This window comes from Rutilus rutilus (genome assembly GCF_951802725.1).
Source record: "Rutilus rutilus genome assembly, chromosome: 14".
Taxonomy (NCBI): domain Eukaryota; kingdom Metazoa; phylum Chordata; class Actinopteri; order Cypriniformes; family Leuciscidae; genus Rutilus; species Rutilus rutilus.
In genome coordinates, this window is record NC_140219.1 from 19,865,367 (window position 1) to 20,003,324 (window position 137,958).

Here is a 137,958-nt window from a genome sequence, read left to right on the forward strand (position 1 = left end):
TGAGAGGTTCAAATTTGTTCCATATGAAAAGTAACCTGCTCTGTTGTCTGTCGGTGTCAGTGTCCTCTTCTTCGCGATTTTTCTCTGCGTGAGAAAATGGATGTGTGGCGTGAGAGCGTGTGAAAAGTGTCAATTGCGTGAGAGTTGGCGACATTATAAATAGGCTATAGCAAATAGATTTATAAATAGGCTAATAGATATAGCACATCTCAACAGGCTTGCTAAATAAAACACAGCAGACTTGATAAACGGCGATAGTCGAGCTTTAGTGTAGTAACACCACCGCATCGCGTGAGCATCATGTAAGTTTGTAGAAAGGGGCGGTACCGATGTGCTACTGCAAACAAGAGCGAGCGAAGAACCAGAGGATGCAGGAGCAGACGAACCGCATCTGCACACGGAAGAAGACATGATGCTGTATTAACAGCAGTGCGGGATCGCTGAGGCTGAACTTGTCGTTTTGACCACTTTTGGTCTTCTAATAGAAAGATGGCGCCGTCGGGCTCGCGCAGAGATGACTGCTGGAGAGTTTTATACTGGATCCCTGTGCTGTTCATCAGTCTGATCGTGGCATGGTCCTACTACGCGTATGTAGTGCAGCTCTGCATAGGTAAGACTGGAAGCAGCTCTCTGAATGAAGTTGGTGTGAATGAATAAATAATACCTGGTTTATCGACCATGTGCATATGTCTGCTTCTGTTAGCCTACTAGAGCAATATCTCTGATATTGAACGGGTCTATTTGCTTATAAACAGATTGACTAAGAGTGGGTCATAATTAGTGTCAAGTTTTTTAGATGAATTTATTTAACCCCTCTCTTTATATGCGCATGTGTGTCTGGAGCCTACAAAAGCCCCTTAATATTATATTATGCATGTATCTGCATCTTAATTATAAAACTGAAAAACAACATATATGGGTCAGTACCTAATAAGCATGTGAGATGATAAAAATATTGCAAATCTCAATGGCAAAATGTGTCCCAATCAACCTGAATTCACATACACACACATAATTATAATGATTTTTTAATGTCATAAATGTTTTTGCTTCATTTGACCTGTACAAAATGTAGGTTACCTTTTCAAAGTCAAAATATGTTATATTTTGAAAGAACTCATGAGGGTCATAAGGGGTCCATTCTCAAAATATTAACTATGTTAAAAAACTAAACAGTTTTATTGCTTTTTTATATGACATTATTACATTTTTCATTTTTGAATTTTATTACAATCTTAGGACAGTTAACATCGCCTAGACATTTTGGACTTTAAGCCCCACACATTTTAATAATAGCAAAACTAACAATAATAATCCAGAAAATGCGTATATGTTCCTAGAAAAGGTGTATTCAAGTATTTTAATGAATTTTAATTGTAATGTATTTTGGAGTAACTTAATACCATAGATCCACAAAAAAATAGCACCATGTCATTGACCCCTATGCAATACTGTATGGAGAAATTTTGGCATCACTCTATAACTACCCGTTAAGACCCTCATACAAAACTTGATTTCTCCCCCTTCTTTTGTTGCTGTAAATATGAGCTCTGAGCACTGAAAAAAATATCTTCAAGCTTTATTATGTACTGTGTCATTTGTAAATGCGCAACAAGCAAAGGTTTGTGTTCACATTAACATCATTCATTCCTTTGATTACATCTGCTATCGTGTTCCCATAAAAACATCATGAAGAGGCTTTATTGTTCTCTTGAATGGTGGATGATCATGAGGATGCCCTGTTATTCTCTGAAGACTAATTGTGTGTGTGTTTGGATTCCTTTAATAGAATCAAATGACGTTTAAATATCTGTGCAGAAAACAGCTGCTTTGTGATGTTCCTTGGAGACTTCACTGAGTGAAGGCCAGGCCACATTTCTAATGGCTGTTCCCACTGGCAGTTTATACTGGTTTATGCTGAACTGCAGTCAGTGGTTCTCCAGGCACCCCACCTTTGCTTTGTACTGACAGAATAAAAACCATGAAGTGCTTTAAAGGGATAGTTCACCCATAAATGAAAAATCTGTCATTAATTGCTCACCCTCATGTCTTTCCAAACCCATATGGCTTTCGTTCATCTTCGGAACACAAATGAAGATTTTTAGTCAGCTACACAACTACCACTTTGGTGCTTCAAAAAGTTCAGAAAGAGATCATAAAACTAATTCATATGAATTGAGCGGTTTAGTCCACAATTTTCTGAAGAGTCACTATCCCTTTATATGATGAACAAATTGAATTTAGGCTTTTATTTACATATAAACATTAATCAACTCACACATCAGTTGTGGTAAACGGAAGCTCAAGCATGTTCGCTTGACGTGCGAGAACCAATGAGGTTCATTCTTGTGTTACGCAGCACGTTTGAGCTTCTGCAAGAACCAATGAGGTTCATTCTTGTGTTGCCCAGCACGTTTGAGCTTCTGCAAGAACCAATGAGGTTCATTCTTGAGTTACGCAGCACGTTTGAGCTTCCGCAAGAACCAATGAGGTTCATTCTTGAGTTACGCAGCACGTTGGAGCTTCCGCAAGAACCAATGAGGTTCATTCTTGTGTTGCCCAGCACGTTTGAGCTTCCGCAAAAACCAATGAGGTTCATTCTTGTGTTACGCAGCACGTTGGAGCTTCCGCAAGAACCAATGATGTTCATTCTTGTGTTGCCCAGCACGTTTGAGCTTCCGCAAGAACCAATGAGGTTCATTCTTGAGTTACGCAGCACGTTGGAGCTTCCGCAAGAACCAATGATGTTCATTCTTGTGTTGCCCAGCACGTTTGAGCTTCCGCAAGAACCAATGAGGTTCATTCTTGTGTTGCCCAGCACGTTTGAGCTTCCACAAGAACCAATGAGGTTTATTCTTGTGTTGCCCAGCACGTTTGAGCTTCCACAAGAACCAATGAGGTTCATTCTTGAGTTACGCAGCACGTTGGAGCTTCCGCAAGAACCAATGATGTTCATTCTTGTGTTGCCCAGCACGTTTGAGCTTCCGCAAGAACCAATGAGGTTCATTCTTGTGTTACGCAGCACGTTTGAGCTTCACCAAGAACCAATGAGGTTTGTTCCCGCAGGTTCGGTTGAGCTTATGTTTATGTTCGCTAAACTATGTTTATATCCGCAAGAACCCACAATATTTGTTCTCTTGCGTCTAGCAGGTTCATTTCTGCTTCCTTTTCGTGTTTTCTGTTCATCATAAGTGATCGAGTCTCTTCAGAAAATTTGGACTAAACCGCTCAATTAATTTGGATTGATTTAACCATCTTTTATGGACTTTTTATTGCGTCAAAATGGTAGTTGCGTAGCTGTCAATGGATGGACAGAAAGCTACAAAATTTCATCAAAAAGATCTTCATTTGCGTTCCGAAGATCTTACGGGTTTGGAACGAAATGAGGGTGAGTAATTATTGACAGAATTTTCATTTTTGGCTGAACTATCCCTTTTATGTCTGAACTTGAGCATGAATTGAAGGCTATTAAGTCTGTTTGGGTTCAATGGGAATATCTACCCTGCTGAAAAATGCAGCATTGCTGGTCACCAGCATAAGTATGTTTTGCATGCTGGGACCAGCATGGGAAGTGGGAGTGATGGTGGGCCAGCTCTAATCAGCCTAAATCAGCCTAGACCAACACTGAATTCATGCTGGTTTATGATGGATTTTTCAGCAGGGCAGTTTGCTCATTGCAACATTGATGCAAATATCCAAAACCGTAACAGATAGTGTTAATTTAAAAGAAGATCTGTTTACTTGTTAATACCTACTACTATGCTATCGTTGCATTTATTTTAGCACGCCATGATAATTGGTTACAAAGGTTGTTATAAACATATTGTCTGCTGATCCTTATATCTCAAAGGTAATCTCACAGCCAAGCTGTCAAACTCAACCTCACCAATCTCTACTTGACCTATTTCTGCTGTCATATCACTTGTGCTGCACGTTGAGTTTAGCAACAAACACATTTGACGTTTCTTAAACAACACTGATGTCATCAGGAGAATAAACTGTTTAATTGCTGAAATTGGTCATAATGTGTCTCGTCATCTGTTGACAGAGGGTTGTATACCAATGATAAGGTGTGATGGTAATGGCCTTGTTACAGTATATAATGTGATTGCTGCACACTTGAAGTTATTCTTTACATTACTTTTGTGAATTATTACAAAATCACAAACGTATCACAACTTTTTAAGCACCCCCTGAAACTGTGCATCTATTATACTCAATTAATATTGCAATAATGCATTGTATTCTGGGATTTCGTTTCTGTTTTGTGCTTCAGAGGTTTTTTTTATTTTTTTTATTTTTTACTTATGTGCCAGATCTTTCAAAGAGCATATTTTGGATAAAGAGTACAGAGTAGTGCATCCCAAGTCACATTAGATGAGGCTAATCTAATGAGGCTTTTAGGACACTGCATTTTTAGTAAACTTAAAGAACTAGATATTTATTGAAGAGCCTATATGCTTAGAATGTGTCAAACCTCAAAATAATATTTCTTTAAAAACACGCTGTGCAAAAACAAAATCCTCCTTCCGTGTCATCTGAGTGCATGTGGTTCAATCTTGATTTTGAAACCGCATGTTCCTGTGTGGTCATAGTTAGTATCTCTAACCTCGTCACCAAAAAATAGCTCATCGTCCTGAAAGAGCACCAGTTGAAGAGATGCAATCATGAGTTAGTGAATTTGGGCATGTGATCAAGAGTCTCTGTACAGCGTGAGTTCCAGCAACTGCGATCAGAACCATCTGCTGCTCGCTGACCTTCTAAATGCACAAGGAGTTTCAGTCCTACTGCTTATACAATAATATCCAGTGCAGAATTTAAAAAAAATACAGCATTAACAAAGTTGTAGAGACATTGTTACCTTTTTCTTTCTCTTTCCTCTGCAGAATCTATTGAAAACATGGGAGAGAAAAGTAAGTTAGCTTTTTCCTACAATGTATTTTTTTTTTTTTTTTTTTTTAAGAGTTCATTTCAATGGCAATGTCTTTCCTTTAATTGGAGCAAATGTTTATAATGATTTGTGCATTTTCTGAATGTTTATAAATGGTTGAATGATTTTTGAATGATCATGTGACACTGAAGACTGGCGTAATTATGCTAATGTAAGTCCATCGGACATTTTCACCCGTATTATCATTTGTCTTGGTAAAATTGTAAAAAAAAAAAAACACATCCCCTCAACCAACCACATGATTTGAGTTAACAGTGCAGAATGAGTTATGCTATGCACCAAAGTTTAATAATCCCCCACCATAGTCATGAGCAATTCCCTTAGGGAGCACCACTAATGATGTAATGATCTTTTTTAATCAGCTTTCAATATTTCTTTTGTATCACAGTAGTTTATCTCCTGGTTTATCATGTGCTTTTCATAATGTTCGTGTGGTCATACTGGCAAACCATCTTCACAAAACCCATGAACCCCCTCAAAGAGGTGAGTAAATTAGAGTATAGAAATAAATTATATATTAATAACTGTTAATTTCAAAGTAAACAACAGACAACTGAAGTCATCAGAATGTGGTGTAAACTGTGCCATCTCTAAGTAATTTAAATGTTATTTTGCACAGCATACTCAGTATGACTCATGAGGTGTTGGCTTATAATGAATATTATTTGCCTGTTAGCAGTGTAATATTTGTAAATGTATGGTACAACACCCTTTAGGATGAGTTGTTGGTTACGCTTATTGAAAAAACAGCATGTCGGGTTGTAAATTGCATGTGATCGTCAGTGTAACTATAGCACCTCACTGGAAGCTGTTATTATTTCATGCTGAGGGAATGAGAAACCAACTGTAATAGAGAAACCACATATGGCTCAAACTGGCAATCAGTCGTACTCCCCTCACTTCTCTGAGTGCAGACCGTGCTTGCTTGTCACACAGGAAATATCAAAATATTTCGCTTTTTTGTCTGTTCCTTTCAGTTCCACCTGTCACATCCTGACAAGGAACTACTAGAGCGTGAAGATCGGAGAGAATCTCAACAGGAAGTCTTGAGGAGAATTGCAAAGGATTTGCCCATTTACACGCGCACAATGTCAGGAGGTGGGCACTTTTCTTTACGTTCAGCACATCCTAATGGTGCCAAAGACATCGCTGTTAGCATGCCAAGTCTGTAACAGTCCATTCAGCCTAAATTTAGGCTCAGGAACAAATAATGGCCGCAGACAATTACATTTGTTTCAATCTGTGTTCAGTCTTCAGTGAATCCTATCGATCTGTATTTTAACAAGCTGTCTTGATACAGCTATCCGCTACTGTGATCGCTGTCTGCTGCTGAAGCCTGATCGATGCCATCATTGCTCTGCCTGTGAAATGTATGTCTTTCTCCTTTTTTAAAAGACACAACACATATTAGATTTTGCTGTGTTGCATTTCAACTGCTCCTGCCTCTGCTGTTTTACAGGTGCATTTTAAAGATGGATCACCATTGTCCGTGGTATGTACTAGCTCAGTAGATTAAACGCAAAGCAAGAATAAAAAGATTTTTGGTCTTGGAAGGAAGACATGCACCAAACATTTCTTTAGGTTTCTGTTAGACCAACAAAACAGTCATTATTTTCCTAGCACACATTATTTGATTTTGCCATTTAAAGCTACACTAGGGTCAAATCCATAAGGTAGCCTAATAAAGTGAACATTTTTGGTGGTATAATTGTACATTTTGGTGAATTGGTGACTAATTGTAGTGAATTTCTACGCTCTCCTTACACCCCACTGATGGTTAGATTTAGGGATTTTCTAAAAATCATATGTTTGATATGTATGAATTAGAAATGTTTTCCCACAACTTACTAATGACCTACGTCAGCACGTTTTCCCTCGCACGTTGCCACGTTCCCAAATCGTGGCCACGTTGTAATAATTCCTTCACTTGTTTTAGTTAAAGATTTAGTTCTACGTGGCCACAATTGACTAAAACAAGAGAACGAATCCTTAATCCGTGGCCATGATTTATATATTTTTGTTCACGTCATGTTCTGGGCTCCGTATATTCTTTCTTTTGTTATTTATTAATTAATTTGCATAAGTGACACGATCACCTGTAACCATGGCCAGGTTCGGTCACACAGACACATACAGTTAAATTCATAGTGTAGCTAGTTAGTAATGCGTTTTATTCAAGTCAAAAATATAATTTATAAATGAGCTGAATCAATCTGATTACATTACATTTCACAAACAAAAGTAGCGTCAAGAAGGGTAGAAATGAAATAGCTTTTAAGGTAAAAACTGCCCGTTTTCCCTTGTTAGGGATAGATATTAATATCCAATTTTATTGAGGCTAATAGGCATTTTGTCTTCTTTGACAGGGTGAACAATTGCGTGGGCTTCGCCAACTACAAGTTTTTCATGCTCTTCCTAGCATATTCATTGTTGTATTGCCTCTTTGTCACTGCCACAGACTTGCAGTATTTCATTCAGTTCTGGACTGTAAGTATGAATTATTAATTTATTAGGCTTATATCAGTAAACAGATCATTTGAATGTTCAGATAGGTTGTCTTTAATTTAATAACACACCAACTGGAGTACTATCATCTTTTCAATAAAAACAATGTTTTATTTTAAAAGGTTGATGGTAAAACACATCAGCGTCTAATCCAGTATTTGGTAGGACTGAGTCGATCACTGACATTATTGATAGTTCCTGTAGATTTGATAGTTTCCCTTAGCATATCACCTTAGTTACACTTTCTGTTAGATCCAGTAGACAAGGAAATGTAGGCTTGTTCAAAATGTTTTTCTAGTCTAGAATAGACTGTCCATAGGGACCATGTATCCCACAAGTTTAATTTCACAACTTTATGTAACTGAGTATTCCAGACATACTATATTCTGTAAAACTGTATATCAACTAGATAATATAGCAGCCAATAGCTTGAATTAGGCCTGAGCTGTTTTTTTTGTTTGTTTGTTTTATTGTTTCCCCACGCCTGTTTGTGGTGTTTTCCCCATGTTTCTCACAGAATGGCCTGCCTGATACCCAAGCCAAATTTCACATCATGTTCCTGTTTTTCGCTGCCTCCACGTTCTCAGTGAGCCTAGCGTTTTTGTTTGCTTATCACTGCTGGCTCGTCTGCAAGAACAGATCCACATTGGGTGAGTGGGTTGTGCTGTAATTACCCTTGGATTTCACTAGTAAACATGGGCTCCTCAACAGTGTGTATTTTGCATTCTACGATCATCTGTCCGCACTGCCTGATCAAATACGTCTCATACAACCAGTGACTCAGATCTGGGGCTGGTGGTGTTTAGGTCTTCTGCCGTCTGCCCTTTGTGGCAGATCCTCAAGGGAACATGTACCTGTGGTAACATGCCCAGTCTTCTGTCAAAAGCAAGTGTGTCAAGATGCATTATGGTTGAAAATGTTAAAAAATTCATCTCAGAATCAGACATATATTTTATTCTTAACCCTGCTAAGCCTACTGTATCATATTTGATACTCAAATTTCTAAGGACAATAAATTATCAACGCGATCAAATCTTTGTTGTACACAATCTACTACATGCCTTCTCTTGTCTGATTGATAGTTCATACTTTATTAGCACGTAAATAGCTTTTTAGTATGATTCTAAAAATGTCCACCTTCAGGTTGTGGCACATGTCTTTTTGCTGTGAAGTTTTTACTTATTTCTTTTTATTACTTTTTAAATCTTTTTTTTATTTTATTTTTTAAAATTTGAGTATCAAACATGAGACGTCAGGCTTTTGAGAAATGTTTATTTGTTCATCTCTCAATTATCATTGCATTGCGGTATATGCTTTATTCCCACAATTAAAACAGAGTTAGAAGACTAAACATTTAAATATCATCTTACTAAGACATATTTTTGGGAGAAATAGAGTGACAACTGATATTTAAATGCGTTTCATGTAAGTACTCTGCTATACTGTTATAACAATCTCATTGATTTACATTAGAAGCAATCAGATATACATAAATATCAGCAATAACAATAAAGTTTGGGCCTCTGAATAAAATTGAGGCATTTTTTTCTTCTTGAGTATGAGCTCCATATTCTCCTATATATCATACTATAATATGAGTCATGAAAGTATGATACTCTACAAAAAAAGACACACAAAGGGTTAAAACAATTTTTTTGTCTAAAGGCTCAAACTGTTCTATAAAATAAATAAAATGGAAGTGACTAGTCGCCATTTTTCTGATTAGTATTTCTTATGTTAGAGGGTTTAGAGGGTTAAAAGTTAAGAGAAAATTGGAAATCATGTTAGTAGGATTGTATATGAAGTGTCTTAAAGGGGTCATATAATGCCATTTTTGTACAAGCTAATATGATTCTTTAGGGTCTAAATTAAAAGTTTGTAATATACTTTAATTAAAAATTCTCATTAGTATTGTAAGAAAACACTAATTTTACCTGGTCAAAAACAGCTCTGTTTTCAGCACGCCGTTTAAGTGCATGTGTCTGTGCGTACTGCGTACACAGTTTTAATAACACAATAACCATAACGCGTTGTTCATTATAAACGTGGGATTATGAATTATATTGAGAACGTCGTACATAGAAAACATGCCGTAATGTACCCTGAGTGTAAACCTTAGCCGCATTCATCGTGAAGCGTGCTAGCGATTTGCAAAGATTAATATAAAGGTTAATAAAACTGGTGTGTGAAATGATTCGCGCAAACATGAAAGCATTGACGTTGATCGTGGGGAATATTCCCTTCGAAAACAAACTCAGCCACTGCGTCTTCAGCGGTTCGGATTTAGGAACATCAAAATGACTGCTGTGTTCCTTATTACACCCAAGAACAGAACACCACAATCGCTTAGACGCCATTCTGCTCATAGACAGTGCTCCAGCGTATCAACAATGACGCGCGGACTATGATGACAGCTCGTTCACGAGCGAGGGCGGGTCTGTGTTGAAACGCTGCTGTCAATCAACAATCGTGGGAGGGGCGTCCGACCGTGTGACGTCACTAGGTCGAACGGCTTGATTTGAGAAATTGGAAAACATATAAGAAGATTTAAAAAAAACACTGGATGGATTTTTATCATTTTATGATGGTTGTGTACAGGCACTGCCAACACACATTTCAGTACAATCAACTTGTAAAAGTGCATGTACCATTATATGACCCCTTTAATGTGTTTATGCGGTTTAAATGTTTCTCCTGTCAGAGGCTTTCAGAGCTCCTGCGTTCCAGCATGGACCAGACAAGAACGGCTTCAGTTTAGGAACAAACAAGAACTTTCGACAAGTGTTTGGAGAGGAAAAGAAATACTGGCTGCTGCCTGTTTTTTCAAGGTATGTCATATTCAGTAGCACTGAAAATATTAGTGTCAGTGTTCGCCGATCTCATTCCTTCTGTATCATGTTGTGTTTCTGCAGTCTGGGTGATGGCTGTTCATTCCCCACATGTCTAGTGAACCAGGACCCCGAACAACCCTCCTTGCCTCCAGGACGCAACCCTTCTATCAAAAGGTTCATGCTTCAGATGAATTATTCATTCAGGAACATATTGTATAACAATATAAAAAAAAAATATATATATATATATATAAGAAAAAATGTCCCACCTTTTGACAGTCCAATCAAACTTGAAATTTGCAGTAGATATTACTTCTGGTTCCACTGTCACTCTAGAAATGCGCATTGCATTGTGGGATAGTGTATTGATGATATGCAGAGCTTTCCATTCATGCCCTTTTCATTCTTCCAGTGCTGGAGAGTCTCATCAGTTTCCACCCAAACCTCTGAGAGAGTCTCAGAGCCGGCTGCTGAATAACGGACAGTCAGAGGGAAGTGAAGACAGAGACAAGCGAGGTGACAGGACAGTTATGTCACATCTGAGATCATTACAAAACCATTACATTGAGCGTTCTGTTTGCCTTGACCATAGATATGACTAATAGATATGAGGTAAATCTGGTGCTGTGAATGTGTGAGGTGATATTACAGTGTGGGGAAACAACGTTGTACACTTTTCATTCTGTGTTTTCCTGACAGGTACAAGCAACCCAGCCTTGACTATTGAGAAGGAAACTTAGGAACATGTTAATGAAACAGGTTTGTTACTTTTGTGTGTACATATTACAATAACATTTGACTTATTTTCAGATAATTAAACTTTAAAGTGCTTCAAAAGTACTGTAACACTACCGTTCAGAAGTTTGGAGTATTTTTTTCCCTCTTATGCTCACCAATGCTGCATTTATTTGATAAAAAATACAGTAAAAACAGTAAAATTACGAAAAATTATTACAATTTAAATGAACTATTTTTGCAAATATTCTGGTGATATGATTATTCCAGTGTCACATTATCCTTCAGAAATCATTCTAATATGCTGATTTGCTGCTCAAGATTTTTTTTTTATTATTACCAATGTTAAAAACAGTTGTGCGATGTGCTAATATTTTTTTTTCAGGATTCTTTGATGAATGGAAAGTTCAAAATTAACAGCACGTGTTTGAAATATAAATATTTTGTAACATTATTAATGTCTTTACTTGGGCATTTAATTAATTTAATGGATCCTTCCTGAATAAAAGTATTAATTTCTTTTAAAAAATCTTACTTTCCCCAAACCTTTGAATGGTAGTGTACTGTACATACCACATAATTTATTATATTATATTATATGAGTATTATATTTCTTATATTTATACATTAGGAGTTTTGTCCTAATGATGCCTGTTGTCAGTGGAACAGTGAAGACGTCTCTGCTGCTCTTGCACGGACTTGCACTGCCCTTCCACTCTCTACCTGATGAATTGTGACCCTTCACAAGCGCTAACAGAAGCAGGATAATGGAGTGTACATTCATAAAGGGCCACAGTCTCTTCTCTTCCTTGGAAACTGTATGGCTGAGATATCTTAACGTGCCTAAAGATACCCACAGATGTGGCTGAACAAGGTAACATCACAGTGGTTCCTGGACCCACGTTTTAAAAAAAATGTAGAAGTTTGTTCGGAAAATGCCTTGAATATAGCTTGTGTGGTGTAGACATTACTTAAAGGGATAGTTCACCCAAAAATGAAAATTCTGTCATCATTGTTTACTCACCCTCAAGTTGTTCCAAACCTGTATGAGTTTCTTTGTTCTGCTGAACACAAAGGAAGATATTTGGAAGAATGTTTGTAACCCAACAGATCTCGGTCCCCATTGACTACCATAGTATATTTTTTTCCTACTATGGAAGTCAATGGGGACCGAGATCTGTTTGATTACAAACATTCTTCCAAATATCTTCCTTTGTGTTCAGCAGAACAAAGAAACTCATACAGGTTTGGAACAACTTGAGGGTGAGTAAATGATGACAGAATTTTCATTTTTGGGTGAACTATCCCTTTAAGAAGGTGACATTTTTTGTTAGTCTGGGAAACGTGAAGTATTTATGCATGCTGTGTGATGGTGGTACATAGTCGTTTGTCATGTTTGAAATGTAAAAACTGAAAAGCCCACTACACTACAACAGATTTTTTTAAACCGGTTTTGGTAACATTGTGTTCATTACTATACAGATGCATTTGCACATCGTGTCTATGATCTGTTTTATTTGACAAAGTGTCAGTGAGGCTCTTGTCCGTCACCCTTAAGTCTGGATCCCAGCTGTCCTGAGTTTTGCAAAGGTCGTACACAAGCAAAAAGACTGATGTAGCAAAACATTTTTAGCACTGCATATCCAGACAAAAACACTGTTTATTCAAGTTTTTACCTGACAAGCAGAGGGAAGACAAAAATACTCTGTATGCACTTTGAACAGCGCTTGAAGCTGCACATTATTTCGGTTTTTAAATGTTGTTTTCTTGATGGTTCTGGCGAATCAAGTATGCAAAGGAAAATGTATTCTGATAACTCTTGTCCATATGCATTGTGATACTGCAGCTGCAGTGAACATTTCACGTCAGTATATTGATTATTTTTAGAATACGTTGCATAACTCTGTTTGCACACTTAATGCAAAACTCAGATGTGGTTTTGTGTCGCATCTGATTTATCTAAGGGCTCTTCTAAAGTACTTACCATATTTCTATCTGAATTTGATTCCATATATTGCATGTTAATGTACTTGTACTTGATTTTGACCTGAGGTGTGAACAAAACCTCAGAAATGCCAAGAGCTGTGGTGTGTTGTCTGTTTTGTAGTTTTTATGGAAATGTCGTATAGGATTTCTGTTACTAGGTTCACACACCACATTAAAAATAAACTGTGATACAAGATTTCTACTGGTTCTTGCTTTGTGTATGTAGAAAGTTGATTGTCGTTGCTGCTTTTGTTCTTTGAGAGTCTGTGAAATTCTGCCGGCTCTAGCTTAAATGTTTTCACGTACATTCAGACTCCACTCCACTCCGTATGACAACGCCATTGAACGATATGCCTTGATGAATGTTACTGTAAGAGAAATAAAGCGATATTTTATTAAGTGCAACAGTGTTGTTTTGGTATTTTTCAATCTAACACTAGTAACTGTACTTTAGGAATTGTGCAATCAAACCTTAATACAGCATATGTCTGAACAGACTTCAGTTAGAAATGTTAGAAAAATCAGGCTTTTATTTCCAAAAGCTCTAAAAACAGTCACTCTATATTGCATAATACCATTGTGGATACTGTACACATCAAGATGACAAACAGGAGGAGGGAGGTTAAGAGCTACCAGAATCATTATTCACCAAATCACACATTCAAAGAAAAGTAAAGAAAAAGAAAAGCTGTGTTCATGCGATTCACATGTCTATATAAGCTCAGATTAGTTAACACAGCATTTATTCAAATATCTTTCAGTACATACAGCAGATCTAGGCAACACAGAATTGTAAAGCAATACAATACAAAAACAGAATAAAGAGGAAAATGAGGAGAAAACCCCAAACAGCACAAAATGTGCACCATTCAGAAAACCAGCACTACAAGTAAAACTAATTCCACTGATACTGAGTACTTGAGTTGGATAAGATTCCCTTTAAGAGTCATTATTTCTTATATTAAATGAATAAAAGGCTTTGAACTTTTTGATACTAAAATACTACAAAACCTTTACATTTCTTTTAAAAATGAAAATGGAAAGACAATTTTGATGCAGAAGTATGAGGTGTCCTCAGTTCACTTAAATAGTGGCAGTTACATCATCACTCTTAATTTACTCGTGTGGTAAAATCTGTGCTAACCCAACATAAAGAGTAAAATCAGTGCGAGGCTTCGCTTTACAATTAAGTGCCTGTATTTACCTGTGTCTGTGAGATCCTCCATCTGTCTAAAGCTATTGCGAAGTGTGAGAGTACAGTAATCAGGGAATGACAGTTCACGTACAGTAAGTGACTGGTGTACTCGCCAAATCAGTCAATGAATTATGCAACCGTACACGAGAGGAAACGAATCCAATAAATTAACGATAAAAAAGAAGAACATAAAAAGTAGCTTAATATTAAGGCTGAGCTGTGTGGGGGGGGGGGGGGGGGAGAAACTCAAACACCAAACGGTTCCTCTTCCTTAACCATAAAAGATGAACATCGTGTGAAAAGATTTAACCCAGAGAAGGCAACAAAGGGAAGACGTTTTTTTTTTTTTCTTCTGTTGGATGGGAGCTTTAAAGTGCAAATTCCTATGAAATCGCTCATGGAAAACAAAACAACAACTAAAAACCCATGTTTTGAGCCCTGTATATGAGGTTCTTTATGGTGAGGGATTCTTGTGTCATGACTGCTGCTTGTTTGCCTCCTCCTCGTAGGCATTTCCGGTGCCGTTCTGGACATAGGATGAGCCTGAACCCAGTCCATACAAGTGACCACAATACTTGGCATCATCAATGTGATCCTCAAAAAACATCTGCAACGACAATGATGTTACAGTCAGTACAAATGCTGAATCCAGTGCCACTTTTTGTGATATTTAACAAGCGTGGATGAAGGCACACCTCTCTCATCTTGAAGAAAGCCATTCCTGTGAGGAGCGAGTCAGACCCTGCCTGATGCTGAGGTCCAATTCTCTCCAATTCAAGCTGCTCTGCCACCTCCTGCAGACCACCCTGCACATCACATGATGGAAATCAGACACAGATTCCTTCTATTCACACACACTGCTACAAATGAAAGTAACCCCTGCAGTGATGACAGTGGTGTGATCCTGCAATGGCTATACATGCTCACTCACTCACGTTTTATTGTTTTACGATAACACTGAACCACAGAAAATTTGATTTGGCTTTATGTACTGATCAACAAAAAACAAAAATGTCAAAGTGAAAAAAAAATTGTTTAACTATAACTATGCAAGTATTTAGTAGATAACCTTTGACCGCGATTACAGTCTTAGGTTTGCTTAAACTATATATATATATATATATATATATAAAAAAAAAAAAAAAAAACATTTTTAGGCACTGAAATAAAATATTTAAGCGCTACAATTACTAAAACTGAAATAAAAATACATTAAAGATAAAAAGAAATAACACTAAAACAAACTAAAATTATAAACAAAAGCCAACTCAAAAATAACAGGATATAAACAAATACTAAAATAACACTGATCAATACTGAATAGTAATCTATATAAATTTAAAAAATAAATAACTGATTATTGCAGATCACGCCGTCTTTTTGCCAGATATGTTTTTGAGTCTTCTTTCTGTTGATCAATGGACACACACACAAAAGGGGGAAAAAAAAGGAAAAGAAAAGAAAACAGCATGATTCAATGCTGTAAAACACTGAGGAAAAAGTCCACAGTCATGAATACTTTGTAGGCCCTGTATTTCTAATGACAACATCCTCATGCACATTTCCAAACGCTAAAATACCTTCAAGTTCTTACAGCTCTTCATGAGGTATTTCACATCATAAATGATGGGAAAAAATAAACGAAGAACCTCGAAGAAGTCAACCTCTTCCTCTGGCAATTTCGAGTTGGACAAAATTTTAATCAGGTACCCAAAGTCATAGCCACTGTTTGGAAGAGACACAACAATTAGTTTGAAAATAGAGGCGTATAGTTTTAGTCACAGTTTTAGACTTCACACATTTTTTTTTTACAGTACTGTACATTTTCTCAAGCTGTCAAGAATCTTTCAATTTTAATGGAGTTCTCCACTGAAACACTGTATTGATTTCAGTATGTGAATATTATTACTGTGAGATTACCTATGGAATGAGAGCCACTTGACCCCCTCACAAAGCACCACACCTGAGGTCATAAGCAGCTCAGCAAAGTACAGTGTCTCAATACCCTCCTCCTCATGCTTCTTAAACTGGATACCTGACGAAGTGAGCAGCTCAATGGAATCCTGTGCATACATGTCTTCCCTGCAAAAGACAGTATGTCCTGCTTTCATAAAGAATCACACTGATGGCTATGGTTACACCTGAAGACAAGAAAAGTCATCTTGTCATACGTCTTCAACATGCACATTTAAGAGAGATCATGGATTGATGCTTTGTTGTTGAATATGAGTGCAATACCTCTTTAATTACAAAGTGCAATGCTTACGTGAGGTTAAATTTGAAGTTGAACTGCCACGTTGACGTTCCTGGTGGGTATTCGCCATCTTCGTTCATAAATGTAAGGCCAAGCTGGATGATCTTCAACAAGTCAACATTACACCGCAGCAGCTGATACTGGTAATCTGCATTGCTTCTGAATTCTCCGATTGGTCTTGCAACAACACCTGGAAACTCTGTGTCCTACAAATGCAACAAAACACATTATGAGTGGTATGGTTACTTGTATATTTATAGTGCATGATCAAAAAAAAAAAAGGACCAGAAAATAAATGACGTTTGGCATATCTGACTTTTTTTTTTTGAAATAAAAATATATTTTTTATCATTATTATCATTAGTATTTGTCATTTTAGCACTTCAACTTATTTCAGTTAGTTGCCAAAGCAACATTTTTAATTTTCGTACGTTTTTTAAGTTTAAGCACTAAGGTTTTTCCATCTAATATTGATATTTTATTTTGTTTAAACTTTTTTTCAATTGCCGAAAATTATTTTGAACAGTTTTAATTTTAGTTAACAATAACAACCCTGGAAGTGTCAGATTGGATTTCAAATTAGTTAAATTTTTTTTTAATCATTTATGAAGCGATGTGACTAATGTCATTCCCAAAGAGCAGCTTTATCTGATTTCACTCATGCTGCTCAAATCGTTCATTGTGTATTGAATAATTCATGAACGAGCGAACAAACAAGCGGTTTTGGCATTTTACCTTTTTTGTTGTCTGATGCGCCTCATGAGTTAAAATGTCCAGTTTTTGCCATACTGAAAAAAAAATGGTAACCTAAAAATTATAATATCTAACATAAATTAACTGGTTTTGTTCAAGTCAAAAATATTATTTAGTATTGCTGAATCAACCTAAACCAACAAAATAAATTGTATTGGTTTAATCAAGTAAAAAACTATGAAAGCTTGTTTCCGCCGCTGAATTAACAATAAAAAAGGTAATTGTGGCTTTTTTCTCACAATTCTGACTTTTTGCTCGCAATTGCGAGTTTATATCTTGCAATTCTCACAATAGTGACTTTTTTCTCTCAGAATTGCGTGATATAGGCTAAACTTACAATTGTGACTTTCTCAGAATTGTGTGATAAACACAATTTTTTCTCAGAATTGTGTGAAATAAACTCACAATTGTGATTTTCTCAGAATTGCGTGATATAAACAATTTGGACTTTTTTTCTCAGAATTGCGTGATATAAACTCACAATTTTGAGTAATATAAACTCACAATTGCGTGTTATAAAGTCAGAAATGCGAGATATACATTTGCAATTCTGATGAAATAAATCAAAATCGATAGATATAAACACGCAATTGCGAGAAAAAGTCAGAATTGCAGAAAAAAGTCAGTTACAATTCTGACTTTATTTCTCGCAATTTGAGTTAATATCTCACAATTCTGATAAAAAAGTCAGAACTGTGAGATAAAAAGTCGCAATTAACTTTTTTTTCTTTTTTTATTCTGTGGCAAAACAAGCTTCCAAAAAACACAGCTCTTTAAGGTAACAATTGCAGGTTACCACTTTTTACAGTACATCCTTTCTTTTCACAATGACATTGACTCTTGCACGTCTCTTGCCATCAGGCTGACACTCAAGTCATTACTATGGCAACTGATGTAGACATACCAGATATTAACTGCACTGTCTCAACATTTGGATCTGATTTCATAACTTGCAAATTGACAAGGCAGACGGTCAGTCCTAGATCACAGAAAAACGAAACTGGACTGATTTAAATAAAAATGTAATGCTTCAAACTCACCATTGCCACATAGCTGAATTTTCGAGTCACCTGTCGGATCCTCTTCATCTCCTCATCCAGGTTGCTGGACCAAACCTCACATATTCTTTGGCTATGATCCACAGTGGCTGCGGGCATAGTTCCACTCTCAGGTTCACGGCATCAAAACCAAAAAAACACTCCCCAGGGGATATACTCATGAAATAATAGTCGCTTGTTCCCTCTTTTTACCTGAAAAATATATATATAATCACATCACAATCAGACAATCAGGACATTTTATATCAAATCACTTTATTGTCACTACACGATAAACATGAATAGTGTATAAAATAAACAATATGCAAATATGCACACACAGTATAAACAGACAACTTGGTAACTTGAGACAATTTACTTGTACCTAAATTGTATTTTCTGCAATGGTCAATAACTACAGGTTTGTATACATTTTCAAACTTATATCCACTGTATGTGTCTGTAGATTATGTCATGCCCTGGCTGATTCACTTTGGCAAATCATTAGCCATGTGTTGTTTACTGACTTCAAACTAGGTGTTACATGAGTGTATCCTCCTTATCCCCAACAGCATTATGAGGACTATAAACAGAGGGAGACTTTCTGCAATACTTCACTTTAGACTTTACTTAGTAAACATGACCACTCCTCTACTATTCTTGCTTCATGACAACACTGAACAGATAATGATTCAGACATACTCATATCACTCACACACAAAAAAACCTGTTGTAATGTGCCTAAACATTACAAGTACCAGATGAGTCAAAACGGTCGCAGGCTAACAGGAGCAGCATTCACTTCAATATGCCAACAAAACCAGTAGGAAGATTGGTCGTGTGCCAGAAAATGCTTTTGAACATACATGCACATTAAAGTGCCTTTATAACCTATTATATGTCCTTAAGCTATCAAGTCAGTTGTTGTAAGTTGACAGGTTAGCAGCACCAGCTAGCACAACATCTGCTAAACAACTAAACAAACCCGCAAACGTCCTGAAATCATGTCTACAGTCAGCTTTTGGAGGTTTGTGTAAATAATCTTTCTTTGTAAGATGTAAATGATGCTGTTTGGTGTCGGGGTGAGTGTTTATTTGTGTATGTGGCTAGCATGTTAGCTATTAGCCTAGCCACAAAAGTTTGTCCTGATATTATGATCAAAGTTCACTTTCTCTGTCAGGACTTACCTTTCCTCAAACAAGGTAGTAACACTTAAAGCCTATACTGCTTCAGTAATACACAATCACCTTGTTTAGAAAGGACTGGGACCTTGCTCTATACTTTTATATAGTTTTATTGGGCTAACACCGATATCAACAACCAGCTGCCACCTCTGAAACTACATCACAGCGCTTCGGCGTGACGTCACGACAAGACGACAAGGCGTAACCTTTGAACTCATTGTGGGGTTTTACATTTGTATTATGTATATGCACATTTGTATATGTACATTTTCAAAGAAATAGCTCTTTTAAAGGTTGAATTCTCTAAAGAACTATATATATATAAAAAATATTTTTTGTACGAATCTTCAATGGTTAGATACTTAAAGGGGTGGTTGATTATGATTTCACTTTTCTAACTTTAGTTAGGGTGTCATGTTGCTGTTTGAGCATAAACAACATCTGCATAACGCTCAAAGTTCAAAGAAAAGGGAGATATTTTATTTTAAAGAAATTGCTTTTTAAGGACTACAACAAACGGCTGGTAGGGACTACAAAACATTCCTCCAGTAAATAAAAATGTACATAAACCCCGCCCCCCTGAAATTTTACAGTGCATGTCTGTGTGAGTGCAAGCTGTTGAAGCTCCGCCCTCTGTGCCTGGAGCAGCAGCTCATTTGCGTTTAAAGGGACAGACACAAAAACGGTGCGTTTTTGCTTACCCTCAAAAAGTGACAATTTTAACATGGGTGAATTCAGGTTGATTGGGACACTTTTTGCCTTTGAGATGACCGGAAAAAAGTGTCCCAATCTACCTGAATTCACCCCTATATAAAAATATCTGTGGGATATTTTGAGCTAAAACTTCATATACACACTCTGGGGACATCAAAGACTTCTTTTACATCTTGTGAAAAGCGCATTATACCACCCCTTTCAAAATAAACACTTTATCATATTTTACTCACCCTCAAGTTGTTCCAAACCTGTACGAGTTTCTTTCTTCTGCTGAACACAAAAGAAGATATTTTGAAGAATACTTGTAAACCAGACAGTTAATGTAGCCATTGACTTCCATAGTAATCTTTTTTCTTATTATGGAAGTCAATGGCTACCGTCAACTGTTTGGTTACAAACATTCTTCAAAATATCGTCATTTGTGTTCAGCAGAAGAAAGAAACTCATACAGGTTTGGAACAACTTGAGGGTAAGTAATGAGAAAATTTTCATTTTGGGTGAACTAAGGCTTTAGTTCTTTTCAGAATTTCATGTAGGCTGTTGTAGTAAGCTATTTCTCTTAAAATATTTTAGAATAGAATATATCTTAGAAAAAAAAGTTTATATTTTATTTGCTTGTAAATGTTGTGATCTTTCTTGCAATAAAAAATAACTCTAAGGGATTAACTAATTGGTTTCAGTTAAGTGAAATTTAAGTAAAATAATATTCATTTAGTGGATATATATACACTCACCTAAAGGATTATTAGGAACACCTGTTCAATTTCTCATTAATGCAATTATCTAATCAACCAATCACATGGCAGTTGCTTCAATGCATTTAGGGGTGTGGTCCTGGTCAAGACAATCTCCTGAACTCCAAACTGAATGTCAGAATGGGAAAGAAAGGTGATATAAGCAATTTTGAGCGTGGCATGGTTGTTGGTGCCAGACGGGCCGGTCTGAGTATTTCACAATCTGCTCAGTTACTGGGATTTTCACGCACAACCATTTCTAGGGTTTACAAAGAATGGTGTGAAAAGGGAAAAACATCCAGTATGCGGCAGTCCTGTGGGCGAAAATGCCTTGTTGATGCTAGAGGTCAGAGGAGAATGGGCCGACTGATTCAAGCTGATAGAAGAGCAACTTTGACTGAAATAACCACTCGTTACAACCGAGGTATGCAGCAAAGCATTTGTGAAGCCACAACACGCACAACCTTGAGGCGGATGGGCTACAACAGCAGAAGACCCCACCGGGTACCACTCATCTCCACTACAAATAGGAAAAAGAGGCTACAATTTGCACGAGCTCACCAAAATTGGACAGTTGAAGACTGGAAAAATGTTGCCTGGTCTGATGAGTCTCGATTTCTGTTGAGACATTCAGATGGTAGAGTCAGAATTTGGCGTAAACAGAATGAGAACATGGATCCATCATGCCTTGTTACCACTGTGCAGGCTGGTGGTGGTGGTGTAATGTTGTGGGGGATGTTTTCTTGGCACACTTTAGGCCCCTTAGTGCCAATTGGGCATCGTTTAAATGCCACGGCCTACCTGAGCATTGTTTCTGACCATGTCCATCCCTTTATGACCACCATGTACCCATCCTCTGATGGCTACTTCCAGCAGGATAATGCACCATGTCACAAAGCTCGAATCATTTCAAATTGGTTTCTTGAACATGACAATGAGTTCACTGTACTAAAATGGCCCCCACAGTCACCAGATCTCAACCCAATAGAGCATCTTTGGGATGTGGTGGAACGGGAGCTTCGTGCCCTGGATGTGCATCCCACAAATCTCCATCAACTGCAAGATGCAATCCTATCAATATGGGCCAACATTTCTAAAGAATGCTTTCAGCACCTTGTTGAATCAATGCCACGTAGAATTAAGGCAGTTCTGAAGGCAAAAGGGGGTCAAACACAGTATTAGTATGGTGTTCCTCATAATCCTTTAGGTGAGTGTGTGTGTATATATATATATATATATATATATATATATATATATATACGTGTGTGTGTGTGTGTGTGTATAAATAAATCACAATCAACTGTTGTTTTGAGACCAAACCTTGTGTCAAGACTTTAAAATTGGTGAGCAAATTTGCAATATGGATCTAAACTGACCAACATATTGTCTCCATCCTTCAAAATTATTTGCAATAATATTAATTTCTTAAATTACCAAAAGCATGATGTAATAAATATCACATCATGTAACAAGTATTTATATATATATGTATAAAACAAATTCTGCATTTAATACAACCTATCTTATTTGGTATGGTTTCTTTTGATTCTTTGAATTTGTTTTCAAACATCTAAGCACACTTAAAGATATTAATATCATTTTAATTTCACAATAAACTGAAGTTTAATGCATATATTCACGTTATTCAAGTGCATAAAGTGCAAAAAAATTCAAATGAGATCATTTATTGTTCATGCATTTAATGTTTTGAAAGATTTCATGCCAATGAGAAATTATATATATATACTAGAATAAAACATCACTCTTTACATAGTACACCCGTAATACACTTTCAGACAGAAAGACATGCTTCTGTAGTGCCATACGCATGAGACACATGTCCACAAAGTCCAATATCTTTGCATAATCTGAAATGATCTTGATCACATTCTTAGACGCTAAAGCTTTCTCATTTTGCAAACTGTCGCATTTGTTCATGCTTTGTTGGGGCCAGTCTCATCTGAGTCAGGATCCTTCACACTGTCCTCACTTGGCAAGGACTCTTCACCAGAAGAATGGGAGCTGAAATCTGCCACTCCTGACTCCTGGTCACTATTGTCAGCATCAGAGCTTTTTGGTTTGTCTCCAAACAGGCTAAACTCTGCGCTCTCTCTCTCTCCTTGTTGTAAGGTGAAAACATTGGGAGCAGCACCTATAAAGCCACCAATGTAATCCTGAGGAGTATTGACCAGGCTTGCATCTAAAGGTAAAGACCAAAGCGTCTGTTGTTTGCCGTCCAACAAACCCTTCCGCATGTAAAGCGTTTTTGCACGCTCCTTACCCAGAACAGCCAGTTTCTGCAAAGGTAAAATGTTTGATCACTAAAGTTAAGATGGCAAACATTGTGCGAATAAAAACTCTGCATTTGTAGAACATGCATATTAAGTAAACGACATGGTCTTTGCACAATTTTATTGTAATTCAAAAGTAAAATGATAAAAATGTTGTACCTGCTCATAGACAGCCAGTTCTTCCTCAAGTTGCTGTGTTTCCTCTTTTATAGTCATCAAACAATCCAGCTCAGACTGACGTGGGTGCAACTCACGATCAAATCGATTATACAGCCTTCTCCAGTATCTAAACACAGAAAAGACAAACCATTTTTGCTGTTAAACAAATAGCATATATCATTTAACAATTTCTTCTGTGGTGATTTTTAAAAATGTATATGTGCTTAGGACTAAAGAAAAAAAATGCATGAGAAAGAGAATCAAGAAAGGGAAAATGGATTGTCAGGTCAAAATAGTGAGACAAAGCCTATACATAAAGGGAAAAAAAATGTTCTGACATACTTAAAACAGAAGGGGGCAGTACTGGGCCTTAGAAGTCTCTGATTCTGGCTCTGATCGGGTTTATACAGAGGGTTCATGAAGTCCAGTTTGTTCTCCCATAAATGAGGCCATATGGAATGGGTTTTCTCTTTGATGCTACAGAAAAAAAAGAAAGAAAAAAAAAACACATGCAGAGAGTTTTAACATCTACTATACCCCAAATTTTAACAATAAAAATCAAGTTTTTCATTCATGTCTCAAACACACAGGGCAATTACCACAGATCTTTCCTCTCCTTCTGGCTGTTACAAATGAAGTTGCCATAGTGACAGGAGTAAACGTGGTTGTGGATGCTGATTAGAAACTTCTCATTGTACTCAAAAGAACAGGGAAACTGATCCATAAACTGCCATACACATTCCAGGAACTGGTCTATAACAGGTGACACTTCCTTGGCTTCTCCATCTAGATGACCGCATCTGAAACGCCATGAAGTAAATTACATTTAGAATGAGCAATCGCATCTAGTACATCAGAAAACCTGACTGAAGTCCTACCTGTGTGAAAACTTGTGTCCAAATGAAACCCAGTCTTTCTCAATCAGCACCTGCACATAAAATAAAACAAGGTTTTACTTACACTATTGTAAAAAAAAAAAATTGGGGTCAGTCAGAATTTGTTTTAAAGAAAGTAATACTTATATTGAGCAAGGAAACATTAAACTAATCAAACGTGACAGTAAACTCATTTACAGTGAGGAAAATAAGTATTTGCCTGCTATTTTGCAAGTTCTCCCACTTAGAAATCATGGAGGGGTCTGAAATTGTCATCGTAGGTGCATGTCCACTGTGAGAGACATAATCTAAAAAAAAAAATCCAGAAATCACAATGTATGATTTTTTACCTATTTATTTGTATGATACAGCTGCAAATAAGTATTTGAACACCTGAGAAAATCAATGTTAATATTTGGTACAGTAGCCTTTGTTTGCAATTACAGAGGTCAAACGTTTCCTGTAGTTTTTCACCAGGTTTGCACACACTGCAGGAGGGATTTTGGCCCACTCCTCCACACAGATCTTCTCTAGATCAGTCAGGTTTCTGGGCTGTCGCTGAGAAACACGGAGTTTGAGCTCCCTCCAAAGATTCTCTATTGGGTTTAGGTCTGGAGACTGGCTAGGCCACGCCAGAACCTTGATATGCTTCTTACAGAGCCACTCCTTGGTTATTCTGGCTGTGTGCTTCGGGTCATTGTCATGTTGGAAGACCCAGCCTCGACCCATCTTCAATGCTCTAACTGAGGGAAGGAGCTTGTTCCTCAAAATCTCGCAATACATGGCCCCGGTCATCCTCTCCTTAATACAGTGCAGTCGCCCTGTCCCATGTGCAGAAAAACACCCCCAAAGCATGATGCTACCACCCCCATGCTTCACAGTAGGGATGGTGTTCTTGGGATGGTACTCATCATTCTTCTTCCTCCAAACACGTTTAGTGGAATTATGACCAAAAAGTTCTATTTTGGTCTCATCTGACCACATGACTTTCTCCCATGACTCCTCTGGATCATCCAAATGGTCATTGGCAAACTTAAGACGGGCCTTGACATGTGCTGGTTTAAGCAGGGGAACCTTCCGTGCCATGCATGATTTCAAACCATGACGTCTTAGTGTATTACCAACAGTAACCTTGGGAACGGTGGTCCCAGCTCTTTTCAGGTCATTGACCAGCTCCTCCCGTGTAGTTCTGGGCTGATTTCTCACCTTTCTTAGGATCATTGAGACCCCACGAGGTGAGATCTTGCATGGAGCCCCAGTCCAAGGGAGATTGACAGTCATGTTTAGCTTCTTCCATTTTCTAATGATTGCTCCAGCAGTGGACCTTTTTTCACCAAGCTGCTTGGCAATTTCCCCGTAGCCCTTTCCAGCCTTGTGGAGGTGTACAATTTTGTCTCTAGTGTCTTTGGACAGCTCTTTGGTCTTGGCCATGTTAGTAGTTGGATTCTTACTGATTGTATGGGGTGGACAGGTGTCTTTATGCAGCTAACGACCTCAAACAGGTGCATCTAATTTAGGATAATAAATGGAGTGGAGGTGGACATTTTAAAGGCAGACTAACAGGTCTTTGAGGGTCAGAATTCTAGCTGATAGACAGGTGTTCAAATACTTATTTGCAGCTGTATCATACAAATAAATAGTTAAAAAATCATATATTGTGATTTCTGGATTATTTTTTTTAGATTATGTCTCTCACAGTGGACTGTTAAACTTTAATTGTTTAACCTACAATGACAATTTCAGACCCCTCCATGATTTTCAAGTGGGAGAACTTGCAAAATAGCAGGGTGTTCAAATACTTATTTTCCTCACTGTATAATGTTACAAAAGATGTCCATTTTAAATAAACGCTGTTCTTTTGAACTTTCCATACATTTAAGAATATTGAGCCATATTAGGTTTCCACAAAAACATTAAGCAGCAACCGTTTTCAACAGTGATAATAAGAAATGTTTCTTGAGCACTTGAGAAAGTGATTTCTGAAGGATCATGTGACACTGAAGACTGAAGTAATGGTGCTGAAAATTCAGCTTTGCCATCATGGGAATAAGTTACATTTTTAATATATATCAAAATAGAAAACAATTATTTTAATTTGTAATAACATTTCAATATTTTACTGTGTACTTGAGAACAGTTTAAAGGTAAAATGTCACTTTCCGGTGTTAAAAGTCTTTATATCCCAGTTTCATAAGCAGAGACAACTATAAGTCATTTCTCAAAAAGTGCAAACACTGTAGCGCTAGCAGAACATTGATCTATTTGTTTAAGCGTTCTGACCATCTTGTTTAGCTGATCAATAACAGGCAGAGGAACAGCATGGGAAACCTGTTTGAGAACATGCAATATTTTTGCAATTCCGTTTGATGGTGCTTGTGCATCTGCACAGACTTACTGCTAGTGTATCAGGAAATGAGATAGTATTCCCAGACAGACTAGAAATTATGTTTTTCTTTTTAAATTGACCCCATATGAAGGTAAATTTCTAAGTAAGAGATGATTCTCTAAACTATTGAATGAAACCTCTCCAGCAGAGATCTGGCTTGAGTCGATCCTTATGATTAAATGAGCAAGACTCATGGGCAGCCTGTCAGTTATGCCTCTTCTTACACTGTGAACTCAGTGACTTCAATAAAAAATGTGCATGCTGCCGTTTACCATGAGTCCCTTGAGGGTCCTGTAGTACGGGTCCAGAAGCACACTGGCCACAGAGCAAACCTGAGCCGTCCTATCCCAGCCATCAGAGCAATGAACCAGGACACTGACCCCTTCCTCTGCCACGGCCTGTGTGCGTGTCACGTAAGAATATGAAATTAGTACCGGAGCAAGAGCTCATGCATGGGCTGACTCTCAAAGAGATCTTTTACCTTAGATATGAAGATTCCAGCTTCCATGATCGATTTGATGTGTCTTAACCAGTCTGAATTTTCAAGCCCCAAGAGAAATTCTCTCATGGTGGGAGAACGCAGTGCAGAAACTAAAAAAGAAAAGAAAAAAAGACACTTTGAGAAGATCCAGACAAATTCACCACAAAAGTTTATATACGATCCTGTGAAAAGACGATGATGAAAACCAGGAGCTTTATTGAGAATTTACAGTATGAGGAATTTTGAAGTGGTCAATATTTACTTTGGCTTCGCAAAGAAAGCTAGTGACTAACAAAAGTGTCCTCTTTATTTATGTTACTTGAAATATGCACTGCTGATAAATTGACCTGATGACAGTTCTGTCTTATGGCTCATTAGTTATTATGACAACCAAATAAATTTGTATTTCTATAAGTAGCATTGATTCTTGTTCTCCAAACCAACATAAACATTCCCTGTGAGCACTGTAAGCTTTGATATGTCAACAGTTCAAATGTGATAAGAGTATTTAAGGGCTGGTGACGTCCCATGAGAACACTCCAGATGACAGCCGCTGAAGCCAGTATACTGACAAACCTGCTCACTCTTGGTGGCAGGGACCAAATTGACTGTATTTCTAGGAAGAATCAAGCATGCTGTTATGAGATCTCAAACAGTCTCTGCTGGAAGCCTACAAGATTATTCGACCAGATGACTCCCTAATGTTTTACGGGTCAAAAAGCTATCACACCCAGTGCCGTTATTATTTCTTCAACACTAGACGATATCATTCTCACGCCCTCCTTTTCTAAATCAGGGGGAAAAAGGTCCCCAATCGTCAAGTCAACAAAACAAAAATAGGCGAGGAATAAAAGCCAGATGGATTCAAAGCACCCCTAGTACACTATCTGCTTTGCCAAGAAACTCTCCTGTGGTACAATCTACGGCTCCATTGCAGAACATCTTTATTATAGATGATAAAACGCTAAGTGGTCTTAAGATCTCCCATAAAATTGAAGGGGAGCTGTTATATACTGGTTCAAGCTGGTTCAACAGAAGGATCTTTGGATCTAACACACTGGTTAACATGGGTCAATTCATTTTCTCACTTAATAAGATGGAGACAATACCCTCTATGAGTTTCTGCAGACTGTTCCTCATCACATGGATGTTTTCAATGCCGATGAACTGGAATTTGATGTTGCAGTAGTTGTCCTCATTTTCGTAGCCTTTCCCCGCAGCTCGATTTGCCATTGCGTTCAGCTGGAAATACATGAGATTCTCACGTACAGTGTCTTTCATGTGTAATTCTGATATCGGGTCCATCGTATACTGATATTAAGCGGACTGACCTTGGGTCTGGTGTCCACAACATACATGAATCTGCTGCCAGGATTAGACTTCATGATGGCCTGCAGCATTTGCTCATCCTCCAGGCAGCGAGCACTGAAGCCAGAAAGAGGCTGACTGCTGCGACATATTGTGGCCTAAAGGAAAGACATCATGTGAGTTGGTGTCAAGATAAGACATGACCAAAAAACACGGAAAACTACTCAATAGTTCTTCATGTTAGTGTAGGACAAGACTAAGTGGTTCAGTGTTGATTTTAGTGTGCAAAATGGCTTAAATAAACCAATACAAATATTCACATAAATAAATACATACATGAAATATATATTTTAATTTTATTAGTAGTATGTATACAAATACATAATTAAATTTAATTAATTAAAAATGACATTCCATAAACTAGTCTAGTAAAAACGCAACTATCATCTGACTTCAAAGTAATTCCCAGCCTGATTCTTTTATGCTCAATATATAAATTCAGCTTGAAGAACAAAAGTAAAGGTATAGAAGCTTGTTTCTACCATGGAATACAAAAAAAAAAGCGATTTTTTTTCTCACAATAGCAAGTTTACATTTTATTTTTATTTTTCACAATATAAAGTTTACATTCTACGCAATTGTGAGAAAAAAGTCAGAATTGCGAGATATAAACTCGCAATTTCTAGAAAAATGTCAGAATCGCATTTATATCAATTCGCAATTTTAACTTCTATTCTCAGAATTGTGAGATATAAATTCAAAATTACGAGTTATAAAGTCCAATTCTGAGAAAAAAAACCCAAACTTTTTCTCAGATTTGCGAGATTATATCTCACTATTCTGACTGTGGTGGAAACAAACTTCCATAGAAAGGAATTCCATATAAAATTATACATTTCAATTTGAATAATTTGAAAATCAAAATTATATTTTAATACTTTAAATAAAGCTATCGTACGGCCTCAGAGTAATTCCCAGCCTGATCATTTCACAGTTGATTAATAAATTAAACTTAAAGAACAGAAGATTACAATGTTCTCTCAGTGGAATGGGTATTTCATGAGAATTTGGCCCTGGCCTCATAAAAGTCTGAGCTTGCAATATTACATTTTTAGACATTGTTCTAATCATATTTTGGGGTTAATGAACCATGAATGGGGGGTGGATTATTAAACTGCAACTGACCCCTTAGGGCCTCACCATTATGATCCTTATGTGGAGGTCACAAGCTTCTCCATGTGGTTTGAATTCATGTGTCCAAAAGAAAAAACAGAGAATCCAAGGGGAATATTTGACCTCAATGAAATGTCTTTTAACAGAGTGCCGAACCCAAGAGGGTACAGAGGGGGCTTGACCATGCTTTTAAAATATCCATTATATTGTAATTCAAAAAAACAAAATAAGCACTTTCTTTGTAAAGAAATCATACTAAGCTGGAGTTTAATACTAAATCAAGCTGCATCACATTTATGGTTCTTCTTGGGGTTTTTTAAAAAAAAAATGTATATACCGAGCACTCAAGTCTCAAGAACACTATGTTCTTGAACCTTGAACTCGCATCCTCAATCTGATGACTAAGTATTTGGCAGGCAAGGACATATGAAAGAAAGGATAAAATTCTCCACAGCCTCATTAAAAGGGGCCGATGAATGCTAAGACTGCAGAGAGAATGTGCCAGATGGAGGCAGACTTACATGATTTTCCTTGCAGTAGTATGACAACGTGGGAAATCGACCTCTGCTACGAAACTTAGAGCTCCCTACGATGACAGGGAGGGTGACGGATTTAGGCACAAACAAGTCAGATGGGTAAGTATCACACACCTGCGTCACAAAAAGAAAAGTTATAAAAACAAAAATATACAATATACTGATTGTGTTTACATTGTGCTGGTGGGTGATACACTGACTCTGTACTCTCGGTTGATGGGGGTGACATGCCATTGCTTATTTGGAAGTCCCATTCGACTGTATTCAGCCTTCATATCTAAAAAGTCCCATGAGTGCTCCCGTTCAGCTTTGTCAGCATTAGGATTGAAGGAAAAACAATACAACTCTTCATATTTTTCTGCAAGACAAGGGGAAAACAACATGACAAAATGTCCATGTACACTAAAATATAGAAAAGTGTATTGAAGAACTATAATTTGTTTTGAACATTATGGCCCGGTTTTACAGACAGGGCTTTAGATTAAACCAGGATTAGGCCTTGGTTCAATTAAACGTGGCTTCTAAGATATTTCAGTGCAAGTTGCTTTCAGTTAAAATAGCTCAAACATGTATTTTAGTCTGGGACTAGGCTTCAGACATGTCTGTGAAGCCAGGGGTATATTAAACATTCAAATGCTGATTTGTCTGCAACAATATTTCAATAAGAAGTTGTGTCCCAAATGCACTAATACCAGGGGGTGTCCAAACTCGGTCCTGTAGAGTTTAGCTCACCCTTGCTTCAACACACCTGAAGTTTCTAGTATGCCTAGTAAGTACGTGATTAACTAGTTCAGGTGTTTAATTTGGGTTGGAGCTAAACTCTGCAGGACAATGGCACTCCAGGACCGACGTTGCCTATTCTTGCACTAAGTACTCAACCGTGTAGTGCAGGGCTGGGCAACTCTGGCACTTGAGACCCATGCCATGTTCCTGCATAGTTTAACTCCAACCCTAACCAAAAACACCTGAACCAGCTAATCAAAGTCTTCAGGATTACTAAAAACCACGTCTCGTGGTTCCATCGCAGAGAGCCACAAAATCACTTTCCAGAACATTCTCATTCACAGCTCCATGCTGGTGGAACGCTCTCCCCGGCCTCATCCGGAATGCAGAATCACTGGCAACATTCAAAAAACAGCTGAAAACCCATCTCTTCCGTGAGCACTTAACCTCATAAAAAAAAATAAATAAAAAAAAACCTTTGAAACATCACTTATCAGACTTATGCTACTCTGAATAATGCCTGAACTTTGTATTCTGAGCACTTCTTGCGTTGTTGTTGTTTTTGCCTCTTCATGATGACTCGCTTTATTTAGTCCTAATTTGTAAGTCGCTTTGGATAAAAGCGTCTGCTAAATGACTAAATGTAAATGTAAATGTAAAAAGCTACTTTCAGGTGAGTCTGAATAAGGTTAGAGCTAAACTCTGCAGGAAAATGGATCTTGAAGGCCAGAATTGTCCAGCCCTGGTGCTGTGTATGAATTTTAAAAGGTTAATTTGTAATCCAGTATCGGAGTCTGACAGCCTTTCCCCCTCCGGTACATTAGGAAAGTTGCAGCAGTTGAGTGCGTGAAGTGTCCACACTTCGTTTTTCCGGTTAAGTAAGTGCATCATCCGGGCCTTTTTCTTTTAAGAATATTCAGTGTGAACGCACTACGCACACACTACAGAATGGTATAGAATAGTGCACTCGTATGCAGAATGGAATACACTGACATTATATTCTTAATGTATGCAAAGTGACCCACCTGGTCTGGACAGACGTGAAAGTGAAATGTAAACATCATGGCAGTCGCTCTCTTGAGGAATAATAAACTGTATGACCTGAAAGTTCTTGCAGTGGATTAATAAAGGGTATCCACTCTGAGATGCTTTATGCTTTACAACATTACACACTAAACTGTGAAGAACCTGTGAAAAACAAGCATACTGTGTCGGTTATTGTACTTATAAGACGGTTAAGCACAGAAATACTTGACAATGATGATAAACCGCAAATATCAATGGCATTAGTTAATACATTTGACATGGCAAGCACTTACCCACAGCTCATTTCTGTTCTCAGGTCCTTTACCTACAAAGATAGTGTGTGTGGCTGTCAGGTAGAGCGTGCCCACTTGAGTTCTTCGAGAGGAACTTCTATCCACTAACCAGACATTTTCAACCTGCAATATATAACCAAGTTAATTAGACCAGGGGTTTTCGATGCCACAGACCCCCATATATGATCACCCTCATGTGAGGAACTCCCATCCTAAAATATTAAAAATCATCTATCTTTTATAGATGGCCAAATTATACACTGGAAAATAAATATTATAGATTTAAAATGAATTTCTACTAAGTTACATTATTATTATTATTATTATTATTTGTACTCACTATAGTAATGTAAACATTTATTATTTATTTGCTTATTTAATTTAAATTTATAATAATGATAATTCTTATTTATTTTAATCTAATTTCATATATTTAATAGATTAATACCTGACCAATTAATCTCTAATCCCTCCTGGGGGTCCCTGGACCCCAGTTTGAAAGCCTCTGAATTAGACATTAGTATTAGTGATGCTGCACTATAAAGTACCATACCACAAACATAATTGTGAGCATCCCTCTGCCCTGTGGTGATACTGTGTTTAAATCATCTGGGATCAATTGGCATAAAATAGCAAAACTCATTCCTTATGTGAATATGGCTTTTCAGTAATTTACTTTAAATTATAACTGATCAGATGTAGGCCTTTACTTTTTTCCCCCTTGAACATTTGTCTCAGTGACTGTGCTGATTTCATTGAGTCCAGTAAATGAATCCATTTACAAGTATAAAACCTCAAATTACAAATGATGAAACATGTGGAAGCAATGCATGGAGATGTGTGGTTCATGGCATGTAAAGGGAATCATTGTATCATGGATGCTGGACATTACCTTTGGCATTCTGATGTGCTCCATCTCTGACCACCACACCTCTGGCGCGTGCAGCTTATCGGGGTACAGAAATACTTCTTAGTGTCATGCTGAACGTGTGTTATGATGTTAATTTAAACACAATAATATTTCAAGTATTGATATAAACGGTGCGCTTCTTTGAATCCGGGTTGATAGGGATATGGCTCCTCCCGTCATCTGTAGTGATTCACCGTCAGGTCTCTGCGCTGCTTCGCTCAGTGCGTGTCTCGCTGCAGGGTCCTAAAGCCCGTTCCAAACACGTTTCATCGTGATTTTAGCTAAGGAAATGTAATCATCATCGGTATTGTTTATATCTGTACGCTAAAAGTATTAGGGTATTCGTGTGAGTGTATAGAACATGTATGTCATTTTCTTAAAATAAATGCAATTATGTTTAACTCCAGAGGTGATGTTTGAAATCCAGGATACAAAAAAGCCGAACATTTCTGGCCAGGAAGAAAGATACAACTCGACTTGTATGTGGGGCATGTTGACACGCTATCTAGTTGTACAAAAGATGTTTTCAAGTCTCAAGAATTTCAAGAATTAATTTCAGAAATGACTGGAGAATGGGAGTATCAGGTAGGGGGTGGTTTTAAAGTCACCATGAAATCAAAATTTGTATTTTTTATTTTTTAATGGAATATTGCTAGCCTGGGTTTCCCCATGCTGCCTTGCGCGCAGCGCGATTTTATTCACGCTGCTAGGCAGCCTGGACACCATGGACCAGATTTTCGCCTCAGCTAGGGGACCAATCACAGAACGGGGAGGGAGCAGCAAGACGATGACGACGTCTATGCGACACACCGAAGCAGTTTGTTTATATCTATGGATCCAACATGGCAGCAGACGCGAAGTTACCTTTCGATGCAGCCTTAGATAGTGTTCTAAGTAGTTTAGAACGCAAGTTTATTTCGTCTTCTTCCTCGTCGAATTTCTGTCGCTCTACATACGTCATCTGGTATAATTGAAACGATTGGCTATGAGCTACGTACAGGCGCATTTGATAGACATTCGTAGCGCCCAATAAACGGCTCTGGGCATTCGTAAACCACGCCTCAAATACGAGAAAATGAACATGTGGTTCCCAGACCACGTCTCAATGAGACTAGGTCTGACGTTAGCCAGGCTAGAATATTGCAGTAATTATAATAAATTATAAATAAACAATCCATGCACATCAGTATTTTTATTTAACTCGTGAGCCCTTGTAATCTTTAATTCCTCTCTCTCTCTTGCAGATATTTACTGGCAGGAGGGCGGGAAAACCGGTCACTCACATGACATCACAGCAATAGCAAACCACAACCATCCAGCGACCCAACCAATTCCCCATGGACAAAATCAAGTAATCTTCGGAACACAAATTAACTGTTTGTTGAAATCTAAGAGCTTTCTGTCCCTCCATTGACAGCTACGCAACTATCACTTTGACACTTCAAAAAGTTCATAAAGAGATCGTAAAACTAATCCATATGAATTAAGCAGTTTAGTCCAAATTTTCTGAAGAGACTCGATCGATTTATATGATGAACAGGTTTAATTCAGGGACAAAAAGCTCTCAGGTTTCATCAAAAAGATCATTTGCGTTCCGAAGACGAAAGTCTTACGGGTTTGGAACGTTGTGAAGGTGAGTACATTTTTGGGTGAGCTAACTCTTTAAAGGTTGTATCAGTGATTTCAGGCCCCAAATTTTTTTATCACATTCATCTAATCTTTCCTAACGATCCACTAGCTGCCCGCCCCATAAGCATGCCGTCAAAAAAACGCGTCTCTGTTGGCAGCCTAGGCTCTGAGATCTGCACACAAAAACAATTGGTTTCACCAACCACTCAAAACCAAAACAAATAGTGTTCCAACCAATCACCGACAGGGGGAGGGTGTTGTGAGGTTTTGTGCTCGTGCACGGCTGCACGAGAAGTCGGAGCTGAAGAAGAAGCTGGCTCAAAACCTCACAACACCCACCTCCTGTCGGTGATTGGTTGGAACACTATTTGTTTTGGTTTTGAGTGGTTGGTGAAACCAATTGTTTTTGGGCCTGAAATCACTGATACAACCTTAAAGTTTTAGGAACTTACATTTTAAGCACAATATTGCCAGCTACTTTGTCTGTTTTTGAGTTTAGTAAATGACTCGTTGATATGTTAACATGCAGATTGATGGCTCAATCGGTCTGAAAAGCCTTCATGTAAACACTTCAATCAATCCGACTGAGCTTGCAGAGCATTTAGTTAATAATAGCTTAAATTAAGTTCACAGATAACTATCTTTCATTCTTAAAAACACTCTCCATTCTGCCTGTCCTTCACTAACTCTCTCCCCCAACTCACTACACAAAATACATATTGACACTGCTGTGACGTCATATGAATCTTTGAGTTAATCAGTGAGCCTTTTTTAGACAGTTGATTGTGCAGTTTTGTTCAGTATAAACATCATTAATGTTGAGGGGAAGATAGTGTGAAGGATTTTGATTTGCCAATTGACCATTTCAAGTCCAATCACAATATGGGATTTAGTTCAATGCTGTTTATCTTTTTAGTATGGAGATTGTTTGTCCATTCAAATAGATTACTCCAGAAGGCAAATCACTGTTGCGTTGCATTTAGGAGATCTCTTTTTCCATACAGTATCATAAGCTTAAAATATAACATATACATCTTAAACTTCTAGTGATCAGTTTCACAACACCAAAATTGTTATGGTGGATTTTATACTGTAGCCTCCCATCTTTCCTGTTCAAGCTTGCAGAATTTGAGTAGGCCTACTATATATGATAATGCATTTTGCCTGAGAGAGCATATGTAGTGTTGCTCTCATTTGCTCATTCTCTAAATATGCCTCTGATAACCATCCATGTCCTAGATTTTAGCAGTACTTACAATGAATTCAATAATTATCACCCTTTTCAACAAATAGCACACTAGATCTTATTGTTACCTATATGAAATGAGGGCAGACCCGCAGGACCAACTTATGGTTAAGTGCTCTGCTCACAGCCATAAGGGTAATAAAGCAGGATTGGGACCTCAGTAATGGCCCGGTTTCTGTAACTAAGGATTGATCCATTAGCCTTCAGCTATATCCGAACATTATTCATGAATCTTTATATCATTAGCTGGCATGCAAAAATCAACAAATGTATTCAATGTCTTAAAAAAAACTAAACTTGTGGCCTAGTAACTGAATTCCTCGCTGTGTGGTTGGCACAGAAAATTGACTGAACTAGAAAACCTTGGGGCAGTTTCTCACAGGAGCACTGTGCTTCAGAAGATTAGCATGTTTTTTAATAAAGAGAGCATTAAGTATATCTCGCAATACACACAGGTGATCATTTCAGCCTTCACATTGGTATTCAATATAAACAAGATTATGGGTATTAAGGAAGATTTGGGTCAGTGTCACTATAAAGTGTGTAAGTTTATATTCATTTCCCCTCTTATTGCATTTATCAGATGATGCTTTCTTAGCACAAAAATAAAGCTTTTATGGTCTTACCTCCACCAATCGCGCCTTAGGAATTGAAGTGATGTCATAGCTGACCAGTTTCCCATGCTAATGCTCACTGTAACAGATCAAACCTGATATTCAAAGATTCAAACCAAAGATATTCAACTTTAGCAGAGTCAGCACACAGGATCATTCAAGTCTAGACTTATAATCTTCTAGCAGACAGCAGTAAGTGAAGTAAAATATCTATCAGGCTGAACATTTTAAAGATTGTTCTCTTTGTCGTTTAATGCAGGATGGTTAACAGGGAACTGAAGTCCAAGGACTCTGCCAGTGTCCACCGTTGGTGCGTCATCAAAACAAAAGTAAGCACAAATTGACGTTTGTTGCATGAAACTTATTTGCTCTCATAGATAAAGAAGGAGAGAGGGCAGTTCATCTTCGTAACAGTTGCATGTGTTTTACAGCAATGACACTGCATGAAACTAAAGATGATTGCACAGCAGTTTTACAATTTGCATCCATGTATGCATACTTATCTGCAGGAATCAGCTTGTAATGTCCTTTCTTCCCACTAATAATTGACTTGAACATTTCCTGGTGACAGCTCTGTTAAGTGGTGTGGAGTGTCCCTATGACAAACAGCGCTGCGGTGTTGACATTAGAACCAATATTTCTGCATTAGATGCATCAACTACGGTCATGTGCGTGACATCAGTAATCTTGTAATAATTTGTGCCGGCCTGTCCTGAGAAGCAGAGGAAATCCTACAGTATTTAGAAAACCTCTCTCTCATTTTGGGAAAAATTGGTTGTATGACACGAAATGAATGTGCAGTTCAACAGGTTTCATCCCATTTGTCCAAGGATCTTGTCTTCTTTTGTTCTCTAAGCTGTGTAGGACTACAGCATATTGGCAGATGAATACAGCTGCTCTTTGGACTTGATTTTATGCCCGAAAAACTGTAATAGATGATCACCAGTGCCCATTCACTAGTTTTTATGCAATTTAGAGGCTGTTAATATGAAATGAACCAACAGATTCGGTTTTGTTTGTGCACATCTCATGATGTTTCAAAAGTTCTTTTAGCAAGAAGTTGCATCAGGCTTTTGATGCAATTTCTTTTGCTTCATGTCAGGTCTGTATTTACCTGATGGCTGTGCCAGCACTGGCAAATGCTGTAAACCACATTCCCTGAATGTCTGTAAAGCAGCCTTTCTGCTGTTTCCCTGGAAAGTGGATGAATGTTTGCTGTGGTTGCTTACCCATCCATTCAGGATGGCATTTGCTTTCACTGTGGTGTTCAGATAGATAAAGGGCACATAATGGACACAGCCTTACAACTGATGGAGAAAAACATCTCAGTCTGACACATGCTAGATCAGAGAAAGACTCATTACCACACAGTTACACTAGATGCTTTCACCTTTTCAGATTGACACTGCATTAAAGATTTCACAGTTCATGTCACAATTGGCAGAGTAGTATGCAAAATACCTAATTGTCAGGTTAATTCTTCACTCCTGGCCTTAAGTATCATTGAGCAAGCATATCCATACCCCTTTTAAGTGTATAAAATAACCTCACCAGTTACTTTAGTAGGTACACCTGTTCAACTTCTCGTTAATGCAAATATCAAACCAACCAATCACATGGCAGCAATTCCATGAATTGAATGGGGAAAATAGGGATTTAAAGTTCTTTGAACATGGCATGGTTTGTTGGTGCCATACGGGCTGGGGTGCATTTCCCAAAAGCATCGTTACCCAACTATGGTCGCAAGTTCCGTCGTTATCAGCATAGTTCAACGAGTCTGTGTTTCCTGAAACCATAGTTCCAACGAACATTCGCAAACAGCATCGCAAAGTTGGTTGGAACTGCAGTTCTCGACCTGTGGTAAGAAGCAATTTCTGCTGTGACATTCAGATGGTAGGGGCAGAATTTGGTATGAACAACATTAAAGCATGGATCCATCCTGCCTTGTATCAATGGTTCAGGCTGCTGGTGGTGTAATGGTGTGAGGGATATTTTCTTGGCACACTTTGGGCCTCTAGTACCAATTGAGCATCCTTTAAATGCCACATGCAGCCTACCTGAGTATTGTTGTTGACCATGTCCATCCCTTCAAGACCACAGTGTACTCCTTCTGATGCTACTTCCAGATGACAAATCTAAAGCAACTGCGTGATGCTATCATGTCAGTCTAGACCAAATTCTCTGAGGAATGTTTCTAGAACCACTAAGAATTTTGGCAGTTCTAAAGGCTTGTTTAGAAACAATTGAAAAGCAGCACAGTGGAATGTAAAAACGTGTTCTATATGAACGCCATAGTCTGGTTAGACGCTATATTGAATTAAATGATGTTTTATTAACAAAGTTCTGGAGGAGCACATTCAGATAGTTAACCTGATTAACACAAAGGAGCACATTCAGCCAATCAACTCAAATAATGATAAGAGGTATATATACACCAGCCTTACCTCTGTTCATTGACAGTTTATCAGCATCCCTCCACCACCCCATCTCCTCACTTCTAGTCCTAACTATTCTTATCACAACCGGGGGGAGTACTCTGGATTCGGGCCAAAACTCGTGAATGCAGATAAAAACAAGGCTGTGAGTGATATACAGTCTGTGGCATGCGCTGTATAAAGTTCCTAGATCACTTAATTTTCACAATTCACAACTTTCAAAATGGATTAATGGAGTTTTTGCCTAATGAAAGTTTTTTTTCTCCCCATTTCATCAGCTGAAACAAAATCATCATTCATCAGTTGAACAATCTGCATGTTGTTAAGTAACAGTACAGTACATTGAACGCACTGTATTTCTATTCCTCACAGCATTGGTTTCATTCCTGTCAAAAATGAAATATGGTGCTACCCTGACTAAAGTCTGTGGGAATGCTATTGAATGGTTTATTATAGACAATCTGCTCTGACCTTACATTTAGGGAAATGCTTTATTGAACAATTTAGAATTCACAAAAAAATATTCGGTTTCACTTTATTTTGATGGTCCCTTTAAAGCATTCTGTTGACTATAAGTAACACTGCACCTACATGTCTACTAACTCTCATTAGAGTGTTAGTAGAGTATTAGTAGACTGGTAGGGTTAGAATAAGTTGACATGTAGTTGCAAAGTTACTTATAGTCAGTAGAATGTCTGTTGGAGGACCACAGTAAAGTGTTTGCAGATACTAAGCAGACAGTACTATGAACAGCATGTTCAAAAGGGACCATCAAAATCAAATGTTACCAAATATTAAATATATAAGTTTTAAAATGTTTTCAGCATTTCTTTAACTGGACTTTGAATGTGTATAAAATTCAACCCTGAGTGACTCACCCTGATTTCCCCTATATCAGATTTGTGATATTAGCACTACTGTTTTGAAGAGTCCTATAACTCAATATCCCTGTGCTCATGAGCTTATATATAAGGGAAACAATCACCCTTTAAAGCCCGTTACCTGTGATTGCTCTTGTAGACCTTTGTCCAATTAGCGTTCATGCTTTTAGCAACTCTTCCGGACTGCACAGGGCAAACAGATCTGTCTGTCTCAATGTTTGTCATTGTCAGTTGCTTAACCGTTTATCAGCGGTCAGTAAGTGCACTGGCAGCTGGGACTTACTCGGCCATGAGGGTAAAAAAAAAAGAAAAAAAAGAAAAAAGCATGTTCAAAAGGAATCAGGCAGCATTATTAACACACACACACAGTTTTTTTTTCACTAACCCCAGTGACGTGTCTGAATTGGGATATTAGCATTGCCTCCCTCTGTGTGAAGTGTAAGTGGCCCTCCTCCTCTTTGGGGCAGCATAGCACACAGCTGCCAGACAAGTCCTCCTCACAGGGGGCAGGGCAAGTTAAGACAAACTTGGATAGAGTAAACTAGGCAGTAAAACTAGTGCGGTTGTGGGCTGACATGTCATTTGAGCTAGAGGAAGGCAGGGGCAAACTTGAGACAGGACTTGGGAAGGACTGACTTGGATCTCTCAGAGCTTGTAAGCTTTTTAAAGAAATCAGTGGATAGGTGTGAGTGTGGGGGGCGTGTATGTGTGTGTTTGCATGAAAGCCCTAAGAAGAAAGGCATTACTTGCGTAACGTGATTCTACATCTGCCAGTCTTTCACCAGACGGTAAGTTTTAGTGTCTGTGTTTATGCAAATATTTGATTTTAGATGATTTGTCATTGCTCATGTGCATTTACACAGCCATATATATTTTTAAATACTTTTATCAGATCCATTGAAGACATATTATTCCAAAAGCAGAGTAAAATATGAAACTAATTTATGATCGTCGCATGTGCAAAGTCTGTACCTGTTACTGTAGTATTAATGAGATCCACTCACTCATTACCGTAAGACAAAATAAATTTTGGCTCAGCTATTAAATATGCTGTGCTGTAACTGAGCCTCAGAGTTGCTTGTCAAGTCCGACCCCTCAGGGCTCACAGGTACAGCCTTATGCATGTCAGTCTTCTCTGCCTGTGTGACTCCTTAACACCTTTCACAGGTTGTAAGCAGACGCAGTGTAATGCTAATGCACAGCCATTTGCTCATACACATCACAATGTGCTAAATCTTTTTTATAAAATGTGTTTTGCATGTAAAAGAAGTTATTTAGGAAGCGGCTTTAGTGCAACTTTGGTCTGCATCCTCATTTACATGCAAAATAAGACTGCCAAAAAATCTCTAAAGCTGTTCTATATGCTGTTTGTATGTATATAAAAATATGTACTCTACCATTTAAAAGTTTGGGGTTGTTAAGATTTTTTAAATGTTTTTGAAGGCCTTTATTTGTTCAAAATAGAGCAAAACAATACCACTGTAAAATATTATTACAATTTAAAATAACTATTTTCTATTTGAATATCTTTTAAAATGTAATTTATTCCTGGTATGTCAAAGCTGATCATTACTCCAGTCTTCAGTGTCACATGATCCTTCAGAAATCATTCTAATATGCTGATTTGCTGCTCAAGAAACAAAAATGGTTTATATATATATATATAAATGTATTATATATAAGACAGTTGTCCTTTTGCATGCCTCAGCTCCAATTTGGTTCCCATTACTACAGATCTTGCATAATCAAATCTTTACTTTGCGCATTTCTACTGTGCAGTGTTAGTCAAATCATCTACAGAAAAGATTAGGTCATGAATATGTAAAACATATAAAGAAAAGAAATCACCTTCAGAAATCTTTCTTTTGGCATATATATATATATAGAATATTGTATATATTTTTAAAGAGACAGTGCTATAACTGAAATGGATTTAATTTAGAGTATGTAACAAATTTTCATTGAGCGAGGACCCTTGTATTGTCCTCAGTTTGCACAGCAGACTATATCCTTTAAACGTTCAAGCCTGCTTTATATAAACCTTATATAAACTCATTATAGCCTACTTGATACACTAATAATGAGCTTTTATAATGAACTTGTAAGCCATTAAAATAAACCAACAAACTTAACGCTTTAATTGCAAAAAAGCACACTGGCCAATAAGTGAAGTGCCAAATACCTACACCTATCAAAATGAAAGCACTTTATCCCACTATTATGCAATAATGCCTAAGGCTTATGCATTATTCTACATTGGGCAATACTAAAACCTGCTGACATGTGCAAGTGGGAACAAAAGCTGAAAGTGTTATTGAATAATAAAGTTGTCCTTTTGCATGCCTCCGCTTCAATTTGGTTCCCAATACTACAGATCTTGCATAATCAAATCTTTACTTTGCGCATTTCTTCTGTGCACTGTTCAGTCAAATCATCTTCAGAAAAGATTAGGTCATGAATATGTAAAACATAGTAAAGAACAGAAATCTTTCTTTTGGCACATACTCGACTCTAAAAAACAAATATACATAGTTAGCGTACTTGATTTATTTATTTGACAAAAACTCTCTTGACAGTTTGTGCTAACAGGAAGAATGCTGGAACATTGCTTCACATTTTGCCGCTCCCTTGTGAGGAGGAAGAATGTGGACCAGGACTGTCTGGAGGACTCCAAGCTGTGCCGCTGCCTCTCCACTGTCGACCTCATTGCCCTCGGGGTGGGAAGTACACTGGGGGCCGGTGTCTATGTGCTCGCTGGGGAGGTGGCCAAAGGCAATTCTGGCCCCAGCATTGTGGTGTCCTTCCTCATCGCAGCTCTAGCATCTGTGATGGCCGGCCTGTGCTATGCTGAGTTTGGTGCGCGGGTACCCAAGACGGGCTCGGCCTATCTGTACAGCTATGTGACCGTGGGGGAGCTCTGGGCCTTCATCACAGGCTGGAACCTCATTCTGTCATACGTCATTGGTAATTATGAATTAGTCATATTTGAAAGCAATAATATTGTAGATGAAATGATATTTTTCAAACATAAACTGATATTTGGTTGGCACAGGGACCTCTAGTGTGGCACGTGCTTGGAGTGGGACGTTTGATGAGCTTATAGGGGGCCACATTGAAAAGTTCTGCAAATTGTACTTCAAAATGAACTTGCCTGGCCTGGCAGAGTACCCTGATTTCTTTGCTGTCTGCCTGATCTTACTCCTGTCAGGTAAAAAAAAGAAAAGAAATTCATTCACTTCATTCATCTTTAAAAAAAAAATCTTATTCCTCTAGCATGCATGCATTCTGTGTTATTGCCAGTTTGTTGTTATTGTCAGTGTAAAAGTAATTAATTACTAGCTACCAATTACATCTCCAACTGTGTGAATAGATTACGGTACAAATTACTGTCTTTTAAAAGTATTGGATTAGGCTACTTATTACTTTCTAAATCCCATATCACGCTCGAACAGTTAAACAATACAAGGTTAGACATGAAACTGCTCTTTTAATTCTTTCAAATAAATAATATAAAATTGCTTTTGAACTGACCAAAGTATTTAAAGGGAGATGGTTACATTAAAAACATACATTTTAACATTAGAGGTTAAATTTTGATGTTAAATCCACTATTATTTTATATAGAATTGTTCTACTCTATTTTACATCAGGAGTTAAATTAAATCACAGAAAAGTTAAGCGTAATCCCTTACTTTACTTTTTAAAGGGAAAAATAATTATAGTACAGTAATTAATTACTAATTACCAACAATGGTTAGATTCCTCATTTAAGTCATTTTACATAAAAGCATCTGCTAAATGAACAAATGTGTGTACGTCTTACATCATTTAAGTTAAAGGGATAGTTCGCCTAAAAATGAAAATTCTGTCATCATTTACTCACCCTCAAGTTGTTTCAAACCTGTATGAATTTCTTTTTTCTGCTGAACACAAAAGAAGATATTTTGAAAAATGTCGGTAATCAGACAGTTGATGGACCCCATTGACTTCCATAGTATTTTTTTTTCCTACTATGGAAGTCAATGGGGTCCATCAACTGTTTGGTTACCGACATTTTTCAAAATATCTTCTTTTGTGTTCAGCAGAAAAAAGAAATTCATACAGGTTTGAAACAACTTGAGGGTGAGTAAATGATGACAGAATTTTCATTTTTGGGTGAACTATCCCTTTAAGGACTATTAGAAAAACTTTTAAACAAATGATTACATAAATCATTTCTGACTTTCACATGCAGTTTCATGTCTGTCACTGTAATTCTTTTGTTCACAGGTCTTCTCTCCTTTGGGGTGAAAGAATCAGCTTGGGTCAACAAAATTTTCACAGCTGTAAACGTGCTTGTGCTGATCTTTGTTATCATCTCTGGATTCGTCAAAGGAGACGCGCTCAATTGGAATATTTCAGAAGAATCTCTCGTAAACGTCACCATTGTCAGAAGGTGAAGAATATCTCTTTCTTATTCCTTCTCTTCTTTTATATGTTGATGAATTATGCGTGAATTATGATCTTAACCATTAAAATATGAACTTCAATCCTATACAAGTCCTATACACTTCAATCTCCTTACAGGAATCTCTCACACACTGCTAATGTCACCAGCGATTACGGGGTAGGGGGCTTTTTGCCTTATGGCTTTAGCGGGACACTTGCTGGTGCGGCCACATGCTTTTACGCCTTTGTGGGATTTGACTGCATTGCAACCACAGGTATTAAGTCACTTATGCACAGTTATTTCCCGTCCTCCGATCTGATCTCGAGTTCCAAGTGTGTTGGTATATTTGTGATTCTGACCAGGTGAGGAGGTGAAGAATCCCCAGAGGGCCATTCCCATCGGTATAGTTGTTTCCCTGCTGGTCTGCTTCCTTGCCTACTTTGGAGTGTCAGCGGCCCTCACCCTCATGATGCCCTACTACCTGCTGGACGAGAGGAGTCCTCTACCTTTGGCTTTTGAATATGTGGGCTGGGGGCCTGCGAAATATGTAGTAGCGGCAGGATCGCTCTGTGCTCTCTCAACCAGGTAAACATCTTTCTTTGCTCCCATAATGTTGTTCTGCTGGCCAAGACATCTCACAAGACTGTATATTGAGATAGCATGCTCATATTAAACATTGTGAATACTTGCATAAAAGTGCATTTATTCATTTTGTCATTTGGTGAAACACAACTTTTTCCTTATTCATTTTTATGGAGTTCTTTGTTGGGTTTGTGGTGGACTGATTATATGCTTTGCATCCCTAATGACTTTTTGATGGTGGTTTGTTTGAAAGAGAGCCATATATTAATAATTATACATAGCATTTAATTAATCACATTATATTATTATTAGCTTTTATATGATACAGATTTAAACTTTCAGCTCTCTTTCAGAACAAAATTTTCATGTGGAATGAGTTTCTGTTTTTTCCTGGTGACATAAATCAGTAAGGACTATTGTTTGGCATTTAGCAAGGCTCCCTAAAGCTGCATGAATTACACTCCACAGCATTTATGTAATGATTATTAGATTTTCTCTAATATTAATGTTAATTATGTTCAAAAACATCCTGGTGTGTGATTGATAAAGTATACAACCTCTTATCTTAAACCTGTGGAGTGCAACAGTGCCCGCCCATGGTTTCAGCATCGTTGGTTCCGGAAGTTTTTTTTATTTTATTTTTTATTCGTTTGTCCCATAGGGATTTCAAAAAGTCTTTGTTAACGCATTTTAAGCCATGAAGCAAGCCAACCAGCTACGAAGTGAATCATAACGTTACAAATTTTGATTTGAATCAAAAAAAGTATTCAGACAAAATTACAAAGGTACAAGACTTTAGTGATAGAAAGAACTACAATCCCATGAAGCATTGCGAACAGCATAATCAAATTGAGATGGAGAAATATAAAACTACTCATTTGAAAATGTTGCCCCAACACCTGTGAAGAAGTGATTCCAACTTTAGATGACGCAAACTCTGAATCGACATGCACCAATGCTGAATTTCTATATATTGTAATCATTATGTTGACAACTTAATTACTTCAATGAGCTCATTGCTAACGAGATATTTTTGCCATGGTTTGCTTGATTGGTGGCATTTGAAATAATGCATGCTTTTACGTCTTCAACTGAAGCCAATGCCATTGATTAACAACCTCGTAGCTCACAGTAAGGTTGTTTTTAAAAGTTTACAAGTTATCGTTAAAAAGCCATTTCCCTATGGAGAAAATGAATGGAGTTTTTACTTCCGGAACCCGACTGTTGCACTATTGCAATAAAAGACCAAAATTGGGTAAATTATTACCCAAGACCAATCATTTTGATTCAAGCTACTTTTCTTTGAATACTTGTGGCAATTTTTTTGATTGAATAAAAAATTAGGATACCATAGCCTATAGGCCTTGTGCAATACTCCCAGGAAAAAAAATTAAGATGATTTAACTGCACCTCTGGTCCCATTTGCTTCATTTGCTAAGCGCTATACAATGATGTGCTGTCAAATTTTATATATTTCCTAAAGTCAACATGAAACAGCATTTTGCAACCTGTATAACTTCTGTAATGTGCTGTTTTTTTTAGACTCAATCAGAATATTCACAAAGAACAAAATGTAGCAGACTTAATTCTATCCTTTGGGAATTGATTCAGTGAAAATGTTGTATATCCTGTGATTGGAGGGCAGGAGTTAAAAACGTAAAAAAGACCGGTGATGTCAGTCGAAACAAGAAGTTTTCTGTGGAATAACATCCATTCATCAATCATGCAAAGACCAGACATGTGTTAAGTAAACAGTATTAATTTTGATTTCATGTTGACTTTAAAATAAAATCATTATTTGTGGATGCCTGTAATAGTACACAGCATTGAAGTGTTTGGGATCAGATCTGCAGCATGTGATTAATTGACACTTTGCTTCTGCTGATGTGTTTGCCTCACATGCAGTCTGCTGGGCTCCATTTTCCCAATGCCGCGTGTAATCTATGCTATGGCACAGGATGGGGTGCTTTTCAAAGCGTTAGCCCAAATCAATCCTAAGACGAAGACCCCTCTTATTGCTACAATGTCTTCAGGTGTAGTTGCAGGTGAGAGATGGAGGCACGATTGCTATGCAAACTGCCAGTGTGATCCACCAGGCAAATGTGAAAAGGAGTGGAATTGTGCAATACACAAAATTATTCTTTAGGAACATGCATCAAATTAATCTTTTACAGGGTTCCAACAGTCACAAAAAACCTGGAGAGATCAAGATTTTTTTTTTTTAAGACCTGGATAAATCAAGGAAATTAACAAGTAATGGAATAAAGTACTCCCCTCTAAAATATTTTATTGGCAAGAAAATGCTTATTTTTTGAGTTTAAACTTTATATAAAAATATTAGTAAAAATTAATTTCCAGTAAATATTTGCTCCTTCACACTTGCCGGTGTTGGTTAATATGTTCTTTTCCTTCCAGAGTTGCAGGTATCTGAACCATGACTCCTTTTTTGTTTTTAGCCTGTTGGGTTCTTTGTTCCCTCTTCCCCGCATTCTGTTTGCCATGGCAAGAGATGGCGTGCTATTCAGATTTCTTTCCAAAGTGAGTAAGCGTCAGTCGCCAGTGGCTGCCACTATGGCAGCGGGCACTACCGCGGGTAAGCTAAGATCGAGGTAGGCCTGGCATGGCCTGCTGTCCTGTTTGTGTCAGCCTGGTGGAGGTGCAGTGTGCCTGCTTAATTGCCCTGTTAATGGAAGCATGCTTTCTATGGAAGCTTATTTGCACCAAAAAATACAAAAGGTAATTGCGACTTTTTCTATCTTGCTATTCTGACTAAAAAAAAAAAAAAACTCAATTGTGAGAAAAAAAGTCAGAAGTATGTGATATAAACTTGCAAAGTTGCAATTGCGAGTTATAAAGTCAGAATTGCATGATATAAAGTCACAATTGCGTGTTATAAAGTCAGAATTGCGAGATATAAACTAATCCAAAGTTTATATCTTGCAATTCTGACTTTTTTTCTCAGAATTGTAAGTTTATATTTCGCAATACTGTTTTTATAACACTCAATTGCGAGTTATAAAGACAGAATTGTGAGATATAAACTCGCAATTCTGAGAAAAATTGTTTTTACTTTATAACGCACAATTGCGAGTATCTCACAGTTCTAAGAAAAGTCAGTTATATCACACAATTATGACTTTATAACACGCAATTGCGAGTTTATATCACACAATTATGACTTTAAAACTCGCAATTGCAAGTTTAGATCTCACAATTCTGAGAAAATAAGTCAAAATTGCGAGATGTAAACTCGCAATTATGAGAAAAAGAGTCGCAATTATCTTTTAAATGTTTTTACTTCTGTGGCAGAAACAAGCTTCCATAGCTTTTGCTGTGGTGTTGGTGTTGGTGTTGGTGGTGGTGATAAAAAATCTGTGGGAATATACAGTACGTAGTTAAATTCTCTGTAAATGTTATTTATTGCATGCAAAAGTGATATGTAGAGCGTTTGATGAAGTTTGCTGGAAAAAGAAAGGAAATTACTATTGATTTGTTGGTATATATATTATATATTGTTTGTAGATGTACACCAGCATATATGTATATATACACTGATGTGTCAGGTGCAGATTTCTGATGAAAGCCGCAGGGAGAGATTCTTAGTACTTCCCCTACAGTGTGTTAATACAGCACTTTGATGCTAGCATGGGGTCAGTCAAGCTTGTGGATTCCGAGGACTTCTAAAGAATGAAAAAGCAGAGGTGAAGCTTAGCCGGGGGATGAGGACGCAGGGTAGATTTGATTTTTGGAGCCCCCTGCACATTGCACATATTAAGCCAATACCGTAGCACTGTATGTTTGTTAGTACACTGCCTTCTTACTGTGAAGGAAGTCTGAGCAGCTGTATATTAAGTCATAGGGCACATCTGGTGTAGATTTGATAAGAGGATACAAATGCTATTGCATCCTGAGTTTAAAGTCATTGATGATGACACTTGGATTATTTTGGAATCAGGCTCTTCAAAATTGGAAGATTTAATTTATTAAATGAATACCAATGAAATAAACTGTGCATGCTCTGTTGGTATATTTTTGCATTTTTGACAACCAAGCCACACTTATAAATGTATGAATGATATTGGATTAAATATCAATATAATATGAAACAGATTTATTTAAATAGCACACAACACACTTTTGGCAAAAAAAAGAAAGAAAAAAGTTGGCATAGTTTTAAATTATGCAATACAAAACAATAGATTCTCTTTCTGTATGTTCCCTTGCAAGCAATTGCAAAAATTGCTAAGAGAATTTAAATTATTTCTGAGAAAATAGAGATATTTACAGTAGATTATGCCATGAAATCTGTGCATTTTAAGTGTGACTTAAGTGTCTAAATGGTTTAAGCCAATGTATGTAAACCATTTCATTTATGCAAGTATGGTTTGTGATATGCATGCATTTGATGTATTATTTTTAAACTCCACCTGATCAGCTATTGTTTCATATCAACAGCAATCATGGCTTTTCTGTTTGACTTGAAAGCGCTGGTGGACATGATGTCTATTGGAACTTTGCTGGCGTACTCATTAGTGGCAGCTTGTGTTCTTATCCTCAGGTTAGTAAACATTCATTTTCAAATGATTTATTTCAAAAATGTATATGGTCTTGACCAAAATTTGTTAATATTAATATGCATCTTAATGATATGCGCCGACTAGTGGCAGAACTAATCAACTGGTCAGCGTGATTTTTGCAAAGTAAGACATGTTCATGGATCAACATATTTAGTTGATCCTGGAACAACATTCCTGCCTAAAAATTTCATCCTAACCATAAATTCCCTAAAATCAGAGGGAAATGATAACACTGATGTAGAAGCACCTGTAGACTGTAAACTTGTCTCTAAAATCCGATTGGTTGATTGGAATGTTGATCCGGAAACATGTTGTACTTGGTGAAATCACGTAATCAGCTAGTTGGTACAATGATGTGTGTACTATTAGTAATCTGCCATACAGTGGTTATGTGTCAGTTCTCAACTGTATAATGTGTTTTTGAATGATGTGACAGATTTGATATGGACAATTTTCTTGCGATATGATACTGATACCGTCACATTTAATGATTTTTTTCATCACGTTTTACAAAAAGATGTATTAGTGTTTTAATCATGTTTCCTGTTTCTAGTGGCATAAGCAACTATTCTAATGTAAAATGTATGTGTGAAGGTATCAGCCAGATGCTGTGTTCGAGAAGTCTAGGATCAATGAAGGCAAGGAAGATGTTGGCGAGTCTGAACTGACAGAGTCTGAGTCTCATCTGAACATGCTGAAGGATAGAGGTGTAACCCTGCGCTCTCTGCTCAACCCTCCACTGCTGCCCACCGAACAGACCTCCACTGCGGTCAATGCGTCTGTTATCATCATGGGTTAGTGCAGCAGTTAGAGACTGGTCTGACAGGTTTAGTTATGTAGTCATCCTGATCTGTGTCTGTTTTCCCTGCAGTGATTATTGTGTGTGTAGTGAGCACACTCAGCACATACTACGGACAGGCCATTATTGCCTTGGAGCCTTGGGCCCTGGGGGTCTTGGCCGCATCTTTGTTCATCTTCATCATGTGCATCTTTCTAGTTTGCAGACAACCTCAGACGAGGAAGAAAGTTTCCTTTATGGTATGTAGGTTTGAAATCCAAAAGTTTATCTAAACATACTGTTTAAAAGATAAAGTAAAAAAAAGTAATATTGTGAAGTATAATCGCAAATTGTTTTTTAAAATATATTTTAAAATGTAATTTAATTCTGCGATGTCAAAGCTGAATTGAATTTTCACCAGACACTTTTCCAGTCTTCAAAGCCACATGGTCCTTCAGAAATCATTCTAATATGCTGATTTGGTTCGATGTTGAAAACAGTTGTGCTGCTTAATATTTTCTTGTTGCAACCACGATACATTTTTTTAGGATTCGAAAGTAGAAAGGAGGAGTAGAAAGTTCAAAAGAATAGCATTTGTTATTCTTTATTTAAGAATAGAAATCTTGCTGTGTTTTTGCTGTCAATATGAGTCCTGCTCACAACCATATAGATACAAGTATTTGTGACAGTTACACATTTTTTCAGTAACCAAAATTATTTTTCCTGTAAAAGAAGACAATATATCCATACAATGAAAGTGAATGGTGACCAGTCAAGCTACTATAAGTAGTCATAAGTTTGGTCACTTATGCACAAAAAAAGATCATATGACCTCACAAGACTTGTAATATAGTACACAAGTTGTATGAACTGCTGCCTTTCACTTTTATTGTATGGAAAAAAGCATGGACATTCTGCATAAAATCTCTCTTTTTTTTAGGTTTGAAATAGCATAAAGGTGAGTTATGACAGAATTTTTGTTTTAGGGGTACTATCCCTTTAATACATGTGGCCCATGTTGAACCATTGCTGCTGTGTTTGTCTTGATGTGTATTCTGCCCAGAACAGCCCTGAGTTTTAGGGTAATAGCCTGTATAAAATATCTGTGTTTGCCAAGCACTCTGTGTTCTTTGGAGGGCCGTATTGTGTGCTATCCTTATCTGACTTGAAAAACAAAGTGATATGACCCGAAAGAGCCTCCATTAATTGTGTTATTTCTTTTTTAGTCTGGGTCATTTCATAAGTGAGTGTTGAGCAGAGTGCAGTCAAGCACATGTTTGAATCAGTGTGTATTTTTTGCCTCAGGTTCCTCTGTTGCCTTTTCTACCCATCTTGAGTATATTTGTCAACGTGTATCTCATGGTTCAGCTCAGCGGAGACACATGGATCCGTTTCTCCATCTGGATGGCCATAGGTACGTGCAATCTTTGGGTAAACACACACACACGTGCACAGTCTAAAGGTCTCGTTTTCTTCTCTTTTTTGGTCTTTTTAGTAAACAATGACTAAATTTGACATGCACGTTTGATATAAATCATAACTTTGATATCAATCCACAGGCTTCCTCATTTATTTTGGATATGGAATGTGGCACAGCGATGAACGCAAGAGGCATATACAGAACTGTGGTGTTGCAGTGGAGAAAAAGATACTGACATGCAGTGTGGAGTATGTGACACACACAGAGAAGACTAGCCCATGTTAAAGAACAGCAGACAAACTCTGACAGTATCAAGCTGTTATCTACAGCATTCACCAACATGCTAACAGACCTGAGCTCTGCCTTTACAGTCACTGCCATCATGAACAATCTCTCAGTGCTGATGTTCTCACTCACATGTGTTGTGATCATATCATGTCGGACATTAGGGGTGTATGATCTGACAATGAAAATTCAATGCAATGATTATGGAATTGACTCTATTTATACACTCTTAGGGCGTTTTCTGTAGATCGCTTGCTTCGTTCCTAAACAGGGATTCAAATTGTTACAGAGTTGCAATTTCTTATTGGTTCAGTTCAAACATTTACAGCCCTGTAGGACATGCGAGCAATTTGCTTTAAATGTGTTTGGAAGAGAAAGGGAAAGCGTGTTTTTATTTTCTATAAAGTATTAAGATTTCCACAGTCAGTATCTCAAGGTTACTTCCACTGGTAGTTTGTTCAAATAAAAAAAGGAAGTTTTTTTTTTTTTTTAAGCATATACTTATATACTATGATATGGGATAAATGTGTGGCAAAGTGGCATTATCAAATAATGTGGAACATTAGAATAGATATTGTTAAAACTAATAATTGCAGATATTGGTGAAAATCCTTTTTTTTTCTTTCTTATTATTAAAGTGTTTCATTCTAAAAATTAGGATTAATTCTATTGACCACATCTTATTGTATGTGCCAGAGATGTTAAACTGCTCAGATAACACTATTTCTTGTATTCTGATAAACACCATAGTTCTTATTTTTATCCATGTTACATGTGTTTGTGTAGTTATCGTTAAATGTTTGACGTATCCGGTCTACAGTATTCATAGGTCAACCTGTTGTTTAACAACCAGGTCTGATGATGTTGAAGAAGAGCAAGTCATGTATGTAATCAGTGTTTTGTCTTGTAAAATTACCCTTTTATTCACTTTATTTACTTACTATATATTTTTTGGACTTTTTCAAAAACTTTTTTTGATGAATAATCTTCAGTCTACATTACATAGTTCACTGCAGTCATTCAGTATACGACAATCTGTGTAAGCCAGTTAACTGAGTGATGCCAGCAGGGGTCTAAGAATGGACAACTTGAGCATCTGAAAGTGTTTCTTCTGCTAACTAGCACTCAAGTTCTTCTCTGCCTTAAAGGAACACTTCGACTTTTTGGGACTTTTGCTTATTCACCGTATCCCCCAGAGTGAGATCAGTCCATACATACCTTTTTCATCTCCGTGCGTGCTTTAAGTCTGTTTGACGCACCCACCGCTAGCCTAGCTTAGCACAAAGACTGGATGTAAATGGCTACAGCTAGCATACTAATCCCAATAAGTGACAAAATAATGCCAACATTTTGGCCTTCGCCTTCTGTGAAAATAGTTCCCAGTATTTAAACGTTTAAAAAATGTCTGTGTCTCATATGACCTTGTTATTTGTACACACTGTGACTATACAAATCACAACATGTAAATAGGAAAATGTTGCCGTTATTTTGTCACTTATTGGGATTAGTATGCTAGCTGTAGCCATTTACATCCAGTCTTTGTGCTAAGCTAGGCTAGCGGTGGGTGCGTCAAACAGACTCAAAGCACGCACGGAGATGAAAAAGATATGTATGGACTTATCTAACTCTGAGGGATACGGTGAATAAGCTAAAGTCCCAAAAAGTCGAAGTGTTCCTTTAAACACTCGGTGTAAATGCAATGTAAATGAGTCATGGAGAGGCTAAGATTGTGGCACAAGGATTAATAAAAATGTGTTAATGTCTCTTTAAAAATACTGCACATCAACTATTAGTTGCACATTATACTGCACATCAACTCTACTGTTTAGAGCCTTTGTATAGTTGTTTTTTTATTATTTTATTTTAGTAATGATGTGTGGTTTATGCCATTGTCAAAACATTACAAAGTGGTTTCATACAAAGCAATAAAATATTTCTACCCCTTTTTAAACTAAGGTTTCCACATTGTAAATAAATATGCATTAAATAATTAAATGTTAATTTTATTGGATAATTCTCCCTTGGTTAGCTAGTCTGTTGAGCCAAAAGTTGCTGCCTTAAATTTTTTTTAAGTACCATCAACAATGTTAAGTCATTTCAACTTAAATTACATTAAACTGACTTACATTAACATTGAGTTGAATCTAGTTTAACTTATAAAAAAAAGCTGAAAATTAAAGGTATGGTGGAGGATTTTCCCGAATTTTAGAAAAGAACCGCCCTCTCCGCTTTTTGAAAAAATGCACATGCGCAACACTCTACCTGCTCCCGAGAGGGAACGCCTATTAAACGTGTGCACGAGAGAGCATGCACGAGCCTAGTTCTCCTCGTGCACGCTCTGTTTACAAGTTGCTGCGTGACTTGTGCCAGGGCTAGCATCGCTAATCATAGCTTACATTAACTTTTACTAGCAGTGATTTTAAATGGATTTCTCCAAATAGCATGCCAAACTTTACCTGTCGAGTAGAAACTTCGCGACTGAGGCATCAGTGGGAAGCCCAACCTGTGCTTTTAGCGCACGCCAGCGTGTGAAATATTCTCCCAAAAACACTCTGGTCTTGTTTCTTTCTTCAGAGGCCTTTCTCTTCTTGTCATACAATTCGTAGACACTTTTTCTCTTGCGACCCTCAGACATTTGGAAAAAACCTGGTGAGAACGGGCGAGCTTCAATGAATGGCTGAAACCGCAGCTCACCACACACATACACCTGAAAGTGCGCATGCGCAGAAAGCGAAAACTGCCTAGGGACAAGTACATATATGACGGCCTTACGTAAACATATCACCAGAATGATTGACAACTAGGAGAACCAATAGTCTTGATGATCCACCCGGAAAAAGAAAATCCTCCGCAATACCTTTAAGCTATTGTCATAACTTATTGATCGTGTATTTTTTTACAGTGAGGCCTACATGCATCTTATCTATTAGAACAAACTATTTTATTTGAGTTCTTGTAAAGTTCAATGTCCTCATCAGATGCTGATATTATTCCAAAACTGCAGAAAGCAGCTGGCACAAGAAACAATTACATTTCAGCTATATCTTTCATAAATCAAATGAGGCAACACTGCCTACTTCATTTTAATGGAGAAGTCATATAGCGGACCTCTGCTTTTACAGCAAGAGTGTAAAATGAATATCACAATAATTGACATTAAAGGGATAGCTCACCCAAAAATGAAAATTATAAAAAAATAATGGGGTCTGGTTACCAACATTCTTCAAAATACTTTTGTGTTCAGCGAAACTCATACATGTTTGAAACAACCTGAGGGTGGGTAAATGATAATGTTTTTGGTTAAACTATCAATTTAAAGTTTGAACGACATTCACTGTAGAGGCTACCCCATGCAGGGTTAACTACAGTCCAGCAGAGGGCATTAGAGGATCGTTGGATTGGACTCATAGATTGACACTAAAGGGGGAGTGTGCAGATGGGCTGGGGAAATTCCTCTTTTTCACGAAGGATGGAGCTGACTGTGTGTAAACGAGGTAGACAGTGGACGAAGAGTTGAAACACTGCAGAGTTAAAAACACAGCCCTGTTGAAACACTCCACTTCAGCCATCATGAAGCTCTGGCTCTTCTTCACACTGGTATTGCTTTGGCTGGAGGTCCAAAATGGTGAGCAGATCTCTCTTTGTTTCATCTGCCTTGCTATTCTTTCTTCATGAATGCTTTCAATGCTTGAAATAGTAAAAAAAAAAAGTTGAGAGATGTAATGGATGACCGTGTATGGTGTGCCAGTGGTGACACTGCTGCCAACACAAAACAACATTCCAGAGCAGAAAGAAGAGAGATTTGATTGAGCTTATCAACAAGGCAATTTTTTTTTATGATGCTATGACTTTTTTTTCCATCCAAACTTATTACTCTAGATGTCATGATCCCTGCATGTGTCAGAAATGTATGTAAAAGGTTTAGTAAACCACTATATTGTTCAGTTTTCTACATTTTCGCACATAGAACAGGAAAGGCATGTTTCCACAATTGCTGTTTGTACAGCTGTGAGCATAAGTATATTTCCAGATGGAAGAATGCTCTCTCTCTCTCTCTCTCTCTCTCTCTCTCTCTCTCTCTCTCTCTCTCTCTCTCTCTCTCTCTCTCTCTCTCTCTCTCCCCTTTTCTTTGGCTTGGTCATAGGAGGCAGAGGAGTTATCAAGCGTCTCAAAGAGAGAAATGAAACACATGCTGTATAATGCTCATGTCCTAGCTCGCATAATACAGAACAGAATGTTATTCGCCAAGTTTGCCACTCTCATCCAAATGCATCTGCTGGTGACCAGGACAACTCTGTTTTGGTTTACGCAGGTGTGTGTCAGCAGGTTAAGCATAAAAAAGAGGCTGGCGAGAACCGCATAAGACCAGGAAGAAAGAGGGCAAAGGTTCGCTACCCCAAAGTTAAAGATAAGGAGGCAGGAAGCAAGGGCCCGTCTATTCTCACCCAGGTCCTTGATAAAGGCCGTTTTCTCAGATTGGGCGAGAGCCTATCCTTGAATCCTGGGAAAACATTGGAACTGAGATGCAAAGGAACTAAGATTGGCTGGGCATATCCCTCTTACCTGGACACCTTCAATGATAACCGCCTCAGGTATCCTTCCTTCTCGCTTTATCCATTCATTTAACATGTTCGATTGAGAATGGTTTGGCTAAATCGGGCAAATGAACAGCTACTGGAGTATCTTATGTTTGGAATACAAGTGTTTCAAAGATGCAGGATTCCATTGTCACATGATTCTGTTCCATGTGAAAGATTTAGTTAAAGAATCAAAATAGAGCTGTTAAAAATCACGACTCTGACAATAAGTTATTTTAGAAAAAAAAAAAAAAAAAAAAATGAAAGAACACTTACAATAATGTGTTCAAAATAGTTGCAGGGGGTTGTTCTCTCATTAACAATTGACCGAACATTTGCAGACATGAGAAAAATATATATTTGTTTAAATAAAATGTAATCTTTATCAAAAAAAAAAAAAAAAAAAAAAACTATTTCATTCTTTAACATTTCATTGAGATTTTTATTAATATTTTGAATTAGTTTTTGTTTTCACATTTTCTGTTTTCGTTTTAATTTTAATTAAAGGTTTAGTATTGTAGTTTTTTTTAAACGATATATTTATAGTTAAAAAAATAATAAATAAATAAATAAATTTTCTAAAAAAAAATTCCAGTTAAATTTTATTTTATTTCAAGTAATGAATTTTTATTAATGCTCTTTTAGTTAACTATAATAACCCTGTTTTGAACTCACTTCAAAAGCAGACACTGCAAAAACTGTCATTTAAGAGACATCATGGATATTTCAAGCAAACTGAAACAAAACATTTGTGTGAGATTATAATATGATTTCCCTTAATGGATAAAACATGTTTTTTCTGAAGAATATTGTTATCATCAATAAATTGTAGAATACCGCAGAAATAGTATAAGTAGACATCATATGGTATTCTTGGTATAAGTGTAAAGTGTGATTCTGCTGTTCCAGCATCACGCAGCATGAGCGGTACAGTCAGTTGATCCTCGCGTCGCCCTCTGCTGCCGATACAGGGGAGTACAGCTGTTGGGTGTTGCTCTGTGATGGAGGAGAATGTGAAAAAGATGTAGACAGTACCTCTGCCACCTACATATACTTTACAGGTACAGCATCCGGTCCTATATCACACAAAGAGACTTACGTGATCTTGAACCACCAAATACATCGTTACAATTCTCTTTGTGTCTTAGACAAAGATGAGCTGTTCGTCCCCTCTGCCATCCATTTTGAGATTATCTACCTGCGCCCTGACAAGCCCGCCACCATCCCTTGCCGGGTGACCAACCCCAAAATCAAAGTCTCGCTGCACAGGGAAGTTCCTGCGGAAGAAATCGCGGTGGATGGGACTCAGATATCTTACAATCCCACCAAAGGCTTCATCATCCAAAACCCCAGTCTAGAACATAAGGGAGCTTATTACTGCAAGGCCAACAGCATCACGAAAACCACCCCGCAAATATCCACTAAATACCAGCTGCTGTATGTGGAGGGTAAGAGGAGAACACAATAGTGTTGCTAATAACACTTAGCACACATTTTACACAGTGTTTTTAATCATGTTTTTGGCATTGTATGAATCTAAAAGATATATTTTTGGGGGTGTTTTTCCCCTGGTAGTGCCTAGCGGCCCCCCTTTTGCGACTATCGAGGCTTCATCGAACACGGTGAGAGGTGGAGACATCTTTAACGTTACATGCACAGTCCTGGGTGAACCTGAGATGAATGTCAGCTTCAGCTGGAGGTATCCTGGCCTGGTGAGTGTTACTTTTGTTATTTTCCCTCATCTGAGCTTCGGATTCAGGTTGATTGAGACTATCGTTTTATGATGTATTAATCACAGTATTATGCCATTTTGTGGATGTTACAGCTTTGCTCATGATAACTTTAAAGAGATACACCACCAGGCAAAAGTTGAGTTTTTAATGTATTTGAAAAAAGTCTCTTATACTCACCAGGACTGTATTTATTTGATCAAAAATATAGTAAAAACAGTAATTTTGTGAAATATTATTTAAAATGTCTGTTTTCTATTTTAACATATTTTAAAATGTAGCCATTATTCCAGTCTTCAGTGTCACGTGATCCTTCAGAAATTATTCTGATATGCTGATTTAGTGCTCATTAATCATTAGTGTTGCTCAATTATTAATAATGATTCTTCTTATTATGAATGTTTTTGCGCTTAATATTTTTGTGTAACTGATACTTTTTTTTCATAATCCTTTGATGAATAGAAAGTTTAAAAGAACAGCATTTATTTTAAATATAAATCTTTTGTAACATTATACGTCTTTACTGTCTCTTTTTATCAATTTAATGCGTCCTTGTTTAATTAATTTCTTATTTTCTTAAAATCTTACTTACCCCAAACCTTTGAATAGTAGTGTATCATGGTTTCCACAAAAGTATTAAGCAGCGCAACTGTTTACAAAGTTGATAATAATAATAATAATAATAATAAATGGTTTTTTTTAACATCAAATCATCATATTAGAATGATTTCTGAAGGATCATGTGACACTGAAGACTGGAGTAATGATGCTGAAAATTCAGCTTTGACATCACAAGAATACATTACATTTTAAAACATATTGCAATAGAAAGCAGTTCTTTAAAATTATTATATTTCACATTATTAGCCTTGAAAGTCATGAAACTTTAAAGCTTAAAAAAAAACATAATTATTTCAAACTTTTGACCTGTAGTGTAGATTGAGATGTGTTGTCCTTATCGTGACGTGTGTGTCTCTCAGGGTCAGAGGCCAGTGAGCGTTCATGACTCCTGGAGGCTGATAAACCGTGGCGTGGGACACACCACACGCATCTCCCAGAGCGTCATGATTGTGGATGATGTTGAAACGATCGATTATGGAAAGTACATCTGCACCACCAAAAATAAGAACGGAGAGACGTTGGTGGCCACATCGGTGAAGTCACGTGCCTAGAAAGAACATCAAGATTATATACTGAGCTGAGCTGGACTCCATTCACACTTCAGGCTTCTTGCTTTTTAAATCATTATGAAAAACATGTATTCTATATATGACTTGGAAATAAAATGCTTCTTTGACTGAGACTTGATGAAGAAAGTTAATGCAACACTATACTTAATATATTATGCACTATTACCAGTGAAATAGAATCAGTTATTACAACCATGTTAACCTGTAATACTCAAAATGGAAGGTGTTAAGGTCTATACGCATATTTTTACACGCTTGAAATATGACTGAGGACCGTGAAGGCTTTGTGCTCCGCTCTAATGGACTCCGTATGTGGAATGTGCAGCGGGAGCCCAGTGCTTATTTTGGTTCAGTGCGACACATTCAAAATATGTTTCTCTTCCTCTCGCAGAGATTTCTGTTATTGAATTATTAGCAGTTACAGTAGAATTCACCACTCAAAGAGAACAGATCATAGTAAAATTATGCCAAATTTCACAGCTATTTACTATACACTTCTAAGTGCTGCCATAGACTTACAGCCAAAAGATGATGAAGAGCAATAAGAAAACCAACAGATACAACAGGTTCCTGCATGCCGTCGCCCATAAACGGCCTGACAAATACAGGTGAATTTTGAATTTCTTTATTAATTGCATATTTTCAAGAGTTTCAGTTTCACGCCAACATCCACACAAACAGCTTGCAATACATATAAAAACAAAACAAAAAAACAACTTAACTTTGTATGTAGCTTGCATGTAAAGCTGCAGTGGAGGGTTTCAGACAGAGGGGGCGCTCCTGAGGCCACTGGAACATGCTCAGTCAATTACATTGGTCTCATGATCAGACTTAAATATAGAAATAAAAGACACACAAACTCTCAAATCTTTCCCCTAGGGCTCAATCAGACTGAACAATATACAAAACCCGTATTCAAGAAAATCTTTATGAAAAAAAAAAAAAATCAGCTTCCCAATAGTACATGCCTTCATTCACAGGGCTGCCTATGTCATTATGCCATTTCAATATCAAGCACTCTGCAAGCATTTCTGATTGCTAAGGAAGTGAGGAAAAGGGATAATTCAACCCTTATACAGGCGTTAAAAACATTAAAGCTTTTTAATCAACTATTAATAATTCATTCTGCATTGATCATTGTATTGAGACTCTCCTATGCAATGTATGAATGATATGGAGAGCATATCTGAGATGAAACATGCATCATGATCTGGGTAAAGCTCACCTTGTTACAGTTCTTAAAATGTGTGATGATATAAAAAGAAAACCATTTACAAAATCAAAAATAAAGGCATGATATAGACAAGACATTTTTGCATAAGGTTTTGAGAACACCTGGTTTTTAAAGTCAGTGAATATTTCCATTGGAGTAAATCGTAACAGTCAGTTCATGGCATGAGTTGATCTATGAAGCGCTGCTTTAGAAAATTTCACCTGGGGTCTGAGCTCCTACATGAAATAAAGGGAAACCAAATGCTACACAAGCAACAGCATCTGGGAAAATGTCCAGCTGGAATTTGGGCATTTGTCCCAGGGCAATGATACATCTGGATTTACACAGGTACATTTCAAGGCGTCTGGTGGAAAAGCTTCAGAAGTTGATGAAGGCCCAGTTCATAAATTCTGATGTCAGTCCTCCAAAGTCAGGAACTTCAAGCAACAAAGCAATTCAGGAGGGGGAAAAAAAACAACTACTTGGAGAGAAACTTTCTTCTAGCCCTGAGATATTCCTTTTTTTCTCCTTAGGTAGACGTGAAAGGCAAACGTACGAGGGTGGCCTCATTGGTAAGTGCTGCTGTGCAATATTTTCTTCAGTTTTTTTTTTTAGTCTGTACAAGAGAGTTTGTTCCATTTTGACATGGTCCAGACCAGCTTCAGCATGCAGGAAGTGCTCCGTCCTGTATGAAAGTGCTTCCTGGAAGCTGAAGGCTACTGTTATCTGGGCGAGACGGTGGGGCTGGAGAACACCGCAGAGTTCCGTGGTGACTGGAGAGTGAGGGACGGGGAAGGAGAGACCTTGCGCGGGCTGCTCAGATCACCGTTGTTAAGCTTCCAGATCAGCTCTTCATTCTCCATAGACAGACGTTTGTTCACTTTGGACTCTTTCTGGAGGGTTTCCTGCAAAACTGCCTGCTCTGTGGACAGTTGTCTGAAAACAAAACAAGTCAGCGCTCAGGTAAACTTAATTAGATTAGTCACTATAACTGCAGAAGATGAAAGAAGAGAAGGTGTTTCCTTCACAAAGCTTTGCTGCAATGAAAACGCACCTTTCCTGCCGTTACAAGAGCACAACTAATAATTAAAGTAATTACATTTTCAAAGCATAGCCAGAAGCTAATTTGTGAAATTTCTCTTCTACCCTGACCAAATGCAAATACTATGAAACTTCAAAGACTTAGATGAAGTGTTAGAAGCTAGACAGGTAGATTGAGTAAAATCATTTCTAAAAGCCTAAGGCAGGGATGGTTTTAGTCCTAACCCTATCCCTACCCCTAAACTTAACCCTACCTATAACTGATCCCTAAAATCAGAGGGAAATGATAGGTGAATAACACTGATGTAGAAGCACTTAACCCTTATGTCTCAAATCATAAGTTTAGGAAGACAATCTTGTGTTACGTTACCTAGACAAAGCAGCATGTCTGTCCATTCTGGCTTTGAGGTCCTCGTTCTCCTGTTGCAGCTTCTTAAGACATTCATCCAGCTTCACATTCCTCTCCATCTAAGAATAAATCAAAGTCTTAGTGTTCCTCCAACACAGACAAGAGCATAAGATTTATGTCATCTCTACTGTGATTAGAATGAACACAAAGGAGAATTTCTCCATCTAAATGCTTTATGCAAAACCGATAATTGAGCTCACCAGTTTGTCCATCTGCATGAGTTTCTTGTCTTGTTCATGGATCCGCTTGCTTTTGATGTCCAGCACTACTTTAAGGCTTTCAAGCTCCTGCTCCAGATAAAGAGTGTGGGAGTCCTTCTTCAACACAAAATAAACAAGAAAGATCAGGGATATACACTGGCTTTCCTAAACTGGATTCATCATTAAGACAGGAATTATTACATTTTCATGTTTACATTTGAGGGCTTTATAAAACAAACACTTTCTTAACTTCAGGCACTTTTATGCCCAGGGGTTGAATTATATTAAAATTAACAGAATATTTTATTACATGAAGACCACATTAAACTGACTTGTAAATGTTTCATCATACCTTTGTCATTTATTTTTGCTATTTTTCAAGGCATTTTATATACAGTATAGATTTAATCATTTTACTCAGGTTCTCAAATTTTGTACCTATGGAAATCAGTCATACATAATAATATTTATATAACATATAATACAAATTTAATATGACTTGTACCATGTACATTTGTGTGTAATCATTTATTACATGGTTTAATTTACCATGCACAAATGTGGGGTTGGTAAGATTTCTAAATGTTTTTGAAATAAGTTTCTTATGCCCACCAAGGCCGCATTTGATAAATAAAAACAGTAAAACAGTAATATTATGAAGAAATACTATTACAATTTAAAATAACTTCTCTATTTGTATACATTTTATTCCTGTGGTGGCAAAGCTGATTTTTTTTGCATCATTACTCTAGTCTTCAGAGTCATATGATCCTTCAGAAATCATTCTAATGCTGATTTGATGCTCAAGAAACATTTATTATTATTATCATCAATGTTGTGCTGCTTAGTATTCTCGTGAAAACAGAGAAAAAAAATTCCTCATGATTTTTTGATGAAGTAAAAAAAAAAAAAAGAAGCATTTATTTGAAATGGAAATATTCTGTAACATTATAAATCTATTCAATCAATTTAATGCATCCTTGCTTAATAAAAGTACAAATTATACAAATAGCGGAAACACTATTTTAAGGTGACGTTGTTACACATTACATGTACTTATAGTAATAACAGGAGATTATGCATAATTAACCCAAGTAATTAACCCTAAAACCAAACCATAACCCTATAGTAAGTACATGTAGTTCATTAATATTACTCAGTACTTATTTGTATAATTACACTGTAACAAGGACACCTTAAAATAAAGCGTAACCCAAATATCTTACTGATGCCAAACTTTTTAACTCTGCAGTATATACTAAATAAAATAAAAATGATTAGAATTCTCCAGTGGTGTACATGCATAAACACTACTGATTTTGTTAGTGAACAAACTAAAATAACTGAGAATGTGAAGTGCGTTTTAGGAGTATTTGCTAAATGCATCCATGTAAATGTACAGTAAGACAGTTTATGTTCTACCAGTCCACAAGGTCAAGTGTCTATAGTTGAAGAAACACCCATATATGAACTTTGCCTTTGCTGCATTGTCACACTATTCATAGGGCAGGGTCTGGCAGCTTTATGCAGGGTAGTTATCTAAATAATTATCAGAATGTTGAGAGTTCCGGAATCTTCTTAGTCCTGATTGGAAAGTCCAGTCTAATATTAACCTGCTATTCATAGAAAACACAGTCTACTCAAAGCAGAGATGCATTACTATCAATGGCAATGGTTGAGTCTGTTTGATAACATATTTGGGAGCTACACAGGGGTGTTATGTACCTGCGTTCTCTCAGCCAGATCCATCCTTCTCTTCACCTCACCGTTCAGTTTTTCTTTGAGGCTGTTGTTCTCTGTCATGAGCTCCTGAATTTGATTCTGTTTGAGGAGAAATACACTGATATGAAAATGTTTGCTAAATTTCAACAGGGCAAAAAAAAAAAAACAAGAAAGGAAAAATAAACGGAACAAGAATGTTGTGGATTTTTAGAACTTTTGGAATTTGCCTTACATATAATGTCTCTGATTCCATCAGTGTTGTGTTGAGAGTTTGCATTTCCTTTTCATGGGACTGTTTGAGTTCTGAAAAAGTTAAGTCAGGATATATTAATGAGTGGGAGGTAAAGTTGTTGGCTTTCAAAATTTAAGTAACAGGTGCAACATTTACACACACATTTTAGAGAGAAAAATAAAAAACAAATCCCAAGATTATTTACCCTTGAAAGACTCCTCAAAGTGTTGTTTAAGGCCGTCCACCTCCTCTACATGGCTGACTTCCAGTTCCTTCTTCAAAGCCTCATGTTTTGATCGTAACTCTTCTATCTAGACAAGTACAAATAAAGTAATTTTGTAAAAGTCTCATTGGTTTATTTTAGTGTATAAATGATTAAGAAATGAGATGTCATATGTCCAAACATCTAAAAGGTCAAGGCTCATATGCCAAAAACAAAAGGTTATGAAATTACTTCGCAAAGTTATGGGAAAGTATCATGAAAATATCATTTTTTAAGTTTTTAGAAGACATCTAAAATGAACTCGATCCAACAGAAAGTGTGTCATGACAAAAAAGGTCAACTGTCCTCCACACCTGCTGTTCCATCTGAGCTTTGCACTTATTGGCCTCCTCCTGGTAGGTCTGATGAACCTTCTCCCACTCAGTGGAGTAGAAGGTCTTCAGTCTCTCCTCAAGGTCAGCGAGGTCCAAGATGTGCTGCTCCTGGACCTTCTGCAGGACTCCATCAAAGGCCGCACGCAGCTCTTCCTTCTCCTGCTCCAGACGCTCACAAGAGTAAACCGAGCTCACTGAGGAAAAGGTCAGACCATTTGGACATTAGAAGATCGATTAAGTGATTCATTCAGTTAACAAACATCAACCTCACAGAGCACCATTTAGGATGCCTTTTTTTGGGCATGATATGACAGCAACCCTCCAACTTGGAAAAAGAAAAAGAAAAAGAGAGAGTAGGACATCTAATATCTTATGCACCGGTTTGTGATATGAAAATATAGATATTCTATAAGTAGACAGCAGTGGAATAACCAGAGCAAATGTTGAAAGGCCAACACTTCCATTTGTTGCTTTGATTTCAAGCCCTGCCAACACTAGACGCTATGAATCATTACTCAAGTATTCTGCATTGAGTCCCAGTTGTCTCTACAGTTATGGTATCTCCAGCAGTTCTGTAAATAAAGCGTCAACTGTTACTCAAAACACGTCAAATTACAACTGAGGGAAAGTTCGTCAAAAGGAACGCTAATCCAGAGAGGCATAATGAACAGATGTTTCCTAACTCTCTCCATCAGAACTGTGTCACAGATACTGTCCCTCTGAGCATTAGCTAAGTTTGCTCAACTCTTAGAAACAGATGACACTTCACTGCACAGAACACATTGGCACACAGGACTGCTGTGGTTTACACACAAACGTGGCAAGCTGAATGCTGCAGCTGCTCCTGTCTTTGTAGTGTACAAGTGTGCAGTCAAGTCATCCAGCTCATGAAGTAACAGGCTATTCTGGTGGGACCTTTTGAGGTTGGGATTTCTGGATAAATGGACACCCTATGGTTTTCCATAATTAAGGTACAAATATAAAAGGAAAGTCAATGAAATGAATATATTTCATTTTTTTAATTAACTTACTTTAATATTTGTATTTAAACAAATGACTATATTTATGTATTTAAATAAACATGTAGATAAGTATCTGTATTTATTCATTAAAATATCTGTATGTGTTCATTTATTCATAAAAAAAACTATTTATTAAATAAATACAATTTTAAATAAATACAGATTTATTCCATTTATATTTATGCATTTAAATGCCTGTTTTTATTATATATATATATATATATATATATATATATATATATAGGTATAGGTATTTAAATGAATACAGGTATTTATTTATTCATTCATTAAAACATCTGTATTTATTTATGAAATTCATACATACAAAGACTTGAAAACACCTCTTCTACGATGATTTTTCATTTCTGAATTAATTTATTGTGATTTTATTTTAAGGGGGCGTGAAGTAAAATGTCAGGGTGATACAACAAGCTGCTTCACGGTTTATTAATATTTAGAAAATGTTAATCCGCCAAATCCAAGACATATGGTGGGACCAACAAAGTCATGTGATGCGACCAGCATACAAAGGCCAGTAAGTCACTTTAAAAGTATAATGTAATATAATGAAAATATAGCTGAAAACCAGGCAGCTGTTTCAGACAGAGCTCATCAGTCCACTTGCTCCATAAGGCTGATGTGAGGCTCATATTCTTTTGTCAACTTATGCATGAGTGTTTCATAGGTGTATGTATGCAAAGAGATGTACAGTATGAGGCTGTATTTCACATTAGTATAAGTATTTTATATGCATTAAGCATTCAGTAATATTTGACTACTTAATGTGCATGCAAGTTTTTCATATATGTATGCATGAGGGAAGCTTGATTTAAGCGCTACAATGTCTAAATTCTGTAGAATAACAGTGTATTTTTCATCTCATCTGTTTACTGATGCACCAGTAGGCGTTTCTGTACTTTATTATCAAAAGGTCAAGAGCAGCATGTCAGCAAAATGAATTACTTAAATGAGTCACAACAAGAACGGCTGTTGTTCTCCAGGGGGAAACTTGGGTCATATCCCTTACTGGCACTGCAACCTAATCATCTGTATTCTAAAATGAAAACAACAGATTTTTTTTTTCTTTTTAAGAGAGTCTTAAAATGGGTTACAATCAGAATCATCATTAAGTTGCTTTTAGGGGTTAAATGAGAACAGTATCTAATGACTCTGCTGTACAAGGGACAGTTACCAGGTCTAAACCATGATCAGATCCGTCCAGAGAAGATGAGCCAGACCCAGAGCTCACTAATGGCTTGATGCATTTCATCTTCAGCGTAATTCTATTATAGGTTATATTTATGATGCAGAGCAAGGCTGAAGGCCTATAAATAATACAAATAATGCAAACAAGAGGAAAAACAGACAGTTAGGTAGGATGAATATGCCTTTTTTTTTTTTCACAGAAGAATATGACTGTGCAAATATGACTGTGCATATGCATCCAAACAGTATATTTAGCTTATTTCAGAAAGCTTTTGGCAGTAGAAAGCTCAACAAATGTGCTATGTATATGTATGTGCACACATTTTCACATCTAGAGTTAAAATACGTTTTCAAAACAGAAAACGAAACTGTGCGTTTAACAAGCCTGGGTGAATTTGGCTTAAATAAATCATGCGACATCGTCTAGACATGCTTTTCTTAAAAGTAATGCGTGTTATTTTGAGAATAGTTTTAATATAAAAACATAAGGCTAGTAGCAGCAATGAAGTTCCCATTCTGCACAGAGAAGTTAATCAGTCACATGCCAAATGGCAAGCTAAATTGATTAGACACAGTTCTAGCAGGTTTTGTGTGAAGACAGCACTCGCTTCACTGGCAGAGAGCAGTTGTCCTGTGTTAAAAGACACTTTTGTTTTATAAGGGAATTCTGGGTGTGTGCCAATAAGCATGGCACTGACATCACTCGCGTCATACTAGGGCGAAAGCTGGAATGAATACTTGAGGCTGTGGGTAAATGACTAAATTTAGCAGATATTCCTGCAGCTATATTGTGACTTCAAGGTCAGTGGTCTGAAGAATTCTTACGGGGTCTTAAACATGGTCAGAAGCGCTGGAATGTGCTAATATGCCTAAGCGGTGATTATAATAGTAAAGAAAGATCATGTGCAGGACTTAAGTCAGGAAAAAAAAAAAAAATGCTTTCTGATTCGTAAAAAATGCATTATTCCCGAAGAGCTGCTGCTGTATATCATCAGTCAAGAAAAATAAATAAAAATAAATAATCTCATATCACTCCCCATGCTCAGTTTTCAGGTGGTAATATGAGCGGTGAAATCAATGCATCAGACGTCTCTCAGGGGTGAACACTGGCCTGTACTAAATACATTTCTCTATGTTACTTTGCCCATTAGACTGGGAGGGACATCAGACTTGTCTGACCTTGTCGGTATGACCTTCACATACCAGAACGCCTTTCTGTAGGTGTGTCTCCTAAATGACCTTCCAACAGGACCAATAAAATGAACAGACCGTCCTCCTCATCTAAAACCACATGGTACAGTAGTTCATGTACTAGCAAGCATGCTTAGTGGTTGGTCAATTTAAACACACTACCAGCCAAAAGCTTGGACACAATATACATTTCAGAATTTTTTTTCTCAACAAATATAAATTGTGCTTATAAATGTTTTTTACATAACAAAAAACATAATTTTTTAATAACTGACGATAGGCACAGAATAGTGAAGCTAAAGCAGCCAACAAGCGCCTAACATACACTAACTGTTCAAAAGTTCGGGGTTGCTATGATTTTTTTGTAATGTTTTAGGAAAAAGTATCTTATTCACCAAAAGCTGCATTTATTTTATAAAACACAGCAAAACAGTAACATGGTTAAATTTCATTACAATTTTTTTTTTCATTATAATATATTTTAAAATTAATTTATTCCTTGAATGGCAAAGCTGAGTTTTCAGCATCATTACTCCAGTCTTAAGTGTCACATGATCCTTCAGAAATGATTCTAATATGCTGATTTATTGCTTCAAAAAGATTTCTAATCATCCATTTATCTAAGTATCAATGGTGAAAAGAGTTGTACTGCTTTACTAATTTTTGTGGAAACCATGATATATATTTTTTCAGGATTCTTTGATGAATAGAAAGAACAGCGTTATTGCTGAATAAAAGTATTCTTTAAAAATGTTTACTGACCCAAAGTTTTTGAATGGTAGTGCATACTAACTTATACGGTTTAAAAAGCACCCCAGAATGGACTACATGAATTTGAAAGAAAATACCCCATTGTGTAGAACTAAAATAATATAAACATATTTTGGTCCCATTTGTGTTATCTGCATTCTACAATAAAAGTACATGTGTCCAAACTTTTGACAGATGCAGGCTATCAACACTGAAGCTTGAGAGGTCATGGTAGTCTGCGTGTTCCGGCAATAAAAAGCACGCCCACCGTTCATCACTGATTACCACTCGTGACCAGCGTATCCAAATATTATCCACATTAATTAGAAACTGCGACATTTTGGCAGCTCTCTCCATTCTTTCCGCAGACAGTGAAAGCCAAGCACTCTTCAGTGACTCACACACACTTACCCAGCTCCTCCCGTAAAGTGACCAGCTCCTGAGACAGCTCCCTGCGCCGCTTCATCACCTCCTCATGCTGCGGGAAAACACAAGAAAAATCAGTGCATCATTTTCATTGCGTCGCATGCCTCACATTACCCAAATTACACAAGAAACACAATCTGTCAAAAAGTATGTTGCCATGGAGCAAGGCAATGCCAAGTGCAATCTAATGTCATGATGAAAGAACAACTCTGGGAATTCCTTTTGCAGACATGAATCATGCATTAGACTGTTCTTCTGAAGGGTGTCTTCAGGACAGGATGAGTTTCAGATTTTAACATGGCATAAATGACTGTTTATATATTAACAAAGCATTTTCAACCTAGCAGTGTACAAAAAGAAAACAGGCTATCCTCTAACTCATTACTGCCACAAAAAAGAGAATTCAGTCATGAATTCAGAAAACAGTCATGCCAGATATTTGCCCAGGCATGCAAGAATCCCACAGCAAAGCTTTGTGGTTTACACACCACTATGACAGCTCTGTAAGCGTTTAATTAAAAAACGAACATATGAATGACAACAACCGAATGTAGAGCAATAAAATCAGCAGTGTCTCTCTCTCTCTCTCTCTCTCTGTGGAGGACAGTCAGCGCCACAGCTGCAGTGCTGTCAGCCTCCCCAACCAACACAAAGACGCTTCAAAAACCGCGTGCTGCCGTTCTGACCAGCCCCTTCCCCCAGAGATCAATGCCAGAGTGACATTAACACAACAGTTATGAACTCATTAGCATTCATAACATATTCATTAGGATAAACCAAACTCAAATTTAAGAATGCCTCAAACTAAATACACAACCTCATCTCACTGAATTGACATCCTTTGTATAGGCATCCACAGCAATCCCATTTCTAATGCCAATCTATCCAGTCCTGCACCCTGCAGAGAGGATAATGTCTTTACCCTGTGTCCAGCGCAGGGAGAGTTAAGGCACACTTTGCTGCCGGAGCAGCCCATAGTCCCGTCTCTGTGACTTCAGTCCAGAATGCAGGAATATAGCAGCCCAGATGCATGAACCTCTGCCACCTCTACCTCCTCTCTGCCGTCTCGCTCTACATCGGAGAGACTAGTGGAATAAGCTCATTGGCTATCACCTCCTCCAACCACTTGCCTTCTCAGTGGTGAAAGGATACCGTAATACATCTAAAAGAAGGGCAACGGAGGGAGGCGGCTGTATTGTGCTTGGGAGAAAGCTACATGAATGCTGTACTTTAGGACACCCACAGCAGGCAGAAAAAAATGACATGTCTGACAGTTGGTTGACTGAGTGGCACTTAATGAAATGGTGCATGTTACAGGAAAAGTGTGCAGTGACCTTTCCAAAGGGCATGAGGATAGAGGAGAAGTGCTGTCTTTTTCTTGCTTTCCTTTCAGCACCCCTGCAAAATTTGCATTCATATTTACTCTTATTAAATGTTAAAAACTGCACAATACACTTTAGTCATGGATGTCACTTTAAATTTGACACTAATGAAAACAATGAGTCAAATTAAATATGGAGTAGACCATGACTAAGATCCAAACCTACCAAACAGTAGTTTATAGTTATTGCAAGCCATAAAGTATATACGCTACCTAAAACTACAATAAATGATTATAATTCATATTTAAATAAAATAAAAAAACAGCTCTTTTTTTCTGTATGCAGTAGAAAATAACAGATTCTTATTTAAGACAATAAAATATCCCTAACCTAATAATGTTAATAATGTTAATAATAATAATAATAATAATAATGATAATAATAGTAAAAGTGAAACTAAATCATCATATTAAAAAAGTTACTTTTATCAGTATTATTATTGCTGTTATTATAATATATGTATGCAGTAAAACAATTACAACAACACTATTATTTTTGTATTGAAAATAAAAAGTTAGTCAAAATATTAAAAAGTGCTGTAAAGCAATGCTAATAGAGTCACTGCTGTTTCCAAAGCCATTTATCTAATGATGTCATCACACCAATAAGTTCACTGGGAAATGATTAAAAACACATTAATTTATCATTATAAACTACATTAATGCATGATACTGCTTCAGGGAAAGCATGTGTGGCCTCTTGTAGTGAAATTATGGCAATGTACACAATGTGCTGACAGCTCATTGCAAACAAAAGATATGAAGCAGCTCCCTAGGCATCCCAGCATGCTTCTGACCATATCAAGACAGCAGCTGGTACATTCTCACACAAACATGCTGAAGACCAGACGCCAATTATAAAGCTTAACAGATTCCTATATGGGACAACATGTTTTCAGTGGCAAAAAAACAACAACAACCTTGGACTGTAAAAATGTGAACCAAGGACCTTAGAGTAAATTAATATAATTTCTTGTCCAAGATCTATAGTTCAAAGACAAGCTGGATTTTTTTTTTTTTTTTTTACTGATTTAAAAATATACACCCCTTTTTATGGACTGATTGTAAAAGTGCCGCAGCTTAATTATGGTAGTGCCTTTTAGTTAAAGTTGGTCTTGGTCCAGATTCTGCAGGATCAGCCAACATGCACTCCAGAGTATAACCTGTCAGCTTCAGCTCAAACAAACTGCACTTCTTCCCTTCTTTTGTGCAGCAGACGACTATAACTGATGTCTTTTTTACCAATGTTCACTTTAAACATGTACATCCAACCAGCCTTCATATTGCCATTATATCAAGGACAATTCTAAAATTAATAAGCTCTAATCGGTCCAGAGTCAGTACAGTCAGATACGTCTATGAGGGTGGAAAGTGAACTGTAAGAGATATATACACAATGTAAATTATTATTATTATTATTATTATTGTTAATATTATTTATATTTAAAAATGTGAACATGAGGCAAGTAAGCCAGTTCATTAGAAGGTGGTGTCAAAGAGGTAAACCGTTAAAAAGAATATCACCTAGGAGCACTAAGGAGCACAATAGTACCCCAAACACATGCAACAGGACTATACAAACCAATACAATCAGTGCTGGGCTGTCAGATCACAACTTGATATCTAGATATCTATCCCTAACCCAAGAAATCTGACCTTAACTTGACAACTGATAACCACAACTGCCTGAAGACACCATCTTCATGTATTATTCATGTCTGCTGTATAGCAGAATGATTCATCAACATAAGCAATATAATCTCATAATACTCACCCCAGCATATAGATGCTTTATGACCACAGCAAATGCCTCGAACCTGCGGTTGTTGGATCGGAGCGTGTTCTCCAGCTGTTGGATGGTCTGGTTCTTCTTCTCACACAAGGCCTTGTAGTACTCCACATTTCTGGACTTACTCTCTGGAGGCACCAGATCCGGTTGTCCATTTGTCGGGGACTGCTGGTTGCGGGAACTTGTCCTTGACTTGCTCTTGTCAACTGTAAGAGAACATGCATTTAGTGCTGTGACAACATTCAGCATTATTTTCCGTCAAGGTGCTCCTCAAGGTTCATAGACCTTAGACCCAACGATCACAGATGTTGTCCGTTCATTTAAATCCCAGAGATGATCCACACAGCAGATAGGACCAGCTATCCACCAAATGCATTGCAACCCTGAATGAGATAACAGCTCACCCCATCACCAGATAATATCTTCCCATCAGAGGCCTCTTATTTTAGCAGGGCTATGCCACTGTGGTTTTCATTTACATCATCTCATAAATATAACACCAGGACATAGTCAGGGCACAAATCCCTCAAACAAAGCGGCCTCTATATATATTCTTTAAACATGTACATATGTATATATGATCAATTATATAAAACAATTGAACATTATAAATAAGGAAAACACCTAATTTGTCAAACATGCTGCCTGAACTGTTTAAATACTGGTTTTTACAAGGGGTAAAAATGAGGGAGAAAATGCACTTTGAAACACTTTCAGTGAAAAAAAAGAAAATAAATTAGCAGTGAATCATTATTTTATTTTAACTAACACACACACACTTTAAACATATTGATTCGGCAATGCAATCATCCCCAACTGCATAAAAAACATTTTATCACTATAAAAGACCAGCCTTACACACATACATTTTTAATTGTGCAACTAACCAGCTACTAAATTAATGCAAGCTGGGATGCACAATAGTCCTTAAAGACACCATTGCAAGTCACAAAATGTGCATTGTTTAACACTATTAGGAAACAGACCAGATGGGTCCTTTGAGAAACAACTGAGAAATAAGGTTGGGAACATTGACCAATTTGCAAGCCAGCCACCTCAGGAACTTGATCCAAATGTCAATAAACAACTTCCAACAGACATTGTCTAGAATGCTGAGATGTACTGATGATCAGATCTTTGACTATAGATTCAGAATGCATACAGTATATATATGAATGTTCTTCCTATCTAGCATCCTGTTACACCTTCAAGACAAAGTCTCAAACTGCTCCAGGTCTGTTAGTTCACTGTACCCACCCATAAAATAAATAGAGCTGTTGAGCTTATCACATGGATTGGAGGAACTGAAAACATCACAGTCCTGATTAAAAAGCTGTACTAGCTAATAAAATTTAATCCAGACAGGCTTTTCAGATACTTTTATGTGGCACATATTAAACGAAGTAAAAAAATAAATAAATAAATGGGAAAACCATAAATGGGGAATCAATAGCCTAGAAGTCAGAATAAAGATGTGCTTTTGTCTTACGAATGTGATTATAGTGGTCCTAATTTGTACACATGATATTCTCTTAAAATTTAGCAAAGCATTTTTAAAAGGCAAAAATTTAGGTCATCAGCTTGGTGTGGCACACAGAAAACATGTTAGCCAACACTTTAGAAATGCAGTATAATTCAAACCATACGGTGTCATTGCGGGGTAAACATTTGTGTGGCTCCCTCTGCTGGTCAACTCGTGTTAAGAACAAACTGCAGGTGTAAAGCGCAAGCGTTGAATAAACCAAGTTATGCAGCTTAAAACACGCACGCGCGCGCACGCACACACACGCACACGCACACGCACACACGAAACCTTATATACCTAGTTCCTAAAAAGTTGCACCAATTTCAGGCTAGCCAATGTACACTGACAGAAAATGTAACTACATTAAAGATACCAAGTCACTGTAAAGGTCAGAGGTATGGAGAACGGACTCAATTTCAGAATGGAACGGAATCAAGTTCTCAATTTAGTCTCTTATTGTTGTACTTCCAACAGCAGTCACCAGAGGCCTCTGTGGTTAGACAGACAGACTATGGATTTTCATGTTTTATGGGGACATTCCATAGACGTAATGATCTTAATACTGAGCAAACTGTATATTCTATTCCATAACCCATCACAGAAAACTTTCTGCACTTTTACATAAAAAAAAAAAAAAAACATCACTTAGTATGATTTATTAGCTGTTTTCCTCATAGGAACCAAACAATGTCCCCACAAGGACAAGGATTTTTGGGATATTTTTGTGGAGACATTCTGTCATCATAACGTAGTGTTTACCAGGACCACACACACATAGACACAAAAGCCTATTTAAAAGATAAAATGTGTAAGCTTTTATTATTTTTCAAATATTTTCCCTAATCAGTCAACTATATTAAGCAAATTTGTAGGTTCCTTTAAAAAGTGTTAACAGTCCTGTTATCAAAACAACTGATCTGCTTGTGGGCGGGGCTACTTGTATGGCCAGCCAATAGCAAAAGGGGAAGTGTGCAAAAAAACCTTATAAAAAATATTTTAACAATGTTGCTTTTGTTGAGAAGGCCTCAGTTACTCATCTCCCAACTGAGCAGGTATTACATTTTTGGATATAAATCCAATATCAGATTATGTGATCAAGCCTTTTTTTTTTCCTGCAACACGGTTAAGCCAAACTTGATTATCCAAATTGTAATTAGAGTGGAGTTAATTAGTCTCAATTATGAAGGTGCTTTGGGTTATCAAGGGAACACCCTTGAATCCAACATACACAGTGATACAGCTCAAGGATTTTAGACCCAAAATGTAATGTATTTGCCTACTATTAAAACTAACAATGGTAAAAATGTGACAAACACTTGATCTTCATTCAGCAGTATACACAGTAAGACACATAATCTCTTGGACTTGGTAAAGATGTATGATCTACTTAGGTAAATAATCAGTTTAATGGGAGTCAGTTTACACAACTACAATATTTCAATACCATATAATATCTGCAATAAAAGGTTTTTAAGAATTAATAATATAAAATAGTGCTTGGCAACAAAATACATAAACTAATGCCTAAAATAATCTGCAGACTGAGACTGCCAAATTGAAACGTGGATAATATGATCACGAAGTACCGGTAAATACGTAAAATTGCAATAATCAAGTATGTTATGCGTTCAGCTAACTGTACAATAATTATTTCTACGCAATATGAAAAATCACTAATGTGGAAAGACTCCTATATAACGTGTGTCCTATCAAAGGTAAAACATGCTAAACAAATTTGAACATCAATCAGTTTATCATTAAATTAGTGCAACTGCAAACTGATAATATGCACTTATTTTTGGAGAGATATTTCAACAGGTGAAACCTTACCCAAATATTTATTGAGATTAAATATAGTCCTCTCTGATGTTACGTACATGGAATAAATAGAAGTTTCCTTATTTGTAATAGTCCTTATTAGGCCGGTCACTATAAAAAGGAGAGTTTCTGCCACAGACATCTGTACTGCATCTCTTCGGTGAGAATTTAGCTTGTCAAAATGTTTACAAGTTTACATTCAACCTACAGTCTGCAGCCCAAAATAACCTTTGAGCATTTCAAACAGGGAAATTAGGTTTCTAGAATTGTGAACCAACTCGCTTGAAAGGACGAATAAGGTAAAAATTAACTTACTGAATCTAACGACTTGGTAGGTGATCACCAAAACCAAAATTGTGGCACAAATAAGCATGTTATTTGCAAAAACAATCCCAGGCTCTATATGTGGTTAGCAAGAAGATGCCTACTGGCCATGTACAAATATAAAATACTCTTTGGCAGAGAGAGACCGTCTAAAGATAGAATCAACGCCACATGAGCCAAGACGGCACCTTGAGAGCTACACAGAATCACTGTGCAGAATGAAGGAAAAGCCACATCAACAGAACGTTCTCTGAGGAACAGACCTGCCTGAAACACAACAGTGCTCTTGCATCCTGACAGCAGCTGGAGATTCCTGAGCAATCCCTTTGCAGTCAGCCTCACGTGGATGTTGGACAGAGAGAATTTGGGAGAGAAAAACATCTTGCCAAAAAAAAAAAAAACACACAAAGAGAAGAACTCTTTACAAGAAAAACCTCATGATGCTAAAGCAAAAAATATATATATCTGCCAAACAAACGGCAAAGAATGTGATGAAGGGAGGGGGGATGAAAAGATCTGTCTCCCCGTCACTCTTTAGCAGCCTGGATTAAAGAGGGGTAGGAGCCCCTGAGACAAACGAGGCAGAACAGAAAGCATTAATCCACTGTTTTGAGCTCTCATCCACTGACGCTCAGCATCTCTCGCTCTCCGCTGGGTGCGAAGGAGGTGCAGGATACTGGGTGAACGGAAGGAAGGAGAGAGGGAAGGGAGGAGTAAACAGCAGAGCAGGAGTGGGTGGGTGGGTGCTCTAGCTCTCGCTGGCGTTCTCCATTCACACATGGGGGAGGGTTAAAAAAAAAAAATGGCGGGAGAGAAAATAACAGCATTCAGCAAGATGTTTGACAAGAAAAGCACGTAATCCAGAAAAGTAGTTTAAAAAAAAAACTAAAGTTTAGTTAACTAACTAACTATTAGTTTCAAATAGAATGAATTTTAATTTTAATTTTATTTTGATTTGTCCTGAGGTGTAAATTCCATTTAAACCTCCATAATAAGAGCCCTAACAAGGCAAGGGAACAGATTTCTTTGTGGTCACAAACAGAGCAGTGCCAAGCAACCACAGAAACTGTCTAACACAAGCCTTTGATGCCAGCAAGAATCGAAAAAAAAAAAAACCCAGTGTGCAACCCACAGAAGACATAAAATTATGTTTGAAATGCAATTATGTTTATGAGGAGCTGACGGCAGCAGACAATGCATGTCTGCACAGCTCAGGCTATAGTCCAAATACTAGAGGCTGGAGACGTATAATCTGTTCAAGTAATATCAGGCTTTCACTTGAATATGTCATATCACAAATTCTAGAACATACAGAGGGGTGCAAAAGTCTGAGAACAACAAGTGAAAATGGTGCTATTTTGTGTTCTCTAATTTAATAAATTTTAAAACATTTAATTACCAGCATCATTTCAGGAAAAGGCAGGGTCAAAAATTTCCATGAATTAAAATAACTTTTTTTCTAGATTAAAAAAAAAAAAAAAAAAAAATTGTTTATATATATATATATATATCACTTTTCAATATAGTGTATTTCTATTGGGTAAATGAATTCAAAGTGATTCTGTCCACATGTGTAGGATAACAATTTATTGTAAACTTCCTTTGGAACTAAAAAGATCCTCATAGATTAATGTAATGGTCCAGTCTCACTGACTTTGAGGCAGTTGGCTTGCCAAAAAAGGTACTTTCTGAAATCACTTAGTTTCATGCATACACTCAAGACTTAATCCCTGAAAGGAATGCAATGTCCATTCTTAATTACAGTACTTAAGGAGAGTAAGAAAGCACACATTACATGTGCCAGGTTGAGAAAGGCTGACTGAGACAAGACAGAGTGACAAATATTTCTGCATTGCTGAGAGGGTGTTTCACAGAGAAAACCAACTGACATTCCGCTCACACATCACAGACAATATGCAGTATATGAACGGTATTTATTTCAATTAGAGAAGGAATATACACTACCGTTCAAAAGTTTGGGGTCAGTAAGTTTTTTAATGTTTTTAAAAGAAGTATCTTCTGCTCACTAAGGCTGCATTTATAAAAAAATAAAATAAAAAAAACAGTAATATTGTGAAAAACAGTTGTGTACAATATTTTTTCAAAATTCTTTGATGAATAGAAAGTTCAAAAGAACAGCATTTATCTGAAATCTAAAGCTTTTGTAACATTAAACACTACCGTTCAAAAGTTTGGAGTCAGTAAGAATTTCAATTTTATTTTGGGGGGAAAGAAATAAAATAAATCAATACTTCTATTCATCAAGGATGAGTTAAACTGATCAAAAGTTACAGTAAATACATTTATAATGTTAGAAAATATTCTATTTTAAATAAATGCTGTTCTTTTGAACTTTCTATTCATCAAAGAATTTTGAAAAAAAATTGTACACAACTGTTTTCAACATTGAATCAAAATCATCATATTAGAATGATTTCTGAAGGATCATGTGACACTGAAGACTGGAGTAATGATGCTGAAAATTCAGCTTTGATCACAGGAATAAATTACAGTTTAAAATATATTAAAATAGAAAACAGTCATTTTAAATTGTCATAATATTTCACAATATTGTTTATTGTTTTTTATCAAATAAATGCAGCCTTGGTGAGCAGAAGATACTTCTTTTAAAAAAATTAAAATTCTTACTGACCCCAAACTTTTGAACAGTAGTGTATCTGAAACCTAAATTTAAATTTATAAATTAACACTTAAACTCATACCTCTGGTCTTTAGTGACCCAAGATGTCGTTCACTACCCTCCTCCTCATTATTATTTTTTTAAAGTTAGACATCAATCTTCTTAGTATTCCTCAATCAATTCATTATAAACAGTATAACAAGAAAAAAAAGAAATAATAATAATAATTATATATACGTCCCCGGACGTGTTTGCGTTCACACAGAAGGCACTCTAGCAATTTTACGGCAATTTCCCGGCAATTTCCCGGGATCAACACGCTGTGTGAAAGAGGCTATAGATACTGCAGGCAGAAAACAAAAGAATAGGAAGTATCATCAGCAAAACTTGATTTACTGCAGAGAAAGTACTGAACACAATCAAATATTAGTGTCACTGTCACTTGATGGTGGATCTGGTGAAGAAGCTGTTAGTGATCAAAATGTTGAAAATGTTGAAAATGATAGTTTTGAGAATATGTTTGAGATGGCGAATATGAGCCAGATGCTGAATGTACTGGGAAATGAGCTCTGACGAGGACAGTGATGATGAAACAAAACATAACATCTGCTCAAACTGAACCCTTCCAAGCTACAAAAGGTAACAAAATATGCTTAATTTTATTCTTCTGTAATAGTTACTCTAATATGAGGAGAGTTTCATATCACAACAAGTAGAGATCCATCCGTGTTAGATATACTATAGATCATGGTCACTAAAGAATATGTAATAATGATTGGTGAAACATTCATGTATTTAAGGGTTAAAAAAAAGATAATCTATTTTAATTGTTGATTACTGATTAATGACTTATGTCAAATCCTATGTTCTTTTCTTCCTGCATGGACTGCAGATGAAATTAAGCTCTAGAGCTAATTCTGGGGCAGTCTGTTAAATAAACTATTAAATAATCAAAATAATTAATTAAAACAATTAATCAAATAATTAAATAATTGTACACATCACTTCCAAGTTCCTTATAAATTGTGTCTTACCTGTAGGAGTAGCAGCAGGTCTCATGAGTCGGGCTTTGGTAGGGGTTTTCAGAGGACTGCTTAAAGACCTCACTGAACTTGATGAGGATGTGTTTTTGCATCCTGTTCCCACAGTAGAGAAAATAAAACAGATTACTTTAGATTTAGCGTAAATCAGACTCTAAACAGACATAACCATAGACACTTTCTTTAGTCTAAACAGAGCCAAATAGATTAAATAGTTGAAATGTAAAAAAAAGCAAAATAATATTTCAAAATCTGACTGGAACTAAAAAGGCTTCAGTCTCTTAGCATTTGTTAATTCTTATATCTATCTTTTGGTTTGGGAGAATTGACTCAGACATGCCCTAGCCTGTTTGTGTACTAGCCCTTCATCTGAGGTGAATTTAACGCACAGAATGTTATTGAATGTAATTACCTATACCTGACGATACACTCCGGTTAGGTGGGCACTGCAGCTTGCTTCTTAACAGCGTGGTCCTGCTAGATGGAGGTTTACTAAAAGTTCCCATAGAGGATTCTGCATGGTCTGAAAATAAATAAATAAATAAATAAATAAATAAATAAATAAATAAATAAATAAATAAATATATATATATATAATAATAAATAAATACATAAATTACTAATATAAATCTTCCACAGACTTTTAGTAGATTAATTAATTTGTGGGTCTACAATGGAATTTCCTGTGGAGGCTTGTATGGGAATCAATATTGATCAAAGCAATAAAAGGTAAGCAGGTTTTATCATCATATCTACAGAGGTGGACAGCACATTTACTTGAGTACTGTACTTAAGTACAGTTTGAGTATCTGTACTTTACTTGAGTATTATTTTTTTCTGTAAACTTGTTACTTTAACTTCACTACATTTGAAAGACAAATATCTTACTTTTTACTTACATTTCTGTCAAGGTCCTTGAGTAGAAAGTAGTTATGTTAGTCAGGGCATGATTTTTTTCACCTCTAAAACATGATTGTTTTTTTTGCGGGTGGCAGACAGCCTATCAGTAATCACTCTTGTAGTGTGGCGAAGTTCGGCAATTAGTAGCCTACGGTTTCTCTACTAGTGATCTGTGAGAGACAGTATCGTTGTCGCAACTAACGGTTTGAAAGTTTTGTTTTCATGGCAAATAAGTATTTCTGTTTTGCTGCAAGTTAAAGCATTATTGCTGTTGGGCAGTTATACAGATATGGTTGTATAGCTGGGTTGTTTTTCTAATCAGTCTGTATTTACAGACCACTACAGTCAAATGTACATGAATGGATACAAAGATGTGTACTTTTGTGGAGGTGGTAGGGGTGTTAAATAAAAAAAATTAAGATGATTATGGCTTTTTTTGTCAGTTTAATTTCTATAGGTTTTGTAACCTAAAACTCCGTAGATACTACAAACTGGTCAGTGTCTTCACTAAGTTGCTTCAGAGGCATAAGGTACTATAACAATGCAACAATAAGAAAACAAGGAAATGACATTTACTTTTTACTTTAGATACTCAAGTACTTTAAAGTAATATTTGACCAGTAATATCTGTACTTTCACTCAAGTAAGGAAGTTGTGTACTTTGTCCACCTCTGCTTTTTGATAGCAACCATACTCCTATAAACAGATGATCTCTCACTGATATCGCACCTTCTCTGATAGGCCGCCGCTGCTGTGGTTTGATATGATTTTTGAATCTTTACCAAATGCCACAGTCAGCAGCTATAATACTAAAAGACTTCTGTTACCACATTAGCAATATAGAAACGCTGCTATCTGATCAAATAACAAGGTATCTTTGTTATTGTCATTATCTCAAACAAATTTTAATTTGAACTCCACATCTGAATTTCACAAAGCAAAAAAACAAAAACATTTCTCTACTTACTTCGCCATAACCGTGTCTTAGGTTTTCCATGAAAGGAAGACATCAAAGGAATAATACAAATACGATAAGATCCGATAAGGAGGCATGTCAAGAGAGTCAGATCACACTGGGCACAATAGCTTGGCTGCTGATTCAGGGTTGAATTAGTAAAAACTTGCACTGGGATTTCAGTCAAGGTGCCTCCGTGTGCAAACATGACCATTGACCATCCATAGAGAGTTAAACACAATGAAGAGAAAATATCTGTTTGCATTTGTAGATCCTCGTTATTTTCATGCGCATTGCTTTCTCATACCCCTCCAAGTGAACTGAGGCAGAACAAACCCTGCCCTGCAGACATCTGGGACTGAGTGGCACGATCCATACAAACAACATGTTCATAAACCAATGAGAGCAGCAGACTATACAGAAGGTAAAAAAGCATCAGTCTAGACTGAAAAAACAGCCTATATTTTCATGTTTGATTCTCCTGATCAAACTGATTTCAGGTCATTGAATCTACTTAATACTTAAACAACTTTATATTTAAGCTGAAAGCACATTCCAAAAGTCGAAATGTTTCAAAAATCTAGGCAAAGTAGATTGCATCCTTTAGAAGGGATTTCATTTCCAAGCTTTGGTTTTAAAGCACCACTGACCTAGAAGGGAATGTGGGTCAAGCTGGATAGCATGAGGTTGATCTTGTCTGAAACAGTCACTTTTACCCATAATTATTATTTTCCTCCACAAGGCTGGCAATCTAGGTTTACGTTCTACACAATGAAACACAATGGAAAAGCAGTATGGAGACGGACAGAAAGCTCACCTTGCTTTGAATGTCCACTTGTCTGAGGAGTGCTGAAACTCTTGGGCAGTATTTTGGGCTTCACTGGCAATTTGGAGGCTGATGTTGAAGTTGTGAACACAGGTCTGGACTGGGATCCTGAAACCGCACTTGCACCTTCAGTTAAATGGATTTTGAGCTTAACTGCAATGGGAAAGTAACAAACAATAAATCAATAATTATACATGCCACGTGTCACAAATAAGCATACAGATGCTTGTACTGCAATTTTTTTTTTTTTTACAAACAAATAGTACAATTATATACTATTAAACTATATCTTCCCTGAATGATTTCTGAAGGATCATGTGACACTGAAGTAATGATGATGCTGAAAATTGAGCTTTGCCATTAGAGGAATAAATAACACTTTAAAATATATAAAAAATAAAAACGCTTTTTTAAAAGTAATTAATTCTCAATCTTACTTTTTTATAGTATATATTCGATCAAATAAATGAAGCCTTGGTGAACATAATTTTTTGTTTTTGAAAATGTTTTTGAAAGAAGTCTATTATATGACCTGAAATGGTTTTGTACAAAAAAAAACAAGTGCTCCTTAAAACTTTTTTTTTTTTTTTCACAGATGAAGAAACAATGAATGTACATTATGCATTTTATTCTACAATAATCTGGCATCACTAGTGTTTCTAATGGCTCTACAGTAGATATAAAATAAGAAATACACTTTGAATCACTTTGATCATTAAACCATTAGTAAGACAATCCAGCCTGTACTACAGCATGCACCAATTCACACTGTAAAAGTGTAAACTGACCAAAGAGTGCACTATGCCCTTACCATCAGATGTGCTCAGTTTGCTTCTGGGCGAAGGCATGTCGGTGGAACTGCTGCCATCTTTTCCTGCTGTGCCAGGCTTGAGCTTAGAGGCTGAAAGTGGCAGTCGAAGGTTTGCAGCTGGAACGTGAGCGCCTCCTGTCCGGGCTGGGGATGGCTGGGGGCCAAGCCTGCCTCTGCTCCACTCACATGATGATGCCGCTGCAGGCCTGGCAGACACTGCCTGCAAGAGAAGTTCCCTTTCAGCAACTCGCTCCCACACATGCCGCCCCAAGCCTGTGCTCCCCACACTCACGGCAGCGTTGGCCATAACAGAGCTGAAGAATGGGATTGAAACTCACACGGACCAGAGACACGAGCAGCTATTGTAATGCAGTCCCCATGGGAATTCTGAAGTCACTGCCAATTTCTTTTTTTCATTCCCTTCTCCAGCTCTGTAAACATGATGTGATGTTCACATGGAACGCATTTTCTAGACTCAGCTTGCTGCCCTCTCCCAGCAGTAATTAAAACTGCAATCACACTGCGTAAATACTTTCTTGTTTGATTTTTGTTCGTGAATTTGTGCTTCGTTTGATATGGCAGTCATAATCCTAACATAGAAAGTATAGCTTTGAATGATTTGTTTACATTTTAAGGTAAACATTACTTTATATATATATATATATATATATATATATATATATAAAAGAATAATAAATAGGGAAAATAAAAATACTCACCCTCATGTCAGATTTCTGTCCCTCTTATAGCCTATACAACCAAAACTTTTGTCAAATTAAATGTGGTCGTATCAAACCATTTAGTCTCTTCTGAAGACTTGGTTTAACCATTCAATTTAAACATTTCTTTTACAATCTTTTTCTGAACTTAGTAAAGCCTCAAATTTTTGGTTGAACGGACTTTCAATGGAGGGACAGAAATCTTTTAAGTTTCATGAAAAATAAGTTAATTTGTGTTTCAAAGATGAACGAAAGTCTTCTGGGGTAAATAAACAACAATTAGTAAATGACAAATTACATTTTGGGATAAACTATCCCTATAATTGCATATTCATTTCCCCATACTCATTTCCTTATTTTTACATTGGGATTACCTTTTCCATCATCTAACAATTACACTAATAATTCAATATCAAGTAACCTTTAGTAAATCTTATGCTATACATTATGATGGTGTGTTATCTAAATCCCCTTGTAGCAATTGAAAAGATTGATTTTGGATTGATTTTATCATTTTACTTCATGTCATTTTAATATCAGCCAATTATCGGTTATTGTCCATAACATACTCACCAACAAACTGATTCTCTGACTCTTCCCTCGAACATTCAGAGACTCATTCCCCTGCACGTCTTCTCCAGTGTTTGTAGGTTTGGTCTTTCCACCCTGATTCTGAGAACCTCCTTTAGTGTTTTTTTGTGGTGTGGTGAGGTTCAAGGCACCGCTGACCTGTGGATTCTTCTCTTGTGACCCATCTTTACTCGTTTTAGAAAAGGTAGCACTTTCAGACCATCTGCGAGGTCGAAGTTTTGAGACTGGACCACTTTCTTGGCAAGTGGTGGAGCGATTTCTTTTAGCTGCACTGGAGCTCTTTACACTTTGAGCTTGTGTGGCAGAAGTGCTGGTTACTGCGGAAGAAGTGGATTGGGTTGGAGATGACTTAGGGTGGTCCATAGTCTGGTTTTCATTAGTTTGAGTTATGGAACTCGATGAAGTCTTTGGTGTCTTGAAGGGGTTGGTTGCGCGTGACATAATTTTAGACTTTATATTACTGAAGTTAGGCCTAGGAAACCGTTTTATTTCTATCTTGTTGCTTTTACTCGCTGACATCAAGGATGTTTTGGTCTTTTGAGAGGCAGTGTCTCGCTGCAGACTTATAACTTGAGCCACTGGACTCACTGAATCCCCTTCATCTTTAGGTGACTGAGATAGAGATGGGAGGCAAAACGTCTTGTTACTCACAGACTGCACTGGAGTTGAGGTTTGAGCATTGCCACTGATGTCGAGATCCTCAAAAGCAGTAAGAAGCACCGTTTTCCCCTCCACTGGAGTTGAGGGATTGGATCCACTGGTGTTGCATGCCATCTTTTGCACATCTTTATTAGATTTATGACAATGAACAGGTGTGACACATTCAAGTTTCTCAATGCTCAATGACCTTTCATCTATGAGAAAGGTCTGATTGTTTGGTTGGATGTAGGTACACTCCAAGCCCAGATTCTTGGGCTCTCCTTGTGGCACCTCGGCTAGGCCCTCGCACAAATCAGGTAGCATGCCTGATACCACGCCAAGGTCTGAAGATATATCCAAGGAGGTTCTGGACTCCCTGATCAGTGAGATGCTAAGAGGCTGGTCGGTCTCATGCAAGACAAAGCTGTTACTTCTCATCACCATCTCACCAGAGCTCACGGAGCAGCAGTTCTCAGTGGATCCACGCCGCGATGGCTCGCAGGAGTCCACTTCAGATAGCTCCCGCCCTCCGCTGTCAGGGGAGGTTTCCGAGCTCCTGTCTCTGCCTCTTTCATTGTATTCAGTGTTTTTGGGGTTCACTATTAAGAGAGCCATATTCTCATTCCAGTTGTCAATTTTTGATTTGGCAAAGTCCACAGCAGTTGAGCTGCTTGATTTCAATACCTTTGAGGAAGAAGTCTCAACTGTTGCAAGGCAAGTGATATGGTCCTCCATTTCGACATCGGGAGGACTCTCTGAACTGCCACAACTCAAACTGCTAGAGCTCCTCATGGAATCAGGGGAGTGCTCACTGGGGCAGGCGATATTATTTCCATTTTTGTCCTCACTGGAGAAAGTAAGATTCATGGATCTATGCGTAGTCTCCATGGCAATTTCACATCCGAACTGTCTGAAACACTTCTTGTTTTATGATAATTGTATTAGTTGTCTCCTGAACTTCAGCACAGGGTTATTGATTGAAGCACATTGTGTGAATGTTCCTGAAAAAAAAGAAAGAATAGTAAACAAATGTACAGAAATTCCAAACAATGCATCTATTGTCTAGATTGATGTGAGAGGTTATAAATAACAGAGGTGACTCAGTGTGCTGTAGCTAAAAAAAAAAGAGGGCTAGGCTAGCTATTAGCTATTGTGGATATAATAATTCACTGAACAAACACATACACTAGCCAAGTACAATTTGGGCAACCTGTTGTGTTGTTGGTCGCAATAAGTAATGCAGTCTACTTAGTACAGATGTTACATAATCTACTGACCAATTACTATAAGAGTAATGAGAAAATTGATCCCCTGTTTAATTCTTAATGACTTCTAGAGAAACGCCATTAAAAATGCAAGAGCTTACTCATCGGTTACCAACTTCTAGTCGTTCTTAATGTGGAACTGAAAACCAAATTATGAAGTGTTTTATCAAACATCTTTAAAAAAATGTTTTGGTGATTTTAGTGAACCACAAAGATTTTAGTTTTTTTTTTTGAGTCACTTATGCTCACCAAGACTACATTTATTTGAGAAGAAATACAGTAAAAACAGTAGTGAGTATTATTACACCTTAAAATAACTGTTTTCTAATGAACATTTTAATATTTTAAATACAATTTATTCCTGTGATGGCAAAGATTACATTTCAGAAGTCATTACTCCAGTCTTCAGTGTTACATGACTTCACATGAAAAAAAAAAAGCATTAATTTGAAATATAACTTTTTTGAAACATTATACATTTACAAACTATTTAAATACTATAACTAACATAGGAATTGTGTTTAAAAAAAAAATTGGGGTAAAATGAATGCATCCTTGCTGAATAAAAGTATTACTTTCTACCAAAAAATAAAATAAATCTTACTGACCCAAAACTTCTGAATATTAGCATAACTAATTCTATTGAAAAAAAAAAGGAAAAAAAAAGGAAAGAAAAACACCCTAGAGCAGAATTAGGATTTTTTTTTTTTTTTTTTTTACGGATAAAACAAATACATATTAGATGAATTACTATTCACAGGAGCCTTAATAACATTACCAACTAAGATAGAGCAGGCTAGTGGCCTGAATGTAATGTGCTGAGTTTCAGACAAATGACTGGTTAGATGGAGACCAGTGAGCACATGTATTTAGATAAGCAGTCCTGAGTGCTAGTGAAAACACCTGTGACAGTGACAAAACGGCTCACCTTCACATGCCTTTTTCAAACACAGAAGGCTTGCTGTGACTTAAAACAAACACTAATACTTCCAAAATGTTCCACTTAATTTTATGAAATCTGATGACCAATACAGTTTCTTCAAGATTTAATAAACATAATTTGCAATCTGCTGAAAATACAGAATGACCCAAATATTTCTGAAGGCCAGACTACTTATTTTTTGGGTTCTGTCTCCCCACATTAACATCATTGCACTACTCCACAGGGGTGGAAGAGGCATGGCATACTTTGCCTCTGCTGAGGGAAAGGCCTTGCATGCTCTAATGCACTTCTGTCTGGTACAATGAGGAGAGAGGCCAGTTATGCAGATGCAGAGACAAGCTCTCTGTCAAGCTTCTTTTGAAATAACAAAACACAATCACAACATGCCATTAACTATAAAGATAACTCTGATATACTGATGAAACTATACACAAAAAAGCAGTATCACAAATGACAGAATCAGAGTCTGCTCACAAGGTGAATGTGATCACACAACATTACCACTTTGAATTTGCATTTATAAAAGTCAACTCTATCAATAATAGATACTCATCTGCTGTTGCTGTTGCAAAATACTAATAACGCAAACTTTGACATTTAAGCATCTGACAGTAAGCAATGTTGTCTTCAAGGTTTAGTGTCTTATCTGTTTTATCATAGTCATGCAGTAATATTACACTCTCACAGGTTTAAGCAAATCCTTATTTAGCAGCTTGAACATTATAATGCATATCATTTTGAAGGTAATCAATTGAACAAAGGTACCAAAACCATCAATTTCCCATCATTTTCTCACATAAAAGCATTATGATAAATACAATCACTATAACTATTTTTCTCTCCCAAATATTCCGATTAAAAAGGCAGTGCAAGAATTCCTACCTCGGCTCGCTGACTGAGTGAAAGGTTACCTAGGGAACTAACAGTGTGCTTAGTCATTTACAGTCCGACTGCTCATGCAAGGGCTGGGCATTAAAGGAACAAGAGCCCCTCTGTTAATACTTCACTACCGCCTGGAGAATTATTGATGGATGCGTCTTATTTCATCTTTAAAGGAACATAAAACGATGATATATTGAACTCTCATAAAAAGCAACAGTGAAATACAATGAATCATTCATTCTTGAGGGTTATAGCAGCCTAATTGTTAAGAACCCAAACTAGAAAAATGTCAAAACTCTGGCACTAATTCAGTTTAAGGCATAAGATAACAACATAGCATATGGCATAACAAACAAAAATTTAATTTAACAGCATGTCAGTTAATGTTAAATAAAACAAAAGCAAAATAAAAACATGCAGAGGGATTGCAAAAAAACTAAATTTACTTTAAATTTATTTCATGTCTATTATATAAAACAAATTAATTTCATAAAGTCATCTCTCCTAAATCAAATGGCCACAGCTTGTAACTGCAAAAAATAACAGCCATGGCTTTCTAATAGCATTTTTGCACTTGCTGTCTTATTTTATATAGAGAGTAATTTATAACATTTTATGAATAGATTTTTCTTTTTAAAAAAAGCATAAAACCAGAGTCCTACCAGGCAAAACATGTCAGTTCAGCACATCTCATTCAGGCCCCTGCAGCACTCACAGCTCCATATCTCAGGATCAATCCTATTAGTGCTGTGGTAAACACTACACCACACTAAACGCACGCATATAAAGACTGCCAGCTCTAAAATACCCATGAGCCCCAGCAGTCCCTCCTTCAGCACCACTCCTGGCTCGCAGCAATGGTCCGTCTCATAGGAATGTGGCACAGTCCAGGCTGCTGTCAGCACACTTTTGGGCTGTCCCTGCATACTAAAACACGCCTCTACTCGTAAAATGCTGTTCAAGTTCCAGCCTAGGCCATGACTGAACCCACTGCAAAGCCTCAAGGCTAACTTTACAAGGGACAGTGGCTGGTTACCCTATCCCAGACAAGAGCTATATAAGGGGAGTGGCCTGGGCATGTCAGGTCAAAAGCAGTATAATCGCTGTTGCTAAGCAGCCAATAGCATTTTTGAAGGGATTTAGGGATTTAGGCATCAGAGGGATAAATGAGGAAAAATTGCAAAACTGGATGTCAACTACACAATTATTTTCTGCCGAAGAAAACTTTTAACTTACGTTGTTTCAAACCCTGCTTAGGTCAACTCAAAAATAATCAGCTGATAATTATTGTTATAACTTTTGCTTCTACTCTTTTTTGAGTACAAAAATCTGCGAAGCCTTTAAAGAATTAAAAATTCACTTTTTGTGTTCCATGGAACAAGAGTCACATGTTTGCAGTGACATTAGGGGAAAATCGATAATGAAAAACAAATTGGGTGCACCATTTTTAAATACACTTTTTACACTCGCACAAATAGACAAACCTAACTGTTGGTTTAAAATTTTAATTAAGCAAGAATTTAGGTTAATTTGAACCAACAGTTGGGTTTGTCCATATTTGACCCAAACATAAGTTGAAACAATCCAGCATTTTTTTAGTGTGAAAACTAGGCAATATATAAAATATTAATTATAAAACAAACATCTACAAAAAAGTTAAATGTCATATGTTTATAAAAGCAATCCTTCTTCGATGCATGACAGTGAGGCATACATTTACTACATAAAGCAACACTTTCTTTGTATTGACAAATACTTGGCAATACCTTGACTTATGTAACAGAAGGCATGAGGGGTATTATATCCTGTCATTGGGAACAGTACTATTCCTGACTAATCCATCTTTAAAAGGCCTTTAAACCACAGTAGAATTCCATAATCTTGGTTAACAAAAGACACTAATAAGTGTTGGACACTAGCCACAGAGTTCAAGTCCATCTTTTCTGATTCAGATTTTATTTATCAAAAAATCCTGGAAAAATGCTGCAAACACTGTTTTCAATATTGATAATAATAGGAAAATGTTTCTTGAGAACCAAATCAGCATATTAGAATGATTCCTGAAGGATCTTGTGACACTGGATACCAGAGTTGAAAATTCAGTTTTGACATTCCAGGAATAAATTATATTTGAAAATATATTAAAATAACAGTTATTTTACCTGTAATATTTTACAATACTGCTGTTTAAAAAGTATTTTGTAAATGCAGCCATGGTGAGCATGAGACTTTCCAAAATAAAGAAATCTTAGATGCATGTATGCCTCATCAACATTCCCTTTTTACCCTCCTCACAAACATCCACCTTCAAACAACAAAAAGTTGTGTAACAACCATGTTTACCCATAAACATCTGCTGATTCTCACACATTTATTGAAAGGTTGCTAAACAGTCTAGAAAAAAAAAATCTGTTCTTTCTGAACACCATATCTGGTCAAGACAAGAACATAGGTCCCATAGTACCACACACTAACGGTGCATTTGTACCATATCAAACCAACATAAACTAAATAATATTCATAAGAGTATGTCAAACATAGGTTGCTTCATGTTGCGGGGTGGGGGAAACAAGCTTATTGGATGCCTTCAAATCTACTAACTTATTCCTGCCCAGCTCATGTTTCTCCCTCATACCTCCCTCTGAGACACAATCTATTTCCTGATCGCTGCCTTGTCTTGTGCACCTGACAGAGAAATATCAGAGGCCTGTTTGGGATCTCTGGCAGCTCGGGCTATAAATAACACGTGGAGTAAACAAAGTTGTAAAGCTATACAAGCAGATCCCTTTGAATAAATGTACACAGACAATACAGACTAAATGGACATTCAGTAGGCGTAATAAAAACATAAACAAAAGCCATGAAAGACAACTCACGCGACACGAGTAACTGCAGAAACATGCCTCGCGCTACTAAATCACGGATTAAATGTTTGGTACAAGAGGGTGTTTGTAGAAAGGTACATATTTACACTGACTGCTCAACTTCTTTTGGTAGCGTTGCGTACTTACCCCGCACGTCGCGAGTGGGATTAAACTTGAATTCAGATATCTAGGCTACCGTTAACAGCAGCGCTTGCAAAGTACAGGTGAGAGTTCAGGTGAGCTCGCGCTCACCTTAAATGACGTCACTGCAGGACACGAGCCGTTACAATGTACTGTCACTCACTAGACCTATAGGCTACAGGAAAGAAAATTAGGCACATCTAAACCATGTTTCAATATTTAGTGAAAAGTCTATTAAATATCTTGCAAGAAAAAAGAACAAATACTGTTTCATATGTTAAAGTTTTGGAAGTGTTTTCATTCAGCTTTTTGTTATTTTATTATAGCTATTATAGTTAACTTAAAATGTGATCTCTATACATATAAAATCACTAATAAAGTTTTATAAAATATTTTATAGAATACATATTATTTATTTAAAACACTTATCTTTAGCCTATAGATTTTTGCGATTTCTGCAGAACTGTGAATTATATTCATTAGGTGTTAATTACATTTACCTTGACAGATATTACTATAATTTAGGAAGAGAAAGAAAACGTATTTTTGTAGTTACAATTTTTTTGTGGCAGTTAAATTCTATATTCTATTCATAATTTAAAGAAATGCTATTTTAAATGAAACCTTTTGATTTATTTTGAAATGTTTATTTATTTCTTCAAATGAATCAAATTAAAGATACTGTGATAGAACACACAATGATGCAACAAGGATGTGTTGAAATTTTTATTGCGCTACATGCAGTAAAATAGCTTTTTGAACTACATATGTAAATAGTTAAGAATTGGACTACTAAGATGGACTACAATTATTTGCCACCATCCACTAATTCATCGCCTTCGTAGTTTAGATATCAGATCCATGAGTTAAACATCATTAGGCTCAAAAATGGCTGGTCTGATCTTCATCTGGACAGATTTGAGGGAGTACCACCAGCCATGCCATGGGTACCACACTATTCCATCATCAGTGACTGCGCTGTAGGGTCCTCGGTAGTAAAATCCATTCAGATTGGCAGAGTGACATCTAGAGGAATACAGGTGAAACAACATACAAAAATGTGACGAACTAGAAATGTGGTTACTTGAGAAGAACTGCCCTACATACACAAAAATGACCTGTGTTGTAATTGTCATTGTTATGTGAAAAGCTCTGTCACTGTTATTAGACGTAAACCTGTTAAACCACCAGCCACCCTTGTCCTCCTGAGCACAATTGCGGTCGTAGCGGTCATTATCCCTGTCTCGTGTGCTAAACTTCATTCCTTGGTGGCTGGCCCACCACTGGACCTCAGGATGATAACTGCCAGAGAGAGCGTCCCCTGCGTTTCCTGTGTATGCACCAAACTGGAGCTGGTAATGGTTCTGAAAAGACAAATGAGATTAAACGTTGACTAATTAAACAGCACACAGATATTATACCATTCGGATCACAAAATGAAGTATAAAAATTGTGATATTGTGTAACCCCTTCTTTTTGTTCTTAATGAAAATAGAATATTGATTTATTAGAAACTTCACAAGCCACCTGTTGGTTCATCATGGGCATTCACACATCATTAATCACAATATGAAGAGATTAATAAAAAAAGAATTAAAACCTGTTCATTATCCACTTTGAACTTTCTGTACACTGCAAAACGGTAGCTGCTCTCAAAGTCTTCCAGACTGATTCTCAGGGTGTAATCATCTGCGTAACAGAAGGATACATTTTAAGGATAAAAAAAAAACTGAAAGATAAATAATGTAATATAATACAATATAAGAAATAATTGACGACAGGCTGTTCAATTATTAGACAAATATTTTTATCCTATTGTTTGTTATATTTATTTGCTTTCATTTTTGTTCCTGTGATTTAGTTCCTGTTTCCATTTTAATCTTCTTTGTTTCCATAGTTATCTTTGTTTGTTACCATGTCATCTAATCACCTACTGTCCTTCATTTAGCCCCTTGTCATCTTGTGTCTTGAAACCCTCAATCTTCGTCTGTTATTTGTTTTTGTTAATGTTTCGTGCTGGTATGTATCTCTGTTTGGTTCCTGGAGTTTGTTAAATGTGTTTTCATCATTCTTCTGTGTCAAGCATATTTTATGGATTATCAAGTCAAGCCAGTGCGTGACAGAACACAAGACCATACAAAAGAAAAGGTATGAACCAGCAGTTCGCCTCTTGTGCCTTCGTCAGGGCGACCTCACCATAGAGGAGTATGTAGAGAAGTTATGCCAACTGTTGCACTGTGGACTTGAATTAAATCATAATAATCTTAATGACATATTCCGTGCGGGTTTAAACGAATCCGTTCTTTTGGGGATGCCAGAGGGTAAGATCCATTTTTCCCTGGAATACATTGACTTTGCCCTAATGCTGAGCGGCTCTTCATTTACTGTGGGAATATCAAATGAGGAATCCTGCAATCCTGCAGTATAGTCTCGTCACATCATGGCCGCCATACCATAGTCTCCACATGTCATAACCAGCACACATCAAGTTTCCCCTGAGGATTTTTCGGGAGTGAAGGCTATGTGTACTGGGAGAGATTGGCTCTCCATAGATCTCCTCGATCACTGGACCAGTCCCTGGATGAACGAGACTGACCGCTAGTGTGATGGATCCACAATTGAGGTCAGTGTGAGTTGCTGCAAAATTAATCCCGGTGGTCTCTGCGCCGCCAAGTCTCACAGTTATTACCATTGTCATCTGTCTGTGATTGCTTCCATGGTTTCCTGAACTGCCGGCTCCGCCTTGTTCTCTAGGCCTATTTCTGCCACACGGGCCTGGCCCTCCATCCCTCCCCTGTTCAGCCTCCACTCCATCATCTCCCAGTTTTAGGCGAAATTTGAAATAACTGCAATCATTTGGCGAAGTATATATGGAACTGTAATCCGGTCAAGACCTGCCTGGAACTACTTTAGCTGTGCACACACACCTTAGAACGTTCATCAGCCAATCAGAATCAAGCATTCAACATCTCCTTGATATAATATAGGCTAATTCAGATCAATTATGACACATCATGACGCATTACATCTGTCTCAGTTTGTATGCATTTTAGATGTATAGATTTACTCACCTTGAGATGTCAAATAATGGAGATTATCATTCCCTAACCAGAACTCTCCATTAGCAGACTTCATGTCACCAAATCCTGTTTTGTAATCATTCCAATCTCTTAAAAAAAAAAAAAAAATCATGTTTAATTTATTTAAAAGCACATCTCTTCTCACAGTCACAACAATGAACTTTTCCATACCTGTCAAATGACTGATTGCCATCTGAGCGTCTCTGGAAGACTGTCCATCCACCCCCCTCTGTCATATCACAGTACACTCTGATCATGGTTGGACTCAGCAGTGGTTTAATCATGTAAAATCCACTCTGCATGTTGCCATTTTTGAAGATCTGAGCACAATCTGTATATGGCAGATTGATTTTTGTTAGTGCTGCTTTGTGCCGTTATAATCAGACAAATACCACATATTTACACAAGGACAGTGAATACCATATCTTAATAAAATAATATAGAGCCTTGACCCATGTACTGTTTGTCTCCCATGTCATAAATTGAGCCCTCTTTTTGGGAACGTTCATTCATCTGGTTGAGATTCGTTAATCGTTGAATAAGTTGATGTTGCTTTGAATGGCGAACTTCCAAATTTTTCATCTCCGCTCGAAGACGCTCTATCTCATCGTCACATTCGTCAGGTGCCTAAATGCACACGACACACAGAATGACAGCTGTAAATTAATTCACCATAAAATAAACACTTTTTAATTTACCTGTAACTAAAGATAATTTCAACACACAAGAAAGTAGCAGAATGAATTGTAAGACACTTACAGAGTCTGACAAATCCAGGGTACAAAGTATCCAAATGATGAGCAAAACTGACATCGTAGATGTTCTCATTAAATGTCGTATTTAAAGATGAAAGATCGACACCAAGTGATCTCGTGTTCAGTTCAATTTGTGCACTAAAGAAGAACTACAGACTCAACAGCTTGTACAAATGCTCCTGAGGTCTGTTCTGGTGCCTGACCAAATTTCCTGTGGTTGGACGTGCACTACTTTGGGCTGAGTCACTTTGGATCAAAACAGATGTGCAGATAACTACAAACAGCTCCCAAAAACATTTAACATAAAAAACAACACTAAAACTGTTCCATGAAAGTGAAAATTATGGGAAGTTTGACCTTCAATTTGTTCAAGTAAAATTTGGACAAATTAATGAGAGTCCAGTTACGAAGTTATTTTAAATGAAAAAGTCAGAGTGCTGTGTAACTTGTATTTATGTACAGCCTATATTTATTGAATATAAAACATGAGAATATTTATTTAAAAATAAATAGAACAATGATTAAAGAATGTCTGATCCACAGGAACAAATACCTGATTTGATTCACCCATAAAGCCAAAATGGGAAAAACATGTGTGAAGCACATTGATAGAGAGAGGAGTGTTTCACCCCAAAATAATGCACATTGTGCTGATGGTAGACGACGACGTGCATCAGAGGCGGACAGAGTACACAGCTTCATTGCTTGAGTAAAAGTACACATACCCCTTGCTAAATTTTACTCAAGTACAAGTAAAAGTAGATGTCTACTTAAGTAAAAGTACTGAAGTACTTGTTTTTAAAAGTACTTGAGTATCAAGAGTACAAGAGTACATTTTCTAAATATTGCATTACTACTGCCACAGTGCTTACATTGGTAAACACAGCAAACACTTGAAGCGAAAACTATCATTAACTTGTTCAGAAAATTGAAATAGTCTGGCGAGGTGGGGCCACGGGTTGGCACATTCCCGGGATGGACCTGCTGCGTCTTCATCCATTGTTTCGTCTCTTATCTAAATCTGACCATGGAGTTGACTTTGGCGGAAAGCTGAAGGTGATTGCTGATAGGCTGTCCCAATCAGTGGCGCCTGCACAATCCAATCACGTTTGAGAGGGAAACAACAAATTGAGGGTTTCCGAGATTTTATTTTTTCCTTTTTTTTTTTTATATAAGTAACGGGTACTCATGGTTATGGATAGAAATGTAGCGGAGTAAAGAGTACAATATTTGCCTCTCAAATGTACTTGAGTAAAGTCATGAGTACTCCCCAAAAATGATACTCGAGTAAAGTACAGATCCCTCAAAATTGTACTTAAGTACTGTACTCAAGTAAATGTACTCTGTTACTGTCCGGCTCTTCCATGCATATACACAACAAAAGTAAAAGTAAATCTGCTCTTTTTTTTTTTCTAGACCAGCAATGATGCTGAAAAGATGTCTAGCCTTTATTGAAGCAACATTTTATTATAGAATTACCAGATTTATATATTACATTTGGAAAAAATATTTCTGGAATTTACATTTAACACATTCCCAGAAAGAGACACCAACAATTATAAATTACAAAAATACTTTTTGGCATCACCAAGGATTTCAGAAAAATGTATTTCCTCATAGAAAAAGGCAACACTTATTAAAATTAACTTATGTATGGACATGACGATCAAAGAGCACACAAAAACATTTCTATTTAAAATGTGTGGTTACTCAAAGTTTGTTATGCAAGAGAAACATTACGTTTTTTTTCTACACTCCTTCCTGTACATGCACATTGGCCCTGTAATAACAGATCAAGAACAGTATTCCATAATATTATTCCTGACGCCTCAGCTCATTCAGAGGTGATGGCAGATCACCACGGTGTACATGGATTTGGACAGTCTCTGATATAAGACTCCAGAGTTCCAGTTGACACTTCCATTAATGAGGTGTAGGTTGTCAACTGTGAAGACAGGACAGAAAATGGCTTCATGACGACTTTATACAACACTTGACCATTTGATGCAGAAATGTTATCAAACACGCTCTCCTACTCATACCATACATAAAATAAATTAAAACAAAAAGTATGACATATATAGTTTGAGGCTTTTGTCAACTCATTTGAAAGACAGACTTACCTTATTAAGAACTGGTTTTGTTGACAGAACATCATATATAGATGACAAAGAAATCTTCTGTGGAAATTAAAAATTGGATTTCTTTTGTTTTCCATTATTAAACATGGCTTTATGAAAGTTCAGTTACAAATTGAGCTCATTTTAAAAGTGCTTGTAAACTAATTCAACTACTCTAAATTGCTACTACAAAGCCATTTTATTTCTAAAACAAAATGCCACATACCGCTTGTGTGGTTTGATTCATGCACTTCATTGCTGGTGTTCTGCGATCATCTAAGATCATAGGCTGGTCCCAGTGATCATAGTTCGTTTCCAGGACGTACCATCTCCCAAGGTCCATATCAAGTCTTAAACATCACCAATAGTAACAACAAATTCAGAGGGCAGTTTTAAAACATTGCAGATAGAAATGTGATATGATTTACTCACTCCCAGATGTCTAACGTGTTTATTCTAGTCCTGGTTATCACACAACCCTGTCCCGTTCGGTTACCACCCAAGATGAAGTAAGCAGGTGCTAGCAGTTTCGTCAGAGAGAGCTGGGCTTTGGCTTCCTCGTAACTGCAAGCAAAAATAAAAATAAAATAGGCTTCTTATTAGTTTTCTCCTTTTTTTACTTTGAATATAATCTACACATACACATACATGTACATACATACACACACACACACACACACACACACACACACAGTAGTGGCCAAAAGTGATGTCCGGAAGGGATATTTGTTTTTAATGACCCTACAAGTCTGATTAAACCATGGAAATGGTTTTAATATTTTAAATATGAGGGAAGAACAAAACACTAGACTTGGTTAAGCTATTTATCTGACAAAATTATTTGGCCCAAAAAAAAAGATACAGGTTTTTTTTTTTTTTTTTTACCATGCAAAAATAAGTAAATACTATTAACAATAATAATTATTATTATTAGCTTACAAAATCTAAAACACATTTTTAATAATATTTGAATAAAGGCAATTTTCATATGTTGGTCACTACTGTGTACATTTCTCTTATTCTGATAATGCTATTTTGTTATTACATTAACACTGTGTGACTCTTGGTTAAGACAGTGAAATCAATGAAGATGTGCTTTCATGTTATGCTAGTGTTGTTGAATGTACCTTGTAGCATTTTCCAGGACTTTGCGAGTAAGAAAACCCATCCACATTCCATCTCTCTTGCCAATAATCCATTCCAGAATCCCTGTGAGAGTTCATTATGTTATCTAACCAGTCAACCATCAAGAACATCTAGCTGTACCCATGATTTGTAGCTAATTTTGAGAAGAAATGAATACTGTTGTGTATACTGTAGTTAGTTATTTACAAACTTTTAACATTCAAGCAGAACTGTTTATACACTTGACACTTAGATTTCAATTGTCAAGATCATTTTAATAAAATCTTACCAATATAACCCCCATCAAAGTTGAAACGCTCATTCATTGTTAGGGTCAGTTCACCCTAAACAAGTAAAACAGTTACTTGCTTTACATTTAAACAAACCATCATATTTTTTTGATGTTTATTCACTTACAGGTCTAACTCCAGTGAGTATGCCAACATATCCGGCAAAATTTGTTGATTTAAACACGGTTTTGTTATTCCTTTCGAAATTGACATTCACCACAAGAGGTTTAAGCTTCTCGGTTAAAGTCCATGTTTTATTCTGTCGATCCCACCTTTATAAAAAAAATCCCACAATATTCGTATGACTTTATTTGAAAAATATGCATGCTGCAGAAAATTCAGTGTGTTCTCAAATATCTGGCAAATAAACACATCCTACCCCATAAATAGTCCAAAGTCCAAATTCCGGGCATGATAAATATTCCCTGAACAAAAAGAGGAAAATACACAATAAAACACCTAAATGTGTCACTTAATTTGATCAAAAACATTATGTGAATTATCTGATTTATATCTTCTCACCATTAAAGTCTTCTGCAACAAGTGATGTGCAAACAGTGAAAACCTCATAAAAGATATTGAACAGTGTAATCTCACCTAGAGGGGTATATAAAATAAAATAAAATATATAAATCATAGATTAAAGTTGAGGTCCTTTTATTAGCTAAATTAGTGAGTGCCTTTGTTTTGATGGATTGCACCATTGTTGTTTGTGTGTTCTTTGATTTTATATTGTTTAGTATATTGTCAAGTTTTACATAAAATGTAAAGAATAACAAAAATAATCAAAAGAGAAAAATCTCACCCAGAGGGATGCCAGAAACTGCTGCTATTCCCTTAATTTCTTCATTGAAAGGGTGTGGAAGTGTGTCCACAATCAACGGCTATGAAACAGTGAGAAATATAAAATAACAAAATATCAATACTGTACAGTACCAGTCAAAAGTTTGGAAACATTACTATTTTTAATGTTTTTAAAGGGATACTCCACTTTTTTTGGAAATAGGCTCATTTTACAACTCCCCAAGAGTTAAACAGTTGAGTTTTACTGTTTTCGAATCCATTCAGCCGATCTCCGGGTCTGGCGGTACCACTTTTAGCATAGCTTAGCATAGATCATTGAATCGGACAAGACCATTAGCATCTCTCTCAAAAAAATGACCAAAGAGTTTCGATATTTTTCCTATTTAAAACTTGACTCTTCTGTAGTTACATCGTGTACTAAGACCGACGGAAAATGAAAAGTTGCAATTTTCTAGGCTGACATGGCTAGGAACTATACTCTCATTCCTGCGTAATAATCAAGAAACTTTGCTGCCGTACCATGAGTCCAGCAGGCGTAATGATATGACGCAGCGCCTGAAAATAGTCCCCAGCTCGGTAACTTCCAACGTGACCGGGACTAAGTTTGTCTAACCTATTAGACCTATTTTCAGGCGCTGCGTCATATCATTACGCCTGCTGCACTCATGGTACGGCAGCAAAGTTTCTTGATTATTACGCAGGAATGAGAGTATAGTTCCTAGCCATATCAGCCTAGAAAATCGCAACTTTACATTTTCCGTCGGTCTTAGTACACGATGTAACTACAGAAGAGTCGAGTTTAAATAGGAAAAATATCGAAACTCTTTGGTCATTTTTTTGAGAGAGATGCTAATGGCCCTGTCCGATTCAATGATCTATGCTAAGCTATGCTAAAAGTGGTACCGCCAGACCCGGAGATCGGCTGAATGGATTCGAAAACGGTAAAACTCAACTGTTTAACTCTGGGGGAGTTGTAAAATGAGCCTTTTTCCAAAAAAAGTGGAGTATCCCTTTAAAAGAAGTCTCTTATGCTCATCAAGCCTGCAGTTATTTCATTAAAAAAATAAAAATAATAATTATGAAATATTATTACAATTTAAAATAATGGTTCTCTTTTTTTAATATACTTTAAAATGTAATTTATTTCTGTGATGCAAAGCTGAATTTTCATCAGCAAGCACTCCAGTCTTCAGTGTCTCATGATCCTTCAGAAATCATTCTAATATGCTGATTTGATACTCAGTTATTATCAATGTTGGAAACAGTTGTGCTATTTAATATTTTTTTGGAACCTTTGATACTTTTTTCAGGATTCAGTGATGAAAAAAACGTTAACAGCATTTATTCATAAGAACAGCATTTATTCAAAATAAAAACATTTCTAACAATATAAATCGTTACCATCACCTTTTATCAATTTAACGCATCCTTGTTGAATAAAAGTACTAATTTCTTTAAAAAAAAAAAAGAAAAAAAGAAAAGTTATTGTTCCCAAACTTTTGAACGGTAGTGTATATTGTTACAAAAGATTTCTATTCTAAATAAATGCTGTTCTTTTTAACTTTTTATTCATCAAATATCAGGTTATAAAAAAACTGTTTCCAACACTGATCATAAATCAGCATATTAGAATGATTTCTAAAGGATCATGTGACACTGAAAACCAGAAAAATGCTGCTGAAAATTCAGCTCTGCATCACAGAAATAAATTATATTTTAAAAGTATATTAAAATAGACAACCATTATGTTAAATTGTAATACTATTTCACAATATAACTGTTTTTCTCTATTTTTAATCAAATAAATGCAGGCTTGATGAACATAAGAGACTTCTTTTAAAAACTCTAAAAATAGTAATGTTTCCAAACTTTTGACCGGTACTGTATACACAATCAAAATATCCAAAGAGTTGTTAGATGTCTGAGTTTGTTCATACGTTTAATTGCTTACCAGCTCCTCGTCAACTAAATCAATAAGTTTTCCATGGAAAAAGCCCTTGGCGATGTCTTTTATTGACTGTACCATTGTGAACAACTGAAAAATCAACATGATTTAATGTTGTAAATGATGTAAAAACAATCACAGGAAACACAAGACACACAAGAAAGTTGCATCCTCCAGACATGAGACAGCAGAAAATCAGTATTAAAAACATGTACAATACTGACAGAAACAAAGGTCCGACCCCTAAAAGTTAATGCATTATATTAAGGAGACAGTTACCTCTGTGTTTTTATCTTTGATCACTTGGGTCCATCTCTCACTAGGGGGTAAATCGAGATTTACAGTGTACCAACTCACATTACCTTTAAACCTAGATAAATGACAAGAGAAGTTGAACATGTTATCAAATCAGATAATCAGACAAGACCACAAAGAAGTATATGAAATGTAGGAGTACAAATAACTGGACATATGAGAAGAGTAACAGCAGTACGTTGGTCCTTTAGGTGGAAACATCCCACTTCTGCAATCGTCCAGCTGCAAATATAACGTTATGGTAATGAGTAAATCTCAAAACAGCCTAATAGCCTAAACTTTATAATAAAGTATAGATCACTCTAGTGCAGCGACCGCATTGATTCTTACCCCTCGAACAAACTGTGAGAAAATAAATAAAGATATAACCAAAATATTAGGAACCGACGTTAGCTTCATTGTCCGTGAAGTTTTCCATAGGTTCAGTCATTCAACTGCGGAAGAAGGTGCGGGAAATCAGCTTCAGGGCGGAATGTACCATGATGTAAGTGGGACACGGATAATGTTATTCATCTTTACATTTTTAAAGAAAGGTTAACAGACGTTTTAATTTATTTTAAATATTAAATAACATAATCACGACATGGATTAATTGTTATTTAATTGATTTCGTTTGGCTGTGCTTGTTTATGAGTACACCCGCTGCACTAATAGCCCCCTGCAATTCTGCAGCTTGAGCTTCCCTCGGCACACGTGATAAACAAGGAAGTTCAAGTTTACTTGTTTTGATGGGTTTTGATTTGTTCGCTGTGGGTGTGTGTAGTTTGGCCAGCGAGGGAATCACGAGGGAGCTGTCACGACCACGACACCTGTTAACAAGCCACCCACTATAAAAGAATCACGAGGTTTCTTTTTCTGCCATTTCAACATCTGACCAATGGTTGGATTTTTTTAAGCCCATTTCCGCCACATTAAAAAGAAAAAAGCTACTTTTTTTTGTCATAATTATGACTTTTTATGACATAAATTAAGTCATAATTATGAGAAAATGTAGATAAAAAGTCGAGAAATGACCCATCGAATCAAAACTTTTTTACTAACTCATAATTTGCCAATTTTGACTTTCTCATAATCACTATGTCCTAATTTCGACTTATTTGTGACTTTTTGTCTAATACTTTAGACTTTTTCTCTACGACTAACCAGGACTTTTTTCTTATGTGGTGGAAATGGGCTTCCATACACCTAGTTACACATTTGTTCATAATGTTTAAAGACTTCCCTGTTATTTTTGCCTACTCAGCACATATTTTGAAAGGAAAACAAAACGTGTCAGAGCTTGTAAATAATCTATTCTTAAGTTATTTTTTGTGTGCAGTGCCTTTCTAGAGCTGTAACATTTAAATATAAATATATATAAAAATATATATATATATATATATATATATATATATATATATATATATATATATATATATATATATATATATATATATATAATTTAAGGGAATTTAGCTATAATTGAACATTTAAACAAGGAGGATTCTAAGAATGGAAATAAAGAGCTTAGACTTTTCTAGAAAGAGAAAGATAAAAATTAAGAAACATCTGTAATATTTCTAGATTTTTAATGTTAGTTAATAGCCCACACATAGCGAAAATTGTACTTTTATCCAATGTATTAAGGAAATGTATAGGAAAGATTCACTTTTTTTCCTCTCTCTTTTTTTTGTTATGAAGTCATTTTTTTAAATGATTTGGGGAGACATGGGATGATAAATAAACAAATAGAATAGAACAGAATCACATGAGGGCGTTAAAATAACTCACATATTGGGATAAATCACTTTTAATGATTAACTATATCCAGCAGGAGGCAGTATAATCTTGCGTATGGTGACTAAATATTGTTGGTCACAAAAAAGATTATCATGAACATATTCTTGAGGGGACAAAATTATTTACTACATTTAGCAACTTACAAACTCACCTTGTCAGCAATATGAGGATTTACCTGGTTATTTTCGAAGTCAAATTGAAATCATTAAAGAAAAGCTTCCTCAGGAAAAACCATACACTAGCCTATAATGAAAAAGAAAGAGCAAGCAATTCAGTTTAAAAACCATGTATTATTTATAAAGCAGGTATTTATAAAATATGTATAAAACAATACAATTTCGAACTTGAATTTAAACTTTTAAGTATAAATTTATAACGTTGTCCACTGACTGCACCATTACCACACTTGTAAACTTTTTTCCATGTTTAATTGATTTGCGCTGATCCACATTGTCTCCTAATGAGGTGCCTATCACTGACTGCCTTCAACACACACTGCCTAATGTGTAATTCTCAAGCCATGGAAAAGCTTTTTCTTCCCCCCAAAGTGACAGATCAGCTTGTTCAGCAAAACAAATCCAAACTCAAACTGACCATGCTAGCACCAGCCGCCTCAGTTTCCATTACAGAGAAAGAGCATTGCTAATCCACCAAAAGAGGGTTCACACAAACACTCTCAACTTTGGCTAAAGCGGATTTATAACAACCCCTAAAGTATACGCTGACAGGGTGGGAATAAACTCCCAGCAAACATTTTGTGCTGACGTTGTTTTTTTTTGTTGTTGTTTTTTTCAGCCTGTGAATTGCAAAAAAAAGTAAAAAAAAAAAAAAAAAAGTAATATTAATAATTAAAAAGTACATTTACTTTTTCAAAAATGGTAATAAAATGAATGATGATTCCTCACACCGAAACATTTAATACGAGACAGCATAGTTTATATGTTGAAAATAGGCCTAGCCTACATACTGGATATACCCCTAATTGATATTCTTTGCGTTATTCGTGTTTAATTTGGTTTTATTTTGAATTTGGCAATAGCCCATAGATTAGAATCATTAGCACCCGGTTTTTCAGCCTACAAAAATGCAAACCCAAAACTATGAGCAGCCACCTGTATGTATCTCAAAATCTGAGCATTTCTGTTATTGATTATATAAACATTCAGGTTCCTGTAAACAGCTTTGAAATACAAGCACAACCTCCTGCAGAGAGGTGAATGAAGCACAGAGAGGAGTTTGAGTTATGAGCCTTTCACGAACAGGAGATAAAAGCAGACTGGCTGCTCAGCCAGCTGAGAATCCTCAATTACTTAAACACTTCCCTATGATTAGGCCCCCTGATAGAACTTATCTGCACCCAGTCAGGTCTGCACCCACCTAATGGGTTGTTATGTCAACACAAACACAAAGTGATGCATGGCTTTTCGCAGAACCTGATTTCACCAAGTGCATTTTTGTTGATCTTGGAACAACATTCCAGTTAACCAATCAGATTTGAGGGACAGTTACAGTTTATGTCAAGTTTAGACTTAAAACCAGGGTGTCACATAATGCTCCAAGACTTGGGCTGAAGATCCAAATGCAGATTTATTAGGGTAATCCAGAAATGTGGTAAAAAAAAAAAACGCAGGGCAGATAATGCTAATAAACAGCTGAGCAGAAAACACATGCAAACAGGGAAATCCAGAAAACCAAGCAGAAGAACAAAAACCATGACACAGGACACCATAGTGATTGCACCCAGAATTGCAGTGTGACTGAACAAGACTTCACAAAGTGACACAGGGCTTAAAGGCACACTATGCAGTTTCCGTTTGCCTAGAGTCGCTGTGGAGTACTTGTATTTAACGTTACTGTCGTAAATACCACTCACGCAGAGCCGTCTCTACACTCTTCCAACCGCGCTTTCTTCGTCGACTCTGCCATGATTCACGTCTGAAATGCGTGCTAGTGTCTTCCATAGAGGCTGCTTCATATGTTGTTGATGTATGTGATGTCGTGCTGTAAAGCAAGTCGTGATTCTCGCGAGATTTGTCGGGGCGCCACCTCTCAAACCTGCATTGCTGGTTTTGCCAGCGGCGTCTGATTCGCCCTACTACGAGTTCGTTTACCATCGAAATGATTTCGAAGCTGTTATATTAAGGTACAAATCTTGCATAGTGTGCCTTTAAACAGGCTGAGCTTAACAGGATAATGAGAAACAGCTGAACCTAATCACACATAATGAGTTCAGGCAAAGGATTATGGGAAATGCAGTTCATGGTAGGAAAGCAAAGGACTCCGGAGGAGTGCCCTCTGGTGGGTATCATGGGCACTCCAGCTGGTGGATGTGACAAGATTATAGGTGTAACATCAGTTTTATTCACCTATAATTTCCTGAGATTTTAGGGATAATTTATTGGTTGGGTATCACTTTTTATACACTGGGTTTGTATACTGTAAAAACTGCTCATTAATGAATGAATTTGACCACAAAAATATTTAAAATATTCACAAACTTGTTTGCTATGTCATCAACTTCCTGATATGCCGATTCTCAAATACGTGTAAGTAAATGTGTTTTGTCGTTTAAAAACCTTTATAATGATCTTGTTAGTTGATCTATAACACGTGATGGGCGCTGCAAGAATCTGATCTGTCTGATTTACAACACGTAAATTCATCCACTTATCTCAAAATACATGAAAGTAAGTGGCCGGTGAACTGGGGGAAGAATAGAGTAAACTTTATACCTACACAATGTGTATCTGATTTGAATAAAACAAATCATCAATTTATAATCGAAAGGATTGTTATTGCTGCTTCCATAGACATAGTGTGTAAACTATAGATGTATTGTTTTGCCAGTACTTATGTGTTTTTAAATGTCTGAAACCTAAAATAAACATGTGTGGTTGAAAACACTGAAAAGTTTGTGATATATGACAAGCGCTGAGCGCGTCCGTCTCTGGATCAGCACCAGCCAACACGCGAAAGCACATTTGAATTTAGCAGTTGATCACATGATGCACTGAAAGTTCTAATCACGCAGGTGTGATCGTTCACTCGTAAACAGGGTTAAATATTAGAACCTCCAGAACATCCCACCCCCATGATGAGAGATGTTGAGGTATTGGCTTAAAGGATTGGGGCAGGGAATTGGCACAATGGAAGAGAAGGTGCAGGCAATGAGCAACTGGCCCACTCCCACAACTTTGTTTTTTGGGGCCTCATATTTCAGGAGGCTTGTACAAGTGTTTTCCAAAATCGCAGACCCGCTTTTCCGCCTGCTAAAAAAGGACAAGTCCTCCGCTTGGACTGAGGAGTGTCAAAACTCTTTTGCTGCCCTGAAACAGGCTCTAGTCACAGCCGCCGGTATTGGCCTCCTCTGCCAGCAATGTGGGTATGTGGGTGGTTCTCTCTCAGGTGGGGGTTGGGGGTAATCGAGTTGTGGCCTACTACAGCAAAGTGATCAACAAGGCCGAACGCAAATACTGTGTCACCAGACGAGAACTTGTTGCTGTGATTTTTGCAGTCAGACACTTAAAGTATTACCTGTGCGGGCTACCTTTCACTGTACGTACTGATCATTAGCAGTGGCTAATCATTCAAAGAGCCAGAGGGGCAGATGGCATGCTGGATTGAGGAACTTCAGGCACACAAAATTAGGGTAGTACACTGTGCAGGGTCAGGCAATGCAGATGCTTTTTCTTGTTGCCCATTCTCAGTCAATGAGTGTCGGTACTGTGACAAGAGGAATGCCACGGACAGAGAGCTGGAGAACCTGGATGCCAGTGGTGCTCCCTTGGTGTGTAAGCATGGCGAGACGCCGGTGTGTTTGGTGAGGGGGAAAGTGGGCGTAGAGGACTGGAAGCAGCTGCAAGAGGAAGATGTGGACCTGCAGCCAGTTATCCAGTGGGTCCAAAATCAGCAGCGACCTTTGTGGGAGGAAGTGGCCATTCTATCTCTGTCCACAAAAACTTTATGGGCCAGATTTAAGGACTTGCGCCTGGAAGACAGGGTGTTATAGGGGTAGTGGAAAGACCCTGCCACTGGGGAGGGGATGTGGCAGGTGGTAGTGCCCAGGTCACTGCGTAAGGGGGTTATCAGGGCTACCCACGGAATAGTGGGGTCTGGACACTTTGGGGTTTCAAAAACACTCAAACGTGTCAGACAGAGTTTTTACTGGGGGCTCGTGAGGAGAGATGTAGAGGATTTTTGTCAGTGGTTGTACTGCCCGCTAGGGCCCAACTAGCGGGTCCTTCACTCCCCTACAACAGTTCTCCTAGGGGTTGGGGGTGAATGTAATGGTTCTTTTCTCATGTTCAGAGAGGAGTAACAGGTTTGTGCTGACGGAAATGGATTATTTCATTAAGTGGCCAGAAGCTTACCAAGAAGTCAAGAGAGTGGTAGACGTGTTATTAGACGGCATGTTGAGTCGGTTCGAGAGTCCATACACAGCGACCAAAGCCAAAACTTTGAGTCACGTATCTTCTCAGTGATAAGCGAAAAATTGGGAATCCACAAAACAAGGACCACCCCTTTGCACCCCCAAAGCGATGACCTTGTAGATAGGTTTAATAGGACACTGGTGGAACAAGCTGGCCCAACTCCTGGGCAAATGGCTTTCAGGAGACCACCTGATGCGCCTGTGGTGCCCCTGGGCCCTGAGTATGCTAGAAAGCTTCAGGACTCATTGGAAGCTGCTCATAATTTTGTGAGGAAGCAGTTGTTGAAAGCAGGGACCCAGCAGAAGCAGAATTACGACCAGAACGTAAAAGGGCAACATATCACAGCTGGAGAGTTGGTGTGGGTGTACCCTCAGAGAAAGAAGGGCAGGTGCCCTAAACTTGACTCCCAGTGGATTGGGCCGTGCACTGTGCAGGAGAGAATTGGATAAGTTGTTTACTGTGTTTAGTTGCCTATATAAAGGGAACTGAGATAGATTGGCACTTTACAGGTGAAGTGCCGCTGCAGCCTCGGCACCGGGCTCCTCTAAAGTTATGCCTACCCCGGGAGGCAAGGCAGGACCCCAGTCGAGCACTTCCAGTCCCCTGGCAGTCCAACATGCAGCCACACCGGTTCTTGAGCTGCAAGCTTTGCATTCAGATAGCCCTGCTACAGTAACACAAGAAGAGCAGCTGCGGCATAAGAGAGTCAGGAGGGCGCAGAGATGGTTTCAGGACTTTGTTAGTTTCCTCAAGGTCGTGAAACTTTGTGGAGGGGGGCAGTGTACCCTAGTGAGAAAAACCTATACCAAAATGTATTTAAAATACATTTATTTCATACTAAGTATACTATAAATCCGTTAACATATTTACTGACATATTACTTGAGACTTACTGATATAAATATTTAATTAAACTTTATTTGGAGTAGGCTACTTCTTTATTGCACAATGCACATTTCATAATATTAAGCCTAAAATGTGTTTTAATAGCAATATTAGTAAGTCTATCACTATTAGTCTTTAAATGCAAGATATTTAAAGTGTACCTAAAGTATACTTGCAATAGTTCCACTTTAGCACAATCAAATATACTTAAGTATATCTTTAGTTGGACCTCAGCACTATTTCCGGATAACAGTTTAGTGTACCAACAGTACAATTGCAGGGTATTTATATTAAGTAGCCTACATAAATATATAAATGTATTTGTACTATAAGTAGCATAAAATAAATGTATTTCAAATTCATTAGTATATTTATTTGGTACTTTCACTAGTTAAAAAAAAATTATAACAAATCTTGTATAAATGAAATGGTTAGAAATCATATTTGTTTCAAGTGCTTTTTAGTAGGGGCTGTGGCACAGAGGGGATTCCAACACAATTTTTGCCAAGGGCCTCCAAATGTCTCGAATTTGCCCTGCCTGTGCATGCCCTGAAATATAAGGCATAGGGTGCATGGCTTAATCATATTTAAAATACTTTTAAAGGTAAAACTAGCATAAAGAGCACAAAAGCATCCATCATACTCAGATTTCAGAGGACGTTGCTCCACCAGCACAATGCAGACTGCATGTTAAGTGTACAGTAACAGATAGCATTCATCTGGCAGTGATGATAGCATATCTTGTGTTTGATATACTGTGCATCTGTACGCCAAGGTTATGTAGCCTATAGCCTACTTGATGCCATTAACATCTTTATCTATAACCTTGTTTACATGAAAAGTGAAATACTATATTTATATTACAACAATAATATAAAATATTAAAGGACACAATCTGTAATCATTGTATGCATTCTGCTCCATTAAAACCATTTAAAGATTTGTCTAAAAGTAACATCTCTCCATGACTGATGATCAAAGTGTTTGATGTAAACTGGTTCATTGTCAAAGTGGAATATAACTCAAGCATTAATGTCGCAGGGCAATAAATCATACTCAAACAGAAGCTTGAACGCTAATGGCTTTGTAGCATTGGAGTAAATAGCCTACATGTACCTTAATATAAAAACCCTGCAATTGTACTTTTGGTATACTAAATTGATATACTTAACAACCAATTTAGTACTTAATGCACTTTAGTTATCCAGAAATAGTGCTGAGGTCCAACTAAAGATAAACTTAAGTACCTGTATATTTGATTGTGCTAAAGTGGATTCATTGCAAGTATACTTTAGGTACACTTTAAATATCTTGCATTTAAAAACTTTTATACAGATTTATACAGACTGATATTATACAGAGATGATACTTTCCTTACTAACATAGTGATATTAAACACATTTTAAGGCTTAATATTAAGAAATGTGCATTGCGCAATAAGAAGTACTCCAAATAAAGTTGAATAATAATATATCAGTAAGTCTCAAGCGATATGTCAGTAAATATGATAATTTCTTTGTAGTATACTTAGTATGAAACAAATATATTACATATATTTTGGTGTAGGATTTTAGGGTAGCACTGACATTCAAAATGAACTGCATATATTTCAAAAGTTACATTTGATTACACATAATTAAAAGGTTTCTTATGTCCATAATAAGAATTAAATGTTTGGTGTTCCAATTAAAAAAAAATTGACCACATAACCAGGTATGTGAAACTTGTTTCTTCCTCAGACTGTGATATAAAGTCACAATAATGAGAAACACAGTCACAATTGTGCGACATAATGTTGCAATAAACTTTTTATTTATTTATATCTGAGGTAGAACAATCAAATACATGTAATAATAGGGGTTAATAAGGGAATAAATTAACAAATATAAGTAGTTTTTAATACAATTTTATCCTTAATTTATAATACTGAATGAATACTTCTTTCCTTTATTTATTATGTATTTATTTTTACATTCCTTTTGTTGTTCTTAACTTTTATTTATTCATTTTTTATCTATCCATCCATCCATCAAATTTCTGCAGATTTGGACCTCCCTATATGTAAAACATAAATAAATAAATAATATAATATAATAATAAAATAAAATAATTCTTCCTTACAAATGTAGACTAAACACAAATCTTCTTCGACACTAATCTAGGGCTTGTGAATCCTAAGCAGATCAGAAAGACAACCACCTGGACTTGTTGGATTTAAATCCAGTTAAAGTAAAAGGCTTTAGCAAGTTCAGACGTTGTTTTGAGGCTTAAGCCAGCTACAGACAGTAATAAGATGTGATTTATTGGAACAATGTCATGTCACAATAGGGAGTTAACTAGGCAGTGCTGCAGGGAGTGGTTAGCTTTAGCTAGTTGCTGTGGTGATCCAATTAAGCCTCTGTAAGCGTCTATCAAATGTCACACACTCTTAGGTTGACAGACCCTTTTTTGCCTCTATCAACAGCATCTCTGGGAGAAAGGAAGAAGTGAGGTGAAATGTTACACTTCTGACATCTGTTTGGCACCACTAACGCAAAAAGAACAGGATTGTGTGATGTGTGAAGCATAGACTCCATATAGTTCATAGTATAATATGGACTAAATCTAAATTAGTTGCTTACATTTAAAAAATTTGTATTAGTAAAGTATTTTTAATGAACATAAAGGTCCATGTTTAATAAAAAATTTGACGAAACTTAATGAAATGTTTAGTGAAATTAGAAAATATTTACGAGATCGTTAAATTAGTTATATTGTATACACGTTCTCATATCCATATATTTTGTTTTAATGTCACGAGTAATAATCTCAGGGTTTACTGGGTTTAACACGATTCTTTTTGTAGTGTGGTATTGGTGGTTGTCAGGTTGTGTACTAAAATCGTGTGTAGCTTTCTTCTTCTCACCGCTGATTCCTGATGGTTTAGAGCACAATTACTCGAGTCGCCCCCTGTCGTTTCAAAGCCATATTTTACGATATACAATGATATATAATGATCTAGATTATTATTACAAAACAAGAGATAAGAAATTATTGAGAACATTTTAATTGACATTGACCTGAATTGTGCTGGATGATGACATCACTGTTTTCAGCAGAGCTGCTTTATTGCTGATGGATGAATTTTGCAACATTGACATTGCTATTGAACGAAACTGAACCAACACTGAATGAATTGAGCTGAATAACGACAATATTGTCTTCTGTATAGTTAAAATGAACTAATTTCATTATTGTTGAAATTTACACAGCTGTTGAATTGAACTGAATCAACACTGAACTGAATTGAGCTGAATAATGACACTATTATCTTCCGTAGAGCTGCTTTGAATTTGTCTTATATTTAATGAAGTTCACAGCATTGGTCGTTATTTTCAGCAGAAGCTGGAATATCATTTTTGCATTTTGTCAAAAAAAATGTAAAAAAAAAAACAAATTTATTTATTTTTAGTCTTTATCTTTATTATGTATCTTTATTATAATTATTATTTAAACAAATAATAAATATAAATAATAACGATAAAACAAAACAAGTTTTGGGAATTTAATGGTGAAAGTACTCACTTTTTACTTCTAAACTTTATATATCTCAACTTATCGCAATAATATAAATTATGCACTGTCACCAATATTCTTTCCTCATCCAGATAAAGAGGTAAAATGTATGTATTAAAAACGGACCTTTCACACGCTCTGTTTAATTCAAAAGGTGCTCCATCAGTTTAGATAATCTTGCAAAAAGACTATGAGAATAAAGAGTTTCGATTTTCCAGTCATACATTGTTTCTTTGTTTTGGCTGCTCTAATTTGGATGATTTAAAATCTATTTTATTATAAGTATACATAAATAAATAAATGTGCAGTTGGGACTTGTTTTTATTTATCACAAATAAATTATATTATGAAAAGTGCTCTCTATAAATGATGGTTGGAGCGAAGGGGTTGATAACAATGGAAGTCATTTCAAAGGCAGAGCAAGTTACATTCTGAAAGACATTTTTACCAGAATAACATGTCCAGATCCATTGTCATGAGATCAGGAAAGAAGTCAGTTTTGATTTGATTGATTTCAAACCCTATGCATGAATATGATGCATTACGAGGCTGCACCTATCCAATCAGAATCAGCTTCTTTTTATTTTTTTACATATTTTTTTGGTTCTTTGAAGAAAGGCTACTTTGCTACTAAGTTAAGAAAAAGAAAAGAAAATCAGAAAAAAAAAAAAAATCTCCAAAGGGAAAGAAAAAAGAAAAGAAAAAATAACAATAACACAAAGCTTGCTGAGTATAAAAAAAAAAAAAAAAAAAACAGGAACATTTCTCAACTTGTCATGTTGTAATTGCTTCTGTCTTAGTTCTGTGAGTGATGCACTTCTACCAAACTCATTAATTGCAACAGAAACCCACACAATCGAACATTAAGAACATATTGCATTACAGATATTCATAGTCATGAATAGCCTAATTACCAACATGATTTCAGATAAATTAAGCTACTCATTTTCCATTAGGCTCTGTCAGAGAACACGACACTAATAGCACATCAAGTTTGTTATTAACCTTATCGGCGTCCTTGGTCGTGACTGCTGGCCGTGCACACACAGGAACAATGATTAAACTGAAGCCTCTTCAACACAAGATAAGCCAGAACACTGAATGAATCTCAATGCATCAAAATAGTGATTAGCCTATACTTGAATACTCAAAAGCATCCGATGTGATGAAAGTAATACTAATATTAGATTCGTTAATCTTTAACTACTTTGAGACATATTATGTGGTCGGTGGCTACGTACAATGTGTTGTTTTAGTGGCTGGCGAAGACCTGGAAAGGAGAATATTGTATCAGTTTGGTTCTTTGTCACTGTCTTCCAGTGACAAAAGACTTCAGGACAGGGACTTAATGAAAGTGTCTATCAGTGCAGGGTTGGAAAGCGCACCTCAGAAAGTTCTTCAGTTGTTCTGATAGGGAGGCTTTCATCCGTCATTGTCTGGAGGTTCCACAGACAGGTACTGTTAGTTAGCAGGGGTATTTAGGTTTATTGTATTTAAAGGGGCAATAGCTCCTGAAAGCTTCCACAGCAGAACCTCTACATGTGGAATAGAGAGGAGAGAAAATAATAGCCATATGTCTTTAGACGGAAATAATTTGGAATGGCTTTCGTGAAAGTGCACGTGGCTTTGCATAATGAATAATGGCCTTCCTAATTAGCAGACAGATTACACGAGACATCGTGAGAAAAATGGATTACTTTAGTTTCAGATTTCAGCGAAATAACAGAACAGCTGGTGCTGCCATTAATAGCTCTGCTGTTATGAATGAGAAAACAGAGGCACTGTAGTAATTGGCTTATATTAATAATGATAATAGTTACATTGAGAGAAAAAAGACATTGGATTTAATGTGTGCCATTGTTATCATTTAATACCGCACAATGAAGTGTGAAATCATGTAAAAAAGGAAGGGAGTAATGAAATTATTTTGAATTATAAACGCATTATGAGTCATTGATGCATGTAATTGTTTTTGGCTTTATACTACATTATGTGACTACAGATTATGCCAGTGTGCCAATATAACCCTGAAACTTCATTAATTCAGACACATGAACACAGAGGTGATGTGCCCCTAGGTAAGGGAGGAGTGTGCAGAATATCCTAATCTAAATGGATACTCTTGTGTGTTCTTAAAGTGTAATTTTTGAACTTCAAAGGTATGTTGTGACCAGCGTACTAAAGCCCTAGGACTAGTTTTCCTGGAGGAGGTTAGAGAAATTCGTGTTTCACAGGTGTAGGCCAACTTGAGATTTTAATCTGCCAAGTCTGTGTAAAAATTCCGGAGCAAATTACCTACTGGTTTTCGGAAAACTCAAATGGTCCTCTGAGAAATCTAACTCCGTCTCATCAAATTATTTGAATGACATCGGAGTTTCACAAAAAATGAATTCATTTCACGAATAAATAAAATGAGATTTGCATCTTGTAGCATTGATTTGCATCAAACAAGTCTAACTCTGCCTGGTATTCATTTGTGAATCACTTCCTGCACATTTTGTGGATGGCTGCACACATTTGTGGATTTTGAAACATTTTTAGGGTCAAGATGTGCAGACAAATCCACAAATAGGTGGACTCCACCCACTGCCTACTCAAGCCAATCAGATAATGGCAACATTGCGCTGACCAATCGTAGCACGTTCTCGCTACAACCTCTGAAAGCAGAGGCGTAAAAGTCCAGTAAAAGTCCTGCCATATGTTTGTTCCACCCATGAACTCAGCCAGCTGATTTCACTAATTAGTTCTTTCTCCTGGATGAAAAACTGTGCTAATTAGCAAATCCAGGTGATTGGAACAAAATACCGAGGAGGACTTTGACTTTCTGATCCTGGATTTTACATCTCTGTCTGAAAGGAAACGTATTCTAAGGGCACTTCATTCAAACTGAGCTAAAGTGCTATTTTTGTGAGGTTAAAACACCCTGTTTTTTAAAAGATTGTTGGTGTTAAAGGCTTCTTTATATTTCCATAAGGATAAACCATATTATACACAAATTATGATCATTCACAGATTCCAAGCATCATGATCACCAAACGCAAGGGGTGGACTCTCGCATCAAAAGCAAATAGAACTCATTACAATCAGTGAAACTGTTGAAGTGGATTCAAGAATCCACACCTTCCCCTTCACTGTCTACATTGGACATGGTGCGATTACAATTCTAACCCCATGCAAATAGGTAAAATCACAGATGTGGGGTGATAAGAATTTCAACTCAAATGTTGTTCAGAAAACTAGACCACATAGGGCTTAAGGATACGTTTTGGAAGCACTAATTAGGAAGAACTTTTAAACAACAAAAAATGCACATTAAATGAACTAAAGCAATCATTATTTGAGGATTGATTGAGTATTTTTAGACCTAAATGGAGATACACCACATTTAAATAAAGCACTAGAGCGAGGAGACTCCCAGTGTCATTGTCCATCCCAGGTGGAAGTGATTAATGCATGATTAATTCCTCTAGAATAGATTAACACATTAATACCAGATGACATAAACAAATAAAAATCCCACACGCACTAAAAAAAACACAACTCCCTAACAGATGGTGTGATGAAGCCTCTTGACAGTAGAAAGTTCCCATCCCCTGCCATAGAACTCTCAAAACAACCTCTTGATGCATCATTAGAAAATATAGTTGAATTCTGATGACCATATTATTTGTTCATTTTGCATTTGTGCAGTTATACCTCAGAGTTCCATTAGAAATCAAGGCTTCTTTTCAACAAAGAATCTGATCAAAGCTCCAATTTCCAGTTTCCTCTGCTGAGTACGGAAAGAAAAAAAACATTCAAAGAAGTGCACAAAATCACCTTTTGATAAAATACAATGCATGCATGGAAATGGAGCATGCAATGCATTGAATGAATTGAATGAATCACTGGTGAGTGGGCACAAAAATATAAATACTAGCAAGTATTTTTGTGTATAGACACTTCCACGAGAGACAGATGGTGTGTCTTCATCATTATTTATTCTGATCCTTCACCTCAGATGAAAGGCCTCCGTTTGGGATATGGTCATGCAAAATCGCTTATGCAGAATATTTTTGAAAAATCATTTGCATATTCCTGCAGTGAAAGCACAATCAACTTTAACACATTATTTGACATTAGCTGTCATTTTATCATAATACATTGTGTTTCATGTCAAGGATGAAATGAGAAATTCTGTCTTTACACAATCAAATTAGCCTTGTGAAGTAAACAGATTTAGCCTTGAAATATCCATGGTAGACTTGTAGTCAAGACCGCCTAAACCGAGACCAAGACACTACCAAGACCAGAGGGTATCGAGACCAAAACAAGACCAAGACCAAGACCAAGACCAAGACAGACCAAGTCAAGACCAAGACCAAGTCGAGACTAAGACCGAGACCAAGTCGAGACCAGAAGGAAACAGACTAGTGTTGAAGCTAAGCAATAACTTTAGCATAGGGTTCAGCCGCAGTTTACATTCAATACATATATAGTAGACGGTATTACTTCAACTACACAGGCAGAACAATACAGAGACAGACCATGTCATGTGTGTGACTGTGAGCAGGGGCGGATCTAGAAAAATATTTATGGGGTGGCGAGAGGGGGGCAGGAATTTTTGAGGGGTGGCAACATATGGCAGACGTATATATACTGAATTTAATCACAGTTAAATTGGCCATAACTTTTAATTCGTTGCTGCCATTGCCAACTGGGGAGGCAGCAGGGGTGGCAAGGCTTTCTTTTAGGGTGGCATTTGCCACCCCGGTAGATCCGCCCCTGACTGTGAGCTCACTGTAAATGTTTTTGCAGACTGGGTGAGATCAACTATGTGTAGCAATCATTGCATGACGGCTGTTATTGCACTATTAGAGGATTGAGACTCCCTTAACTTTTGTGTAGGCCTACTGTTGAGGACTGACATGACTGGTACTGACTGGTTCATCTGACAAAACATCAAACACCTCCAACACCATCTTGCTCCTCCAACAACTGTCTAAAGAATGAGAAATATGTAACCAATTGAAATTATACTTAATGTGTAGATGAAATTGTAACATCAAATTAAAGATACACAATTATAAACTTGGATTAGGCCTAATGTTTAGTCAACACAACGGAGATATGCAGATGATATTTAAAAGACCATTTATTTAGTCTAACACCATCTTAAATACATCAAACAACACACACACACACTATATCAAAGACACAAATTGATCTAAGCAAATGCCTGCCTATCTCTGCCAATTTCGGAGTCTCCAAATGAATCCATTCTGCAACTTTTAAATACATAATTAAATTTTTTAAAACGAAATTATAGGCTTAAGTGCAGGATCAGAAAGTTGGTCGTTTTGTCACTATGGTTACACGCACACACACACCATTGGCAGTGCGCTCAAAGCATAGGCTCAAAGTCATCTGGCAGTTGTGCAGTTACCCAAAATCTCCTGAATGAAGTTAAAACCCATCATGTCACTGATATGTGTTTTTTAAATCAAGTGATCAAAAAAAGTGCTCCTTGACTTGTGGTGCGGATAAAGTGTTTTCTCGTGTGGCTCGCGCACACGCCGCACTGTCTTCACTCGGACGCGCGCTTCCGTTCCGTTGCGGATAATAATGTTGCATTATCAAACGTCGTGGATATTGTAGAATTGTATTGCTAAATCCCCCGACCACTATGTCGGTCTAAGACAGCGAGACCTAGACGAGACCTAGACAAGACTGAGAGGTCCGAGACCAAGACCGTGACAAGACGGAGACCACGTAAAAGTGGTCTCGTGACATACATCACTAATCCATGGTGCACTTTTAATCAGTATTATTACACATTAAAGGGATGATAATGCATTAAATATATCACTGAATTATTTGAAGGCTTATGAATAATGAAATCACACATCAATTTTATATTAACATGTTAAAAAAACAAAAACAAAAAAACCCTTCTGAACAATTTACAAATACATCAGCTAATGTCAGTCATATTCCAACTACAGTATCTCAACTTCTGTATTTGTACAAAATCCTTCATAAGAGTCAATACTTCAAAAGATAATATCATTTGTTAATTTAAACTGCCCTGTTTAAACTGGGCCCTGAGTCCCTGATAACTGGAGAGAATAGATGAGTCACTTACACATCTATGAAAAACAACAGCTAAAACATCACCCAGAATTTATCAAATTATCACCATACCATACTACCATGTGGAAGCGTTACATCAGTCTCTTCTGATGAAAAATACACGAAAATGCTCCATATCTCGACCAGACAAAGTCCTAAAAGAAAGAAAAGATAAAAGACACAGCTGACAGAACTTGTCCTCAGGGAGAGTGCACTGTAAAAAAAATCCCGTTGTTTTTACGGATAAAAACTGGCAGCTGTGGTTACCAGAACAATACTGTAAAAATCACATCAAACCGTAAACATACTTACGGAGTACCATGTAAATTTAACATTTTAAACATGTGAATTCAACATTCTGTTGAAGTATTAATATCTGTTTTGTACCATAGTATTACACTGACAAACCAACAATCACAGCAGTAATGAGAGTCACATGATTAATCAAAACTAATCACAAGTAGTTCTTCCACAAGAAAGTTAATATTAATATGTAAAAGGTGCACAGTGTCATTCACACAAACATTAAACACCATCATGGTAACACACATGCAATTTTAAAAATACAATAAACATTAATTTAACAACATTAAATGTAACATAAAACCCTAATGTGCATAACTGATTATAAAAAAACGAAGAAAACTATGACGAAACATAGTTATTTCAACAAAAATACATCAAATGTTAAGTGTCACGCAGGGAATTGTGGGAATGTCAACTTACGTTTTTTCACTGTAAATTATACAATCACTTGTTCGTTTTTACTTCCAAAAACTGTAAATGTAACGGTATTTTACAGTAAAATTACATTAAATGTACCGTTAGATCTATCACAGTTATTTACCGTATATAGTAAGGAAACGTTCTGTTAACCAATTAACAGTTTTTCACTGTAGCATTTTTACAGTCTTTCACTGTTAAAATCACGATCATTTTTTACAATGTGTTGGAAAGACTGTAGGAGAAACTCTCCCACTTTTTAAGGCCACGTTCTTGTAGCAATACTGGTGGTCACTGAATACCGCAATCTGATAACGAATTGAACATTTTATTAACAATACTACAATAATTACATCACAATATGTGTTTTTCTTTCTCCTTGCCACTTATATTTGGATCAATCTGTCAGCCACAAATGAAACCACTATCCTATTAATCATTCCCCAAACACAAAAGTAGAGTCAGGTCAGTTTAGATATGAGGTCACAGGTAATCGCAGCCCTTCTGATATTTGGAAAAAAGCACAATTGCGAGTGTGATTTTGATTTAAAGGTCAATAATCAAGAAGTTAATGTCGAGTAACGTACTCGGTTACTAACGTAACCTCGGTTCTCTCTAGAAGAGGGAACGAGTACTGCGTAAGATATCTTACGCTAGGGGAAAATCCTTTTTCCGCGAGATATTGAAGCCAAAAATTATCCTTAATTTTGTAATAATGCAAAACGCGTTGCGGCAGCATGCAGACATAGGCGAGACAGCTCGCGCGCCTATTGGCTGCTCTGCGGCAACTGCAGCAGCCTATCGAGCGAGGCCTGGCGTGACGCCAGACCCAATCAGGGCACTTCGCGCCCGCTGCGTCACGTCCCGCCGAAATGGGCGTGGTCTAGGCCTATAAATACCGCTCGCAGGCAGCTATTATCTGGTTTTTCATCATCGAAGCAACCAGAGCGTGTGCATGCACGGCAAGATACGCAGTACTCGTTCCCTCTTCTAGAGAGAACCGAGGTTACGTTAGTAACCGAGTACGTTCTCTTACGAGAGGTCTCTCGTACTGCGTAAGATATCTTACGCTAGGGGACCCAATGCAAAACGCCGTGCATGCTGAGATCTGACACCAAAGACCCAAGGGCGAAAGCCCGGGGTACATATAGTGCACAATCACTCAGGGAACTCACAGGGAGTCCAGGAAGAGGGAGGGGCGAAGCCGCACTCTTCCACATATGGTAGCATCGCTGAGACGCGAATTTCATCATACAGACAGGGCGGGGTACGGCCTGAACTGATGGGGGAATGTGGGTCTTACACAGTTTGCCCAGGCACATCTCGTGCTGCTACTTTTTTACTGTCGAACATTGAGCTGTGCTCAGTAGACGCAGCATTCTGAGCTGACCGCATCAGGTCAGATAATACTGGTAAACTTAGACCGACAGCAGCCTGGCCTGCAGGGCGGGAACCTCTAGGTTATAAAACCTTATAAATGTAGACGGGGAGGCCCAGCCTGCCGCCATACAAATATCTTGCAAGGCAATCCCACTTGACCAGGCCCACGAAGAGGCCATGCCTCTCGTGGAGTGCGCTCTGACACCCAACGGGCACTGCATGCCCTTGGAGGCGTATGCCAGCGCTATAGCATCAACTATCCATCTGGATAGGCTCTGTTTCGACGCGGCTAGTCCCTTAGAACGTCCGCTAAACGAAACAAAGAGCTGCTCCGTCTGTCTGAAACCAGACGAGCGAGACACATAAGCTCGTAATGCCCTGACTGGGCAGAGGAGGCTCGCGTCTCTTTCCTCATCAGGGACCGGTAGGGCTGACAGGGAGATAACCTGCGCCCTAAACGGTGTGTTGAGGGATTTCGGAACATAACCGTGCTTAGGTTTGAGTATAACTTTTGAGTCATTAGGCCCAAACTCCATGCACGCCGCGCTCACAGAGAGCGCGTGCAGATCCCCTATGGGCTTCACCGAAGCGAGAGCCAGCAAAAACACCGTCTTGAAAGACAGGTGTTTCAAATCGATTGACTGTAAAGGCTCAAATGGCGCACCTTTCATGGCTTCCAGAACCGTAGAAAGGTCCCATACGGGGACTGAGGGAGGTCTGGGAGGATTCAGTCTCTTAGCCCCTCTAAGGAAGCGGATGACTAAATCGTTTCTTCCTATTGACTGACCAAGCGTTGTTTCTGAGAACGCTGCTATAGCCGCCACATAAACTTTGAGCGTGGAGGGGGCCCTGCCCCCATCCAACAGCTCTTGTAGGAAGGAAAGCACCTCCGCCACACCACAGTCTGTGGGTGACACACCACGGGCTGTGCACCAGCCCGAAAACACTGACCATTTCGAGGAATAGAGTCGTCTCGTAGACGGAGCTCTGGCCTGCGTGATCGTGTTTAATACTCCTTCAGGGAGTCCAACATGTACCCGTTGATGGCCCAGACATGAAGGGACCACAGTTCCGGGTGAGGATGCCAGATCGAACCGTGGGCCTGTGAGAGGAGGTCTCTCCTCACTGGTACTGGCCACGGGGCAGTACTTGCTAACTGCATCACGACTGGGAACCAAGGTTGGTTTTTCCAGAACGGTGCCACCAGCAGTACTGAGCATCCTTCTTCCCTGATCCGTTCTATCACCTGAGGCAGGAGAGAGACGGGGGGGAAAAGCATAGAGCGGGCGGCGGGGCCACACATGGGCCAGTGCGCTCCTGCTCTTTGAGAAAAATTCCTGACAGTGAGCGTTTTCTTGAGACGCAAACAGGTCTACTTCCGCTTTGCCGAATTTCTTCCACAGCAGTTGGACTGTCTGTGGGTGTAGAGACCACTCGCCTGCCGTAACATTGTTCCTGGACAGGATGTGTGGATGTGGGCGCGCTCCGTTCGCTCAGCGATGGAGAGGCTTCGGCGTGCTGCAACACAAGCATCGCGCTCGTGACATTTGAGGCATGGGGCGCGCTGATAACAGCGGGCAGATTGCCCGCGCTCGACTCCTCTGCGGTGGTCAGCCGCGAGGGGGAGGGCTGGGCGGTTCCCGTGGGAACTGTCATGTCTATGTGTGGATGTGGGCGCGGGACAGCGGGCACATCTATCACACCGAAAACATCGTTCGCTTGCGTGAAGCGAGTGCACGTTGGTTTCGTTTTTACAGAAACCATGAGACATGCACAACACGGTGTTAGTGGGCACTTTCACCATGTTTGAAGCGCAACCGATCTGAGTCGGTTTTATGTGCGCGAGCCCTGTGTGACAGGCTGTGCTTGTGTGTAGGGATGGGCACTGGGCAGTGGGCATTCTTACTACACATGAAACACCATCGGCCGTGGCCGGGACACAAGAAAATACACTCTTTTGGGGATTTATCTGGGTAGCCGTGAAAACGGCATTTGTGTGCAGGCAAGCGGGTGACAGAACCGACTTGTTGGCTGCAGAAAACACTGGAACAGTCACATTTGCTGGAACTGGACGAGCGAATAGCTTTGGTGTGAGTCTGGCCGCAGCGGGACTTAAACACCGTAGTTTTCCTAGCTGTGCTAGGACGACTTCGGGGCCTCGGGCTTCACCGTAATCCTAGGTCGCGGGCCACGTACAGCGGGGCGGCGACCGGATGAGCGGGAGCGCGGTCTCGCGCTTCGGGCCTGGCGGCGCTGTGAAGTGGAGGCAGTGGACGGTGGCTGTGGCTGTGAGCTCTGAGCAGACGGTTTCGCACGGCCTGCTGCAGAGCTGGAGCGCTTCGGGAGGAAGTGCTTCATAGCCTGTGACGCTTTCTGTACCTCTGCGAATCTCTCCGCGAAATCCTTGACGGAGGATCCAAAGAGGCCTGTGGCGGAAAGCGGGGCGTCGAGGAACGCGGTGCGCTCAGACTCGGCCATTTCCGAGAGCGTCAGCCAAAGATGTCTCTCAGTCACGGTGAGAGAGGCCATATTCCGTCCAATGGCTTGCGCTGCAGACTTAGTAGCACGGAGAGCGAGGTCCGTGGCACTCCTTAAGTCCTGCACGCAGATCGCGTCAGGCCCTTCCTCATCCAGCTTACGGAGGAGATCGGCCTGGAAGATCTGAAGCGTTGCCATGGTGTGCAGCACTGACGCAGCTTGCCCGGCGGCGGAGAAAGCGCGGCGGAGCAGGCTTGACGTCGTGCGGCAAGCTTTAGAGGGTAGGGCCGACTTAGCACGCCGTCCAGCAGAGGGCGGGCATAAGTGGGCCGCTATCGCCTCTTCGACCGGCGGCAGCGAAAGGTATCCTTTGTTCTTGGCATCGTCAACAGCGGAGAATGCCAAAGAAACAGCAGGACGCACTCTAGCCGAATAGGGGGCGTTCCAGGACTTGGCGACTTCTTCGTGTAACTCAGGAAGAAAAGGCGCCGGTCTGGACGCAGGCGAAGCGCGCTCCCCAGGCAGGAAAAATCCATCCAGCCGGTTGTGAGCGGGCTGCTCAGGCGAAGACCACTCGAGGCCGAGGCTCGCCGCGGCCTGTGCGAGTACTCGCATGAGCTCCGTCTCGATGGACGCTCTCTTGCCTGAAGACATGCGGGCAGGGGGCGCGGGGTCCTCAGAGCCCGCCCAATCCTCACTGCCTGACGCCAGGATAGAGCAGGAATCATCCTCTCCCAGCAGGGTTTCCTCATCCACGATGTCAACGGAAGCGGCGGCAGACGGCGGCCGCTGTCCGTCAGGAAGCGAGGCTGACGAAGCCGGGGAAGCGCAGCGGGCGCGAAGTGCCCTGATTGGGTCTGGCGTCACGCCAGGCCTCGCTCGATAGGCTGCTGCAGTTGCCGCAGAGCAGCCAATAGGCGCGCGAGCTGTCTCGCCTATGTCTGCATGCTGCCGCAACGCGTTTTGCATTATTACAAAATTAAGGATAATTTTTGGCTTCAATATCTCGCGGAAAAAGGATTTTCCCCTAGCGTAAGATATCTTACGCAGTACGAGAGACCTCTCGTAAGAGAACTTACATTTTAGCCACAGTACCGCTAGCTCTTTTGTACGTTTTTGCTCTGTCAATGTAAATACAGTAGTGGCCAAAAAAGATGTCCGGAGTGGATATTTGTTTTATTTTAAATATAAGGAAGGATCAAATCACTAAGCTTGGTTAGGGTATTAATCTTACATAATTATTTGGCAGAAAAGGCAAACTCCAGCTAAATATTTCCTTTTACTATGAAAAAAGAAATGCATAGAAAAACAAAAAGCTTACAGGAAAAAGCATACATTGACTATTGTTAGTTGTCATTGTCATTGTATTGTCATTGTTAGTTCTCTCTTGTTTTTGCTTGTGTTCATAATTTCTTTTCTGTATGACAGCCTGGCAAAAAATGACGTCTAAACAATTACAATTACGTCCAAGCACAACTACACAATATGGATCCATAATCTTTAACAACTTTTTGATAATATTTGAATAAAGGGTAAATATGCACATTTTTCTAGGGCCAACCATCAATTTCAGAATTAGTTTACAAGAGGTTGTCAAGAAAAATAACTATAAACTATAAATTCAAATTCAGTGGTCACTATACAAATATTTGACTGCTAAATGCTGTGATTGATCAATCAGAATTAAGTACTCCAGAGAGCTATAATACACATTGTAGTGCAATGGATTAAAGCACGCATAAAATCCAGCATGAAAATATGCAGAAATCAACAAAACTAATTTCTTTTTTAGTTGAAAAATATCATCTAAACCTGCAAACATGTATCTGCAGTCCACACTCCTTTAGATGCTAAATGTATTGGTTTTTGTTTGCATGCTTGCCTATAAATCATCTTGATTATTACGAAACTTGCATTTCTTTCACCATAACAGAATAAAAAATAACCTGCTTCATTCAATTTTACTCACATTCCACTCAAATCATGTATATTTTTACTGTCATCTTAGTGCTGAGTAGATACAACTGAGGGGAGGCATGGCTGAGCCCACAAATCCATCTTTATGCAGCATATCATCTCTGACAGAGCCCTTGCAGAGTTGTGCTCCATGCTAAATGGAACGAAGTCAGGCGAATATGATGGTCCATTAGGAATGGCTCAGTTTGGCAGCGGGTTAGACTGTAGCAGGTGACAGGGTGATGAATAGCTTTCGGCATGAGTCGGGCCGTATAGATGGCAGATAGGGCAAGGCTGTGGAAATAGAGAAAACCGCAGGTTAAGGCCCAGTGCCCGTGTGATTGAGTCTCCATTTGGCATAGCAGCTGGGGCATTCACCACTGGAGTCCAGAAGTCAGCAGCTGAATCGAGAGTTTCAGTGACTCCAAATGCACTGATCTATTGGTATTCCTCAACCGGAGCACAAAGGCTTTTCACAAAGGCACAAAGCTTTTCAGTTATTACTTTTTAAGAGACAAAAATAGTCCTTTTCCTTATGTGGGGTATATAATTCATGACTCACCTGTTGAATATCATTGGTGAAGATGACCAAGAAGTTTTCCAGAAGTTCGATAACATAACTCGACAAATAACTCAAACCACACAAATATGTAAAATTAAATCTTTAATTAAAGAATATATTTTTTTGAAAGTAAAAATACTGGAAAGTATAGTATCAAGAAAGTTCGACGACCCGGGACATGAAGTCGGGTCGCCCAAAGCTAAATTTTTTTACATTTTTTTTAGATGAAAATCTAGTTTATTAGGTCACTGACCACTAGGCTATTGAGGCAAGTAAATTGCTGCAATTTGATAAATATTAGAACCCCATTGTGTAATAAACATAGGGGGAACAGAATCCAACGGCAAATAGTTCAGCTGTCAAAATCCGTTCCCCCACCCCAATGATGAGAGATATTGATGTATCGGCTTAAAATATGCTTATTCTATAATATGCTTATTCTATTCTGTGTGTGGATGGAACTTAAACAGCATCAATTTGATAAATATTAGAACCTCAGTGTGTCAGAAATATGGGGGGAACAGAATCCGACGGCAAAAAACCTGCTGTCGGAATCCGTTCCCCCACTCCCGTTATGAGAGGTGTTGATGTAATGACTTAAAAAAATGCTGATTCTATTTTGTGTGTGGATGGAGCTTAACTTGCATCAGTTTAAAGATTTTTTTTTTTTTTTTTGCCTTTTATCATGATAGGACAGTATACTATCAAGAAAGTTCGACGACCCGGGACTTGAACTCGATTCGCCCAAAGCTAAATATTATGTCAGGGCACTGACCAAGGCTATTGAGGCTTGTCATTTTCTGCAATTTGATAAATATTAGAACCACATTGTGTAATAAACATGGGGGGAACAGAATCCGACGGCAAAAAAAAAAAACAGCTGTCGGAATCCGTTCCCCCACTCCCATTATGAGAGGTGTTGATGTAATGATTTAAAAAATGCTGATTCTATTTTGTGTGTGGATGGAGTTTAAATGTAAAAAATATATATTTTATGGACAGTATATGTCTCAAGTGGATTTAAAATGCTGCCAAGTTAGTATTACTTAAAATCTAAAGTTAGATTTAGAAACTGTCTTGAAAGATTTCCATGCAAACTGTTCTAAGATTGTTTGCCACATGTTTTTGATGAGAAATATACAAAGCAATGTGCTAGTCTTAAAATAATGACATCACACAAATGCTCATCACTGAGACAAAAGACACATAAAATACTATAAAGAGCCTCTCGCAGACTGATAATTAGGAACGAACTCTCCAGATATCACTAAAAGTGATAAAATCATCATCAGTGAATATAAAACCATGTGCAACCATATTAATTATTCATACCCCAATGCATGGGAATGAATCAGAAAACCACTGAACCAAAAAACTAGTAAATGCTTAATGATTAATACTGTAAAATTTGCTTACTTGATCTAACATTCAGTCTCCTTTAAAAAAAAAAATGTTGTCCAAGTTTAGTGATTCATCTACAATTCAATAAGATGAGTAATTTGTAGCGAGTGATTAGTATGGACTGTGTGCTCTAGGAGATTGTTCAGTTGGCGTAACAGCTGTGAGTGAAGAGCTGGAAGTCGAGGGGAATGTCTTGTGATGTGATTACTTAACAGATCCCCACAGTTGCTTGTTAAATTGCGCATGACTAATAGACCTGTTCAAGGACACATTTGTGTTGACATGTTTGATGGAGTACATTCTCCAGGCCTGATGGCTACCTATTTCCAAGTTTATCACATAGAGTTAATGAGAACGCAACCTTCCTGATGGGGAGGAGGGGGAAGAGGATGCTGTTGGTCAAAACACTTTGAAGGTGCTTATCACTTTCCATTGTATTTTTGACTCACTGGATCTGTTTGTCCTTTTATGTACACAGATTTAATGTATAATGCCAGCTTTACCTTGTCACCTCAATCTGTTTCATATTTAAGAGCTTATTAATCTCCACTTAAAAGTCTTCACTGTAAATCATTTTTGATAAATTACCATAACACAAATACATCTTTTGTAATCAAGCTTGAAAAGCTAATTTTCTGTAATACAATGACACCCCTGAATTAGGAATTTACGGCTCATAAATCATGCTATAAGTGAGGTTAATGTCTCATCAGCCTTGTGTTCATAATGTATATTTATTTTCTGGCCATTATGCATCCAACGACTCACAGTTGTATGCATTAATTGCTTTATTTAGTTACACTATATTAGTTGAACAAATTAGAGAAGTAGTGCATACAGTAAATACAGAATGAAATAAATTGTGTCCATAGTATCCAAATTGTTCATAATAAGGTTTGTCTTAGCCAATGTGCTCCAACTTAAAGACACCCATAATGAATGATTTGCAGGATGAATCTAAGGAAGTAAAGAATTAAAATAAAGTTTCAAGGTTTTATAGGCTTGATGGAATGAGGGATGGATGGATATATTTTGTATTGCCAATTTCCAATCTAACGTTTGTTGTGGCCAATTTGATTCAAATTTTCCATTGATTTTTTAAAATTTAAAGGTGCATTAAGCAACTTTTCATGTTAAAAATACCGGTTTTCTAACCCATACATGCTTAAACAATTGCCTGATGGGCTAAATGAGCCCTTCTATGATCACTGCGATTGCCTCTATAATCCTGTACAGTAAAATAAATAAGAGGGAATCGGGACGGAATCGACTGGGCGTGACGTCATGCGCGTTCACGCTTACCTGGCTATGTCTGGCAGGTTTGTGTATTCGCCGCCATTATCCGCATCAGCGAAGACAACTCAAGCGACTTTTGCAAAAGTAAAAGATGGATTCAAAGAGACCGGCTTCTAGTTCATCCCAAACCCCAACGCAAACTCCACATAACCGCGTGCACAACTCTGGTTGCAGTTTCGCGTGTCGCCAGAAGGGGGCATAGTTCTGCAAAAACTCAGAGACTTGCACAATGCACCTTTAATTGAAAGGGAGCCAACTCTTAAATTCTGAGTTTTGCCCAAGCGGCAACCTTCCGGTCTCTCTCTTGAATCAATTCATTGACTGGCCTTAAGAGACAGGCTCCAAAAGAAAGTCAATCCCAATCCCAACTTTACAGCAGAAAAAATATGTTTACAGCCTGGTACAAAAAGTGGTCTTGGTATATATTGCTAATTTTGCCCTTAATGACAACTGTGAGAGGGGTGATTTTTTTTAACTTAAATGAACTCATTCATTTAAATTATATTAACCCTTAAAGTTCAGCATAATTAAGGGCGTGGCCATTTGAGTGACAGGTGGATTGCCGCTGCTGTCATTACTAGCCGTTTGTCTGCTGTCTGTTAGCCGTCACGTCAACTCAGCTAATCCCGCCTCTTTGCCCATTTTCGGTTTATCACAACACCATAAAATGACGCACAGTGACGCATTGCCAAGATGGCGACGACCGGCTCCGCCCACTTTGGGCTTCAAAAATGCTTTTCATAAACCTACGGGTGACATCACTGACACTACATTTATATATTTTTTTACAGTCTATGGTTTTGCCCAACTGTGGACAAAATCCTAGAAATATCATTCCAGGTGCATTTGTTGTAAACACATTACATTGACTCACATTCTGTAAACAGACAAGATGTTAAGAATCATTCTAAGGGTGAATCATTTAGAAGGATGCCTTAGGCCATACAAAATATCCTGTTCCTGGGTGGGTAAAAGAGAGACACCTTCCTCACCTAAGAAGCAGCAGCAATGGCAGCTGCAGTCAGCCAGATTAAATGATAGATTGACCACAAATCAATGGCAAACTGGTTCTTTTTAAAGCCCCAGATAAATCTTCTCTAATCTGTGCTGTGCAGGTGTGCCACACATACCAGGCACAGAGTCCAACTAACCTCCCAAGAGTTCACAATAAATCAAATACTAGAAAGCCCAACAGCTATACTCAATGCCATTTTATATTAAAGCTCAGAATTAAAACCATCTAGTTAATTTCATATCACACACTGGGTGGTGGCTTGATAGTATGCTGAAATAGGTGGCATTGTATGATGCTTTCACTAGCGATATGAAAATTCCACTAATTAATCTCTGAGTGTGACTTATTTGAGGATGATTCATGCTGTCTAAATCAACATCCACTGAATTTAAATCCATAAAAAAAAAAAAAACACATGGTTTCTGTCCACGCCAAAGTACTGTACACGCCACATCCTTATGCATCACTCTCTGACAGGACTTTTACGTGCTTTTCCCAAATCACTGAAGTGACCTCGATGTCCGGGTTAGCGGTAGCATGAACCATCAGGCTAGTGTTATTTAAATAAACCCTGATGTACTTACAAACTTTCCAATGCCTCGTTTTATGAGTACAGAACCTAGTTGTACTACTGTAGATGTTTGGTACCATTCTGGGCATTATTAGTGGGGTAATTTACGAGATACAACCTTGGTTCCATTAGCGCCTGCACTAAGCCATTCGGCTGTTATCTGTAAATAAGCTCTAATTTTAATAATGTTCGACCAAGGAAAAAAAAAACGTATGGGGGGGTGTTTGGCTCGAGGTCATGGTGCAAAGGACCCTAGGTTGATTTTACCCCAAACCATCCCTTTAATGTGTTTTCTGAACACAGTAATACTGCAGCCAGAGAAAAACGATCAAGGGTCAAGAGCCCAACTACAGAAAACACCAATCACCACAATGGTGACTTCAAATGTTTATTCCTCTTTCCTTCAGTTATTCTGCTTGTTAACTTTAGGTCACATCATCACTAATGGTCACACTGAGCGGTGTTAATGAGACACAGGGGATTTTGCTGTTCCAAGGATGTCTTTACAAAAAAGTGTGCTATTAGTATACTTCTAAACTAACAATAAGAAAGTATACTTTCAGTCTACTTTGTATGTACTTCTCAGAAATACTTAAAATTGCAATTAAGTATATACTTGACTTTACACTGACAGAAAGGTCTGTGTATATTTGGCCTATACACTCTAAAAACCTTTAATTTTTTTGGTGAAACATTTTACACTTAAAAATATTGCATTTGGTACATTAACAAATAACTGAGTAATATATATATATATATATATATATATATATATATATATGAGTAATATTAACTTTTATAGTATAAGTAGGCCTAATATTAACTTTTAATTTCCTGTAAACCTTTGTAAAATACTCCACACAACCACAGGTAACGTTATACATGACATTGCCCTTTATTGTCGATGAGTAGCCTACAGCAATAGAGCATATTTTTTACTGTTTTAACATGTATACAACATTTCCTACATTTAAACTCATATAACAAACATATTAGAAGTAAAAACTATTTTTTTTTTAAAGTAATTCAAGTGTAATCAACCGGGCATACGATCTTGCGCTCTGCGGGTGAACTTTAGTCCGCTGTCCTGCGTTTCACTCATAGCCGAAAGATGCTGCACTATTGGATAACCTGCCAATAAACAAACAGTGCACAGTTCTGAGAACATTTTATCATCCAAAATAATTCCATTTATTATCTTTAGGAATAAAGTCGTGTGTTTTAGGCAAGGCATCAGGCATTTCAATCACACGTGCATTGTTTTAATTGAGTAAACTTATATATATATATATATATATATATATGTATATATATATATATATGTGTGTATATATATATATATATATATATATGAGTGAGTTAAATATATTAATAATATTGATTTGAATTGAGTAATATTTGTGGTTGTTGAAACAGATAAGTTTAATTCTCCATTCTCAAATATTTTGATAGAAATTTCTCAAAAATATTAAGTGTATTATAAATAAATAATTGGTTAATCAAATACAAAATTCTTTTAGTGAAAAAACAATTAAATAACACTTTAAATATCTTTTTTATCGTTTTTATCAGATCTGATCTAAGTTCAAGTGTCTGTTTTTAAAATAAACTAGTTTTTAGTGAGTTGGGTGATGCTATAAAAACGGTGGTGTAACGTCATGATTGACAGCTGTGATTGACAGGTTCTCTGAGCAAAGTAGTCACTGAAGCACCAACAGACTTTTTTTTCGGGATCTTCGGAGGACTGAGGAGATTGTATTTACTTTATTTTAACAAGCCTCTTGTCGTACTGCAATCAACAGACATCGAAATTGGTGTGGAACGGAGCAGACATTGGCCACTTTAAAAAGTGCAGGGAGAGTGCATTCTGCGAGAGTGAGGGCGGGGCGTTGATTTCGCGGCTTTACTTCCTGCTCACTACTGCGCAGGTCTGGTCCCGAGATTGCTACTGCACAGACTCAAGTCCCAAGTGGTCAGCGCCATATCGGACACTGGCGGCTTCTGTTCTCACCAATGGAAGAGAGCGAAGGGGCGTCGTCCATCTTTTTTTACAGTCTATACTTGTACTCAATCTTTTGATTGAGATATACCTAAAAGTTTTACACACTTTCTTATAAACTCACACTGTTTGAAAATATTGATTTATAAAGAAAACGGATGTTCCTAATTCTGAGTATCTGAATTTTTGAGTAGGCAAGTGACCAAATGAAATGTCAACCCAGGAAGAGTATGAAGCTTTGGGGAGTTAATGCACTCGATCTACTCCATCTAGGTTTTGATCATCATTCTGAATCCGATCCGGATGTAGTCTTTGACAAAATTTTAATTTTCTCAGCTTTTTGTTTAAAATGTTGCTTTTTAAATGAAACTTACCCAGATTCAAGTCTTGATAAAAAGGATGCATTAGAAGACTTCCAGTTTGGTAATGCGTTGTTGAGACGCACAGTGTCAAAGCTCCTCATTATTTCATGTAATCTCTTCAGAATACACCCTTATTTTATCAGCATGTTGTATTCATTTAATCCTTTTTGTATGTTTGAAACATTCCGCCTTTAGAATCTTACACTTAAAATGAGCAAGTCTAAGACGTCAGGAGGTAAACAACAGACTCCAGATCAAAATGCACAGGCCTGTCAAGAAAGCAGCAAAATGGCGGAAAACGAGCCCATATCTGCACAGCTCACAATCGAATCTCTAGTCAAAGAGCTCGAAAAATTCAGAAAAGACATGACTGGGGAGTTCGTTGCACTTCTAAATAGCTCTCTGGAACCAATCCGATCTTCAATCGAATCGACAACCCTGACAACACAGGAAGTGACCATAAGCGAGATGGAATCAGGTCTCTCAGACCATAGCGACCAAATAACTCAGCTCGAGCATGATGTAAACACTGTTCAATCAAAACTGACGACCATGGAAAAGGAAAACACAACGCTTAAAGCCAACGTAGAAGATCTGATTTCTCGCTCGAAGCGCCATAACATACGAGTAGTAGGCCTTTCTGAGGGCCTTGAGGGAAAACTCGCAAGGGAGCTCATGACTAACCTGCTTTCTGAACTTCTACCCTTACAGAACCACCTGAACTGGATTGCGCCCACCGTAGACTGAGGCCCAGACCTCGCGCAGAGGAATTTCCACGTCATGTTCAAAAAAGACGAACATCAGAGTTGTAAGTATAATTTCTTTTTTTTACGTTTTCCACTCAGTTATCCCCCTTATTATTAGAACTGTACTATCACTCCCTAGATCAACGCTTCTTATCGTCATCCTTAAACCAAGCTTTGATTTCCTTAATATTAAAGAAAGACAAAGATGCTCAATTTTGTGGCAGCTACAGACCTATTAGCCTAATTAATAATGACATTAAATTACTAGCTAAAGTATTGTCCAAATGTTTAGAGGCTCATCTCTAGTCCATTATATCAGAGGATCAAACTGGCTTTATACTGGGTCAGTTGTCATCCAAATTATACGTAGACTCCTGAATGTAGTCGTTACTCTAAGTCATCGAGGCCAGAAATGGTTATTTCGCTAGACGCGGAGAAGGCTTTTGACCGGGTGGAGTGGGATTATTTATCTTACAAAAATTTGGGTTCGGACCTAAAATAATATCATGGATTCGTCTACTATATTCCACTCCATCAGCTTGAAACTCTGAAACATCTCCTTATTTTTCTCTTTCTCGTGACACCCGTCAAGGTTGCCCGCTTTCACCTCTCCTCTTTACCTTAGCTATAGAGCCTCTCTCTAAAGCATTAAAATAGTCTTCAGTGTTTTCAGGCATTTATAGAGGAGGAAGGGAGCATCGTGTCTCATTGTATGCAGACGATCTCTTGTTATACGTTTCAGACCCTCTTAGCTGCATAGATAACATAATGCACCTGTTGAATGAGTTTGGCTTTATTTCAGGATATAAGTTGAACTTTGCTAAAAGTGAGTGTTTTCCCATAAATGATTTAGCAAAACAAATTCCTCCAGCTATGCTCCCTTTCCACATGTCCTCTACAGGTTCCGCTACCTAGGGGTTCATATTTCAAACTCATTTAAGTCATTGCACCAAGAAAATTTTACAAAATTAATGGACCGCATTAAAGCAGAACTTCAGCGTTGGAGCAATCTTCCACTTTCTTTAGTAGGTAGCAATCAACAATCAATTCAAATGAATATTCTACCACAAATACTTTTTTATTTATTTCAGACTACTTTTTAAATCATTCAACACCATTATATCTTCATATATCTGGGCTGGTAAGCCTCCGCGTGTACACAAGTCAACTCTTCAAAGAACCAAACAAGATGGGGGTCTCGCCCTTCCAAATTTCCTTTTCTATTATTGGGCAGCTAATATTCCGAAAATATATGCATGGTCTAATTCTCCGAATACTGATTGGTGTCTATATAATAGAAGCTAACTGCTTATCATCCTCATTATTGGCATTAGTTTTTGATCCCAATTTGCGACCCCACTCTAAATACACCACTAACCCGATTATGCTTTCATCGCTCAAAATTTGGAAACGGTTTCGTCATCATTTTAAATTTAAACACATTGTCCACCTTAATGCCTATTTGCGGTAACCATCTTTTTGTACCTTCTACTTTGGATTCAACTTTTGCACAGCTCAGAGAGAAGGGCCTAGTACTGTTTCATGATTTGTTTCCTGATGATCATGTTTTGCATCATTTAATGATTTACTGAGTAGATTCAAAATTCCTAAATCCAATTTATTCCGCTATTTTCAATTGCGTGACTTTGCTAAAGCACACTTTGATACCTTTCCTCACCAGCCAAAGAAAACTTGAATTGAAGATGTAATGTCACTTCCGAAATCACATAGCCATATCTCCTCAATTTATGGCCCGTTACGCTCTACGCAGTTCCCTCCTCTTTTTGCACTCAAGGGAACCTGGGAGAGAGAGCTAGGACTGGAGCTTGACGAGGAGCTGTGGAATAATGCTCTAGCTAAAATTACTCTGTCTGCATCTGTGCTAGCTTGAATCTTATTCAGTTTAAAGTTGTTCACAGAATTCATTTCACCAAAGCAAAATTGAAGAAACTTCCTTTAACACAAGATGATAGGTGCAATAGATGTTCACTATTCCCAGCAGATCATCCTCATACATTTTATACCTGTCCTAAATTGTATTCCTTCCGTTCTTCTTTTTTTGCTACACTGTCAAAGGCTCTTAGTGTCTCTGTGAAACCCTGCCCAATAATTGCAGTAATTATAATGCAATATTTGGAATCATTTTTGGAATAACACCTGTTGTTGGCTTGTACAACACGCCATGCTGATATTATTGCTTTTGCTTCATTGGTAGCCAGAAGACGAATACTGTTGCATAGGAAATCCCTTCTAATTTCTACACCTAGAAAAATTAAACACTCCATCAGAGACTCTGTTAACTACATTTATAAAATGTGGAATCCTATCCTTTCCTTTGTTGAGACTGTACCTTAATTGGAGATTAGATTTTTTTCTTTTTCTTCTGTTTATTTTTTTGTGGGATAATTTGGGAAGGGTAGAGTTAAGAATGTTCTGTATATCTGTATAATTTTTCTTTATTCGAAGAAAAACATCAGGTTGTAATTTTTTAATATATGCCATGCACATAAACTTATGAACTTTCATAAAAAAAGTAAACAAAAAAGTGCTACAAGGCAAGTATTTGACTAGTAAACTATCAGTATACCTAGAAATGCACTTGTAATATAGTTGCAGTACAAACAAAAAACTTAGTTGTAAATAGTTGTGTACTCAAAGCTTTTTGCCATATATATATATATATACACACACACACACACACATACTGCATATACACTGTATTATACCCATTCTATTTATTGTTTAACATTATGTTTCCGTGACCAGAGCTAAGGAAGAGAAGTCAGAGCTGTTCATCTGTTAGTCTTGGACTGTTACACATAAGATGGCACCAGTGCTATTTTCACTGGCCAAGATTCACACTTTCACTGGCTAAACAGAATTGCATTCTGTATTGTATTCTTGCTGTAAAGTTTAAAAGATGGTGTAAGTATTGCAGTTTTGGGATTTAATAAATGGCTCAGTGTGTTTTGTATGGACAGTCCATCTAAATAACACACCTGTTTTTCAATTATGTCATTTCTGCATAAAGATGATCAGTGCATGTGCAAAAGATAAACAAGCAGTGTTCCTTTAAAATACAGTCGTCAACATTTGAAGTGGATCAAAAAAGTGCATCAAAGTTGTCCTAAGACAAAAACGGGTGTTGTTCAAAATTCATGTATAACTTTGATGAAAGGTTTTGATCCACTTCAAATGTAGACTACTGTAGTTTAAATTACCATTGCTGCAGCTGTATGAATAACAGAATGAATGATTTTATTAAATTTTTTGCTCTGAATTAAATTGGCAAGATTTGGCAGTATTATACAGCTGTACTTCTTAATTTTCATATGACTACGAGTTTCTTATTGCACAGATTGTTTTCCATGTTTAATTACCAATGTCCGTGTGCTATCATCCCACTTCTTTACATCGTTACAGAGAACCTGAGTAATCCTGCTAGGAAAATAAAGACGATGCAATATGGGTTCTCTCTTGGCTCTGTGTTATGTGTTTATCTCTCCTCCTTTTGTGTCTAACTTAACAGCACTGTACAGGAGCATATCATCGCCGGTATCATGAGAGGATATAGATTACAGAGACGCTCAAAAGCACATATTGTCTCAAAACAGCAGAGTGCTTCTCTGTAGTCTCTTGCCAGAGATGAATGCAAATAACATGTTAGAGCGAGATGAAAAAGCGAAAGTGTTTTGCTCACAGACTTATTCAATATACATCCTCCCACTCATGAACGATCAATGCGACACTTACAGCTTCCACGCTGTGAGTATCATCTTGTTGCAAAGCAAGTGCCAATACAATCAAAAAAGAAACTGCAGGGTTTGCATTCTGTTGTTTTTCATTAAGGAGAAAATCTGGCAGTGGTTTATTGAATGGATCTTAAAAACTACACCAGTCTGAGAGGATAACCAAGTTTGTGAATAAAATGTCCAACAAATTCAAACTGTTTTTACAGGTATGCAAGTCCAGCTTGTTTTGTTATTGCTAGATTTATAAATAAAGCATGTTACCATGCACTTGGCAAGTTACTTTTAATGCACAATAACTGGACTTTATGGAGTAATATTCTGATGCGTATCGAGGTGTCTTGGTGTTTCTGGATTTGATGGAAGAGATATTAGGAAAGTGCATATAGCCTTTTCCCCCATTGTATTTCCTTTGTGAACCCCTTCACACACACACACACACACACACACACACACACACACACACACACACACACACACTTTGAATGCTCCTTAATGTCATTTGGACTACAATCTATTTCCCAAAACAAACAGCAACTGTTCAATAAACATAATCACATGGCTTAATTTTACCAGCACTGATTTAAAGCAATGTGTATTTCAGCATATGCCTTGCACTTAAAATAAATCAGAAAGGTTTGTCATGTAAAAACTGTAACACTCAATCAAGCATAAAAGACGGAATATTATCGAGGAAATTTCGAGACGAAATGGTTTGATGGCAGATTGCAATGAGACAGGTATAAAACAAGCACAGGATAAAAAAAATATAGCCTACTATTTAAAAAAAAAAAAAAAAAAATTAAAGAGACAAACAAATAAAACTAATTATTTTTCATATATAGTCATATTAGTATGACCACACACCCATCTACAGTATTAGGGTGAAAATACCCTGTGGTCCAAAATGACAACGAAATATTTCATTCCACTTATTTGTAGCATCAGCTGTGTATACAATTATCATGTAGTTGAATTATCACAATCTTGTTGATGTGTTACTTAAATATTTTTCTGACAGATTACACGCAACCCATTCTGTAGCCCA

The 137,958-nt window shown here is 37.4% G+C and overlaps 8 protein-coding genes across 26 annotated transcripts; 3 read left to right on the top strand and 5 right to left on the bottom strand.

Annotated features, from left to right (window-relative positions):
* The first annotated feature begins 310 nt into the window (after positions 1 to 310).
* zdhhc2 (zDHHC palmitoyltransferase 2) lies at positions 311 to 13,411 on the top strand. Of its 2 annotated transcripts, XM_084430906.1 has the most exons (14): positions 324 to 610; positions 4,887 to 4,913; positions 5,340 to 5,434; positions 5,929 to 6,049; positions 6,252 to 6,321; positions 6,411 to 6,443; positions 7,318 to 7,438; positions 7,579 to 7,617; positions 7,974 to 8,106; positions 10,158 to 10,284; positions 10,369 to 10,461; positions 10,700 to 10,803; positions 10,987 to 11,046; positions 11,654 to 13,411. In XM_084430906.1, the coding sequence occupies exons 1-13, from the start codon at positions 490 to 492 to the stop codon at positions 11,025 to 11,027; spliced, it is 1,125 nt and encodes a 374-aa protein (XP_084287032.1). In that variant the 5' UTR covers positions 324 to 489; the 3' UTR covers positions 11,028 to 11,046; positions 11,654 to 13,411. The 2 variants fall into 2 exon arrangements, with proteins under 2 accessions (XP_084287033.1, XP_084287032.1); XM_084430907.1 differs by lacking the exon at positions 7,579 to 7,617 and having other exon boundaries at positions 311 to 610.
* Positions 13,412 to 13,518: 107 nt separating this feature from the next.
* Positions 13,519 to 19,619, bottom strand: cnot7 (CCR4-NOT transcription complex, subunit 7). Of its 8 annotated transcripts, none has more exons than XM_084430915.1 (8): positions 19,495 to 19,608; positions 18,251 to 18,460; positions 17,193 to 17,264; positions 16,470 to 16,663; positions 16,124 to 16,344; positions 15,784 to 15,928; positions 14,899 to 15,009; positions 13,519 to 14,810 (listed from the first exon to the last, which is right to left on the bottom strand). In XM_084430915.1, the coding sequence occupies exons 5-8, from the start codon at positions 16,312 to 16,314 to the stop codon at positions 14,679 to 14,681; spliced, it is 579 nt and encodes a 192-aa protein (XP_084287041.1). In that variant the 5' UTR covers positions 16,315 to 16,344; positions 16,470 to 16,663; positions 17,193 to 17,264; positions 18,251 to 18,460; positions 19,495 to 19,608; the 3' UTR covers positions 13,519 to 14,678. The 8 variants fall into 8 exon arrangements, with proteins under 8 accessions (XP_084287041.1, XP_084287039.1, XP_084287034.1 ...); XM_084430913.1 differs by having other exon boundaries at positions 17,193 to 17,245; positions 19,435 to 19,603; XM_084430908.1 differs by having other exon boundaries at positions 16,124 to 16,285; positions 19,435 to 19,603.
* Positions 19,620 to 22,565: 2,946 nt separating this feature from the next.
* On the bottom strand, positions 22,566 to 36,825 carry mtmr7a (myotubularin related protein 7a). 2 transcript variants are annotated; one of them, XM_084430904.1, is made up of 15 exons: positions 36,545 to 36,825; positions 33,026 to 33,324; positions 32,134 to 32,256; positions 31,840 to 32,002; positions 30,292 to 30,449; positions 30,077 to 30,205; positions 28,406 to 28,540; positions 28,184 to 28,316; positions 27,075 to 27,184; positions 26,866 to 26,991; positions 24,211 to 24,260; positions 23,932 to 24,132; positions 23,675 to 23,809; positions 23,333 to 23,459; positions 22,566 to 23,179 (listed from the first exon to the last, which is right to left on the bottom strand). In XM_084430904.1, the coding sequence occupies exons 2-15, from the start codon at positions 33,047 to 33,049 to the stop codon at positions 22,817 to 22,819; spliced, it is 1,977 nt and encodes a 658-aa protein (XP_084287030.1). In that variant the 5' UTR covers positions 33,050 to 33,324; positions 36,545 to 36,825; the 3' UTR covers positions 22,566 to 22,816. The 2 variants fall into 2 exon arrangements, with proteins under 2 accessions (XP_084287030.1, XP_084287031.1); XM_084430905.1 differs by having other exon boundaries at positions 33,026 to 33,079; positions 36,545 to 36,815.
* Positions 36,826 to 40,347: 3,522 nt separating this feature from the next.
* Positions 40,348 to 52,776, top strand: slc7a2 (solute carrier family 7 member 2). 2 transcript variants are annotated; one of them, XM_084431255.1, is made up of 12 exons: positions 40,348 to 40,636; positions 42,425 to 42,812; positions 42,901 to 43,056; positions 44,118 to 44,283; positions 44,415 to 44,551; positions 44,640 to 44,862; positions 47,316 to 47,452; positions 49,315 to 49,417; positions 50,031 to 50,230; positions 50,308 to 50,474; positions 51,520 to 51,628; positions 51,774 to 52,776. In XM_084431255.1, the coding sequence occupies exons 2-12, from the start codon at positions 42,443 to 42,445 to the stop codon at positions 51,917 to 51,919; spliced, it is 1,914 nt and encodes a 637-aa protein (XP_084287381.1). In that variant the 5' UTR covers positions 40,348 to 40,636; positions 42,425 to 42,442; the 3' UTR covers positions 51,920 to 52,776. The 2 variants fall into 2 exon arrangements, with proteins under 2 accessions (XP_084287381.1, XP_084287380.1); XM_084431254.1 differs by lacking the exon at positions 47,316 to 47,452 and adding an exon at positions 46,765 to 46,904 and having other exon boundaries at positions 51,774 to 52,673.
* A 2,596-nt stretch (positions 52,777 to 55,372) lies between these two features.
* pdgfrl (platelet-derived growth factor receptor-like) lies at positions 55,373 to 59,550 on the top strand. The gene is made up of 6 exons (XM_084430954.1): positions 55,373 to 55,544; positions 56,232 to 56,511; positions 57,406 to 57,557; positions 57,645 to 57,944; positions 58,072 to 58,208; positions 59,207 to 59,550. The coding sequence occupies exons 1-6, from the start codon at positions 55,490 to 55,492 to the stop codon at positions 59,396 to 59,398; spliced, it is 1,116 nt and encodes a 371-aa protein (XP_084287080.1). The 5' UTR covers positions 55,373 to 55,489; the 3' UTR covers positions 59,399 to 59,550.
* Positions 59,551 to 59,976: 426 nt separating this feature from the next.
* mtus1a (microtubule associated tumor suppressor 1a) lies at positions 59,977 to 91,613 on the bottom strand. Of its 8 annotated transcripts, none has more exons than XM_084429917.1 (15): positions 91,486 to 91,613; positions 84,728 to 86,385; positions 83,436 to 83,655; positions 82,616 to 82,777; positions 80,362 to 80,466; positions 79,938 to 80,039; positions 72,581 to 72,801; positions 69,411 to 69,477; positions 64,810 to 65,024; positions 64,439 to 64,544; positions 64,234 to 64,304; positions 64,005 to 64,100; positions 62,280 to 62,396; positions 62,041 to 62,138; positions 59,977 to 61,565 (listed from the first exon to the last, which is right to left on the bottom strand). In XM_084429917.1, the coding sequence occupies exons 2-15, from the start codon at positions 86,270 to 86,272 to the stop codon at positions 61,352 to 61,354; spliced, it is 3,339 nt and encodes a 1,112-aa protein (XP_084286043.1). In that variant the 5' UTR covers positions 86,273 to 86,385; positions 91,486 to 91,613; the 3' UTR covers positions 59,977 to 61,351. The 8 variants fall into 8 exon arrangements, with proteins under 8 accessions (XP_084286043.1, XP_084286039.1, XP_084286040.1 ...); XM_084429913.1 differs by having other exon boundaries at positions 80,356 to 80,466; XM_084429914.1 differs by lacking the exon at positions 91,486 to 91,613 and adding an exon at positions 89,137 to 89,318 and having other exon boundaries at positions 80,356 to 80,466.
* Positions 91,614 to 92,191: 578 nt separating this feature from the next.
* fgl1 (fibrinogen-like 1) lies at positions 92,192 to 95,529 on the bottom strand. The gene is made up of 7 exons (XM_084431213.1): positions 95,319 to 95,529; positions 95,012 to 95,186; positions 94,731 to 94,890; positions 94,551 to 94,648; positions 93,080 to 93,168; positions 92,656 to 92,843; positions 92,192 to 92,505 (listed from the first exon to the last, which is right to left on the bottom strand). Exons 1-7 carry the CDS (start codon positions 95,385 to 95,387, stop codon positions 92,346 to 92,348), a joined length of 939 nt encoding a protein of 312 aa, XP_084287339.1. The 5' UTR covers positions 95,388 to 95,529; the 3' UTR covers positions 92,192 to 92,345.
* Positions 95,530 to 96,487: 958 nt separating this feature from the next.
* On the bottom strand, positions 96,488 to 102,382 carry asah1a (N-acylsphingosine amidohydrolase (acid ceramidase) 1a). Of its 2 annotated transcripts, none has more exons than XM_084430150.1 (14): positions 102,244 to 102,382; positions 102,063 to 102,135; positions 101,878 to 101,968; positions 101,605 to 101,688; positions 99,655 to 99,733; positions 99,372 to 99,446; positions 99,229 to 99,274; positions 98,977 to 99,121; positions 98,849 to 98,903; positions 98,562 to 98,643; positions 97,867 to 97,998; positions 97,661 to 97,784; positions 97,438 to 97,494; positions 96,488 to 97,259 (listed from the first exon to the last, which is right to left on the bottom strand). In XM_084430150.1, exons 4-14 carry the CDS (start codon positions 101,677 to 101,679, stop codon positions 97,170 to 97,172), a joined length of 960 nt encoding a protein of 319 aa, XP_084286276.1. In that variant the 5' UTR covers positions 101,680 to 101,688; positions 101,878 to 101,968; positions 102,063 to 102,135; positions 102,244 to 102,382; the 3' UTR covers positions 96,488 to 97,169. The 2 variants fall into 2 exon arrangements, with proteins under 2 accessions (XP_084286276.1, XP_084286275.1); XM_084430149.1 differs by having other exon boundaries at positions 102,092 to 102,135; positions 102,244 to 102,361.
* Positions 102,383 to 137,958: the final 35,576 nt, after the last annotated feature.

Excerpts from the sequence above, each read along its gene's own strand:
- fgl1 (XM_084431213.1), bottom strand. The coding sequence starts at position 95,387 with ATGAGAACATCTACGATGTCAGTTTTGCTCATCATTTGGATACTTTGT. Across the intron at positions 94,891-95,011 it reads GGGAGACAAACAGTACATGG|ATTGTGCTCAGATCTTCAAA; the intron begins GTCAAGGCTCTA and ends TGCCATATACAG. Across the intron at positions 94,649-94,730 it reads GGCAATCAGTCATTTGACAG|AGATTGGAATGATTACAAAA; the intron begins GTATGGAAAAGT and ends TTTTTTTTTAAG.
- asah1a (XM_084430149.1), bottom strand. The coding sequence starts at position 102,312 with ATGAAGCTAACGTCGGTTCCTAATATTTTGGTTATATCTTTATTTATT. Across the intron at positions 99,734-101,604 it reads ATTTAGTTGACGAGGAGCTG|CCGTTGATTGTGGACACACT; the intron begins GTAAGCAATTAA and ends ACTGTTTCATAG. Across the intron at positions 98,644-98,848 it reads CTTTGATGGGGGTTATATTG|GGATTCTGGAATGGATTATT; the intron begins GTAAGATTTTAT and ends GAACTCTCACAG.
- slc7a2 (XM_084431254.1), top strand. The coding sequence starts at position 42,443 with ATGCTGGAACATTGCTTCACATTTTGCCGCTCCCTTGTGAGGAGGAAG. Across the intron at positions 44,284-44,414 it reads AACGTCACCATTGTCAGAAG|GAATCTCTCACACACTGCTA; the intron begins GTGAAGAATATC and ends ATCTCCTTACAG. Across the intron at positions 50,231-50,307 it reads TGCGTCTGTTATCATCATGG|TGATTATTGTGTGTGTAGTG; the intron begins GTTAGTGCAGCA and ends TTTTCCCTGCAG.
- pdgfrl (XM_084430954.1), top strand. The coding sequence starts at position 55,490 with ATGAAGCTCTGGCTCTTCTTCACACTGGTATTGCTTTGGCTGGAGGTC. Across the intron at positions 55,545-56,231 it reads TTGGCTGGAGGTCCAAAATG|GTGTGTGTCAGCAGGTTAAG; the intron begins GTGAGCAGATCT and ends TGGTTTACGCAG. Across the intron at positions 58,209-59,206 it reads GCTGGAGGTATCCTGGCCTG|GGTCAGAGGCCAGTGAGCGT; the intron begins GTGAGTGTTACT and ends TGTGTCTCTCAG.
- mtmr7a (XM_084430904.1), bottom strand. The coding sequence starts at position 33,049 with ATGGAGCACATCAGAATGCCAAAG. Across the intron at positions 32,257-33,025 it reads AGCACATCAGAATGCCAAAG|GTTGAAAATGTCTGGTTAGT; the intron begins GTAATGTCCAGC and ends TATATATTGCAG. Across the intron at positions 24,261-26,865 it reads GGACCCTCAAGGGACTCATG|GTGCTGATTGAGAAAGACTG; the intron begins GTAAACGGCAGC and ends TTTTATGTGCAG.
- zdhhc2 (XM_084430906.1), top strand. The coding sequence starts at position 490 with ATGGCGCCGTCGGGCTCGCGCAGAGATGACTGCTGGAGAGTTTTATAC. Across the intron at positions 4,914-5,339 it reads TGAAAACATGGGAGAGAAAA|TAGTTTATCTCCTGGTTTAT; the intron begins GTAAGTTAGCTT and ends TTTGTATCACAG. Across the intron at positions 10,804-10,986 it reads TGAAGACAGAGACAAGCGAG|GTACAAGCAACCCAGCCTTG; the intron begins GTGACAGGACAG and ends TTTTCCTGACAG.
- cnot7 (XM_084430908.1), bottom strand. The coding sequence starts at position 18,367 with ATGCCCGCAGCCACTGTGGATCATAGCCAAAGAATATGTGAGGTTTGG. Across the intron at positions 17,265-18,250 it reads AATTCAGCTATGTGGCAATG|GTTACCATTTTTTTTTCAGT; the intron begins GTGAGTTTGAAG and ends TATAATTTTTAG. Across the intron at positions 15,929-16,123 it reads AAGTGGCTCTCATTCCATAG|TGGCTATGACTTTGGGTACC; the intron begins GTAATCTCACAG and ends TCTTCCAAACAG.
- mtus1a (XM_084429913.1), bottom strand. The coding sequence starts at position 86,272 with ATGGAGACTACGCATAGATCCATGAATCTTACTTTCTCCAGTGAGGAC. Across the intron at positions 65,025-69,410 it reads CACTTTACGGGAGGAGCTGG|TGAGCTCGGTTTACTCTTGT; the intron begins GTAAGTGTGTGT and ends CCTTTTCCTCAG. Across the intron at positions 62,397-64,004 it reads ATCTGGCTGAGAGAACGCAG|AAGGACTCCCACACTCTTTA; the intron begins GTACATAACACC and ends TTTGTGTTGAAG.